The following is a 144,179-nucleotide window of genomic DNA, read 5'->3' as shown; positions in this document are numbered from 1 at the left end:
AGAGACAATGGGGAAGTGGGTTTGGGTTGGGGTGTCGGAGAAGGCAGTGGCACCCCACTCCAGTACTCTTGCCTGGAAAATCCCATGGACAGAGGAGCCTGGTAGGCTGCAGTCCATGGGGTCGCTGAGAGTCGGACACAACTGAACGACTTCACTTTCACTTTTCACTTTCATGCGTTGGAGGAGGAAATGGCAACCCACTCCAGTGTTCTTGCCTGGAGAATCCCAGGGACGGCGGAGCCTGGTAGGCTGCCGTCTATGGGGTCGCACAGAGTCGGACACGACTGAAGCGACTTAGCAGCAGCAGCAGCAGCAGTGGGGGTACAAGATGTCCAGGCAGAGAGCAGGGTCAAAGCCCAGGCTCCCGAGGAGGGGGCCCTTGTGTGGCTGGAAGGATGACGCTGGCTCCAGAGATCTGGATCCCGTTGACATGCCTGCAGCGCCAGCCTGGGCTTTGTCATCTGGGAAGCAGAGCTAATGACATAGGACTTTATGATGTAATGCCTGTAAAGCGTTCAACACGGGGCTTGCTCCCAAATCCTCAACTGGCAAAATGTTGCCATTATTATGACATGGTTGGTGGTTGGTGCGAGAGGCAGGGGGCATTGATGAGCAGAGGGCCCAAGGCCTGCTCTATACCGGGTCCTGAGACATCTGTTTAGCCAGCACCCACCATGGATCCCCCACCAGGATCCGGCTGTGAACTGTGCCCATAGAGGAATTAAAGACACCAAGAGAAACTAAGAGTCAGTCAGAAAGACAGAAAGAGGGGAAGCGGGAAACGGAAAAAACAAAAAGGTATCATTTGAATACCTTAATTCATTTAAAAACAAGAAAACAGAAAGAGGAAAAGCTAAGCAGTGCTTCCGCTATCAGCCAGCAGAGGGATCCAAGAGCCCGGAGTTTTAAGTTCGGTACAGCCTCGCCTCCAGCTGACCTCTGTGGCAGTTGGTGACTGAGCACAGCAGGGGAGGTGGGGCATGGGTGGGGTGCACTGGCCCTGGGATCGATGGATCCACTGCAGGGCTCGGCCTGGAACGGGACGGCACCGAAGCTAAGATCTGCGTTGGCTGAGAAGCTCTAATGGGAAAGCAACGCTCGCGGGGGCCTTGGGGAGCTAAAGGGCTCTATTCTTTACACACAGGTTTCTACCATGTCTGGTGAAGCACAGAGGGAGATGAAATGAAAGTTATCAGTTTGGTTTTACTGTTGAAAAAAAAAAAGAGGTGAGTCACTGGGGGTATGAGCTGTGGGAGAAGGAATCCCGGAAGAAGCTGCTTGCTATGCTCCACCCGCATTGCCCACTAAGTGCTGTGTGCTTAGTCGCCCAGTCGTGTCTGACTCTTTGCAACCCCATGGACTGTAGCCCGCCAGGCTCCTCTGTCCGTGGACATTCTCCAGGCAAGAATACTGGAGTGGGTTGCCATTTTCTCCTCCGGGGTATCTTCCCGACCCAGGAATCGAACCCACATCTGCTGCATCTCCTGTATTGCAGGTAGATTCTTTACCTGCTGAGCCATCAGGAAAGCACCCTACTACCCCCTTAGACAGGCTTAACTTCACCAAGACAGAGTGGGCACTGCTTCCAGAAATAGGCATCCAAGGGCCAGCTGTAGGGACTTCCCTGGTTGGTCTAGTGGCTTGGGCTCTGCGCTCCCAGGGCAGGGGGCCTGGATTCAATCCCTGGTTGGGGAACGAAATCTCACATGCCGCAACTAAGACTCAGTGCAGCCAAATAAATACAAATATTTTAAAAGGGGTGCCAGCTGTAAAGCCTGAGAGCACTCTTTGGAAGAAACCGCATCTTGACGCCGTGGCGCTGGTGCAGGCACACACACACCCAGCTTTCCCTAAGGCCCCTCCTGACTCCCCACCTCCACCCCCAAGGTGCCCTAGCTCCCACCTACCCTGGCCTTGCCTCCCCATCACACTTCTCTCCCAGCCCCTGACCCCTGGTGATGCATTCACTTCCCCACCAACAGCCAGTCCCTTTAAGGGCAGGGACTTTGTGGTGTGCAAGTTCTCAGGCTAAAACGGTTTGCAGCATATAAAATAATCATACCCTTGATCATGATTTACCGAACAAACAGTTCTTTAGGCCCAGACATACAGCACCAATTTCATTCTGGTCTGCCAGGTTGAAGGGGGAAAAAAAAAATCATGGTTTGTAAGTTGGGAAGTCTGGCTGTTAATATTTGCTCTACACAATGAGCTATGTGGCCATGCCCAAGACATTTAACTACTCAAGGTCATTCTCCTCATAAATAAGAGTGGGTGGGAGATGTTTTCCTGTCTCTCTATGTCTTAGACAAAAGAGTCAATAATGAAAAATGAGCAGTAGCTGAACGGTACTTTGAAAAGACAAACCCTGCACATTAAAATATCAGCAAGATTTGAGCTAAAGAACACACAGACGGGTTACAATTAGTAACTTACATATTTTGTACCTTATGATTGATTTTAATGCAATCTTTGAAAACGGAAATGGAATTTAATAATTTTGGATACATTTATAGATTCTTCATAATACCTCCCCCAACTGCTTTATATAGAGTTTAATTAGATTTAGATTGTAATAGGATTGGAATCAAAAGTTCTGTTTCTTGAGTATAATATCTGTACCATGAAAGTACTATAAAATATTACATCATACTTTGGACTACTTAGGAGTCCAATCTTAAAGTTTATCTCGGGTTCTCCTTTAAAACTATTAATAAAGCTAATAGTTTTACACATAGAGTATGCCATCTAAAAAAAAAATTAAAAGCTGCGCATTTGGGAAATGGACATATTTGGCATTGATGATATTTTATCTGGAGGCCAAATAGAGGACTCTAAGGCAGTGATGTTCCCTAATTACGAGGGCCCTAGGGGAACTGACTACAGACTTGGAGTAGCCAATTCCCTGGAGAAGCCTGGATGAGGAATTAGCAATTCCAGCCCAACCATTCATATAGGATTTTAGGCACATGGTTCAAATTCTCTATACTTGTGTCTTTGTCCATAAAAATGAAGGAACAGTCTCTACACGTTCGAATGCTATGAAATTCTGTCATCCATCTGGGCTATGTTTTGCTATGTGCTGAAGGTCCAGCCGTGAGCTGAAGTCACCAACCAACAGACCCAGTGACATCACCTCGTGTCACTGTCGTGGGGGGAGGAGGCTCACACAGATGGCAGGAAGGTGGCCTGCTGGTTGTTGGACAGAGAACAAAAGAGCAGCAATTTCCATCAAAGAGGGAAGAAGAAATGCTTCCAGAATCCATAGATACCCAGCCTCACACAATGCTACAAAACCATAAATGACTGAGGAGGAACAGTGGCCAAAATGCCAGCTTGGTGTCTGTTTATAAGGCAGGGAACCCTGCTGTGAGCAGCCTTTGGTCTGACCAGAGACTTAAGTGGACTTGCAACAGCCTCAGAAAACCCCAGGACCTCCACAGTCATCCATCAAGTAAGAGGCCTCTGGGCGCACACTGAACTTGGCAGCCGCATCTGCCAAGGATCAGACCACTGTTTATAAAGTCATATTTTAAAAGGCGGCAGTACCAGCAGAATTCTATTATTAGCAGAGACAATTTTAACATGGGTTCAGACTGACCAGCTGTTAACGCATATCCACTCCATATTTAAGAAAACCTAAAAAAACAAATAGGGGCTTCCCTGGTAGCTCCTTGGTAAAGAATCTGCCTGCCAAGCAGGAGATGCGGGTTGGATCCCTGGCTTAGGATGATCCCCTGGAGGAGGGAATGGCAACCCACTCCAGTATTCTTGCCTGGGAAATCCCATGAACTGAGGAGCCTGGCAGGCTATATAGTCCACGGGGTCGCAGAGTAAGACACGACTTAATAACTGAACCACCACCACCACCAACAACAACAAACAAATAGCATTTCAGCATCCAAAACTGGGAGCTCTGATTTAATGCTGATAAATCTATACAATGGAATACTACACACCCTTTAAGATAATTATGTAGATATATTGCACTTGTTGCTATAGAGAGATGCATGTGACAGAAATGTGTGCTCCATTGTTTCTCACTGTTCTGGCACTTAGAACAGCACACAGTAGATGCTCAACAAAGACTTGAATAAATACATGAATGAAAGACATTATTACAAAGGAGCAAATTAGAAGTATGCATCACATTTTTGTAAAGATATACCTATGGCACAGAGAAAGAATGAAATATAATCAGAACCTCAATACAGATATTTCAAAGTGATGGATGAGTCAATACTATTGTATTTTTGACAATGGGTATTTACTACTTTTATAACCGGAAAAATGAACTTATTGCTGTTTTACAAATAGGAATATTTGACACAAATCTACAAAAACTGGTAAAACGATTAATCAATATATTTAATTAGTACATCCTTCTCCCCACCTGCCAAAACATTCCAGCAATATAAAGGAATATATACTTACTTGTGTTATCCTGTGGATTTCAAGCTCAACTAGTTAGTATATCATGCTAATGACCTTCTTGTCAGAAGCGTCGACTGGAGAAAAAATACACAACTTAAAAGTTGCGAATTATGTTTTATTAGCAGAACTTTCCCTAGCCCAACCTGTGTATGTCTTCTGGGTAATCGGTGGCCAAAGTTATTAAGATAAACCACTTGGAAAGTCAGAGAAAGACAATACCAGGGGAAATGTTTCTTTTTAAATCACTAAATCAGTCTTTTTAAATCATTGAGAAGAACTAAAATATGTTTTGGAAAAAGACCACATTTCCTAACTTGAAATATATGTCATTGCTAAGAACTTGATACTTCCCCAACTGAGATGATGGTGCTCTTCTGCTAACAGATGTCCTCTATTAAACAAAGCAAGTGTGTCCCTCAGGGCTAAATAAGCAAACTAGACTCCAGTCAGCAATATTTGACCGGGTAGCTTTAAACTTACAATAGATTCATGGATTTTCTTGGCAACCTTGGCTTTCTCAAGAGCACAAAGTCAGAATGTCTTTGTAAAATATTTAATTCATTATCATAAATGTACAGCTATCAATAGAAGCAGCTTTTATGTTCAGATTTTTAAAAACTTGTCTAGGAATAATTTTAGATTTACCAAAAAGTTGCAAAGATAGTATAGAGGCTTCTTATATACACTTTATCCCTAATGTTAACTAAGGTGCCAACATTGGTTGGTTCTATTAATGCAACTCTAGACTTTGTTTGGAGAAGGCAATGTCACCCCACTCCAGTACTCTTGCCTGGAAAATCCCGTGGACGGAGGAGCCTGTAAGGCTGCAGTCCATGGGGTCACTGAGGGTTGGACACAACTGAGCGACTTCACTTTCACTTTTCACTTGCATGCATTGGAGAAGGAAATGGCAACCCACTCCATTGCTCTTGCCTGGAGAATCTCAGGGATGGGGAGCCTGGTGGGCTGCAGTCTATGGGGTCACACAGAGTCGAACACGACTGAAGTGACTTAGCAGTAGCAGTAGCAGCAGAACTTACTGAGGAGTCAGCCTCTCAGACTCTCTGAGGAGCCGCTCCAAAGATATAAGAAAGAGGCCTGGATATATTAGGAAATTTCTTCGGGAAAAAAAAAAATGTAGTGGAACATTAAAAGATCAACTGCTTATTTAAAAAACCAGATATCTCAAGTTAATGATGTTAATGCTTTGCGTATGGGAAATTGTAAGAGTCTGGGTTTATTGAAATTATTCCTTAGATATATATCTTAAACTTTCTAGGATCAGTATTCAGTTTTTCTCCACCCTGAATCCCCCCCAGGACTCACCTGAGGGGTAGCTGCAATGGATGAGGGCTTGATGGTGGAAAGCATTCTCTGTTAATGGAATGACAGGCAACATTTTTGCCGCAGGAGTAACATAGCTATACTTGCCACAGTGTAAGCTAAGGGTCATGGGGGTGGGGATGAGGGGGTTGGTTAAAAGAGAAAAATTGTGTAATATCTGCTGGTAAGGCTGCAATCATGTTCTCTGAGCTTCGGAAAGCCAGTACAGTATATATAATATTGTGTATACAATATTGTCAAAAGACTTTTCTTGCAGCACACAAACCCAAAGCGCCTTAATAAGCGAGTCCATCTCTGACTTTGTAGGCCCTGGCACGGCTGAATCCTGCCTATAAAAAAGGTGAGGTACACCTGTTTGCCAGGAACACATGTCACCTGGGCTCAGGGATCCCCGCCTCTGAATCTCTTCCTCTGTGGCTCTCCCTAATATGGATAGGAGAAAGAAAGTGTTAGTCACTCAATTGTGTTTGACTCTCTGCGACCCTATGAACTGGAGTCTGCCAGGCTCTTCTGACCTTGGGATTTCCCAGGCAACAACACTGGAGTGGGTTGCCACTCCCTTCTCCAGGGGATCTTCCCGACCCAGGGATCAAACCTGCATCTCCTGCATTGGCAGGCGGATTCTTTACTGCTGAGCCACCAGAGAGCCCTCTCCTCACTTGAGCAGGTACTATTTTCAAAACGCCTCATTACAGACCCAGAATGTACCTTCCACATGTAATAAGTAGCATCTGTGTTTCATGCTAGTGGTAGAATGCGGAGGAGCTGGGAACAGTTTAGAATGCATTGGGCAGTCTAAGGTCAATGGCCAGCTTGGCTGGGTGTGACGATCCTTTTCCTTCAGAGACTGCTTGTTCGGGTAAAGGTGAGCTCTACAGTCTGAACCACCTGTAATTAAAGCCTAGGGACAGGGAGCCTCTTAGGACTTTCCACAAGAGTGGAACCACTGGCTTCATTCGGCACAGTCTGGCTTCAGCTACGCAATCTCTCGCCTGCAGGAAGCTTTATTACCCAGGTTCCGCAAACCTGCTGGGACGTGGGCCAGCCCAGGTAAACCCCAAAGAGAACCACAGATTGCCACTGGCAGGAAATCAATCCTGGAAACGTACTTTCCACAGAAGAATCTGATAACAAAGGAAGGCTGGGTTGGCGCAAGGAGTTAGGTGTTTCCTAGCAATTCAGTTAACCCTTTTGCAACAAATGCCATACACTCTATCAGCGGTTCCAAGACTGGGGTTTTTCAATTTTCTAGCACGTCATTTCATTCACAGTTTTCTCTATAGACATCCTCAAGCATGCATTCCTGATCAGTTGCTCAGTCATGTGCGACTCTTTGTGACCCCATGGACTATGGCCTGCCAGGCTCCATTGTCCATGGGATTATCCCAGCAAGAATACTGGAGTGGGTTGCCATTTCCTCCTCCAAGGGATCTTCCCAACCCAGGGATCAAACTCCTGTCTCCTGTATCTCCTGTATTGGCAGGCGGATTCTTTACCACTGAGCCCCACCTGGGAAGCCCAGACATCCTCAAGGGCTTAGTAAAATTCTATACTAGCCATGGAGTTTTCTCCAGGCCATCTTGATTTCTTTCCTCCCAGAACACTTGCCTACTCATCTGTCCTACATGGTTTGATTAGCAGGATGTCTGGACTTGCATGCTACTTGCCTGCTGTGCGTGCAGACAGCCAATTACTGGGTCGCAAGTTCCTTGAGACAGAAACATAAACTTCAGTTTAGTTTAGTTCAGTTCAGTTCAGTCGCTCAGTCGTGTCTGACTCTTTGCGACCCCATGAATTGCAGGACACCAGGCCTCCCTGTCCATCACCAACTCCCAGAGTTCACTCAGACTCACGTCCATCGAGTCAGTGATGCCATCCAGCCATCTTATCCTCTGTCATCCCCTTCTCCTCCTGCCCCCAATCCCTCCCAGCATCAGAGTCTTTTCCAGTGAATCAACTCTTCTCATGCGGTGGCCAAAGTACTGGAGTTTCAGCTTCAGCATCATTCCTTCCAAAGAAATCCCAGGGCTGATCTCCTTCAGAATGGACTGGTTGGATCTCCTTGCAGTCCAAGGGACTCTTAAGAGTCTTCTCCAACACCACAGTTCAAAAGCATCAATTCTTTGGCGCTCAGCTTTCTTCACAGTCCAACTCTCACATCCATACATGACCACTGGAAAAACCATAGCCTTGACTAGACGGACCTTTGTTGGCAAAGTAATGTCTTTGCTTTTGAATATGCTATCTAGGTTGGTCATAACTTTTCTTCCAAGGAGTAAGCATCTTTTAATTTCATGGCTGCAGTCACCATCTGCAGTTTTGGAGCCCCAAAAAATAAAGTCTGACACTGTTTCCACTGTTTCCCCATCTATTTTCCATGAAGTGATGGGACCAGATGCCATGATCTTCGTTTTCTAAATGTTGAGTTATAAGCCAACTTTTTCACTGTCCTCACTTTCTGCCATAAGGGTGGTGTCATCTGCATATCTGAGGTTATTGATATTTCTCCCGGCAATCTTGATTCCAGCTTGTGCTTCTTCCGGCCCAGCGTTTCTCATGATGTACTCTGCATATAAGTTAAATAAGCAGGGTGACAGTATACAGCCTTGACATACTCCTTTTCCTATTTGGAACCAGTCTGTTGTTCCATGTCCAATTCTAACTGTTGCTTCCTGACCTGCATACAAATTACTCAAGAGGCAGGTCAGGTGGTCTGGTATTCCCATCTCTTTCAGAATTGTCCACAGTTTATTGTGATACACACAGTCAAAGGCTTTGGCATAATAAAGCAGAAATAGATGTTTTTCTGGAACTCTCTTGCTTTTATGATGATCCAGTGGATGTTGGCAGTTTGGTCTCTGGTTCCTCTGCCTTTTCTAAAACCAGCTTGAACATCTGGAAGTTTACGGTTCACGTATTGCTGAAGCCTGGCTTGGAGAATTTTGAGCATTACTTTACTAGCGTGTGAGATGAGTGCAATTGTGCGGTAGTTTGAGCATTCTTTGGCATTGCCTGTCTTTGGGATTGGAATGAAAACTGACCTTTTCCAGTCCTGTGGCCACTGCTGAGTTTTCCAAATTTGCTGGCATATTGAGTGCAGCACTTTCACAGCATCATCTTTCAGGATTTGGAATAGCTCAACTGGAATTCCATCACCTCCACTAACTTTGTTCATAGTGATGCTTTCTAAGGCCCACTTGACTTCACATTCCAGGATGTCTGGCTCTAGGTGAGTGATCACACTATCGTGATTATCTGGGTCATGAAGATCTTTTTGTACAGTTCTTCTGTGTATTCTTGCCACCTCTTCTTAATATCTTCTGCTTCTGTTAGGTCCATACCATTTCTGTCCTTTATTGAGCCCATCTTTGCATGAAATGTTCCCTTGGTATCTCTAATTTTCTTGAAGAGATCTCTAGTCTTTCCCATTCTGCTGTTTTCCTCTATTTCTTTGCATTGATCACTGAGGAAGGCTTTCTTATCTCTTCTTGCTATTCTTTGGAACTCTGCATTCAGATGTTTATATCTTTCCTTTTCTCCTTTGCTTCTCGCTTCTCTTCTTTTCTCAGCTATTTGTAAGGCCTCCCCAGACAGCCATTTTGCTTTTTTGCATTTCTTTTCCATGGGGATGCTCTTGATCCCTGTCTCCTTACAATGTCACGAACCTCAGTCCATAGTTCATCAGGCATTCTGATGGACTTACCCATCCTTTATTCCTCTTCTCAGCAATTATCAGACGAAAGGAGGCCCAGAATGCGTCAATGGATGTTTGTTCAAAAACAAAGTGAAAGAAGACTCTCCTTTGGCCCTCTTTGCTTCTAAAGGTAAAACCGGTGAGATTTTGGATAAGGAACACATAAGGGATTTTTTTCAACAGGAACATTTGACTTAGATGTTGTTTATCTGGGTGTAGTTCATCCACTTGGGAGGTATCCGTAACAATATTTAAATTGTTCACCGGGTTTCCAATCACCAGATGACTTTTGGTCCATTTCCTCCTATCATTGGTACTTTTGTGCCCAAGAATGCCTAAGCAAAGATCAGGGAAGAGAGGCCAGGCAGAAGAAAAATAAAGTCAAAGAACACTGGAGCAGGAGTTAGGAGACCTAGTTTTTTATTCTCATTGCATAGAAAAGCAGAACAGACTGTCCTGGTTCCCTGAACAAGCCACACACTTCACAGTGCCAAGCCTCTATCTATGCCTGGCAAACCCTGCTTCTCTCTCAAGTCCAGGCTCAGATAGAACGTTCTCTGGGAAGTTCAGCAACAGCCTCAAGCAGAATTAATTGCACCCTGTTATATCCCCTTAGCCTTATGTTGTAACTGGTTGTACTTGTGTCTTCTTTACATTAAACTGTGAAATTCAATGAGTTGCACAAGGGAGTCACTCACAACATTTAAAACATGTTTTTAGTTTGTATTACTTCATCATGAGAATAACTGAGGTATAGAGAATTGAAGTGACTTATTCAAAGCTCTGAACTGAATCTGCCCTAAGGTATGGGCACTGCTTTCTGTGTTCCACCCATCAAACACAAGTGGAATAGGAAGAGCTGGATAAGTCGTGGGAGCCTGCCTGCCTGTGAGCTGATGGCAGCCTCGGAAAAAATCCTGCGTCTGGCTGGGACATTTGCCTGTGTGGTCCAGAGTCCCCTCCCAGGCATCCCAGGAGGCTCTCCTAAGGGAACCCCTCTCCTCTATGGGCTTTTCCACAGTTGAAGTAGAAACTCATGATGAGTAGCTGATCTGGTTAAAAACTCTTAGTCATTCCGCAGACGAGTTTCATTGGAAAAGGTCATTGGTTCAGATCAGCAGCTGTGAACAGGGCCCCACCCTGGTCTTCATCGCCATCATTTTACAACCACCTGCCCGCCTTGCTGGCAGTTTCTACAAGGTGGTGGCGGTTTCTCACTCAGGGTTATTGAACTCCAGGGTCTCAGATGTGATGCCCGTCCCCCCTGATCACAACCCACCTCATTTCCAGCTAGACTACTTCCTCCCACCAGCTCACAGGCTCTGGGCTCCTGGGGACCTCCAACCCTTCTTCTCTTGGTTCCCCCACCTCACTTGGCCCCACTGCCATCCCAACATCCCATTTTTAACTGAAAAACTCTCAGTAAGAGGAAGACTATTCTATCCTTTTAGTGAGATTCTGAAGTTGAGCATACTATCGGTCTTCTTCCTTTTCTTCTTTGTCAAGGTCAGCAGGAAGCAATGATCTCTCTTTTTCACGTTCTTCTAATTAACCAGGACTTTCTCTGCTTCCATTTACAAATCCTCTTCTTGGAAGTGTACTCGTAGGCACAGGACTGCACTCTCCTGGACAACTAGACACAAACTGTTCTTGGCTCCCGTAAGACAAGAACGACATTTTTTTGATCTTAGTTTTGCTCCAGGGAAATTAATGGCTAATTTAAGTTCTTTGAGACACTCTAATCAATCAGTCTGTCCAGAAGACGCCATAGCTTCATCTTCAGTACTTCGTTATAGTTGTTTAAATGCTTTCTTCGTATTAGCCACTTGGCTTCCCCTCTGGAGCATTCCATGCCCTCCATCCAGCCGCACCCTGCTGATTTCTAGTTTCTCTTTTTCCCTCAGCAGGTTCTGGGTACTGCTAGAGAAGGTCATCAAACATTACAAGACCATGTTGAATTTGTGCCTTTTCACTCCACAAGACATCACTGTATCCATCTTGAGGTCCCATCAGCACCTTAAACTTCGTGTGTTTAAAACCAGACCTCTGCTGTGTCTAGTTCTGTGACTGGTGTGACCAATCTCCTGGTCACCAAGCCTTGAAATCAAAGAGAAATTTCTTCTTTTCCTCCTCTGCTAACATTCCAGTCATCAAATTCTCTCTCTTTTTTTTTTTTAACTGCAGTATATTCCTTCTCTCACTCCCCTGCAGGCTGGTACACTGTCCCAGTTAGATTCCTATGATAACCTCTTAACTGATCTTCTTATGTCCTCCAACCTCTGGCCACAGTTTCATCTTATTTGATTTGGCTAAAGTTCTATGCTCACAAAGCCACTAGCTTTATTCTCTGCCAAATAAAGCTCACACCCATAATGCAGCCAGTCAAAATCTTCCCTGCCTTGATCCTCACCCTCAACATTATCCACTGCTGATTTCATGCAGAATGAAACAGATCAGAGTGAAGAGAACAGAACCTGTCAGAGTGCACCCCACACATTAAGGATAAATACTGCCATGAAACTCCTGGTTCCTAATATAATCTCTTACGACTGCTACTGCTGCTAAGTCGCTTCAGTCGTGTCCGACTCTGTGAGACCCCAGAGACGGCAGCCCACCAGGCTCCCCCGTCCCTGGGATTCTCCAGGCAAGAACACTGGAGTGGGTTGCCATTTCCTTCTCTAATGCATGAAAGTGAAAAGTGAAAGGGAAGTCACTCAGCCGTGTCCGACTCTAGCGACCCCATGGACTGCAGCCTACCAGGCTCCTCCGTCCATGGGATTTTCCAGGCAAAAGTACTGGAGTGGGGTGCTATTGCCTTCTCCGAATCTCTTATGAAGGGTCAGGCTATACGAAGGGTCAGGCTAATGTTTGAAAACCACTGATCTCTGTACCATTAGCTATTCCCAAACGTGCCCTGTGATTTTCTCTTTCATTTTGAAATTACAAAATGCTTGGCGTACAAGAGAAAAGTATAGAGGATGATACGACAAACAACTGCTTGTCAAATCTTGTGTCATATTAAGATTCAAAAATATATATACACGATCCAGAGAAAACTCTAATTTGAAAGGACACTTTCATCCCAATGTTCATAGCAGCAAAACCTATTTATAATAGCTGGGACGTGGAAGTAACCTAAGTGTCCATCAACAGGCAAATGGATAAAGAAGATGTGGTACACATATATAACGGAATACTACTCAGCCATAAAAAGAATGAAATAATGCCATTTGCATCAACAGGGGGTAGACCTAGAGAGATGACACTAAGTAAGTCAGAAAGAGAAAGACAAATACCCTACAATATTACTTATAGGTGGAATCTAAAATGAGCTTATTTATGAAACAGACGCCCAGACATAGAAACAAATTTACGGTTACCAAAGGGGAAAAGGGGTAGGTGAAGGATAAATTAGGAGTTTTGGATCAGCAGATACAAACCAGTATATATGAAATAAAAACAAAGTCTTACTGTATAGCATGGGGAACTACATTCAATATCCTGTAATAAACCATAATGGAAAAAAATATTAAAAAGAATATGAGTGTGTATATATATATATGTATCTAAATTACTTTGCTGTACAGAAGAAACTAACACAACACTGTACGTCAATTATACTTCAATTAAATGTATAAATGCATGTATATAAATATGTCACTACGTATGTGTTTTTTGTGTGTGCATATATACATATATATAGATGACTGTGTATACACATATGACAGGGAAGCCTGGTGTGCTGCAGTCCATGGGGTCGCAAAGAGTTGGATACAACTGAGTGACTGAACAACAACAAATAGATCATCTATGTCTACCAAACAGGTAACTGAGATCTAGCGTCCTGTAATCACTCATTCCTTTCCTCCTTTCCTCCCTCCCCAGCAGCAGGCACTACACACTAAATTTGGTGTTTTTCATTCCCACTAATGTTTTCATATGAAAATATTGAGATTATAAAAGTATATAACTACCTGTAATGATTAATTTTAAAAACACAAAATTAAAAATCCATAAATGATATATATATAGGGGTTTTTTAATCTTTATATAAACTTTGCACCTAATGTTCTGCAGCCTTCTTTCTTAATTTAATGTTTTGTGTTTTTCCCATGTTAATTGCTATGTGATTCTCTGATTCATTTTCTCTGCTGAATATTTTCCAATGTATTTGTCCCTCCTCCTATGGACAGACAGACAGGTTATTTCCTTTATTTGCTGTGACAAACAAGGCTGCAGTGTGGTCTTCTTGACAAGGCTGCAGTGTGTGCCTGGAAGGGGATTTCTTTTCAGTCAATCCTAAAGGTAATCAACCCTGCATATTTACTGGAAGGACTGATGCTGAAGCTCCAATACTCTGGCCACCTGATGCAAGGAACTGACTCATTGGAAAAGACCCTGATGCTGGGAGAGATAGAAGGCAGGAAGAGAAGGGGGTGACAGAGGATGACATGGTTGGATGGCATCACTGACTCAATGGACATGAGTTTGAACAAACTGTGGGAGATAGTGAAGGACAGGGAAGTTTGGCATGCTGCAGTCCATGGGGTCGCAAAGCGTTGGACATGACTGAGCAACCGAACAACTTCAGGTCTTGGGCCAAACTGTTCCCTTTACCTGGAAGGGCCTCCTCCCTATCTCTACCTCTGAAAACCTCACTCATCCCTAAAGTCACTTCTCAGAGGCTGATTCCTTCCGTGCCCTTCCAATCCACTGGGTCAAAGCAAAACCCCTTCCGCCACCTGCAGTTTGTGTCACAAAGTGATGCCATCACATACTTGTCCTGGGGTGGTTTGGGTACTTCTCCTATATCCCTAGCAGGCCTTATGAACAAGCACTGTCTCACATGACCTTAAGTCCATTTCCTTCACTTAGAGCCTGGCACATATATCTGTCTGGAGTGAACCCTCAGTGAATGAACACGGAGTCCACCGAGCTTGTTTTCCTTCTTTTGGTACTAAGTACTGCTCTCAGCGCTTCCCAGGTGGCTAAGTGGTAAAGAATCCACCAGCCGATACAGGATATGCAGGTTCAATCTGGGTCAGGAGGATCCCCTAGAGAAGGAAATGGCAACTCACTCCAGTATTCTTGCCTGGGAAATCCAAAGGACAGAGGAGCCTGGCGGGTCATAGTCCATGGGGTAGCAAAAGAGTTGGACATGACTTAGTGGCTAAACAACAACAACTGCTCTCAGCGTGGGATGACACATATCTAATGACAACAGTCTGCTGTATTCCTGTGCCTTTCCCCACAAGGGCAAAGAGAAGCCTGTCTCTACCATCTACATGCTGCGTTGGGAGAAGCCGGGCACTCTCAGCTTGATAACCACCTGGGGGCAGATGCCTGTAGGCAGCTGTGCGTGCGCACTCGAGTGCACTCAGTCATTCAGTCAGGTCTGACTCTTTGTGACCCCATGGAATGTAGCCCACCAGGCTCCTCCATCTATGGAATTCTCCAGGCAAGAATACTGGAGTGGGTTGCCATTCCTTCTCCAGGGGATCTTCCTGACCCAAGGATCAAACCTGCACTGCAGGCAGATTCTTTACCACTGAACCATCAGGGAAGCCCTCTGTAGACAGCTGCTTCTGCATAAAGATCAAGGGGAGAAATCTTCCTCCTCTTCAAAGCACCCAAGATATTACATTTATGCCAAAAATTTTGTAAGAATTTTGTTCAGGGAGTTCCCTGGTGGCAGTAGTTAGGATTCCAGGCTTTCATTGCCATGGCCCAAGTTCAATACCTGGTTGGAGAACTGAGATCCTGTAAGCCACATAGGGTGGCAAAAAAAAAAAAAGTATTTTGTTCAGAACTTAAAGCAAACTGAAGGCAGATAAGATTGTTACCAAAATACAGGGTGGGGTTTAGCAGGGGTCAGTTTCTGAGCTCGGTGCTGTGCCTTTTCAGCCAACAGATGCTCATTGCCATCGTGTAGGCAGCAGGTCATACAAGATGTCTGCTCCTCTTTCCTTTACCAGGCCCCTGTGACCTTAGCAATGATCCTGCAACTTTAGGCTGGGGAGAGAGTCACAAACAGCAAGTGTGTTTTCAATGGCTGCTGGCGTGGCTTCAGAATCCTCAGCCAGGGCCAGGATTGTGGGGGTGAAGGTGCCGGTCCACCTGCAGACGTTCATCATCCCCTCATCCCTCCAAGTTCAGTGCAATGGAGATGAGGGCATGGTAACAGACTTCTTCCTGATTCCAAAGTAGAGATTCGTGCTCATTGTACTTCTCAGTTAGGCATGGGAAAGGTTAAAACAGGAGATGTGAAAAAATCAGTTCAAGAATCCAATGCTGCAAGCCTCTTTCCATTTTTTCAGAAGTTCAAAGTAGTGACTTACATGATGGCAAGTTGATACCTGTGTATACCAGCCTCATAAATTAGTAATATAACATGTCCAGCTCACAGGACTTTTAGAAACAGCTCACTATTCCATGCCATATGACCTACCAAACAGAGAAAAACAGAACAAGTACTCTCAAGCTGGCCTGCTTCTATTTGGATTGACAGAAATGTCAGCTGAAGCTCTGAAAATCCAAGTCTTATGGAGTTTAAAGCTCAGAAACAGGCTAAACAACAACATGCAAACTTAGGTGTAACTATAAAAAATCAAACTCCTGACTGTTGTTTGGAGGTTATGGGGTTTGTAGAAAGGGCCAAGAACAACCAATTCTCTTTACTGTAATATAACCTCAAGTCTCAGATGACATCTGATTATAATCTGTGCAAACTGCTACCTGAGTGCCTGTTTTTCCAATTGAGTTGAAATGCGCATGTCCACAGTTTCTGCGTCAGCTGCCCACCGTCCCCGCCCCCCCCCCCTCCCCCCGGCGCTGTGAATTTTACAGACACACACCAGGTGATCATCGCCTGGGTCTTGCCACACACCACCTGTGGGCCCTGGATGATTTAAACATCCATTGTATCACAGCTGAGAGACAGACAATGCCTTCCAGGCCTCGCTCAAATCTCATCTTCTTATGGAGGTGCAAATGAAAAAATGTTGCCTGCCATTCCAGTAAACAATGAATGCTGCCCACCATCAAGCCAACAGCCACTGCAGCTGCCCCCAACGGTGCATCCTGAGGGCAATTCAGGGTGGAGAGAACAGGTTTCTGGCCCTACAAAGTTTAAGATGCACATCTAAGGAATAATTTCAGTGAGTGCAAAGGGTCTTGTCTCTTCCCAAAGATAGAAAAGCACTAAAATCATTAACTCGAGATATCTATTTTCTGTGACTAACAGTAACCTTTGATGTTCAATCACATGTTATGTTTTCAGCAAGAACTCCTATATAGCCTGGCTCCAGGGAATCCCCCTTAGGGTCTTTCAAAAGCATTTGCTGAGTGCTGTGCTTTTTAAAAATTTTTTTTAATTTAAAATTTTTATGTGCTGTTATTTTTTTTAATTTATTTTTAATTAGAGGATAATTGCTCTACAGTGTTGTTGGTTTCTGCTGTACAACAATGTGAATGAACCATCAGTATACATAGGTCCCCTCCCTCCTACCCACCCCCATCCCATCCCTCTAGGTTGTCACAGAGCACCAGGTCGAGCTCCCTGTGTCACACAGCAACCTCCCACTCACTAGCTAGCTATTTTATACATGGTAATGTATGTTTCAGCGCTGCTCTCTCAATTCGTCCCGCCATCTCCTTCTTCCCCTGCTATGCCCACAAGTCTGTTGTCCGTGTCTGCTATTTCTGAAGCACCTGGAATTTATTTTGTTTTTGACAGCTCACAAGAAATCCGTAAGAAATAAGGAGGGAACCCTAGTACACAGAAAACTTAGTCATTAACTGGAATGAGGCATATTCAATGTCCATATGGTATCTCTGCTCAGCTATAACAAATATACCTCAAAATGAACACAACCAACCAAATGAACACAACCAACAACAGGTTTGGTCTCTTCCCTAAACCTATTTCTGTCCCATGTTCCTTGTTCCTGTTCAGTAAATAGCTTCACCAGGTGCTCAAGTCAGAAACCAGAGATATATTTTTTTCCTCATCTCACTCCTCTTTATCTAGTTGCCAATAATTATTATTGAGGGTAGGAGGAGAATGGGGTGACAGAGGATGAGATGGTTGGATAGCATCACTGATTCAATGGATATAAGTGTGAGCAAACTCTGCGAGATAGTGAAGGACAGGGAAGTCCGGTGTGCTGCAGTCCATAAAGTCTCAACGAGTTGGACAAGACTTCGTGACTGAACAACAATGACTCATATACGGAGCATTTATTCTATGCTGGGCACCATTCTAAGTTCTTTGCATATTATTAACTCACAATCACTACTTACCACTCTATGGAATGGGATCTGTTCTTTCTACCTGTTGTACAGATGACAAAAGAGGTTAAGAGTCCACCCAGTCAGGAAGTAGTGGAGCCAGAACCCAGAACCACGTAGGCTCACTTGAGAGGCCATGTCCGGAATGTCTGCACTATTCAGGAAATGATTTCTGTCTCAACTTCATTTATTCAAAGTGAAAAAGTGAAGTCGTGTCCGACTCTTTGCGACCCATGGACCACAGCCTACCAGGATCCTCCGTCCATGGGATTTTCTTTCTTTTTTTTTTTTTTCTTACAAAAGTTTATTCTTAAATGTACAATAGGTTCCAAGACAACACTTCATTCTAGCTATAGGTGGCAACAGATATTACAGCAGGGAATCCAGGTGTTTAATCAGGAATGGAACTAAGGGTCATCATTGCCTCAGGCACAAGGAACAGCTTACTTTTTGCCAGATTTCTTAATTCCACCGGTGGCCAGGGGGCCTTTCCCCGCGGCCTTTGCTTTTAGCTCCTCAAGTTTCTTCTGCTCCTCCTTCTGCTTCTGCTTGAATGCCTTATCTTCCTCGTCCATCTCCTTGGCTTGCTTCTTGGGCTGCTTCAGGGGCTTCTTCTTGCCACCTTCCAGGCCCGACATGGCGCCTGCCGCCCCTTCCCCAGACCCTGCCACCGGACTGTCCATGGGATTTTCCAGGCAAGAGTACTGGAGTGGATTGCCATTTCCTTCTCCAGGGGATCTTCCTGACCTAGGGTTCGAACCCGGGTCTCCCGCATCGTAGGCAGACGCTTTACCATCTGAGCCTTCTAAAATGCTGCCGCTGCTGCTGCTAAGTCGCTTTAGTAGTGTCCGACTCTGTGCGACCCCATAGACGGCAACCTACCAGGCTCCCCCGTTCTCCAGGCAAGAACACTGGAGTGGGTTGCCATTGCCTTCTCCTTCTAAAATGCATTAGTCCCTAAATGTGGAAGCAATAATTTTGATAATCAGAACTGTCCAGGTCCTTCATCTTCTGGATGCCAGTGGTCCTGATGCGGCTTGGGTAACGGAAGTACCGATGCTCAAGAAGATTGGACCATGTCTGCAGTGAACCTAGGGCTTTACTGGGAGGTTGTTCTTAAATAAAAGTTCTAACAGGACCTAATTTACTTGTGTTTTGATGTTTTTCCTTCAAAGTGGAATATGTCAGTAAGTATTAGTTTAACTGAAGACTTGATTAATCAAAGCTACATGGAAGCAGGTACACTGTCATTAATACCAACAAGGCACTTCCACTCTAAACACCATTAAGAAACAGACAACTCTTCCCTCTTGGAGGCTGTATTGATCTCGGAGGCAAAGTAAGCTGGAAAGCAGAAGGCCCAAATCCTCTCCTCAAATTAAATGAATCACATACTTAAAAATAAACCACAATCCTTCTGGCACTAGTAGCGCCATCTGTAAACTGAGAATGCTAAAGGCCAATGACTTGATATTTCTGAATTAAAGTTGAAAAAAAAAAAAAGAATGTCATTACAAGCTTAAGACAAGATAAATATGGGTCTAGAAAGTGTCACTTTCAAGTTTTAAGTTTACCCAGTATCTAATAACCAATTATATAAGCCCACCATCCGGTCAGCATTCAAATGAGATGATTTTAAACTCCAAGGAGTGCGTTCTCAAGTCCCAGGGTGCCAATAGAAAACAAAAGCCACAATACCAGCCAGAAGCTATTCGAGCAAGTTCCACAGATCATATGGTCTTGGCCAGAGACAAGCACTTATTGTTGTGAGAAAAGTCAAGGTCAGCACAGTACTTGCAGTTCCACTGCCCCATGCTCCCTTACACAAAGGATCCTAGTTATCTACTGAGAAGTTGCAATTATTCCCCAGCTTGCCATTTCAGCCTTACAGGCCACTTCTCCCACTCCAGAGAATTCAGCTAGTTTGGACATTCCTGAATAACAACCCCAAATAATGTTTGTTTTCTGGCTTACTTTTATATGACATCCTAAAAGATGGAAAAGGCTTCCCTGGTGACTAGTAAAGAATCCACTTGTAATGCAGGAGAACACCCGCAATGCAGAAGACACATGGGTTTGATTCCTGGGTTGGGAAGATCTTCTGGAGAAGGAGCTGGCAACCCACTCCAGTATTCTTGCCTGAGAAATCCCCAGGACAGAGGAGACTGGTGGGCTACAGTTCATGGTATCTCAAAGAGTCGGACACAACTTAGTGACTAAACCACCAACCAACAAAAGATGGAGAAAGCAAAAAATAATAGTGTGTGTGTGCTCACTTGTGTCCGACTCTTTGTGACCCCATGGGCTATAGCATGCCAGGCTCCTCTGTTTGTGGAATTTTCCAGGCAAGAATACTGTAGTGGGTTGCCATTTCCTTCTCCAGTGGATCTTCCTAACCCAGAGACTGAACCTGTGTCTCTTGTGCCTCCTGCATTGGCAGGCAGGTTCTTTACCACTGCGCCACCTAGGAAGCCCAAAATAGTAAGCTAGAAGAGATTTCAGCTTAAGTGTGATTTTTAGATAAGCATTGCCAGATAAAAGTACACAGTTAAGAGGAGAAGGATTCTAAATCCAGCCTGATTTTTTTAAAGAATACCTTTAAAATACTCGGCCAGTGTAGTGCTTTCTTTGCTCTATAAGTTTCACCCCTTTCCCTTCTTTTGCTCTCAGTAGCCAGCCGAGACTTCTGAAAAGGAGAAGTACCTCTGCTGGTCCTTGCTGGTCCTTCAGAATGAGCTCTTTCTTGCAAAAAAAGACTTTTCTTGACTTTTTCTTGTAAAAGAATGTGCTGTGGATTAAAACAAGAGAAAATCACACTTGTGCACACCAGCCTGATCCTAACCACCGAGAGAGCAGCTTGGCCTCTTCTGTTAATCTTCCTGGAGGTAGCCAGGTCTGCAGCGGTAGGCCAGTCCATTATCTATAATATGATCATAAATACTTATCACCTCTTCTGTCAAAGAAGTCCCATTGCTTCATAGGCATTATCTTAACACTCTCCAAATGTCTTCAAAAGGATGTTAGTCAGCTGAGAGTGAGTTAATTATAAATAGGCACTAAGTTTCTCCTTCTTGCATCTCATTAAACTACAAGAAATCTCAATTCAGCTTAATATTAATACAACTGCTCTATTGGATTAGCGACTCCTAAATGACAGGCTGTGGGCTCCCATTTCCTTTGTATTCCCCGGTGGGCATTAAACATTCTGGTTCTCCATAAAAAGGATGACTTTAATTAGTCTCACTGACTCACCAACCAAACTACAAACCCGATGCACAAGCCCACTACGGGTCGGAAAGGGAGAGTCAGCACCTCCAATTCCTCTGTGAACCATCAGGGTTAAAACATTTCCCTGTCATCTGCTTTCCAGAAAGGGTTTAGTGTTCTTGAGTGGTAACACATTCCCTCCCTTTGATCTGATTTTTGGGGAAAGAGGAGAGCTGGTCCTATCTGTTAAAGACCTAATGTGACCCATTTTAGTCTGGGAAGGGCTTTAAAGATCACTTACTTAGGAAAGGGCAAATAGGTGTCAACCCTTGGTAACTGGCTTCCTGGGGTCCTGCACTGAGAGGCACCCCTCCCCCCGACCTCACCAGTGAGCTCCAGGGAAGCTGCTGTGATCCATGTACAAGTCTGCCACCAACCCCAGGCTCAGGAGGGGGCCAGGGCACAAAGCCATGTATTTGCCATCCCTGAGCTGATTGTATGACAAAGAGCTAGCAATTCCTAGTCTACTGTTTTCCTTAATTTAGTTTTTCAAAAAGTAGAAGTCACAGCAGTCATAAAAAAAAAAAAGGAAAAAAAAACAATATTTATGTTTTTGCAACAACAGTTTTAAGGAAAATAGATGTTCCCTGAAAAAGACACTGGCAGAGGTCCTCACTGGTGTTCCTAGAGACAGTCAAAGGCAGAATTTCTAGACACATCTTCACCTACACCCTGACAAGGACCACCACCGAGAGCCTCATGGGTGAGAGGACTGAGAAGGACTGGGTGGTTCTTCTGTGGTTCCTGGCTTCTGCTATTAGACTTCACAGGGATCAGGGAAAGAAAAGAAACAGATTTGAGAATCACTTAAAAGGGAGCGATTCCTGGACTTCCCTGGTGGTACAGTGGATAAGAATCCGCCTGTCAATGTAGGGACACGGGTTCGATCCCTGGTCTGGGAAGATTCCACATGCCGTGGAGCAACTAAGGCCTGCTCATATCACGACTGCTGAGCCCGTGTGGTGCAACTGCTGAGGCCAGTGTGCCTAGAGCCTGTGCTCTGCAACAAGAGAAGCCACCACGATGAGAAGCCCGCGCACTGCAATGAGTAGCCCCTGCTCGCCACAGCTAGAGAAAAGCCTGCAAAGCAATGAAGACCCAGTGCAACCAAAAATTAATAAAAATTTTTAAAAAGATGTAAAAAAAAAAAAGTGATTCCCAAAGCCAAAGAAAAGTATTAAACAGAAAAATCAATGTGATGCTCATTTTGATAGGGGGAATAATGGAGAATCAGTTTCTTGAACTTGAGCTAGCAAAGCTCTTAGATCAGTCAGTCAATAGTATTCACATTGTTTTCTGCTCTGTTCTTAACACTGATGGACCAAATGGGCACACACAAGGCAAATGACATGGTTCCTTTCCCCGCAAGCTTATATAATCTCTCTGCCTCTCCCCTGCGGTGGGTTTGGGCGCCAGAGGCCAGGTCAGGCCTCTGGAGAGCAGCTGGCCTCCCAACATCTACTCTGTGTTGTCAGCCAACTGCTCCCAGGTGAGAGGAACGTTTTTGGCAGCAGCCGTAGTACACAGCAGGCAAGAGACCTTAAGAAAAGGCAAGGGAGAGGAGGCAGGCATGTGATTCTGGAGACAAATAAACACAATTAGCTATGCTAGAAACAAACTGAAAAGACTCAGTGGGAAGGCTGATTCCTTCTGCCAAGAGAGAAAAACCAAAGGAAAATTCATTTTAAAAGAAACCTTTTACTTCCCCTTGGCAGCCAGAGCACCATGACAATCATATTTTCTGTGAAGTCCTTTTCATTATGGGCTTTTCCACCCTTTCAAACACTAGCACAATCAAGGTTTTTGACTGCTTTATCAGTCTTGCTGCCCAAAGAGAATCCATGAATATTTCAGGTCGATCCTTTCATACCTGGAGATGACAATTATAAGACTTTCACAGCCGTTCTGTCCCTGTGTACCTAAATAGACCCTACCTGTAACAATGACTGGGTGATTGAATTCATAGAAATCAATAGTGTTGTCCCTAGGGGTCTATTTTTCCACTTCCAGAATCCAATCCTGTAGTGGAGGATTAGCTACAGCAGAGGGGTCTAATGGCTACCCTAACAGGATATGGTGTTTAATAGGACAGGCCCTGGAGTTAGGCAACTTGGATTTGAATCCTGACTCTGCCTTGGATGACCTTGCTGCTAAGTCACTTCAGTCATGTCCGACCCTTAGCGACCCCATGGACTATAGCCCACCAGGCTGCTCCATCCATGGGATTCCCCAGGCAAGAGTACTGGAGTGGGGTGCCATTGCCTTCTGCTGTGTTCACCTGCTGCTGCTGCTGCTAAGTCGATTCAGTCGTGTTCGACTCTGTGCGACCCCATAGACTGCAGCCCACCAGGCTCCCCCATCCCTGGGATTCTCCAGGCAAGAACACTGGAGTGGGTTGCCATTTCCTTCTCCAATGCATGAAAGTGAAAAGTGAAAGTGAAGTCGCTCAGTCGTGTCCTACTCTTAGCGACCCCATGGACTGCAGCCTGCCAGGCTCCTCCGTCCATGGGATTTTCCAGGCAAGAGTACTGGAGTGGGGTGCCATTGCCTTCTCCATGCATGACCTTGGGAATATAATTTAACCTCCTTGTGCCTCACTGTCTTCACCTATAAAATAAGGATATGGAGGTACCTGACTAACAGGGTTGTTGACATTTAAAGAATTACGATAAAAGAGCCCTCATCTTTTAGAAATCCATTCTGAAATGCTCACAGATCATGATATGATGGCTGGGGTTTGCTTCAAAATTGTCTGGAGGTAAGGTGTATGCAGAGAAGTTGGCCATGAGTTGGTAACTGTTGAAGCTGCGGGATGGTTGCACATGGAGGTATATTCTACCATTCTATCTGCCTCTGCCGGAAATGTTCCATAATAGTAACTTTAAGAGAGAGAGATGATAGTACAGATAAAAACTGCTAGCACACATGTGCTCAACTAATGCGATCTGCCCTAGATCAGAGGAAGCCTCGAGGCTGTCGTTCCCAGGTCCAAAAGACAGGGATGCCTGCCTCGCTAGAGACATGGGTGGGCTCTGGGACAAGCAAGGTGGCGGGTCAGGGGGTTGCAGCTGAGATCTTCACTGTCACTCTAGGCTACCCATTATTGCCCAGCATTTTCATTATCAAACCTGTTTGTGTTTTTTTTTTGGCTGCACTGTGAAGCATGTGGGATCTTAGTTCCGTACCGCCTGCAGTAGCAGTGCCAAGTCTTAACCACTGAGGATGTGTTGTGTGTGTTTTAGTCATTAAGTCGTGTCCGACTCTTGTGATCCCATGGACTGTGCCTGCCAGGCTCCTCTGTCCATGGGATTCTCCAGGCAAGAATACTAAAGTCGGTTGCTATTTCCTTCTCCGGGGGATCTTCCCGACCCAGGAATTGAACCCGGGTCTAGTCAAGGCTATGGTTTTTCCCGTGGTCATGTATGGATGTGAGAGTTGGACTGTGAAGAAAGCTGAGCACTGAAGAATTGATGCTTTTCAACTGTGGTGTTGGAGAAGACTCTTGAGAGTCCCTTGGACTGCAAGGAGATCCAACCAGTCCATCCTAAAGGAGATCAGTCCTGGGTGTTCATTGGAAGGACTGATGCTGAAGCTGAAACTCCAATACTTTGGCCACCTCATGCAAAGAGTTGACTCATTGGAAAAGACCCTGATGCTGGGAGGGATTGGGGGCAGGAGGAGAAGGGGACGACAGAGGATGAGATGGTTGGATGGCATCACCGACTCGATGGACATGAGTTTGCGTGAACTCTGGGGGTTGGTGATGAACAGGGAGGCCTGGCATGCTGTGATTCATGGGGTTGCAAAGAGTTGGACACAACTGAGTGACTGAAATGAACTGAACTGAACTCCTGCATTGCAGGCAGATGATTTACCAACTGAGCTATGAGGGAAGCCCAACCACCAGGGAAGTCCCATCATACTTGTGTCAAAGTGATCATTATTAGTCTTCCATGCTTTGAAAGTAAGTCAACCACATCCATTCAATGATTCATGACCCTGTATCATTTAGTCAGTTACACCTAATCTCAGGTTAGAGTTTAGAAGAGCTGGCAGGTGGCTCCAAATGAAGCTACTATCACCTGAGCTAAAAGCAAAGGATTGCCAAGTTTTGATGGTCTGTGCAGCTATTTGACACACACATATGTGGCTTTGTAGGCATAGGAAATCATGAAAAAAAGCTGGATGCACCACCCCGAGACCCTGCCCCCTGCCCCCAGAGCCAATGCTTCCAGTAGGTTCAAGGAACCACATATATAAATTTAGCAACTCCCACCTTCTGGAATCTGTTATATAGGGTGATGAACTGAGCAGACAGGAAATCCCACCCTGGACCCATTCCAGGCTATAGAAGCTTTGTAAAGGAGCCCTAAATTAAACACAAACTCATCTGCCACAGGCCCTTTCACAAATAACGAATCTATAACCAGCTCTGACACTTTCTAACTATAGTGACCTTGGGCGAGCCACTTCCTTTCTTTTTCTCATTGGTAAACTGGGATCTCTCTCTCCTAAATTTGTTTCAAGCAGTAGAGACAACGTAAAGAAACACTGCACTGCACAATGCCTGGCACATAGGAATCTTCAATAGAGTAGGTATTCATCAAAATAGTAGGTATTTTGTGTTTCAGTATGCCTTCACACACATGAGCGTATTATTATTATTACATCCTGTGGAATTAGGTTAATGTATCTAGACACAATGGTCCTCCAAGCCATGAGACACATCACAGTCACATAACTGTAAACAGTCTAATATTTTCTTTTTCTTTCATGGGACAAAATTGTGCATGCACTTCATGAATTAATCGGAACCTCTTCAGCACAATGAGATCTGACGAATCCGTTTCTACCTGCTGAAATGCTGCCCAGTTTCAATGAAATTCTTGGCACTTTATACCTGAACCTGTCTGTCTGGGTGACATTCTACAACTGCAGCCAATTCCAATCTCAGCATGAGTCCATGCGTGAAACTAACTAATGCCACTTTATAAAGTGCTCAGGGTTCCTGGCAACTCAAGAGAACAATATTGATGCCCTCATCTTGCTTAAGTGCAGGAACAGCAAGCTAAGATTGAACTCCTGGAATGAATCCTTTGGACAGGGTGAAATACACCATGGAGAATTTAAATTTTCTAATTCAAGAGCCATTACTCTCAACATTGATTTTTACATCCTCCTCTTTTTTTCTTCCATAATTTATACAAGCAGTTTGAGTCTAAAAGGAAAATGAGATTTTACCAACAAAGTTTTATTTCTCACAAAAAGTATGACCTACAGGCAACATTTAGCAGAGTATTTCTATTCCATCTTCAAGTGGTTTGGGGAACAGTAGCCCTCTCCCAGTTTCTGTGCTACGGATTGATCTTGAACCTCTTGGGAAATTCTCTTAGCCTCCAGAGAGCAGGTGCTAAGAATAGGGCAAATACATAGCTTCAGGTTACTGGTGAAAAGCAACAAATTATCTGTTCCTTAAAAATTAGGATGGGGGGTGGGTCAGGAGCCTTCCTTGGTGGTCCAGTGGCTAAGACTCTGTACTCCTGATCCAGGGGGCCTGGGTTGAATCCCTGGTCAGGGAAGTAGATCCCACATGCTGATTAAAGACCCTGCATGCCGAAACTAAGACCCACAAATGCCAAATAAATAAAAATACTTTTAAAAAAGAATTGAGTTTTTTCTTGCTTGCTTTTCTTAATTCTGGACTACATCACCATAAGTGGAAATAAATGTCACTGCCCTTAATGCTAATATCTCAAGACCAACCCTTAAACTCTGAAATCAATAACCCTAGCTCTGATTGCCTTTAGGTTCTTACAGTCCCAGGAACCAGCTCAGCCTGGAAAGTGGGGAGAACTTGACTCTTCTCTGGGTGTGCTTGTCTTGAAACCTTGACATCTTCCATTACCTTTATTATAGATGACCATTCTTCATAATCATCATTAATTCACTCATTCAACAAACACTGGTCTGCTGAGGTATGGAGTCCTTCTCACATAAGAGAAAAGGGACAGTTTATTAGTTATCTAGATGGCTTGGAGCTTGTACCCTCCCAGACACTCCGAGGACACACCCTGAGCCCCAGGCTTAACTCAACCTGATCATCCAACCCAGGTGACTTCCAGCAGAATGTGGTTCCCCACCTTTGGGGAATTGGGGTTCTGAATGTCATGTGGGCTAACGTGAGGTCTTGTTCTTCCATGCTAAGCTCCTGAGTACAACCAACTGTCTGTACTTCTGTTTACACATGGCCTGAGCTTTGTTTCAGCTCTGTGCTCAGGTATGAGAAAGCCTTGAGGAATCCTTTCCCCACCTGCTTCTGAAGCACAGCATCCTCCCTTAAGTACTCACCTCCAAACTGTAACCTCCACAAGGGCGGGGACTGCATCTGAGTTCAGCATTCCATCTTTACCCGTGTTCAGCATGGACCCCAGCCCTGGTAAGGCTTTAATACTGATAAATGAGTGAGTGGATAAATAAACAAATGAACAAAATAGCCTTTGCTTCCCAGACTACTGGGAAGTCTATCCAATCTCACTCCACAGGGTCAGTCTTCAGGTTCCTTCTCAGCCAGAACTACCAGGCCAGACCCAAGGATGGCCTAACCCACAGGTTGCTCAAGGGTCAACTCTATGTTTCCTGGTATCAGTAGGTGTTCAGTCAATAGTTATTTTGATGCATTATTTGAAGTTGCATCAAGGCCATGCTCCAACTACATCAGAAGAGACAGAAAGATGTGGTGGACAGAGCCCTGTAGCAGTAATCAGAAGTCCTGGGTTTGAGTCCATGTTGCCCCTTTTCTCACTGTGACTTTGACAAATTTCTCTTCTCTCCAGCCCCAGGTTTCCTTCATCTGTATGAAAGAATCAATATAATGATATCTGCGTTCCATGGCTCACAGAGTGACTGCAGAAGTTGTATTTGACAAGGTATATAAAAGCAGTTAGAAAACTGTCTAGCAGAAACACATACAGAAATATTTCAAGAGGCAATTTGCCAACATTAATTAAATACCTCTAAGGCTCTAAAATAAAGTTTTCAAACTTTTTTGACTACAGCCCTTTGGAAAGAACATATTTTACATCACAAGCAAGTGATACATTCATCATAAAATAAACATTTAACAAAACACTACTTGTGTTACTCTCATTTTTAGTTTGGCTCTCTTTTCTTTCGTTTTCCTCTCTCTTTCTTCCTTTTTCTTAAATGCAGGTCATTAATTTCACAAGGCATGGTTCTGAATCTCAGGAGCATCTTAAAAAATGTGATGCCCTAGCCCTCCCCACTGAGAGTCTGAATCAACTGTCTTGGGTGGGGCCTGGGCATCTGAATTCTTAGAAAGCCCCAGGTACTTCTATTGTACAGCCAGGACTGAGAACCACAGAACTGATGGTTTCTAGCTCACAGCTGAAAAACCACTCCATTTGTTTACTTCTGGGTCTGCTAAACACTCTCGGAATGTCATCCCACCCCCATCCCGCTGAGGCGCCTCTGGTTGCTTGAATGGACCACTCACTCCTCTGGCTCAAAGTGCAAAGGAAAAACAGCAAAGCAGGAAGGTCAAAGTGGGGCCTGAGCTTCATGGGCGGCCTCCTCTGTCCTCCCCAGATGGCCAAGAAGGCCCACGAAGAGCAAAACCGGCAGCGGACTTGGAGTATTTCATTAAAAGTGAAGGGACCCGCCAAGAACTTTTGCTTGAGTAGAAGAGGCTAAGAAAAAGTAAAGAGAAACTGCCAGACACCAGGGCTGCTCACAGTAGAGGAAGTTGTGCCTGTGCAGAGATAGGGGTCCCAGTAGAGCCCAGAAGACAAGGTGGGAGGTGTGGGGTGGGGGGAGGACTTCACCACCTAGCCTTCTCCTCCTTCCACGTGTGGAGGAGGAAACAGAGCTCCTCCAGCCTCAGCTCATCTCTGCCCCCAGAAAACAGGTCCAAAGCACTGCCCTGCTCACCTGGTTGGAGGCAACTGCAGCCCACTGCCAGCAGAACCAGAATGCAGAAGGAACCACAGACACAGGTAGTTCTGTGTCCCTGCCCTACCTACTCTAGGACACATGGATGGGATCAGGAAACCTGACCTGGATCTGTGCACCATGGGTGCAAAGCCAAAGCTATGTCTTTGATGCATAGTCCCTGGACTGACTAACCAGACATTATACTAAGAGTTACCATTTACTGGGCAACTCTGTGGGCTAAGTATTTTATATACACTATCCCATCTAATTGCACAACAGCATTTCAGACCTGCATTTTTAAGGAGCTCAGCCAGGGTCATTCTAGGATGCTAACACCGGTTGGTCCCCACTCCAGATCCCTTAATCTAGTTCAGGATCTCTCAGCCCTACTGCCATTTGAAATGAAAATGAAAGTTGCTCAGTCATGTCCAACTCTTTGTGAACCCGTGAACTATATAGCCCATGGAACTGTCCACACCAGAATGCTGGAGTGGGTTCCCTTCTCCAGGGGATCTTCCCAACCCAGGGATCCAATCCAGGTCTCCCACATTGCAGGCGGATTCTTTACCAGTTAAGCCACCAGGGAAGCCCAAGAATACTGGAGGGAGTAGCCTATTCCTTCTCCAGTGGATCTTCCCAACCCCAGGAATTGAACTGGGGTCTCCTGCATTGCAGGGGGATTCTTTACAAGCTGAGCTACCTGGAAAATTCTTTGCTGTGAAGGGCTATTGCATGCATTATACAACATCTAGCAGCATTTCTGGCCTCTACCCATTAGATGCCAGTAACATCTCTCTCCTTTCCAGCTATGAAAATCAAAAATATCTCTGCTGCTGCTGCTGCTGCTGCTGCGTCGCTTCAGTCGTGTCCAACTCTGTGCCACCCCACAGACAGCAGCCCACCAGGCTCCCCCGTCCCTGGGATTCTCCAGGCAAGAATACTGGAGTGGGTTGCCATTTCCTTCTCCAGTGCATGAAAGTGAAAAGTGAAAGGAAGTCGCTCAGTCGTGTCCGACTCTTCACGACCCCATGGACTGCAGCCTACCAGGCTCCTCTGCCCATGGGATTTTCCAGGCAAGAGTACTGGAGTGGGTTGCCATTGCCTTCTCTGAAAAATATGGCTAGACATTGTCAAATATCCTGGCAGCCTGGGGGTGAAAGGGATGTAAAATCGTTGCCCCTGCTCCTTATTAAGAACACCTGCTCTAATCTCAACCACCCTGCGGTATTGTTTCCTGGGTGTGAACTACCATTCAGAACACAGACAGAGCAAAGGCCAAATGCCATTATAGAAGGGATAAACAACAAAAATAGCCCCATCCTACAGTTATACAGTGGCCCCTCAGTGTCTATGGGGATTGCTTCCAGGATCCTCCTGGCATACCAAAATCTGTGCATGCTCAAGTCCTTTATATACAATGGCACAGTATTTGCATGTAACCTACCCACATCCACCCACATACTTTAAAACATCTCTAGATTACTTATATTACCTAATACAATGTAAATGTTATGTGAATAGCTGTAAATACAATGTAACTGTTTTGTGTAAAATAAATGCTGTGTAAGCAGTTGCCTGGGCATGACAAGTTCAAGTTTTGTTTTCTGGAACTTTCTGGAATTTTTCTTTTAACTTTTTGTTTTGTATTGGGATATAGCCTATTAACAATGCTGTGATAGTTTTAGGTGAACTGAGAAGGGATTTAGCCATACATTGGAAAAGACTACGACACTGGGAGGGATTGGGGGCAGGAGGAAAAGGGGACGACAGAGGATGAGATGGCTGGATGGCATCACCGACTCAATGGACATGAGTTTGAGTGAACTCCGGGAGATGGTGATGGACAGGGAGGCCTGGAATGCTGCGATTCATGGGGTCACAAAGAGTCGGACACGACTGAGTGACTGAACTGAACTGATACATGCATTCATGCTCCCCCCAAATTCCCCTGGGATTTTTTTCCCCCTGACTATTTTCTGACATTTATTTCAACTGACATTTTAAGGCTAGACAAGAAAAATTTAAACAAAAAAATTTTCTCTGACCTTTGGCCTCCTCCCTGCCATCCACTGGTCACTGTATATCTGCATTATGCATTAACCAGATTCCCCAATGGCAGAAATCCCTGCTCAATCAGAAAGATCACTTGTGCTTCTTCTGGCAGTCACACAACTCTTTAGAAAACATTCCTTTGTCAATCTTTAAGAAGTCATGATAACCCACCTTCATCTTCTACCTGTAGACATCTTTGGTGAGCTTTATGTACAATACCAATATATCATTTGCCTTAAATATAGCAACTGGTATAGAATAGACTGGTCAGAGAACCTGGGGAGATATTGGGTCACACCTAATGGAAGCTCTTCACTTAGATACTTACTTATGACCTTATTAATGCCATTAGCTGCATTACTTGTATTCTTCCTATTGAATAAGATGGTTGTTTCTTGCATGACCAAATATGTGGCCAAAGGTCTGGTAAAATTAATGATGATTCAGTTCAGTTCAGTCGCTCAGTCGTGTCTGACTCTTTGTGACCCCATGAACCACAGCACGCCAGGCCTCCCTATCCATCACCAACTCCCGGAGTCCACCCAAACCCATGTCCATTGACTCGGTGATGCCATCCAACCATCTCATCCTCTGTCGTCCCTTCTCCTCCTGCCCTCAGTCTTTCCCAGCATCAGGGTCTTTTCAAATGAGTCAGCTTTTTGCATAAGGTGGCCAAAGTATTGAAGTTTCAGCTTCAACATCAGTCCTTCCAATGAACATCCAGGACTGATCTCCTTTAGGATGGACTGGTTGGATCTCCTTGCAGTCCAAGGAACCCTCAAGCATCTTCTCCAACACCACAGTTCAAAAGCATCAATTCTGCGCTCAGCTTTCTTTACAGTCCAACTCTTACATCCATACATGACCACTGGAAAAACCATAGTCTTGACTTGACGGACCTTTGTTGACTAGGTGACTTGAAATGATTGACGAAATATACAGTTCTATAAGATCGATGATTATAATAGTGTAACTGTAGATGTGGGAAGAAGCAACAAGAGGAAACCATTTCCCGGACAATATTACAGGCTGGCCAGAGGCTCTGGCTACTGTTAACAGAGTCTTGTCCACCAAGAGCACATTGAGAAGCCTATCAAAGAAATCCTTGCCCAACCTGGGAAGGAGCGTTCCTGGCATCATGAGACAAAGTGGTCACAAAATGCCTCCCAAATCATGGTCGAAACTAAGACTGAAAAGGAGGGGATTGTAAAAATAATGTTGTCCACCATCAATTCTACAAGGATTAAGTCATCAGCCACTTTGGTCACTGATCTATGCAGTACACCTCAAAAGGAATTCAGGGCAAAGATCAGGATTAGGCATTTTGTGCTACAGAACAACAGAAATTGACCCTCAGGTGGTTAAGATATTTTCAGGAGAAAATTTTATGAATCCAGCTTCTAGAATCTTCCCATACTTACAGGGCACTAAAACCATCAACTAAGACACCTATTTCTTGCAGATAGCAATAACTCTACCAAGATGTGTGCTTTGATTGGATGTACCCCCTTCTCCAAAGTCACATCTAGACTGGCCACAACCTTCACCTCTTTGGAACAGTTCTCAGACCTCTCTGAGAGACTGTCTCCCAGGTTATAATCCTCAGGTTGGTTTGAATAAAATGTTCCATTTCTTTCTTAGCTTGACTATGGATTAATTTTTTCATTGACATTTCCATCCTCGGTTGGTTGAACCTGATGATGCAGACTCCATCCCCCACACCAGCCCCCATAGAGAAGGCAGACTGTCTATCACTTTACAATTCACTAAGTAATTTTAGAGCCCTTATTTCCTTTTATGGCATCTGAGTACATAGTAGGATCTAATCCTGAAAGAATCTATCCATAACAAAAAATATAAACACTATTGAGAGATCCATATATTTAGCCTTCTCCAAGAAATTGAGGGAAAGGAACATATAGTGAAATTCATATTAACCCTTAGCCTTGTAAGCCATTAGGAGAAAAAAAAACCCCAACAATTCTCGCTAATGTATTGTCCTAAGTAAGAGGGCACATTATGTGAACTTCTGGGGGAGAAAATCTGTTCCTTATACCTCGTCTCCTGCACATACTTCACTGAAACACAGAGAATTCTCACTAAATGTTGAACATTTCATGAAACAGCTATTTCATAGTAACCATAAATTATTTCATTAAAATTAAGGTAAAATTAACTGAATATAATAAAATTCATAAATTTGCAAAAACTGACTGTTGGTATTTATGAAAGAACTGAGAATGCAGTGCCAGGTTCTTCCTCTCTACCACTTAAAAAAAAAAAAAACAGAACAGAACAAAACTCCAATTTAACTGAAACAAACGTTCTCCAGAATCATCCGTTTCAATATATGCCAAGAGAACTAGAGCTATGTTGTTAGAATAATATTTCATTGGATCAGGAAGAAAATTATAGGAGAAGCTTTTAAACAATTTTCCTTCAGCTTTTTACCAAACTGCTACACCTAAAACACACTCAAAACTGGACTTTTCATATTTTAAAATACGTGTATGCTCGGTTGCTAATTCGCGTCAGACTCTTTGCAACCCCATGGACTATAGCCCACCAGGTTCCTCTGACCAAGGGATTTTCCAGGCAAGAATACTGGAGTGGGTTGCCATTTCCTTCTCCAGGGGATCTTTCCGACCCAGGGATTAAACTGGAGTCTCCTGCTTGGCAGGTGGATCCTTTACCTCTGGGAAGCCCAATAGGAATTCAAAATAAAGTAGCTAGCTATGGTTGCTGTTAAGGTCACTCTTAAAACACTCCTGAGAGGACAGGTTCATTTGCAAAGCCCAGCCAAAGGGACTATCATTACTTGGACATTATAAATTTTTACATGGCTTAAAAGGAATTATAATACAAAACGATCAATAAGCACTCTTAATAACGCAAAGAGCTAGACTCTATGGAGCACTGATTATGTAGGGACACTGATCTCAGGGTTATACACACACAAATCGTACTTCATCTTCATCACAGCCCCATGAGGTACCTGCTCATCACATCTTCATGTTAGGGTAAGAAAATGGAGGCCAAAAGAGATGAGTAATTTGTCCAAGATCACAGTTAAATCAAGATTCAAGCTATGGCTGTATTGAAACTTCAGGTTATACAACCTGAGGGGGGAAAATAGAATTTAGGGAAACAAAGGCAGAAATGGGATATGTTGATTTTTCATGCTATGTGCTATGGAATCCCAAAACTAAAATGGATTTTCAGATATCATTCTCTTCCCCTTGACTCTATATAGATCTTTTCACATAAAAACTTAGGTATCAGGCAATGATACCTAATTACCAATATTACCTATTGGTAATGCCCAATAGGGTAAGTGACTTTCTGACTACCTTTTTTGCTGGAAAAAACAAGTCTTTTGTTCATTTTGCTTTCGGTAAAAAATACAAGGGGATGGAAACTGCCTGGTACAGAGGACATGGAAGGGGAAAAGAAAGGCTGATTTTCTCCAGCCCTATAAGCTATGAGGTGTTGGTGCATGTTAAGTCACCTCAGTCGTGTCTGACTCTTTGCAACCCTATGGATTGTAGCCCGCATGCTCCTCTGTTCATGGGATTCTCCAAGCAAGAATACTGGAGTGGGTTGCTGTGCCCTCCTCCAGGGGCTCTTTCTGACCCAGGGATGGAACCTGAGTCTCTTTTATCTCCGGCATTGGCAGGCAGGTTCTTTACCACTAGCACCACCTGGGAAGCCCCCAAACCATAAGGTACGACAGAGTATAACACTCTGTGCTCAGTTGCTGCTGTGTCCGACTCTTTGCGACCCCATGGACTGTAGCTCAGCAGGTTCCTCTGTCCATGGGATCTCCCAGGCAAGAATACTGGAGTGGGTTGCCATTTCCTCCTCTAGCACCAGTTCTGCTTTTTTTTTTACACATGCACCAGAGCGCAAACAATCAAATGAAGGCTGTATTTCAAAGCAACTACTTTACAATCCTAAACACATACTCTTTACTGGATGACCCCTGTAGAACTGCTAGCCCTTCAAGAGGACTTTCATTACTTTAATGGACACACTTCCTATAACAACCCCAATTCTCCACCAAAGTTGGCTCCACACAAGCGTTTGGCTGTTTCCCAACTGCGGAAGGTTTGCCATCACAGAGGCAATTCAGTCAACGTGTTGCCAACTCTGAAGGCAACTCCAAAGCAGGGCTCCAAAATTATTCTCAGCAATGACAGCATCACTAGAATTAGTACACAGCTTGCCACGATGAGGGGTGAGAAAGAAAGGGTGAAACACGAATTTATTTGAATGTATAAATACTTAGGTACTTATTCTAACATTTGGATAAAGAATTGGAAGAATCAGCTAGCTATATGTCCAAGTGGATAAATATGCTACCGCAATAATGATAATGCAGATTTTGGTGCAAGGTTCTGACCACCCTCTGATGGAAAAAAAACTTGTCCTGAAATGACACCTGTGAAATTGAATAGATCACTTTACCATTAACTTGCATACTTATTGATGAGCTTTCCTCTGCATGAAGAAAAAAAAAATGGGCCCAACATATTAAAAAGTGAAAAGTGAAAATGTTATTCGCTAAGTTGTGTATAGTGTACAACTCTTTGTGAACTCATGGACTGTAGCCTGTCAGGCTCCTCTGTCCATGGGATTTCCCAGGCAAGAATAATGGAGTGGGTAGCTATCCCTTTCTCTAGGGAATCTTCCTCACCCAGGGATCAAACCCAGATCTCCTGCATTGCAGGCAGATTCTTTACCATCTGAGCCAAATACTAGATGCCAAAAGTCTTTGGTCCTCCCAGGAAGCTTGAATCTCAGTGTATACTAGAGGATGGACCTATATCTACAGCAGAAAAGAAAAGGAGTAGAGCCCATTCCCTCCCCCTCCCACTGCCCCTTAAAGCCCAGGACCTCAGGGAGAAATCTACTTAACAGGATTCCCAAGGCCCTAGGTCTTCCTGAATTAGTTGTTATATCAAATAATTAAGGTAATTACCACCCATAATTAACCATATAGAATACATTAATATAAGATGTCAATATTATTTAACTAGTAAAAGAGAGCCAGACACCTAAGACAAACAACAGGGGGGAAAAAACAAGAAGATAAACCAGACAGTGCGCTGGTCATTTGTTTATATTCAGACAGACTCTAGAATGCCATTCCCTGAGGTCCTGAGCAGGCTAGCGCCCCACCAGGTGACCTGGTCAAGGGTGCAGCAACTCAGGGGTGGGTCCAGGCTGTGGACATCCTAAGAGGGCAGTCAAGGGCAGTCCACCTTCCATGCAGGTAACTCCTTTTCACTCCACTAAAGGGAGCCCTCGCCAACAGAAGCAATCCAAAAGTATAATACTCATGTTTACTAGACCGTGGAATGCAATGCATTTGTGGGCGGTTAGTTTGTATGTGTGTACGCTGAAACCTTCCTGATTTTCCTCCAGTTTTTACTCAGAAACAACCTCTCACAAAGTACAAAAGAGGAGGAAGCAAGCAGCACATGTGGATCTAAAAATTACACACACTTTTATTATGAGTTACACACACACACAGGTAGAGCTTACCTATACAATTTGAAAACTCACTCCAGAGCTATTCTGAGCTATAAGCCCAGACTCTTTTCATCGGATCCCTGGGCAAAATCACTTCTAACCCAGCTCAGAAATATGAGATGCAACCCTAAGCCTGTCCAGTCCACAGGTCTCCCTTTTGTGAGTCTGTGCCTGAGGGCCACAGATGCTTAGGGCACTGCGGTGCCCACGCAGGTCTGCCAGGTGCGCCCCTCTCCGGTCCCCCTGCCTAATTTGCCAACACTGCTCGCTAGGTGGAGGGTCCCTACCCAACCTCGTCCAGGGTGGCCCTTCCTGCTCCCTTGAGAGGATGTCCTCTTGAGATGGCCATGACCCCACCGAGTGGGCTGCGTTCCCTAGGCCGAGATGTTCCCTGAGTGCCCGCCCTACAGCTCCGCGGGCCACCTCGGACCCCCGCCGCGGCGTTCTAGCTCTCCAATCCCGCATCCTCCAGAACAGAACCCCGGATTCTCCGCACAGCTCCGCTCCCTGCACCCGCCCTCTCGGCGAAACCCCCTCCATCCTTCCCCGGAGAAGTCACTCGCGTCGCCCCACCCTCCCCTGTCCGGGGCTCCCCTCCCTGGGGCTTCTCTCCTGCCCCGCCCGCCTCGGGCTTCCTCTCTCCGCACTCCCTTCCCGGGTTCTGCTCCCCTCCGCCCTACGGAGGGCGCCCCGAGAAGGCCGACTGGGCAGCCCTCATTCCGCACCCCTGGGGACCTCTCCAATCTCAGGATCCTAACCCCGTAGTCCTCCAGGATCGGGTTTCGGGACGCCCCAACTTCGAGTTCCTGACCCTCTGCCTCGCCTTCAGGGCTCCTGGACGCCCCAGCACCGGGGGCATGTTGACTTCCCACCCCCGGGCTCCTCTACCTCGCGATGCTCCTCCGGGGGCCCCCACAGTCGCTATCTTGGCATCTCGGTGCTTGCGCCCTGGGGCTCCCCAACAGCCGGGTCCTGACCCGCCTCCCTCCGCGCACCGCGCCGCCAGCCCAGGGACTCACCGGCAGCGGCGGCCGAGCCCGTGCACGCAGCCCAGCCCGCACTCCCGGCCCAAGATCCCGCTCCCAGCTTCCTGCAGGCGGCGGTGACTGCGGCCAGCGCGGGTCGGAGGAGCGGCGAGGAAGAGGGGCCAGCCGGGGGCGGGCTCCGCCCGGCTCCGCCCCTTCCCGGCCCGGGGGCGGGATGCGCAGACCCGCGCACCCACCGCCGCCGCGGGTGTTGCCGGCGAGGAAGTTGACTAACGCCTCTTCCTTCCAGCCGGGGGTCAGGCCCGCAAGGACCCCTTTCGGCGGCTGAAGGCCCGAGGGGACAGGAGAAAAAGAGACTAGTCAGCCGCTGTCCTGGTCTTTCCGGGGGTGGGGGTTGGGGGGGCACTGCAGAAGTCTTTCCGGAGGGGGAAAAGCAACACAACCTTCTCCTTTTAAGACAGAATCCAATCTACTCTTAAGCACTCAAATCTGCACATTCAGGGTCACTCTGCCCATGAAATCATGTTATGACTTGCCGAGGAGGGAGACTGTCGACACACACTTTCACACCCCTGAGACCCATCCTCGAAGGACTCCCCTATGACACGCTCCATACAAATACACCTCTTACACTGACAGGCCGTCACCCACTTCTATACCCCCATCTCCTCTAGCAGGTTCCGATAAGCATGACCTACGTCCACAAGGGACGGAGTGGAGGTGGTCAGAAGAGGAATTTCCACGTTTGGTCCTCCCCAGACTTGTCCCCTTCCTGCATTGCTGTCCATGTTTTACCATAAGGAAAATACACCTAAGATATTGGAGCACAGGGGAGCATGGTGGTCCGGTGGTTAAGACTCCTTGCTCCTAATGCAGGGGGGGCGGGATACATCCTTGGTCAGGAAACTAGATCCCACATGCCACAACTAAGACCTGGTGCAGTCAAAAAAAAAAAAAGAAGAAGAAAGAAAGAAAATAGGAGCAATTAACAAATCAAACTGGCTTTGCTGTTAAAAACTCAGTCATTATCATTATCTGGACAAAAAAAATAGAGACTCATCAGATCCTGGGAAGATGACCTGCACTAGTGTTACTTTAAGAGATTCCTTTAATTCACTTCATGACTCTGTTGAGACAGGCAGGTCCGACTCCTGTCTGTTGAAACCTGGCACTTTTCCATTATATACCCTATGAAACCACCTAGACGTGGAATCTAAAAAAAATACAAAGTATTTGCAAAACAGAAACAGACTCACAGGCATAGAAAACAGACTTGTTCTGGATAGGTGTATGGGATTAAGGGATTCAAACTACTATGTGTAAAAATAGATAAGTAATAAAGATATGCTGTATAGCACAGGAAATTATAGCCATTATCTTATAATAACTTATAATGGAATAAATTCTGCAAAGATACTTAATCACTATGCTGTATGCCTGAAACAAATGTAATATTGTAAATCAACTGTACTTCAATTTAAAGAATTGAGATCAAACTAAAAAGAAATAATAAAACTTGCTTTCCTAAATATACATAACATTAAATTTAAAACATTTTAATTGTGGTAAAATATGCATAATATCCCTGGAGGAGGGACTGGCAACCCACTCCAGTATTCTTGCCTGGAGAATTCCAAAGGCAGAGGAACCTAGAGGGCTACAGTCCATAGGGTTGCAGAGTCAGGACTGAATCAGCGTAACACCTCATGCATAATATAAAATTGACCACCTTAATCATTTTCTAAAATGTACAGTTCATTACTGTTAAATACTTTCATATCTTTCATGCTTTTTAAAACTACTTGGGGGACTTCTCTGGTGGTCCAGTGGTTAAGAATCCACCTTGCAATGCGGGGGCCATGGGTTCAATACTTGGTTGGGGAAATAAGAATCCGTATGCCATGGAGCAGCTAAGCCCACCAGCCACAGCTACTGAAGGCCCTGTACTCTGGAGTCTGCATACTCTGGAGGCCGAGCACCACAACTGGAGTCCATGCAATACAAGGAAAATCCCACACAGCCAGATAAATAAAATACATAAATACTAAAAAGCTACTTGTATCTCATACTGGCTCCTTTCATTTCCTACTCTGAAATGCTGTCTCACTTCGGTTTGGGCAGTACAAGTGACACTTTTGTAACTCTGGAAAAAAGAATGACCTTCTTATTTTTGAATCATTGTAAGAGGCTCTTGGATCTTTCATAAAAGGGTTGACATAAAATTCATATTTTAAGCCAAGAAAAACTTTAAGCATAAAACTTTTTCTCTGCCCTTTGGCCTCCTCCCTCCCCTCTACCATTCTTTGTGCAATGGCATTCTGCATTAGCCAGACTGCCCAGTGGAAGAAATACCTGCTCAAACATAAACATCAATTGTTCTTTGGATGCCAACCACATAAGTCCTCAGAAGATAACATTCCTTTATCCGTCCTTCAGGGGTCACCATGATCTACCACTCATCTCGTACCTGCAGACATCTTTGGTGAACTTTGAGTATGATAACAACATATCATTTCCCTTAAAGATAGTGATGGATGCAAAACAGACTGGTTAGCGATCTGGGGAGATACCGGGCCACGCCTACTGGAAGCTCTTCACTTAAATACTTATCTATGACCTTATCAATACTACTAACTATATTACTTGTATTCTGCCTATTGGGGAGCCTGGCAGGCTACAGTCCATGTGGTCACAAAAAGTTGGACACGACTGAGCGACTTAGCACAGCACACTGTACAAGATGATTGTTTCTTGCATTACTAGATGTGTAATGATGATTAGCTGACGTGAAACAACTGATCACAGATACAGTTTTATAAGATCAATGATTATAATAATGTAACTCTAGATGTAGGGAGGGGCTTCCCATGGGGCACTTATTGTAAAGAACAGGAGACATAAGAGATGTGTGTTCCATCCCTGGGTTAGGAGGATCCCCTGAAGAAGGGCATGGCAACCCACTCCAGTATTCTTGCCTAGAGAATCCCATGGAGAGAGGAGCCTAGTGGGTTATAGTCCATAAGGTCAAACAGAGTTGGACACGAGTGAAGTGACTTCACTCTTTGTGACCCCGTAGACTCTGTAGCCCACCAGGCTCCTCTGTCCATGAGATTCTCCAGGCAAGAATACTGGAGTGAGTTGCCATTCCCTTCTCCAGGGGATCTTTTTGACCTAGGGATTGAACTCATGTTTCTTATGTCTGTTGCATTGTTAGATGGGTTCTTTACCACTAGTGCCACCCAGCAAGGCCCAATCTCTCTTCTAGATAAATATTAATAGTTCCTGACTGAAGAGTTACCAATGGCAAACTGAAAAAAGTGATAAAGTGACCACGCCAGAAAACGTCATATTATTAATAAAATGATATGAATTGCTAAATCCCAGCAATATTTGATGTGTACACATGTTTATTTTAACATTTGTTCTGAAGTGAGACTTGAATGTATGTAATTGGATAGTATATAATTGGATCATGATAACTGAATGGCAAATTAACCTGTGGATATTAAAATATGAAGACTTTTCTCACTCTTCAGCAGAAATTTGTAACTAAGCGGACTTCCCTGGTGGTCCAGTTGCTAAGACTCTGTGCTTCCAATGCAGGGGGCTCAGGTTTGATCCCTGGTCAGGGAACTAGGTCCCACATGCCTCAACTAAAGATTCCTGCATGCCACAACTAAGACCCGGTGCAGCCAAATAAATAAATATTTAAAAAAGAAAGAAAGAAAGTTGTATCTAAGAAGGCTCAGAGTAAATGGCCCAGATGGTTCTCCTCTTCAAAGGTCCTGAAAATTGTGTTTCTTCCATTCACTTTGCTCCTAATTCTTAATCATTTTATCCTGGGATGGGAGGCGGGGAGTGGGATGGGAAAGTCAGAACAATTGAACTTCAAAGACTGATGTCAGAAATTTTGAAAAGTAAATGTTTTCCAGTCTATCCAACTCTGATTCAATCCAGACTGGGTCTTAAAGGAAGATTTTGGAGGGAAATTTCTCAGAATTTATGGCTAGAAAAGGAAAGTCATGTGAACTTACCCAGGATGGAAAACTGATGTTGAACCTTTGGACTTTGCCACTCCCTCGTTGGTGTGTTGCTAGGGAAGGTATTAATACACACCCTCTCATAGCTCATTTCAGTCAATCATCTATCATCTAAATTAGGCTGATGAGCAAAGCCATGCAGTATCCTCTGTTGAACAGCTGAGACTCAGAGTCCCGTGCCATGGCAGAGTGTTCAGTCCATAACATTTTAGCCGATTTCTGTCTAGAGGACTTATCCTGGCTCTCAGTTCCTTCAAATAGGATGAAAGGTGAAAAGGGCAATCTTGGACAAGCAGGATAACAATTGCATTATTCATACTTGATTCTGGCTTGGTTTCAGAGTTTTAATGATTTAATAGAGAAAAAAAAAGTCAATACATCAATTGACCAGTTTAATTCAGCTGGTGTTTACTGAATCTCTTTTTACAGCTTAGCCGGAAGCTAGAGGGAAGAAGGGGCCTGTCCAGATGAGACTGGTATGGGGCAGATAATTTGGAATCTTCTCCATATTTATGCCTCTTTGAAAGAGCTCAGGGACCTGGGTGTTGGGCCAGGTTTAAAGCTTTCAGTTCGGTTGAGGGTGACTTTTGGTCTAATGAGACATAGCATCTTTTTATTTTTTTGAGACATAGCATCTTGAGCTGACTTCTTATTTTGTTACCTCATTTTGTAATTCCCTATCTACTTCCTTAGCACCTCCACTGGACTGTAAGTTTCTAGAGAACAAGGTTTATGGACATGCTGCTGCTGCTGCTGCTGCTAAGTTGCTTCAGTCGTGTCTGACTCTGTGCGACCCTAGAGACGGCAGCCCACCAGGCTCCCCCATCCCTGGGATTCTCCAGGCAAGAACACTGGAGTGGGTTGCCATTTCCTTCTCCAATTATGGACATGCTATTAATTGCCAAACTCATGTTACCTAACAAATAGTACAGGCTCAAAAAATACTGCTGAATAAATGAGCTAACATGCATGCTATGTCGCTTCAGTCATGTCTGACTCTGGACTCCATGAACTGTAACCCACCAGACTTCTCTGTCCATGGGATTCTCCAGGCAAGAATACTGGAATGGGTTGCATTTCCCGACCCAGGAATGGAATCCATGTCTCTTATGTCTCCTGCAGTGGCAGGTGGGTTCTTTACCACTAGAGTCACCTGGGAAGCCATATAACATGGAAGGAAGGAAGTAAAGTCGCTCAGCTGTGTCCGACTCTTTGTGACCCCATGGACTGTAGCCTACCAGGCTCCTCCCATGGGATTTTCCAGGCAAGAGTACTGGAGTGGGTTTCCATTTCCTTCTCCAGAGGATCTTCCCCAACCAGGGATCAAACCCGGGTCTCCCACATTGTAGGCAGATGCTTTACCATCTGAGCATATCTGGAATTCAGTCCATGATCATTTACTCCAGAACCCTTAGAGGATGCTAAATGTAGAAATGAACTAGAAGGGCAAGCACCCCAGGCCTGAAAAAAATGTTCCTATCTAGGAGAGAGGAAGAAAGAAGGACAAAGGATGAACGGAGTTAATTCTGAATCCTTGGTAGGATGTGCTACAGAAAAGAGAGCTCTTTTTTTTAAGTGTTGAATGGAACTGAAGTAAAGTGAGATGTAGGCATGTAGCCTTTGGAAGGAACATCCAGAAGAATTCCAATTAAAGCAAAAATCTCCTCCTTCATCGGCCTCCCGACTAAGTTGAATTTCTCTCATTACCCTTCCCACCAGCCTGGAATCCTTCAGCTCTGAGGACAACAGGGAGGAACCCGAAAGCCACTCAGGTGCAGGACCCAACTTCATCAGGCCTGTCTCTCCTGACAGTGTTTACTCCTGAGAGACTACAAGAATTATGGAGTCTTGCTAATGCCAACCAAAATTTCTAGCAGGAAGTTTACAAGGCAAGTAGTCCATGGGTAAGATATAATGATTGAGGGAGGCCTGACCAAATTAACTAGGGTCCATGCATGAGACAGGAGACCCAGGTTCGACTCCTGGGTCCGGAAGATCCCATGGAGAAGGAACTGGTAACCCAGTATTCTCTCCTGGAAAATCCCTTGGACAGAGGAGCCTGGCGGGCTACACATCATGGGGTCACAGACAGTTGGACACAACTGAGCGACTAAACAGCAACAAAAACCCTCATAATGATTTTTCTGAATGGTGATTTTGCCAGAAAACTTAATTTTCCTTTTCACAGTTCTCAATATTTTTCAAAAATAGCCTTAATAAAATAAATACACAAATGAATGGCTGTTGCCCATTGTTCTGGACCTAAGTATAATTCTCATGGGCTATAATTTATAGTAGATTATTACAGGGTGGAAATATAATAAAGTTAATTATAGCAATTGTAGGGTGCTTTGTGGGCACTGTGCTTCTGAACAACAAACAAGAATCCTTATTCTCTTTTTAAAATAGACGTTACAAGAGGTAACCTGCTCAAGGCAGTCATAAACCGTGTTAGCATCACTCCCTCATCAGTGGAACCACAGGAACAGGCAGCAGGGAGGTCAGTCTCTTCGAGCTCAGATTCCAGGAACCTGAGGTTCTTGCGGGGAACACGAGTGCAATGGGCAATGTGTCCCTTCTCTTCACAGCCACTAACGGGCAGGACTGTCTCTCCTGACTAGCTCCTTTGGATCCCTTCCTCCTGCACTCCCGTTTAATAGTGCATTCAACAGCTCTTGTCCCACCATTAAATCAGGGCTGGAGGACAATGGTGCCAACTGATTCAGTTTTACTGAGATGGAATCCAGTAAACTTTGCAGCGAGATGAGGCTTGGCTGTTTTAAGTCTTTCTCTCCCACCATTCTCCTTCTCTTCTCTTTAGACAAATCCAATTAGCCCAACCCTTCTACATTTCCGAGGAGGGGCCAGCAAATTGTTTAGGTGAGAAGGGAAGCACCTTATCAGGATGCCCTAAGGATACTGAATAAGATTTAGTCTGGGTCAAAGGGGTGCATGGCAATTTTTCAATATGCAGCATTCTATTCTTAATTCCTTCAGCTATTCAGAAATGATTTATTGAAAATGACCTGGGCGCTAAGCACTTTGGTAAGACCTGAAGATAAAGAGATGAGCATGACACAGCCGTCACCTCCATCTATCGGTGAGGACACGCTTAAACCACTAATTGCCCTCCAGCATTACAAAGGCTGTAGGAGAGGCGCCCTGAATATTATAGAAAAAGCAGAAGACAGACACCTAGCCCCCAGTCACCTAATTTTTTGTGTTAAGAGGGTCAGTAAAAGCTCCAAGGTGAGCCATGAAGTATGAGGTTGAATAAACTGATAAGACGGGAGAGAAGCATTCCAGCCTTAGGGTACAGCAGGTGGGAGAGCACAGAGGCTCAACAGCCCGACTGTGGAGGGAATGGCAATGGCTAGTGTGCAGGCACACATGGGTGCAACCCCTGCTCACACTCCTCAATGGAAGGATTCGATGGTACCGTGATCATTCGTGTGCTGGTACCAAAACACCCAAGTAGTTTTTTATTGTTTGTAGCTATCAGCAAGGGGTTCCAAGTGACGCTAGTGGTAAAGAACCCACTTGCCAATAAGAGACATGGCTTTGATCCCTGGGTTGGGAAGACCTCCTGGAGAACATGGCAACCCACTCCAGTATTCTTGCCTGGAGGATCCCATGGACAGAGAAGCTTGGTGGGTTATCGTCCGTAGGGTCGCAAAGGGTTGGACATGACTGAACTGACTTAGCATGCACGCACAGCTATCAGCACATATGGGATATAAAAGAAAGTAAAAGCAGTTCTTTGTTTTGGGCATGTTCCAACTTGTATAAAACCCTCACAGGAAGAGATGTTGGGGGGCAGCTCTTCTTACCCAACCAGTTCCTCTAACTCACATCACAAGACTCCATGTCAGCATGCCCAGAGGCAACATGGTCCACACCCAGAGGAAGCAGGGGCGGGGAGCCATCTCTCCTCTCTGGTACTTTCTGTCTCTTTTCTGCCTCATTTCTTTGGTCCATTTAAGCTCTTTTGTTCCCTCCTCTCTCTGCTTTGCCCAGGGTCCCTCTTCTTCTTGCACAGAAGCTTAGGGAGGCTGTCAGTCCCTCAGTTCCATCCGCTTCTGCTGCTGGACTGAATGAGGGCTTCAGTCAAGTGGGTGGCAGACAGAGGCCATGAATGGGTCAAATTCTGAAAGATCTTCAGAACTTTAATGTGGCCTTAGTTCAGCTACCTGGCAACAAAGCACTGGTGAATTTTTAAATGAAGTCTGTCAATGAGTCTGCCTTGGGAAGCATGCTCAACTTGGTGTTGAGTAGACTATGGAGATGGGGAGAAACTGGAGAAAGAAAACCCATCCTCTGAGCACATGGGAGAAGCCATGGTGGTGAGATTGAAGAGGTAAGCAGGGGTCACTTTATGAAGGACATGTTATGTCCTGGCAAGGAATTTGAACTACACAATGATTCTCCATCCGAGTTAGGAAGAGGACCAACTCCCATCATCAGTCACTGCAGCCCTTCTTCTGGTGGGAGCATATTATAGCCTTCAGGTTTGTTGAACACTATAGGAGACAAAATAGTATAAACAAGGAAATTGCACGAGGAGGTGTTTTGTTTTTGAATGGTCTTTCTAGCAGCAGGGTGGGAGAAGGATTTGAGACTAGCAAGGCTGGTGGCATGAGAAATTGGGACAAGGAGACCAGTTAGGAAGCAACCGAGGTCATGTAGACAGGCTTGAAGGAAGACAAGAGTACTTTGAATGAGGAGCAAACACTGGCTTTGAGAGGTATTTAGGAGGCAAAATCAATAGCATTTGGTGCATAATAACAGGTGGGAGTTGGCTCCCTCTATCCCCCAGGCCACTGTTCTCATCTCACTGTGTCTGAATGATTGATCTATCTTCCATGGTCCTCCACAAGGGCTGGAACCATATGTGTCTCGTTCCCAGCAGCATGTCCAGCACAAGCCTGTGCCTGATATGTGACAGGTCCTTAAAGATGATTTGCTGAATGGATGAACAAATGATTGAATGATATAAAGAATGACTCACACATGGATGCCTTACATGACTGAATGGTCAGTGAACCCATCACCTGAAGGAGGAAATACAAGAAGGAGAAAGTTAGGGTCCAACATTGCAATTTTATTTTCATTACGTTGGGTTTGAGGTACCTATGGGGAATCTCCAGGAAGGTTTCAGCTGCAGGGGAGTCCTAGGCTGGTGTAACAGATTAGGGAACTGTCAGTGAATAAACGAAATATTCACACCGAAGTATAGAAGGAAAGAAGAGAAAGATACTTTTTCTAAACAGAAGGCTGATTTTTTTTTTAATGTGTTTTTGCTATAGTTTTTGTTTTGTTGAGATATAATTCACCCATTTGAAGTGAATTTGAAGTATAGTTATGCTTTTTTGTATACTCACAAGGTTGTGCAATAGTCACAACTAACTCCAGAACATTTTTCTCATCCTCAAAAGAAATCCTGTACGTTTTAGGAGTTCCTCCCCATTCCCTCTTCCCTCTAGCCCCAGGCAACCACCAATTCTCTTTCGGTTTCTATGGGTTTTCCTACTGTGGTTATTTCATATAAGTGGAATCATACAATATGTGACTTTGTGTCTGGCTTTTTTCACTCAGCATAATGTTTTCAAGGTTCATCCAACATATTGTGGCGTGTGTCAGTACCTCATTCCAGAGGCTGGTGTTTAAGCTTGAGCAAAGTTTCTTGCAGTCCCATCCTTGACTTAGAAAAAGCTCTTGGACCTTTTGAATACATCCTTCAACGTCCACTGATTGGTCCCTTCATTAATCCACAGAATTTAGAAATTCTTTACATTGAGAGGAGATATAGAAAGTATTCTCAGCCACACCCTGTCAGTGTCCCTGACTCTCCCGTCCACAGGGAGCTCTTCTACCCCTGACTCACAGCACACGCTATAATCAGTGCCTGGTTCTGTAAATTCTTCCTGTCTCACTCAAATCAGAGTGAAAGCTCCTGGAGGCAGAGGGCAGGGAGTGTTCTGTGCTGTATTTTCCTTTTATTGGTTGCAGCATTTAGCACACAGTTGTGCTGATAAAAAGCAAAATGGCACTTAACTAATCCCTCTAATTGCTAAAAAAAAAAAGTTTCCAGGAACACTCTGCTTTTAACATGGGCTTTGGCTATTTTTTCATAGACTCTGGACAGACCACTCTTAGATTAAAAGCCCAATTCATGGTTATTTTCCATCTGCTGGGAACTGGTCCTCTTCTTTCCCCATTCCAGACTAGACTGGTCCAGCTGCACTGGTTGTTTAGGGCTGGTGTCCATTCTCAGTGACTGAAGCCCATCTCACACCAGTTGTTAAGTATTCTCAACACCGTTCCTGCACTACCACCCGCATTGACAGTAAGAGGCCCCCAGCAGCTACTTTTTTTTTTTTTCCAATATGACAAAACCATCCCGGTCACAGGTAGATGGTCAGGAAAAGGAATCTGACCCAAGCTTTGCCAGTTAGACTCCTTTCAAGAGGAATTTGGATCTGGTTCCTCTTGAGTCTGTGTGATATTTAGAACAACAACAAAAGGTAAATTTAGGAGCATATAGACTGGAAAACCAGAAAAAGACAGTCTGAACAGATGAAAGATAAAACAAACCAGTGAGGGAGTCCTGCAGAGAAGAGCCCACAAGAGAAGGATCTAGAGTCTTGTGGCCATACAAGCCCCTGGTTCTAATTCATTCTTGCAGGCTGTTTGCATCTTTGCCCTTGGGTTCCCTTAAATGCCTGTGTATCTTTATGTGTTGATTTAATTTACTGAGGTACTATTATTCTTGTTTGAGGGTGGGGAAACCAGAAAGGAGAAGCACTTGTGTTTTATTATTTATTCTCTCCCCCCACCCCCTCTATCCCACCAACTCCCACCCTTTCAGGCAGGCCTGTGATCAGCTGGCGTGTACCTTTGCGCCTCTAGCAGCTGTTAGATATTTTTAATATCATCTTTGCTTTTCAAACCCACATTCCTGCACCTACACACACCCTATCCTTCAGTTCCTGCAAGCACAATGGGATGGAGGATTCGAACCAGGTTTCTGTTTGAATCAAAGAAAATTTACTAAGGTTCCCTCTGTTACACACTGGTATTTTGATAACTCTCTCTCTTTAGCTTTTGCTAGCTCATGCGAATTTCTGTTCAGTTCGGTTCAGTCGCTCAGTTGGGTCCGACTCTTCGTGACCCCGTGGACAGCAGCACGCCAGGCTTCCCTGTCCATCACCAACTCCCGGAACTTACTCAAACTCATGTCCATGGAGTCGGTGATGCCATCCAGCCATCTCATCCTCTGTCGTCCCCTTCTCTTGTCTTCACTTTTGTAAGATCTCCGAGAAATAACAGTCATGAATTTCTGTTATTGGTCACAAAAAGACTTCTAAATTGAAAATGATTTTAATACAGACATCAGGAATAAAATTGGAAGAGACTAGGAATCACTCCATGATTTGACGGTTAAGAATACTCAGGTCCAGAAAGCTAAAGAAACGTGAGTGATATCACACAAGTGTGTCTGAGTAGAGGCGGTGGCCTCATTTTCCCTTCAGTTGTCTTTTGTTTTAGCATTCTCTCTCCTTCTCGATCTCACACCTGTGGTTTCAGGCAAATATGAAAGACACATTATTTAATGATGAAAGAAATATTAATTAATGCTTATACTACTTACCCTAATAAATATCACTCATAGAGAGATATAACTGCATTTTAGGGGGTGCACAGCCACTTTGAATCTACCTGTCGAATTGCTAGGAAATTTGACATTCCTGGTGGCTCAGACGGTAAAGCGTCTGTCTACAATGTGGGAGACCCGGTTCAATCCCTGGGTTGGGACGATCGCCTGGAGAAGGAAATGGTAATCCACTCCAGGACTATTGCCTGGAAAATCCCATGGACAGAGGAGCCTGGTAGGCTACACCCCATGGGGTCGCAAAGAGTTGGACATGACTGAGCGACTTTTCTTCTCTCTTGAGTCTTGCTGACAAGCAAGAATTGACGCACACTGTGGAAAGGTGGTTTAATACTATAACGATCAAATCAAGGCAACATTGAACTGGTTCTAAGAGGTTTTCCTTGCCGACTGCCAAGCCCTCTCAGCCTCCGTGCCTGGTAACTCCACGCCCAGCAACTGTCTTTTCATATGATTTCCACTTCCACATTCTGCAGCCTCTGTCTTAGTCTAAGCTCATCAGAGGAAAGTGAGGAAACCTAGAATATCTCGCGTCATCTATCACTGGCTGTGACACAGTTCTTTGATTGGTTAAGACCCAGCCAGGCTGCAGACAGCATATGAAATACCAGACACAGTATAATGTTTGAGATCTAGCCAGGTGCTCCGAGCATGCCAAGGTGAAACACAATTACAGCCTGTAGACACTTCCCACGTTTGCCAGGAGTACCTCTCACCTAAGGGCATATCTAAAATAGCAAGCTGGATGGACTCAGGAGGTTTAGTTGACCCCCTCAAGGTAAAGATCCTGTATTTTGACCGCACTTGGGTTACAACATTTAGTGCAACTGTAAGTACATCATTTACATCTTCGGTTTCAGTTTGTTTATTCAAATGACACCATTAACTTGCTTCTGAGTCCCTGTTCTTCAGAATCTCATAGCCTTGTCTACACTATGTATTTTGTTAAATACTTTTTCATTTGTCACCAAAAGAATTCTATTTAGCTTAGGCTATAAATTGTCCACCCTAGGCTATAAATTTCTTAAAAGCAAATACTATCAAATTTTTGTACACTGTCAAAAAATAAAAGCATTTAAAAGTCAAGTATCTTGAGTAGACTATTTCCTGCTATTTTTTTTTTTTTTGCCATGTGGCACAGCTTATAGGATCTTAGTTCCCCAATCAGGGATCAAACCCTGGCCCTAGGCAATGAAAATGCTGAGTCCCAATTACTGAACCACCAGGGAATTCCCTAGCACTACTTCTTAATGATACCTCAATTCAATTTAGCAACAATATATCAACTCCCTTCTGTATTGGTGATGATTTCTACTACCATCTTTTCCTTCAGAAGCTCAGCCTCCCTCAAATGGCAGTGCTGACCATCACATTCCTTCCCTTTTCCTGGCCTGTGGGTCAGGAATGGATCCAGACTGGCCAATCAGAGTTTCCTAACCCCTTGGCAGCAGGGATGAATCTATAATCCAAAATGGACCAATGGGTGTTGTCTCTGGGACTAGCAAGAATCACTAATAAAGAGACACACTTTTTTTCTGCATCATCTGCTTATCAAGGACCATGTAAACCGAATGCTGTCATTGGGATAATCACCACCATTTTGAAAGACTTTGCCTGAGAGTGATGCAACTTAAAGAAAATCTGCTGGACTTAGCTCTGGAAAAACTTCTATTAGTACAGGACAAAGTCAGGATCCCTTTTATTTTCCTCTCTTCTGACCTGAATGCATGTGTTATGGTTGGAGCTGAAGCAGCCACCTTGAGGGAAAGACAGAGAGCATCATAACGACATCAGTCTTCTCATCTTCAAGCCACCCAAACAGTATCTAGCAACTACCTTACTGTAATCAGGGGTTGGAAAACTACAGCTCTCATGCCAACTTTGTGTTCCTATGCCTTCGAGGCACCAAGAACTGTGTGAAGACCAAGCCAGGGCATCCTTCTAGGCCCTTGCTCCCCCATCTGCCCTCCTCATGACATGGAACATCTCGAATCCCCTATACCTACAAAGACTGTAGCTCAAGGCGGTGAAGCAATCTCATTTCTCACTTTTGTGACAAAAGGAACATTTTTACTACAACCAGCACTTTTCAAAAGAATGAATGGAATATAAAAGAAAAGATAATGTATTATACACAGTAATGGTAAGTATTATTTTGTAAAACTTATCTTTAGTTATATGCATGTATATACATATATTATATATAGCATTAGAATGTAATAAATACACATATATATTGACTTAGATTATATATACTATATAATTATAAATTATATTATACATATAATGCATATTTTATAATATATAATGAATATACTATATATCAGTGTATATATACAAACATATTAGTATATATAATATAACACATGGTTATACATTATATATCTTTATATATCATATAATGTATAACCATGTGTTATGTATAATATGTGCATTTTAAACATTTTGAGTGTATATATAAACATACATATAACTAAAACAAATGTTTTACAAAACAGTTTTTACCCTTACTATGTGTAATACACTATATTCTCTTCTTTTTATATATTCTACACTTTATGTAGAGCTGGTAGTATTATATATTATAATATTTCTTACTATGGGTGATGATAAAAAGTGAAGGGTTTAAGAAACTGTAATGGTGAAAAGCTGGCTGGGGGCTAGACTGTGCATGTCAGTCTGAGGAATCCTGGCTTAAAGCTGCCTTCTATGTGGCACCCTGGGGACTTTTCAGGAAGGAGATGGTGTAACCAGATACATGGAAACAAGAGTTTGAGGGGGAGACAGACCCCTTGGTGGGCAGTGAATTCCGAAGGTACCAGAAGGCAGAAAAGAGAGTGTAGAAGTTGAGGTTCTTTCTGTGAAGGTGACAGAAATTCAACTCAGAGAAGCTGAGTCTGTTTATTGCTGGCACAGCTAAGAAGAACATGAGGGCATCTCAGAGAATTAAATGTTATAAGCTGCAGGAAAGCGGAGCTTTGGTGACTCTTTGTGTGGGGACTCCTTGCTGTTAAGCCTCTCCTTCTCTCTCTGAGCTTGACCTCGTTCTTCCCTGCACAGAGGCCCTCGGAATGTGGTGGTGAAGACAGCTCCCAAGCAGGCTGGATTCATTTCCCTCTCCAGCTTAGCAAGCCTACAGGACTTTGTCCAGAATCAGGTCATCAATCCGAGTAAATGACTCTGAGATGCTCTGCTTTGGTTGCCTGCCCATTCCTTGTACTGAACCTATTACATGATTTTAGTTAGAAAGCTTTGGGCTGGGAGCTGTAGAATATCCATTTTTAGGTGGCTTAACTATTGAGGATAATATAATATTTTACTTACATGAAATTCTGAGGTAGGTTACCTTTGATTAAGTGATTATGATTAGTGAGTCTATGATGTCAGGGTCCCAGGTGAGCTTCTCTGCTGTTCTTTGAGTTTCTAAGAATCATCTCCTCGTATAACAAGCTCCAGGGCAGGAAGAAGCAAGTCCTTGACTTGAATCTATATTTAGGATGAAGAGAGCTTCCAGAAGTGCCCTCTTCAGTTTCATCAGTTAGGATTGTGTCATTGATGCACGTTCAGTTAATCATTGCTGAGGCAAATGGAATAAACAAGACCGGCTTAGACCAATCGACCCTCAAAGGGTTGGAGAGGGACCTCAAAACCTAAAACACAGTCAGTGTTCTGACAGAAAGAATATAGGGGGAAATGGCTGATAAGCAACCAATGTATCTGCCATACTACAGAGAATGGGATACTGTATTAGTTTTCTAGGGCTGCACAAAAATTTACCTCCAGGACTTTCATGGTGGTCCAGTGGTTAAGACTCCACCTGCCAGGGCAGGGGACGTGGGTTCAGTCTCTGGTCTGGGAGGATTCCACATGCCTAGGGGCAACCAAGCCCAGGCACTGCAACTGCCTAGAGCCTGTCCTCTACAACAGTAGAAGTCACCTCAACGAGAAGCCTGCGTACCGCAACTAAAGAGTAGCCCCTGCTTGCTGCACTAGAGAAAGCCTAAGTGCAGCAATGAAGACTCATTGCAGCCCTAAATAAATAAATAAGATAAAAAATTTACCACCAACGTAGTGGCTTAAAATAAGACACATGTCTTACCTTGCAGTTTCTATAGGTCAAGAGTTTGGGCAAAACATCATCACTGGGTTCTTTGGAAATGTTTAGTCGAGGGGTCAGACAGCACTAGGTTCTCATCTACAGGTTAAACTTGTGCAAGGTCTGCTTTTAAGCTCACTTAGGGTGAATGAGTGGCAAAATTTACTTCTTGCTATTGTGGGACTAAGGTCCCTGCTTTCTAGCTGGCCACTGGCTGGAGGCTGCCCTCAGCTCCTAAAGGCCACCCACAGTTCCCTGTGAAGTGGGCTTCCCCAAGATGCCACTTAGTCATCAAGCCAGCCACAAGAATCTCTAGAGCAAGTCTTACAGCAAGGCAAGTCTTACATAACATAATGAATACACAGGAGTGACAGCCCATAAATTTTGTCATAGTCTATTGGCTAGAAACAAGTCACAGGTTCCACCCACACTCAAAGAGAGGGGGCCACCCAGGGGCATGAGCACAAAGAAGTGGGGACCATGAGAGGTTACCTTAGCATCTGTTTACCATAGACATGATGAGTAGCCAGACCTGGGTCATATGCCCACTCAGTTACCAGAAGAAGGGGGATGGGAAAGCTTTCTGGGCTCTTTCAGTTCACATGAATATGAAAGAGATTCTGAAAATGGAATTGCTGAGATTTGGCAACCATTGAGTATGGCACAATGTTGCAGGAAATGGAAGAGAGACAAGTGACTCAGGACTTGAGAGCCAGTGACTGGAAAGAGGATGGTGCTATGACTGAATCTGGGGACTCAGAACAAGAGAGAAGGAAGATAAAGAGATTCACCTGGAGTTCCCATAGGATGTCCACATGGAATTGTGTATCTGAAGCTCAGGACAGATGTCTGAGACTCAGATTTCGATATCATATACCTAGAAGACAAGGACATGTACATATATGGGAATGGATGGGTCACAAACCAGGTTGGTGACAAGGTTCACACACTTCTGTGCTAAAAGCCTTTCATATTTCCATTCACACTCCTTATGCTTGCAAAGTCTTTTGTGGTTTAGTTTGTTTCTCTCTCTACACTTTTGATAGACCCTCTCCTTAGAACTCGACTGTACTCACTGCTGCTGCTGCTGCTAAGTCACTCAGTTGTGTCTGACTCTTCGCGACCCCGTGGACTGCAGCCTACCAGGCTCCTCTGCCCATGGGATTTTCCAGGCAAGGGTACTGGAGTGGGTTGCCATTGCCTTCTCCAACTGTACTCTCTACAAGTCTCCAAAATACTCGGTGCTATTTTCTTTGAGCCTTTGCTTACTATTTTCCATTACAAGAAACATTCTTCACCCCTCCCCACCATCACTGCCTGGCTATGTATCCTTTGAGTCTCCATGTAGATTATACCCCCCTGAAAAGCCTTCCACAATTCCCTGAGACAATTTACATGTTCCTTCTTTGTGCTTCCATAGCATGCTACACAACTCTGTTCTGGGGTACTAATGGCCTATTCTGTCATTTTCTATTTACTTGTCTCTTACTAGCTTACAGGCTTCTGGAAGGTAGAGATAGGTAGACAAGCTCACAATTGTCTCCAGTAATTAGCACGATCCTTAGCACAAAGAAAATGCTTGATTAAGTATTTGTGGAATGAATGGGGAATGAATGTTAACAGATTTCCTTCTCAGTTAAAATCCCTTTGCTTATATAAGTATCAGAAAACTCAGTACAAAAAGGGATTAATGTATAAGCAGAAGGGGACTTGATGACTCATGTAAGTGAGAAAGTCCAGAAGTTATGTTGCTTTGGGTGTGATTTGCTACAGAGGCCCAAATGATGCCACCAGGATACAGGTTTTCTTTCCCCATCCTTTGGCTCTGTTTCTCTGGCTATGGGGCTTCCCAGGTGGTGCTACTGGTAAAGAGGATCAGGCTGCCAATGCAGGAGATACAAGAGATGTGGGTTTGATACCTAGGTTGGGAAGATCCCCTGGAGGAGGAAATGGCAACCCACTCCAATATTCTTGCCTGGAGAATCCCTTGGACTGAGGAGCCTGGTGGGCTACAGTCCATAGGGTTGCAAAGAGTTGGATATGACTGAAGTGACTTAGTACATATGCTTCTGGTTTTAGCTCCATTGATTGGCTAGGTCTCCTGCTTGGAGCAGGATGACTGCATTTGCATCTGGTCTTAAATCTTCACACTTTCAAGCTCAGTGAGAAAAAAAGGCCCCACTCCCAGAAGCCACAGTTGATCTCATGCATCCTCAGTGATGCTGTGGAGTCTCTAGCCCATTCTTGAACCAATCACTGTTTGCCCAAGAAGATGCTAGACTCTGATTGACCAGGCTTGGGTCAATGACCATGCCTAGATCTGCTCCATTAAAACCACTCAGACAAGGGTGGGGGATATACGAGCTTGCAGAGGGAGGAGGTTGGGAAGGGAGAGTCTCTCTGATCTTGTCCTGGAGTTTTGGTGAGGGGACCCTCCCCCAAAACTAATTTCCATTAAGTAATGCCTGCAATTCAGGAGGAGAGGAAGGTTAAAGATCCTGCAAAGAAATTTTAAGTAAGAAAGATAGGAAGAAAACTAAAAAGATTGTATAGGGTCATCAAAGGAAAATAGTCTAATATTTGTTTAGCATCTACCATGTGACAGAAACCTTTCATACAATATCTCATTTAATCCTCACAATAACCCAGATACATAGACGTTTCAAATTCCCAGTCAACAGAGTCTCAGGATAAACTGATCCCACAAGAAGCTTAGGATAAGTGAATACTAAGGTGGGGATTGGACATTCGGAAATAGGAAGTCCCAGCTGATGTTTCTGATGGTTATTTCTAAAGAGCTGGAAAGACCACAGGGAATGAGTAATGAATAGGTGGCTTTTCCCCAAGGGAGTTTCATGGTGAAAAGAAGGATAAAGGTGGCACCCGTATATTCCTGTTTAAATGTGTCTCCCTGACCACAAAACGGGCTCCTTGAAAGGCAAGGACCTTATCTGTTTCCTTTGCCTCCAGCCTAGGAGAGGTCCTTGCCACAGTGTCCATCACCATGTATTGGTTAAGTTAATGAGTAAATGAATGATCAAAGGGAAAAAAACTGTATCCCAGGAGGAAAGGAAGACAGGGAAAGAAATATCGATGTAGGTTAGTTTGAAACATGTTTCTGTGGCAAGTATAATGAGGTTGAGAAGGAAAGAGAAAGTTGATGAATGACGTAAAGCTCCCTGTGAAGCTCAAACCCCAAGTAGAATAAGGCTCAGATAAAGATTTCCATTTTCTTCCCTCAAGGCAAGAAGGAGGGCTATGATTTTCAGAAAGTCTGGAGTTGGAGAAGAGGAAAACCAAATTCATTTGTATCTACTGCCCTCAGTGAAATAGTAAAGATGCCTACTTCTCTGGGCTTCCCAGGTGGCACCAGTGGTGAAGAACCCACCTGCCAATGCAGGAGATGTAAGAGATGGGAGTTCGATCCCTGAGTCGGGAAGATCCCCCGGAGGAGGAGTGGTAAAAGAATCTGCCTGCCAATGCCGGAGATGCAGCAGATGAGGGTTCGATCCCTGGGTCAGGAAGATTCCCCTAGAGTGAGATCTTGGAAATGGATCCAAGGATCCAAAGAAATGGCAACCCACTCCAGTATTCTTGCCTGGAGAATCCCATGGACAGAGGAGCCTGGAGTCCACCAGGCACCAGTCCATAGGGTCGCAAAGACTTGGACAGGACTGAAGTGACTTTGCACTCAAGCAGCTTACTTCTCTAACTCTGTTCAAGGTACTTTAAAGCATCCCTAATATGTTAATTCATGTCTCACCCCCACAGTGCCAGGCATAGACTAGATGCTAAAACAAATGTATCAGGACCCTGAGACTTCCCTGGTGGTCCAGTGGTTAAGAATCCACCTTGTAATGCAGGTGACACAGGTTGGATCCCTGGTCAGGGAACTAAGACTCCACATTCTGTGGAGTAACTAAGCCCCCATGCCACAACTAGAGAGTCTGTGCGCCACGACAAAAAGATTCCACGTGACGTGATGGAGATCCTGAGTGCTGCAACTAAGACCGGCGTGTGTGAGTGTATGTGTATATGTGTGTGCACGGGCATGCGTGTCCTCAGTTGTGTCTGACTCTTTGCAGCCCCGTGGACTGTAGCTCACCAGGCTCCTCTGTTCATGCAATTCTCCAGGCAAGAATCCTGGAGTGGGTTGCCATTTCCCTGGATCCCTGGATCCATTTCCAAGGTCTCACTCTAGGGGAATCTTCCTGACCCAGGGATCGAACCCTCATCTGCTGCATCTCCGGCATTGGCAGGCAGATTCTTTTACCACTACTGCCACCTGAGAAGCCCCAACTAAGATCTCATGCGGTCAAATAAATAAAATTATTTTTAAAACAATAAAACAAATGTATCAATTTAGTGAGTTGAGTAGAATAAAATCAAATTTTCTTTTACAAAAATTTGAGCAGAGCCTGCAGAAAGCACAGCCACAATACAATGCTGATTTGCTGGCTTGTAGGGACTTTGTAGATGGAAAAGAGGGAGGCAGGCAGTACAATGTGTACATGTTATCTGCTCTCCAGAATGTCTTTGCTGGGCAAATAGCTCCTTATCATTTTTTTTTAAATACAAGCTTACACTCCGTTTCTTCAGAACACCTGGGCTTTGGCCATGATTATGAGGTTTAGCACTTGTAATCACAGGTCTGTCTTGGGAAATTATAGGATGTGAAGTCTCAGAGGTTGGCACTCAGGAGGGATTTACTAAGCCTCTTCTGGAACAATCCCAGGACGGTCCCTCTTAACAGACCAACTCAGCCATCATTGTCACCTATTCAGCAGGTGGCAGAACTGGTCACGTTGCCTCTGCTCACATGGCCGTCCCCTAAAGACCCCCAACACCAGCCTAGTGAGTAAAGCCTAGGGCTGTCAGGTGCCTCCAGCTGCAGGGGGGCAGCTTCACCTTGAACTTTAAATGTTTAACACAGCTTTAAATGTTTTACTCCACAGAATGAGGTGACTGGGAAGATGGATGATTGCTGATTAGAGGAATGATGAATGAAGAAATAAAATAATCCACAGTGAAAAACTCACTCCCCTGGCTGTGGTTAGTCTCTAATAGGTACAAGGATAATGTAAATGGATGGAGTGGGGGTGGGATATGGGGTGGAGTCCCTTTGGCCATGTGTGGGCACCTTTGTGGATGTGTTCTCGGGAGGAGGAACAAGGAAAGGAGACTGGAGAAAGTGAAGTTTACCCTTTGTGGTGTACCAGGCTGGGCTGGGCAGGGAAGCAGGAAGGCTTTTGCCCATCTCCAGGGATTTCTGCTCTCCCTGCTTGTACAAGCAGGTGCTTTATTTCCACGTAAGCTATTTTGGATTCTTGCTTTGCAGAGTTGGTATGTCCCTTCTGCAGAGGCCAGAAAACAGCAGGGAAGGGAGGGAAGTCTGGCACTGAAACCAGTCAGAATGAAGTTCTTGATGAATGAATCTTTTACCTAATTTCAAGCAAATATATCTGCTCCCTTTACCTTTCCTTACCCAGCTCTACCAGGCAGGATTCCTATCTGTACTAACAGATATACGTTTATCAACTGCCCCATTATGGTGGAAGGTCTATTATCACAACAGGGGCCATTCCTCGGAAAAACTGTACAATGATTGAAGTCCATCTCAGCTCCTCCATCTCCCAGCCCTCCCCTCCCCACCGACTCCATAGCACAGTCTATAACAGTTGTCCAGGACCTCATCAATTTCTGTTTGAAGAGGTGACCTTTCTCATGGTCTAGGTTCATTCTAATAATAGACCTTATACTTCACCTTCCTGTACATTATCTCATTTGGCAGCAGCCCTGTGAGGAAGGCAGTCATGGTCATTATTTCCCAAAAGGTATTTCTGACAACTTATGAAATGAACTCTCATTTACTCTCTACTTCTTGCTTGCCTGACCCTGTGCCAAATGCCTTACATACTTTGATTAATCATCATGTCCACTCTCAGAGGTTGACAATATTATCCCTGTTTTACAGAGGAGAAAGCCAGGTGTAAGCAACTTGCCAAAGGCCATGGAGCCAACTACTGGCAAAACCAAGATTCAGGCCTGGGTCTGGTCAAGTCTGAGTACTGTGTTTTTATCTCCTATGCCTTTCTGCCTATGAAGCAGGCAGGCTAGATATTAGTACAGGGGCTTCCCTGGTAGCTCAGCTGGTAAAGAATCCACCTGCAATGTGGGAGACCTGGGTTCGATCCTTGGGTTGGAAAGATCCCCTGAAGAAGGGAACAGCTACCCACTCCAGTATTCTGTCTTGGAGCATTCCATGGACTGTATAGTCCATGGGGTCACAAAGAGTTGGACACAGCTGAGTGACTTTCACCTTTAAGGCATATTTACCTCTTTCAAAAATGGAACTTCTGAGACCTGTTTTACAGAACCCAGTAGAGCTGGAGCTAGAACCCTTTCAAATAAGTGACACCAGAAGACCTATCAGATTGTGCACAAGAAAGACCCCCACCTACGGACAAGTTCCCTTCCAAGAGCGCTTTCCTAAGTCCGATTCGTTCACAAGTCCACCAGTTAGTCTAGGTAACCAACTAAGACAATCAGCCACAGTACTGTACTGTAATAGGTTTAACTACTTTTCACACAATACATAAAAAAATAACAAAAAAAAATAAAGAAAACACTTCAAATCTTACAGTACCTTGAAAAGTACAGTAGTCCAGTACAACAGCTGGCACACACGGGTTGGCATTGAGTGAGCGGGAAAGAAGAGTTACTGATTGGAGGAGGGAGAGGAGGTGGGAGATGGTAGAGCTGAAGGATGATCAGCAATAGGAGAGGGAGGGCAAGTGGCAATTTCATTCACACATGACCTCGAAGAAAAGCACCTTCACATCTTTGAAAGTTCACAGTTTGAAGGTTCATACGTAGGGGACTCACTGTAGTAATACTTGACTATAACACCTCCCTCTTACTTCATAAGTTGAGTCCAAATAAAATGGAAGAATTTCCAAAATCTCGGAAGCTGGCTGCCTCCCCTGCTATGTTCCACAGAAACTGCTCCTCTCAAGATCACCTGTGACCACCTGGCTGTGTTATTTCTACTTTACATTTGTAGCTGTCTTGACCTCTGTGCAGCATCTAACTGCTGACCACTTATCAAAACTCCCCCCTCCCTTGATTCGGGGGCAGCAGTCTATCCTGGTTTTAGTGCTCTCTCTCTGGACTTTTGTTCTAAGTCTCTTTCAAAGGCTCAGGTTTCTGTGACCATCTCTGTGACGGTTTGTTAATAGTTGCAAAGGGCAGAACCCACCCTGGCTAGTTTAAGTGGAAAGGGATCATTACAAGGTATTCATCAGCTTATAGAATCCATGCGTGACTAAAGACCCGAAGCTGAATTACCTGGAACATAGATGCCCTTAGGCATCTATGCCGAGTTGCCACAGGAACCGCTGCTCCCACCGCCATAAGGAAGTGCCTGCGGAACCAGGAGACTGCTCGGACGGCCGCCCACCTGAGACCTAGGGCTGTACCCTCAGCACCAGCCAAAGGGATGCCTCCACCCTGCCTGCGCCCCTCTCATTCCGCTCAGAAGCTGGCGTCTCATGTGAGGGTGTCTAATTGGCAGAAACCTAAATCACATCCTTGGAAACCCTAGCTGCCAGGAGTCTGGGGAATGACGTCTTTATCTTTCCAACTTTGCTGTACAGGAAGGCACGCTAAAAGGAGATCCAAATAGACATTGAGTCACATAGTCCCTTACATTTCGGGGTTCTTCAGACTTCTGTTCTCATCCTTTTCTTTTCTGGTGCTGAGACTTGTCAGCTCATGGCGTCAACCACCATCTGGGTTATCTTTAACCCTGAACTCCAGGCCTGAATGTCTAGCTGGCTACCAGACAGCTCTGCTTCCTCTGAAGTCAGCAGCCTCCTTCTGTGTTTTTCACATCAACAAGTGGCACCACCACCTATCCAGTAATCCAAGCCAGAAACTGGGGCCTTCCCTCTGTCTCTCATCTGCCTTGAGCAAACAGTTTTGGGGGGTAGGTAGTTGGTCTGTGAAATGGTTCTTGGGGGTAGGCAGTTGGTCTGTGTTTTCTAGTCTTTCTTCAGTTAGGTGGGGCCATGTGACTGCATCCTGGTCAATGTGGTCTGAACACAGGTGGTGTGAACAAAGTCCAGGTGAAACCCATGGACACCTTTCACACCATATCTGCCAACTGAATGGAGAGACCTTTAGAAACCTGGAGGAGGGCAGAGTCATACATTTAAGCAGACTGGGTCCCTGAATGACTTGGTGGAACTCTGCAACTCCCAGAATTGATCTGTGTAGGGGGATCAATTGAACTGATGAGGGGGACATGGAGTCATGAAAGCATGCAGTTCAGATCTCTTGCTGTGGGGAACAAGATGTACTACAGCCCAGCCCTGCCCCACTGGATCTAGCACACTGTTTGAGCCAAGGCTGTGCTTCCCACGGGCTCCTCTCTGCCAAAGGCTGAGGCTGGGGGGTACAAACTCAGACCCACTCCTGCATGACCTGGGATTCCTCCAGCAGGTGACTTTGACTCATGGATCCTCCACCGGCCTGGCTGAACCTTTCTTGGGACTGCACTGAAGTTCAGAATGCTTCCTACCCATCCTCCTTCCCTCTCCTTTGTGGGTGTCAGAGCTGTGCTGCAGTCTGAAAGCTCTCCTTGCCTCCTCTATTGTTGTTTTTCAGTTACTCAGTCGTATCCAACTCTTTGTGGCCCCATGGACTATAGCACACCAGGCTTCCCTGTCCTTCACTATCTCCCAGAATTTCAATCTCATGCCCACTGAGTTGGTGATGCCATCCAACCATCTCATCCTCTGTCTTCCCCTTCTCTTCCTGCTCTCCATCTTTCCCAGCATCAGGGTCTTTTCCAATGAATTGGCTCTTTATAACAGGTGGCCAAAGGATTGGAGCTTCAGCTTCAGCATCAGCCTTTCCAATGAATATTCAGGGTTGATTTCCTTTAGGATTGACTAGTTTGATCATTTATCCTTCACAGGAATTCTCCCCAATAAATCTTCTGCATGTCTAATTTTATCCTGGCATCTGTTCTCAGAAGATCCAACCTAACACAGGTGAGAAATAAAAACTTTATTATATGATAGGGACTGGGAGGGCAGGTTATGTGACGGTAAGTTAGCTTACTCTAATGTAATCATCGAGGTTTGAATATTTTTAAAAGGTATTCGCTTTCCTCTTTGCAACTGCCTTAGTTTAGGCCTCCTGAGCCAACTGTTCCTATTAGTGAGTAAGTCTTCTCTACCTAGTCTTGGTAACCAACCCGGAGTCCACATTCAAATCACCTTCACAGTGATCTTTTTACTATTAACCACCACTTTCTTGTTTGTTCGCTTATTTGTTTTCTCTTTTTTGCTCTGCTTTGTTTGTTGTTTTATAATTAATTTATTGTTTACCTTATATTTTTACTTACATCTTTTTAGTTTTTTGTTTGTGTTTTTGTTTAACCACTGCTTTTAAAACACCTATACAATGCTCTGATACATGTTCTTCCAATTATCACAACAATCTTGCAAGGAAATTATTATTAGTTCTAATTTATATAAAGGGAACAAAGATTTAGAGAGGTTAAGTGTCTTGTCTGATAGTATATCTCTGGTAACTAACAGAACTGGGACTTGAACCCAAATCTATCTGTTACCAAAATTTGTCTTTTTCTTACCACCCAAGCAGGGCTTGGATTTAAATTTTTTTTTCCTGTTGTAATATACATTCACAGGCATTACCTATTTCCTTGAGTTAACCTCAATTCTGATGCAAATTTGCTGGAAAGTAAAAGCAAATAAGAAGTGAAGTGAAGTGAAGTAGCTCAATCCTGTCTGACTCTTTGTGACCCCATGGAGTGTAGCCTACTACGCTCCTCCATCCATGGGATTTTCCAGGCAAGAGTACTGGCATGGGTTACCATTTCCTTGGCTAATCTGGGAAGGGGCATTATATTCATTAAAGCATATTATAAATTATGTAAGTAAATAAAATATCCATTTAAGGATATTGATGCTCTAGGCATGTTTTCTTCATTAACGTTTTCTCTCCATTTTAAACACATAATCACTGAAAAAACTAAAAAGTGGGAAAACTATAAAATGATAAACAATCACAATTTTGAATCTTAATTGGTATTAGAGGTTACATTGGGTGCTAAACTGAAACACTGATAAGCTGGGGTGTGAGAAGTGCATGCTATGCCCAAGGCTCTGATGATAACTCCATTCAAAAGAACATTTAAAAGCAAGCAGCTCAGAATGCTAAGTGTAAAGGTACAATCAAGTATCTATTTTAATGTATTAAAAGCAAGACATTTATGATTTCAACTCATCATCACTATTTTCAGGGTTTAAAAGCATTTGATAGAGAAGTGATCTCCATGCACGGACACGAGTACCGCCAAGACTCCGCTAAGCCACATGCAAAGCTGATGACATCATGCCCTGGTAAATAGCTTTCAGAGGTGCCACATCTCACTGGGCTTAAGGAGTAAATTCCTGAGACCAGCACTGCAGGCCCTCTGTGAACCTCGCTTCACTTCTTGAGACAGTCTCTGTAGCCACGCTCCACTCGGACTCAAACAAGCTCTCCGGAGCACAGTGCTTCCTCCTGCCTCTGGGTTTTGCAAATGCTGTCCCTCCTGGAAGAAATAAATGTCTTAACTCTAAGAAATTCCCAAGATACAGTTCATGTGCCTCCTTGTCCAAAAAGCTCTTTTGGAAACCACTCTCAGATCAGATCAGATCAGATCAGTCGGTCAGTCGTGTCTGACTCTTTGCGACCCCATGAATTGCAGCACGCCAGGCCTCCCTGTCCATCACCAACTCCCGGAGTTCACTCAGACTCACGTCCATTGAGTCAGTGATGCCATCCAGCCATCTCATCCTCTGTCGTCCCCTTCTCCTCCTGCCCCCAATCCCTCCCAGCATCAGAGTCTTTTTCAATGAGTCAACTCTTCGCATGAGGTGGCCAAAGTACTGGAGTTTCAGCTTTAGCATCAGTCCTTCCAAAGAAATCCCAGGGCTGATCTCCTTCAGAATGGACTTGTTGGATCTCCTTGCAGTCCAAGGGACTCTCAAGAGTCTTCTCCAACACCACAGTTCAAAAGCATCAATTCTTTGGCGCTCAGCCTTCTTCACTCTCAGCCGTACCCAATTCCCAGACTGTATTTGGTGCCCTCCCCACTGACCCCTCCCCACACCCCTTCCTCTCCTGCTCCTCCATGATCCTTGTCACAGCACCCAGTTGTAATTGTCTCTTTTAAATATTGATTCTATCCATTAACTGCTTTGATTCTTGAAACTGGATGTTGATTTTACGTAAAGGTATTATTCCAAAATAGAAAGTGCTTAGCAAACAAATGTTTGTTAAACGAATGAGTGACTAACAGAGGAAGGAAGAAAGGAATAAAAAAGTTGATTTCTCTGGTGCACAGTTCATATATGCTTTAGGTAACTTGTAAGGACTTCATTTGAAATATCCAAAAACAACAGATCTTGTATCTTGTGGTAGGCATCTAAGGTATTTTAGTTTAGTTATAATTTGCGGACTTCAGAATTTTAGGAACGGAGAGTTCGGCTAAGAAGTAATTAAGAGGTTATTAACTGGGTTTATTCGGCAGTCCTGAACTCACCGAAATGTGAAAAACGGTGTTTGTATGTATATACATGAGGCAATAATTCACATTTTCAGGCAAGACAAGAAAAACTTTAAACATAAAATTTTCTCTGTTCTTTAGTCTCTTCCCTCCCCTCTCCTATACATCATGCATCTACATTTTGCATTAATCAGAGTTCCCAATGACAGAAATACCTCTTCAGACATAAACATCAGTTGCTCTTCTTTGAACACCAGCCCACATAATTCCTCAGAAGATAACATTCCTTTGTTCATTCTTAAGGGGTCACCATGATCCATCACTCAGCGTGTATCTGCTCCGACATCTTTAGTAAAGTTTACTTATGACAACAACATATCATTTCTGTTAAAGATAACGACAGAGATAAAACAGACTGGTCAGCAACCTGGGGAGAATCTGGCCCACAGTTAATGGAAGCTCTTCACTTTAAATACTTTGTTAAATACTTGTTTATAACCTTGTTAATGGTACCAGCTATCTTACTTGTATTCTGCCTATTGTACAAAATTGTTTCTTGCATGACCAAATGTGTGACTGAGCCCCCAGTAAAATGAATGATGATTAGGTGACTTGACATGATTGGCCAAATATACAGTCTATAAGATCAATGACTATAATAGTGTAACTAACTCTAGATTTGGGAAGAAACAACAAGAGGGAACCATTTCCTGGACCATAACAGAATGTAAGGCAGGGCATCTAGAGACTTCTGGCTACTGTTCACAGGTCCCAGTCCAGTAAATGCCACATTAAGTGGCCTATCAAAGGAGTCCTTGCCTGACCTGGCAGTGAGCACCCCTAGTGCCATGGGACAAAATGGTCACAAAATGCCTCCCAAACATTGGTTGAAATTAAGGCCAAAAGGGAAGGGACTGTAAAAACAAAATATGTTGCCCACTATCATTTCTACAAGGATCAAGTCATTAGCCACTGCAGTCACTGACCTATATAATACACCCCAAAAGGAATTCATTCAAAGGGTAAAGATCAAGAAGAGGCATTTTGTGCTGCAGGAAAACAGACAGAACCAACCCTCAGGTTGTTAGATATTTTCACGAAAAAATTTTGTGAATCCAGTTTCTTGCATCTTCCCAGACTTAGAGGAGCACTAAAACCATTAAGATACCTATTCCTCAAAAATAGCAGTAACTCTACCAAGGTGTATGCCTGATTGCACGTACTCTCTTTTCCAAAATTATGTAACTGGCCTCCACCTTTACCTCTTTGGATCCATTCTCAGAGCTAAGAGACTTGTCTCCTGGTTGTAATCCTCAAATTGGCTCTAATAAAAATTTTCATTTCTTTTTTAGGTTGACTATTGATGAGTTTTTTCATCAACATTATCTGTTTATATATCACTTTTCCCATTATCTGCTTTGATTCTTGAAGTTGGAGATTAATTTTATATAAATGTTTTACTCCAAAATAGTAAGTACTCAGCAAACAAATGTTTGTTAAATGAATGAATAAGAAACAGAGGAAGGAAGGAATGAATTAAAATGTTGGCTTCTCTGGTACATAATTTATATATACTTTATGAAATTTACAAAGATGTTTCATTTGCCAATCCACAAAAGAAAATAGAGTTTGTACCTTGTCGAGGGCATCTAGGTGTAGTTAGCTAAAATTTGGCAGTTGCAATTTTATGAATTGAGAACTTGACAAAGAAAGTAATTAAGTGGTTATTAATTGGGACTTAGGCTTCCCTGGTAGCTCAGTTGCTGAAGAATCCACCTGTAATGCAGAGGACCCAGGTTCGATCCCTGGGTTGGGAAGATCCCTTGGAGAAGGGAATGGCAACCCACTCCAGTATTCTCGCCTGGGAAATCCCATGGACAGAGGAGTCTGCCAGGCTACAGTCCATGGGATCGCAAGAGTTGGACACCACTGAAGTGACTGAGCACTAGCACAATTTGGGCTTATTCAGGTGTCCATGAACTCAGTGAAATTATATGAAAAACTGTGTTTGTGTGTATATGCACAGTATGCACTTCATATTCGTGTGTTCTAATCAGGCAGGTTGACAAGCATTCTTTGAAAGGACGAGTGGAACAGCCAAGTCTATACCAGACAAAACATGGTGGAAACACTTTGATGGACAGTGAAACTAAGAAAGGGATAGGAAGTCCTAAGAATAATGAAACGACTGCTCTAAAGAAGTTGTCGATTCATATATTTTAATTATTTTTGGGTTATTCTCTTATGGTGAAGTGTGTCATGTCAAATACAGAGTTAAAAAACACAACACATTTGCTGATTCAAGGGTTACAGGGTCTCAATTTACAGCTCCCCTCCCTGGTTAATGAGTTTGCTTGCCTTTTGCATGCTGTTGAGAGTAATGAGGACGGGAGAAGGGAAAAGTACAGAGAAAGGCTTAATTGATTTGCATACATAGAACTGATTTGCATATATACTTGTGAAAGAAAGCACTAAGTCCACAGGTAGAGGAAAGGTCTCTGGAGTTTGCCTGCAGTAGAAAAGAGAGATCTGTTAACAATGCCTTGGATGAACGAAACCTAGGATGAGCTGATGAAATAAAAACTCACATTTTAAGGCAAGACAAGAAAATTTTGAACAGAAACTTTTTCTCTGCCCTTTGGCCTCCTCCCTCCTGCCTACTGTCCATTGTGCATCTGCATTAGCCAGACTACCCAGTGGCAGTAATACCAGCTCAAACATAAATATCAATTGTTCTTCTAACACCAGCCATAACTCCTCACAAGATAACATTCTTTTGTCTGTCCTTAAGGGATCACCATGATTCACTGCTCGCCTCATACCTGCAGAGATCTTTAGTGAACTTATAACAACATACCATTTCCCTTAAAGATGGTGATGGATGCAAAACAGACTGGTTAGACAACCCTGGGAGATACTGGGCCACACCTACTGGAAGCTCGTCACTTAAATATTTACTTATGACTTTATTAATAACATAGCTACTAGTTATATTACTATTATTCTGCCTATTGTACAAGATTATTGTTTCCTGCATTAACAGATGTGTGACTGAGCCTCCAATAAAATTAATGATGATTGGTGTGGTGTTAGTCACTCAGTCATGTCCAACTCTTTGCAATTCCACGGACTGTAGCCTGCCACGCTCCTCTGTCCATGAGATTCTTCAGGCAAGAATACTGGAATGGACTGCCATTCCCTTCTCCAGAGGATCCTTCTGACCCAGGAATCGAACCCGGATCTCTTGCGTTGCAGGTAGATTCTTTACCATTTGAGCTACAGGGAAGACCCAATGATTCAGATCAGATCAGATCAGATCAGTCGCTCAGTCATGTCCGACTCTTTGTGACCCCATGAATCGCAGCACGCCAGGCCTCCCTGTCCATCACCAACTCCCAGAGTTCACTCAGACTCACGTGCATCGAGTCAGTGATGCCATCCAGCCATCTCATCCTCTGTCGTCCCCTTCTCCTCCTGCCCCCAATCCCTCCCAGCATCAGAGTCTTTTCCAATGAGTCAACTCTTCGCGTGAGGTGCCCTAAGTACTGGAGTTTCAGCTTTAGCATCATTTCTTCCAAAGAAATCCCAGGGCTGATCTCCTTCAGAATGGACTGGTTGGATCTCCTTGCAGTCCAAGGGACTCTCAAGAGTCTTCTCCAACACCACACTTCAAAAGCATCAATTGAAAGACTGACCAAATATATAGTTCTATGAGATCAATGATTGTCATAGTGTAATTCTAGGAATGGGAAGAGATGACATGAGGGAACCACTTCCTAGAACCATAATGGAATGTAAGGCAGGTGATCCAGAGGTTTTGGCTACTGTTAGCAGGGCCTAGTCAGTAATAGCACATTGAGTGGTCCATCAACCAAATCCTCACCTGACCACCTGGAAGTGAGCATCCCTAATGAGTAGACAAAATGGTCATGAAATGCCTCCCAAACACTGAAATTAAGAGGTACACCCCAAAAGGGATTCAAGATGAGGTATTTTGTGCTACAGGAAAACTGAGAACCGGCTCTCAGGTTGTTAGGTATTTTCAGGGAAAAAATTTTATGAATCCAGTTTCCTGCTCTTCCCTGACTTAGAGAAGCACTAAAACCATTAACTAAGATACTTATTCCTCAAATGGGCTTCCCTGTTGGCTCAGACAGAAAAGAATATGCCTGCGATGCAGGAGACCCAGGTTTGATCTCTGGGTGAGGAAGATCCCCTGGAGAAGGGAATGGCAACCCACGCCAGTTGCCTGGGAAATCCCATGGACAGAGGATCCTGTCGGGCTACAGTCCATGCGGTCGCAAAAAGTCAGACGTGACTGAGCGACTGTCACTATCATTCCTTGAAAACGGCAGTAACTCTACCAAGGTATATGCTTGATTGCACACACCCCCTTCTCCAAAATCACACCTAGACTGGCCTCCCCTTACCTCTTTGGAATGGTTCTCAGAATTCTCTGACAGACTGTCTCCTAGTTGTAATCCTCAAATTGGCTCAAATAAATGTTTCCCTTTCTTAGGTTGATTACGAATTAATTTTTTTTTTTTGGTGGAGAGAGCTGTTGAAATAGGACTTTTAGGAACTATAATTTTTTAAGGAAGTGTGGTAACACGTCCTTGCATGTTTTCACCAGACTTCAGGAAAGACATAAATCAGTTTTCAAAGTCTAGGGCATCAGATTTGTGTTTCTTTTTTAGTGTGGGTGCCACTTCTGCTTCTGCAAGCAGAACTTCTCAGGCCTCCATGTTTTTGTTCGGGTCACACGGGTTTGCCTGCTTGTCTGGCTATGGAGCAGACTGGCATCCACACCCAACACACCCGTTTTGGGTCTGGGTTGGGTAGGTTGGGGACAGGTGAGTCATGCCAGGCTAACTAACCCCCTATCGAAGTTTCACTGACCAAGCCACTCCTGAGTTTCTATTTATTTTGTGGGAGGTCTGGACCATTCTTCAGGTGGGGGAAACTTCCTCAGGACAAACCATGGAGTCTCTGGACAAAAGGATGTCATCATTTTTCTCTTGAGTATTTTTTTTTAATGACTTGATTTTTTCTTTAAAAACTAAAAGACAATTATAGCAACTTCAAAAATGTGGCGGTGGACATTGTGGTGTTATGCCTCCTCCTCCAGCTGCTTGGAGAGGGAGGGTGGGTGACTGGCAGATCCCACTGAAGTCCCCCTCCCTCTGATCACCCTCTGCTGAAGTAAGCAGCTTCATCCAAATAGATGTCGTCTTCCGAGGGACAGCCCATATCCAAAGCTGGGCCAATGTCTTGGATTTGAGGACAGCTCTGTCAGGACCCTCACGGAATCTGCAGAGGCCTCTACAGTGACAGCCTCACAGTCAGACTTTCTTCTCTGTTCAATCCTGCCTCTTCACACCCCTACAGATGTTGCTCCAAGGGCATCCTCCAATAAGCCTCCAGCATGCTGATCTCCACTGCAGAGTCTGCCTCCCAGGGAAACTTGGCTTGTGGTGATAAGAGTGGGTGCAAGAAAGCAGATGCTAAAGCTGGGTCACCCACCAGCTGGCTAGAAATAAGGAGCCCATGGTGGGTGGCTGGCGGAGCGTGGATAAAGCCAGGCATGCAGCAGTATTGGGAGTGGTGATGTTTTCTGGGAGGGCATGCCTTTGGAAGGGCATGCTTTGGCTGAGGTGATGGAACCAGTATTTGAGAAGCAGGAGCAAGTTAATAATTATAAGGGTAATGGTATCAAACGGCTGTTCCTGGGGGCAATGGAAGTTCAGGAGAAAGACAAGCAAAGGCTGAGGGTAATGAATGAGTAATTAAAGGCTAAACAGAAAAGTCAGAGGGCCTCCTTGGCAGAGTACAGTGGAACGGGTGCATATCCCATAGCTGGAGGGTAGATGAAGCTGAAACTCAGGTTCAAGATTTAAGCATAAAAGTAATAGGCTCCAGAAAAAGTTGAATTCCCCTTGGCAAGTCTGCTACACCTAAATTCAAGCTACAACTGGGACAGCCTGAGGCCTGGAAACAAGGGATGTGGATCTTTGCAGTGCAATGAAAGTCCTCATTCTGGAGGTCTCTGCCTTGCAGGACAACATGTGTCCCCAACAGGTTCGGCCACTTTTGCCTTACTGACACTAGACCCATCATAACCCATTATAGCCAATAACATAACCCAGTAAGTCAAAACAAGAACCATCAGGGATACAGTTGGGTCTGCTAAGGAGAAAAGAGTCTGTTCCTTGAAGGAGCTGTGGATCCTGGCTGATTTGTACCAGCAGATCAACGGGAGGTCAATGGGAAGCAGAATATAAAGTTGTTATTTAATATGGGAACATTCTTTCTTTCTTTTTTACCCTTGGATGCCCTGCACAGTCGGTGGGAACTTAGTTCCCCAACTAGGGATTGAACCTGGCCCTCGGCAGTGAAAGTACAGAGTCCTAACCACTGGGCCATCAGGGAACTCCCCAGCCGATAGGACTGTTAGAACCCCCCAGAACATACCACTCAGATGTTTCCTTGGCACTTAGAAAAGTGATGCCCACAATCAATGAGCAATAAATGCTGGACTTCTTTTTTAGGCAGTGGAAAAAGGAACCAAATGTCTCATAGAAGGGGGTATGCTGCTTCTAAGTCGCTTCAGTCGTGTTCGACTCTGTGCGACCCCATAGATGGTGGCCCACCAGGCTCCCCCATCCCTGGGATTCTCCAGGCAAGAACACTGGAGTGGGTTGCCTTTTCCTTCTCCAATGCATGAAAGTGAAAAGTGAAAGTGAAGTCGCTCAGTCGTCTCCGACTCTTAGTGACCCCATGGACTGCAGCCTACCAGGCTCCTCCATCCATGGGATTTTCCAGGCAAGAGTACTGGAGTGCCATTTCCTTCTCCAGAAGTGGGTATACTTGAGTGGATTTATTAGATGAGGCGGGAAATTGAACCAGGTTTACCATGTGAGGGCCAAGAGGACATTTACCAAAGTAGCAAGGCAGGATATGGTAAGAAGGATATAAAATTCACTGAGAAACGCACTGGGGACTCTCCTTTATGGTCCAAAGCTCATGGTGAGAGATGTCATTATAGAACTGAGCTCCTTGATGGGAATGATAATAGCCTGAAATATAAGAGGTCATGAGAGTGCCTTAACCATGAGAAATAAAGTACATTCAGCTGTTGCAGTGAGGCAAAGCTGGAGAGGCAGCAAGAAGGGCCTGACCTACAGAAAGCTGTTGTTGTTCAGGCCCTCAGTCACGTCTGACTCTTGGCTACCTCCATGGACTGCAGCACACCAGGCTTCTTGGTCTTTCACCTTCTCCCAGAGTTTGCCCAAACTCATGTCCATTGAGTCAGTGATGTTATCCAACCATCTCATCCTCTGTTATCCCCTTCTCCTCCTGCCTTCAGACTTTCCAGCATCAGGGTCTTTTCCAGTGAGGCCATCAGGTGGCCAAAGTATGGAGCTTCAGCTTCAGCATCAGTCCTTCCAATGGATACTCAGGGTTGATTTCCTTTAGGATTGACTTGTTTGATCTTCTTGCTGTCCAACGAACTCTCAAGAGTCTTCTCCATCATCACAGTTCAGAAGCATCAATTCTTCGGCATTCAGCCTTCTTTATGGTCCAACTCTCATATCCACACATGGCTACTGGAAAAACCATAGCTTTGACTATATGGACCTTTGCCCACACAGAAAGCTGTGGAGACAGTTAATAGAACAGATCATTCTTATGGGCACGATAAATGGGTAACAACAAAAGTATTCTGTTCAATCTATCCAACCAAAATAATCAAGGATGAATGATCAAGAGGCTAAGGGCAGCTTCCCCAGTACAAACTCATGATCCCTCCCTCATGCAGTTTCTGCATCTGAGTCAGTTTTCACTCCCAGAACTCTTAACTAAACCACAGAAGATATCTCACATTAAGGAGACAAAATGACTCAGTCAGTTGATATCAGCCAGCCTCTTTGTTGTGCCTCAGCTGTTGGCACAACAAAGAAGCCACAGTTGGAGGGATGGAAGGCAGGTATGGGCTCAACAAGCCCAGCTCCCACTCAGCAAGCCTGCTCTAGCTGCAGCTGCTACCAAAGACCAGCACTATGTCCCTGGTACAGCACCACCTCTTGAAGAAGACCCAGATTAGCTTCACTAAACTCCTACTCTGGAAGGGGCAACAATTCATCTTGGTTGGAATCAATAAATAGTCCATGGGGTGGATTTGGAGGTTGGGGTTAGCAGGTATAAGCTATTATATATAGAATGGATAAACAACAACATCCTACTGTGTAGCACAGGGAACTGTATTCAATATCCTGTGATAAACCATAATTGAAAATAATATAAAAAAGAATATATATATATATATATGTATAACTGAATCACTTTGCTGTACAGTAGAAATTAATACATTATAAATCAACTATACTTCAGTGTAAATAGAAAAAAAATTTTTAATGCATACATTCCAGCTCTGAGTTTGTCTTTCCTATTTATAGGATCTGCTGCCCTGAAACAAATAGACTGCTAGGTATTTCTCTAGCAAAGATGTGTTGATTCAGATCAGCAGAGAATTGTAGTTTGGGGTCTGTTTGGCAAGCCACATGCAAGTCCCAAAACAGCAAGGGAAGTAGACCCCTTCTATAGAGGGGGAAAGGAAGTCAGGAGGACTGTAATTTTTTTTCTTTAAAGAAGAGTCTGAGGCTTTTCATTGGCTGAGTCCTTACTGGGGAAAAGGCCTCTGTGTTCTTCCTGTTGCTGCTACTGCTAAGTCACTTCAGTCGTGTCCGACTCTGTGCGACCCCATAGACGGCAGCCCACCAGGCTCCCCCGTCCCTGGGATTCTCCAGGCAAGAACACTGGAGTGGGTTGCCATTTCCTTCTCCAATGCATGAAAGTGAAAAGTGAAAGTGAAGTCGCTCAGTTGTGTCTGACTCTTAGCAACTCCATGGAATGCAGCCTACTGGGCTCCTCCATCCATGGGATTTTCCAGGCAAGAGTACTGGAGTGGGATGCCATTGCCTTCTCCCTTCTTCCTGTTGGGCTCTGCTATTGTAGCAGGGCATGAGAGCTCCCCCTTCTGGTCTCCCAACTCCACTGAGGTTCTTTAATAATTTGGGGGGCTTCCCTGGTGGCTCAGTTGGTAAAGAATCTGCCTGCAATGCAGGAGATCTGGGTTCGATCTCTGGGTTAGGAAGATCCCCTGGAGAAGTCATGGCAACCCACTCCAGTATTCTTGCTTGGAGAATCCCCATGGACAGAGGAGCCTGGTGTGCTGCAGTACATGGGGTCGCAAAGAGTCGGACATGACTGAGTGACTAAGCATACACACAATAATTTTTTACAGGCCTCAGCACCATTTTTCAAGGGCTTACAAAGTGTTTGATCTACTAAAAGGAGATCCTGCAAAAGATCACATTTGAGTAAGGGACATACTTTGTAGCAAACAAAGTGTGGTAGTGGGTACCTGACCCTGGGGTCATAGCCCTATTCTGAACTGCACCACACAGAACAATGTAATAGTTGTCATAGAACTGAGAGGCTGGCTGGGAGGCGTAGGTACCTTGGAGTATATTCCCTAAATCCACCATCATTCTATGATGTGGTGTCCCTGACAGAATACATGTGTCTAAGAACCAAGGCCCTGCCTTCCCACACACCCAGAGTCACTGGGAGAATTCTTTTCTCCTGTTCCTGAAACTCTGGGCTCTGAGGGCTTACAGATCTTGGCTCCCAGGAAGAGGATGTTCCACCAGGGTGCACAGCAGGAATCCTATTCAAGTTTTGTCGAATGCCCAGTCCCTTCAGCTTCCTCATACCAAGAAATGAGCAAACTTGGAAAGAAGTCACCTGCTCAAACAGGTAAAGAATCATCCTGAGGTAGGCCTGTTTTCCGTAACTGCGGAAAAACCCAAATGAACTTTTTGGCCAACCCAATACATTGGCGGGGGCGGGGATGGGAGATTGTATTTGACCGCAGATAATCTACTTGGTACTCCCTTGCAGCAGCCTTAGCCTGAGAAGGGCAAAGTGACCAGGAGCTCAAACTCCTAAGGCCTAAGAGTCCTGGTCATCCTGCTTAGGAAAGCCACCTAGACCAGCAAAAGTGCTCGCTAAGGGGGCGGGGACACCAACGTGGACAGTATTGATAGAAGATGGAGACAAATGACTTCTGAGTGGGTCTCAAGACCAGCTGCAGCAGTGGAGACTCTAGTTTTTCCCATTAACCTTTCTCTTAGACGTTTCCCTTGAGGAAAGATGCCCACCAACTTGAAAAGAGCTGCCTCCCCCAAAGCCACTGCAACTTCCAGGAAAGTTCCTCCTGGAATTCCACTCCGCCTCAGTCCAACTCCCCCTCAGGTGCTGATCCCAAGAGATCAAGAGGTAAAAAAACCTCTTACATTCAAATTTCCCTCTCTCTCTCTTTCATATATATATATATATATATATATATATATATATATATATATATTTGTTATTGTTTGTTATCTTTGAGTATATGTACTTTTGTGTTTCTTATTTTTTAACTAAACATTATGTCATAAAGCACTCTTTTCACATACTATTACAGATTATTCCTAATTACAATTTTAATGTCAGTATAACATTCCCTTCATTTGCTGTAGCATAATTTTTTTTTTTTTGGCCACGTCACAGGGCCTGTGGGATCTTACTGCCCTGTCCAGGGATCAAACTTGTACCCTCTGCAGGGGAAGTGCAGAATTTTTTTTTTTTTGCTATTAAAAGCTTTATTGTTTCCATTTGGTCCAAGGCTTGGGAGAAGGCTCCAGGGTGTTAAAAATTTGCCTAGTGGCTGCAGAGAGGGGCTTCAGGCAGAAGCCCTGACATTAGTGGGGCTCCTCAAAGCCCACTGGGCTCCAGAGGCTCCGAGTTGTGCTTGAGGGTGAGCCTTTTGAAGAGATATTCACCCAGCCCAGCCTGGGGACTAGCCAGCTTTCAAGGTTGATCAGGTGGTCCCCCATCTTCTTGATGAATTTTACCTCCTCATCTAGGAAGTGCTTCTCCAGGAAGTCACAGAAGTGGGGGGTCTCCTCAGGCAGAACCCAGGCCGTGTAGATCCAAAAGGGCCTGGTACAGGTTTCTCTCCAGGAGAAGGGCGGCTTCCATAGCATCCTGGGTTTTACTCCACTCATCTTGAGATGGTTTCTGCATGTTCAGGAAGAGGGCCCTGCTGCCATGCTGGTTTTGCATTTTCAAGAGGCGATCATGCTCCCCCTTGGCCAATTCGAGGAAAAAGTGGCCCCTACCCTCCAGAGCCACATCGTTGAGGTTGAAAGAGAAGCCCAGAGATGGGTAGGTGTAGGAGGCCAGCAGATGCATAGAGATGGTGGCCTGCATCTCAGTGAAATAATTCTGACAAATCTGGGAGCCCATGGTTGATTGGTAATAAGAAGTTTAGCTTAAAAAAAATGGTGTCGGCTGGACCCGGTGATCACAGACAGCTGAGTGGCTGATTCTGAAAGTTGCTACCGGGAAAAAGGTTGGAGGGTGGTTGGAAGCTGGAGCAAGGGGTGACCCTGGATCTGTTTGCTGGGACCTTGGACTGAATGCACTGTTGAAAGTGTGGAGTCTTAACCACTGGACTTCCAGGGAAGTCTCTGTAGCATAATTTTTTAAAGCCATCTTGTATTGCTAGGCACTTAGATTTATTTATATTATATAGTACATCTTCCATAAAATCAGTATCTTCCTTCAGATGGTTATCTTCTTCAATTGATTTAAATCCTATGTACTCAAGTGATCCAGTGGGAGGGTGTGAACCATATCTTGGGGGCCTGTGGTATCTGTTAGCAAACTGCTTTCTCCAAAATGATAGCAATCTAGCTTGCTGCATCAAGGAGGATTTCAGCATAATCCTCCCATCATTCAAACTGATCAGTATAGACTTTGTTGGTAGTATCATAAATGTAAAACAGTGCCTCATTATCATATTACTTTGTTCTTGGTATCTTTTTGGAAAATCATAACTGAGGTTAAATTTATGGTTATTTGAATTTCCTCTTGTGTATTAATGTTCCTGGGATTATTGACATTTTTCTAAATTGGAAGGCACACTCTCACCTCTGTCACCAAATTAGTGAATGGGTTTCTGATGAGTAAAATTCAAGTAGAAGCAAAGTCCTAATCTATTGCAAAGTGCACTGGACTTGGAGTCAGTGGATGCTGCTTTGAGTTCTGAGTCAGTTACGACTTGTGTTATGTTGAGAATGTTTTAGACCACCAATAAAATGGAGAGACCCCAAAGTAGGCCAGGCCCTATTTTGATTCTCCCCCACCCCCAGCTTTTTTTGCAAAGAAGGTTGGAAATGACAGAAAACAAAAATAGGAAATATTCAGAAGTATTTCAGTTCCTTGTTTTGCTCTACAAAATGCTATATCATGCAATATTCAGGGGACTTGCCTGGTGGTTCAGTGGTTAAGATTCCATGCTCCCAATGCAGGGGGCATGGGTTCAGTGCTTGGTCAGGGAACTAAGATCCTACATGCCCCACAGGGCAGGCAAAAAAAAAAAAAAAGTAACACCCAGAAGTATCCACCTTATTCTGCCCTCCACCTGAAGGTAGAATCCTCCATTGTCTACATTGTTCAGGGCACTGGGACTGGCCAACACAGTAATATCAATTTAAGCAGATGGTGTTTGGTGATAGAGGGGTTGGTGGGCATCTGAAGTGGAAATTTTGTTGGCAAAACAGAGAACCAGGCCAAGATGAGAAGGAGCTGTCACCTAAAAACGTTATTTTATGTTTCATGGTCTCAAAAATTTAAGACAAATAGGGCTGTTTGACAAATTGACATTAATGCCAGTTGACATTAACAGACATTTTGCAAATGATAGTTATTTTAGTCTATTTAGGATTAAATTATTAATTTTTCTTTAATTTTTCAACAAACATTATTGAAGCACTAAGCTAAGTGCTAGAAATATAAAAAGGAATAAAACAGTTCCAGCCCTCAAGGAAGATCATAACTTAACAATGGAGACCACCACTTAAAAGATTATAACTACAGGTAATTCCCTGGCAGTCCAGTGGTTAGGACTCAGCACTTTCACTGCAGCAGTCCTGGGTCCAATCCCTGGTCAGGGAACTAAGATCCCACAAGCTGAGCAATGTGGCCAAAAAGAGTAACTACTACAATAGGGCTTCCCACGTGACACAGTGGTAAAGAATCCACCTGCCAAGAGACACAGGTTCGATTTCTGGGTGGGAAAGATCCCCTGGAGTAGGAAATGGCAATCCACTCCAGTACTCTTGCTGAAAAATTCCACAGATAGAGGAGCCTGGCAGTCTACAGTCCATGGGTTGCAAAGAGCTGGACATGACTGAGTGACTGAGCACACACACACTACAAGACAGTGTAATAACCACAGCCATCAAAATATACTTGATGACTTTCTTCTCTTGTTTTGAGTTATATATTTTAGAGTTCTAGTGTTCTAAAATATCTTGTACTTTTAAATATTAATCAAAGAAATTTGAGGCTGAAAACTCAGAAAAGAGGCCAAGATACCATGATCTGAAAGGGTGGGAGATAAATAGAGGCCCCTAAGATAGTGGTCATTTGGTTTTAATAATTTCATTCCAGTTGATCCTTGAACAGTGTGGGTACCTTACTCTCCTGCAGTCAAAAATCTGCATGTAATTTATAGCTGATTCTCTACATTCATGGATTCAATCAACGTCGGATTGTGTAGGCCTGTAGCATTTACTAATGAGAAAAAAAATCCATGTATATATGGATGCACACATGGGTTCAAACTCATGTTGTTCAAAGGCCAACTGTGTTCTGTGATGTTCCAGTAAGAACACAGAGACTTCCCAGCGAGCAATGCTAATAGTTACACTCCAAGGGCATTGCCATGGGACTAACAGGTAAGAGAGAGAGGTGTGAAAAGAATTGGAGGGCATTGAGAGACTGCAGTCCTTGTTAGTAAAAATGCTAAGAAGGAAAGAAAAGCCGGGGTCCCACAAGAAAGGAGCAAAGCAAGGCATGGTGGCTCCATCACAGACTGGATTCTAATTCCAGGCTCTCTCTTTCTCTATTTATGTGTTTGTCCTTGAAGAAGTTGCACAGCCTTTCAGATCTTCAGGTTCCTCATTTGTAAAACAGAGATGTAGCAGAGCCCTCTGCACAGAATTCTCATGAGGATAAAAGGATAGAAAGCATCTAAGTGCTTGGCCCAATCCCAGGCACATAGTGTCTGCTCAATAAGAGCTGGGAGTTTGTGTTACCATTGTTTTTCTCTCTTATCTTACAAGTAGCAAGATGGTGCAACAGGGAACGTTGGTGGGGCGTTTCCTCTTTCACTGCAGCAAATAACAGTGAAACCACACTTTCAGGTTGTATTGATAGTCCTCGAAGATGGCCTGAGAAAATGTCAAGTTAGACCCCAAGGGTGTCCCAGACAAAGGTGTCCAAAGACCATCTATTATTATTTCTCACCCTATCTCTCTAACCTGCAGCCAGCAGAAGTGAAGGCATCTTGGTGACTTACAGCAACCATCTGTAGAGCGGACAAAGGTGCTTTCTGTTCTGGTGGGAGGAAGAAATAATGAGCTGTTTTGTATTGCAACCCTCACAGTCAGAATGTCAGGACTGGCTGCTTGCCCTGAGTCTGAATGACCGCCAATAACCCATTTTAATGGATTTAATCCATTAAATTTAACCCCTCTCAAATTTTTAAAAGTGGCTTCAAAATGATTGTGAGAGTTTGGGGGGCAACTTTGAGCCTTAAATATGCACAAATAAATTAGGTGGCTATTTAACATTGGGCTTGTTAGTCTGTATTTGCAATACAACTGATAGGATATATGCATTATTTACAGTGCCCTGTAGATTCAATTTTGTAAGATTTATGAGATGGTACATGTGTTTGTACTTGAGTTAAATTAGAAATAGTGGTTGTCATCTATCATGTAAACTTAATTTAAACCTCAAGGCCATGCTTTCCCATTTTTATAGCCAAGGGTGTCTTTATTCTTCAAGATCATGCTTGGGTCACCAAATTGCATCCTGGCTTAACCAGTACATTTTCACTAGGTATCCACATGAATCTAAACATCATCATGGATGTCTGTTCCACAATGTGGTTTTTATACTCCGGAAAATTCTATGACCTTCCCAATATTAAAAAGAAAAAAAAAATCCTGTTTGTGCTTAACTTAGTCAGAATTGACTTCTGTTGCTTACTGCAGAGAATCCTGACTGGTACATACTTTTCATTGATCATTTTTCATGTAAAATGTGAGGAGTGTTAATTAAACATTACTAACCCTAAATAGAGTATTAAAGTGTTAAGTAGTGAAAGTGTTAGTAGTCGCTCAGTCATGTGTGACTTTTTGGGACCCCCATGGATTGTAGCCCACCAGGCTCTTCTTCTGTCCATGAAATTCTCCAGGCAAGAATACTAGAGTGGATTGCCATTTCCTTCTCCACGGGGTCTTCCCAACCCAGAGATCGAACCCGGGTCTCCCGCATTGCAGGCAGATTCTTTACCATCTGAACCATGAGGGAGGCCCCAAAATATTAAGTAGGTAGTCCAATTATCTTTCTTGCAAATAATTACCACAAAAATTACTGCACATTTAAAAATGAAATTAGGCCACTTTTCATCGTTCTTCTATTTTCTTTCAAAGAAATCTATTGTCATAACCCAACTTCAGTGGACAATGGGAAGGGCAGGAGGCTGGGAGCTGAGAGATGGACAGGCTGAAATGCAAGCCCTTGAATGAGGTCAGGTTTGGAAAAGGAAGGTAAGAATGCAGCAAGTGTCTGAGTTTGTTTGGACAGTGTCAGAACAAAATACACAGACTGAGACTTAACAGACTGAGACTTAATCAACAGACATTTATTTCTCACATTCTAAAGACGAGGAACTCCAAGATCAAGGTGTTAGCAAAGGTAGGCTTCATTCTGAGGCAGGCCTCCTTTCTTGACTTTTGACTTGTAGGTGACCACCATCTTGCTGAGTGCTCACAGAACCTTGTGTGCATGGGATGGGGGCAAGGATGAGGGAGGTGGGGAGGGCTCTTTTGTGTCTTTCCTTTTTCTTTTCCTTATAATGATTTTTAAAAAATATTTATTTTATTTATTTGGCTGAATTGAGTCTTGGTTGTGGCATTTCTGATCTTTTTTGTGGCATCCAGAATCTTTAGTTGCAGTATGCGGGATCTAATTCCCTGACCCAGGCTCCCTGCATTGGGAGTTTGGAATCTTAGCCGCTGGACCACCAGGGAAGTCTTCTTATAAGGGCACTAATCCTACTGTGAGGGCCCCACTCTCATGACTTCATCTAATCCTAAATACTTCCTGAAGGCCCATCCTCAAATACTATCATATTGGAGGTTAAAGCTTCAACATACAAATTTTGGGACGGCATCATTCAGTCCATAGCAAAAGTTATACAGAAAAGGGGGACGAGACTTGAAAAAAATAAACACATTTTTTAAAGTAGTGAAATAGTGTAGAAAAGAGCAAGGACTTCAGATTCAGACAGAATTGGGCTGAATCCCATTTACTAACTGTGTGACCTTGGACAAGTTACTTAACATCTCTAAGCCTCATTTTTCACAGCTGTAAAATGAAGATAAGTGGGCATTCATTACAGAATTGTAGTAAGAATTAATGAGATAGAGGTTTAAAGTACCTGGACCAAAGAAGAGGGCTTTTCCAAGTTTTGACAGAGCATAGCAGGTACAGGTATGTTGCTCAGGTACAGAAGTTGTGATGGTAATGGGTGATGGAGTTTAATGCTGAAATCTGCTGTTTCATGAACACTGGTCTCATTAAGTGGGAGGGAGGACTGGACAACTTCTCCAGGACCTTCCAGTTCTGAAGTCCCATGCATTCACATGTATTCACACATTGATGAGGAAGCAGATATATTCATCTCATCTGTTTTGCTGTTACTATCGATTTGTGCTCAGCACTCTTACAAATACCATCTCATTTATTTTTCACTATTATCTTACCACCTAACAATAATGGTAGCTACTACTGGTCCTATTGGTTCTATTTTGCAGATGGGCAAACTGAAGCTCAGAGAATTGGATCAATTAGCCCAAGATCATATTTCTAGAAAATCATGGGATGTGGATTTGCATTCAGGACCTCCTGGCTTCCACCTCAGAACACCTTACCTGCTCTAACTTTCATGATGTTGGATACACATCATACAAATACCAGTAGGAAGATACCAAAGCACAAACTGTGTGTGATACTATTAGAGAAGGCATACTTGCCTTTAAATGAGCTATGTCTCCAAGCCTGGACCTACTCCAGCTGGGATACCAATAGAATTTGTATATGAGAAGGTCATTGGCAGGCTTCCAGGGACTATGGAGCCAGGGATGGGTGCCAGAGGACTGTCGATGGGCACACACTGTTCCAATTTGGGAAAGGGGGAAGAAAGTTGATTCTTCCAATGGTAGGAGCCAGTCCTGGGCAAAGTTCTTGAAGGTCATTTCGTGAACATCAAAAAGGGGAAGGAAATCATTAGTAGGTGCTAGCATGTTTTCCCTGAGAAGACATTATTCCAGATGACTCTCAGTGAGGTTTTTTTTTTAATAGGGTAAAAGACTTGTATGTTTTTTATTTAGACAATGTCTTTTGCTTATTATAATGAGCATTTATGGATTCAAAGCAAGTTGGAATTTTTTTCAAATTAATAAAGAATTTAAAATTTCCTTGTTTTCAGGAGAAAATATAATTTTTTGGTTGTTTACTTAAAATAATTGAGATAATTATAGATTTACATGCCATTGTAAGAAATAAAACAGAGAGCTCTTCTGTACACTATCCAGTTTATCCCAGTGGTTATAGTTTACAAAACTACAGTACTATTTTACAATCAAATGATACAACCTGCTGATCTTATTCTGATTTCCCCAGTTTTACTTGTACTCATCTGTATGTGTGTATTAAATTCTATACAATTTCATCACCTTATGCAATATTGCTCATCTACCATCGCAGTCTACCAGACCATTACCTGCCTCCCGAGAAATCTGTATGCAGGTCAAGAAGCAATAGTCAGAACTGGACAGGGAACAACAGACTAGTTTCAAATCAGGAAAGGAGTATGTCAAGGCTGTATATTGTCACCCTGCTGTTTTAACTTATATACCAAGGACATCATGCGAAATGTGAGGCTGGATGAAGCACAAGCTGCAATCAAGATTGCCGGGAGAAATATCAATAATATGCAGATGACACCACCCTTATGGTGGTGTCAAAGAGGAACTAAAGAAAGCAAAGAAGAACTAAAGAGCCTCTTGATGAAAATGAAAGAGGAGAGGGAAAGAGTTGGCTTAAAACTCAACATTAAGAAAACTAAGGTCATGGCATCCGGTCCCATCAATTCATGGCAAATAGATAGGGAAACAATGGAAACAGTGAGAGACTTTATTTTCCTGGGCTCCAAAATCACTGCAGATGGTGACTGCGGCCATGAAATTAAAAGACTCTTGCTCCTTGGAAGAAAAGCTATGCCCAACCTAGAAAGCATATTAAAAAGCAGAGACATTACTTTGCAAACAAAGGTCTGTCTAGTCAAAGCTATGGTTTTTCCAGTAGTCATGTATGGATGTGAGAGTTGGACCATAAAGCAAGCTGAGCACTGAATAATTGATGCTTTTGAACTATGGTGTTGGAGAAGACTCTTGAGAGTCCCCTGGACTGCAAGGAGATCAAACCAGTCAATCCTAAAGGAAATCAGTCCTGAATAGTCATTGGAAGGACTGATGCTGAAGTTGAAGCTCCAATACTTTGGCCACCTGATGCAAAGAACTGACTCATTGGAAAAGACCCTGATGCTAGGAAAGATTGAAGGCAGGAGGAAAAGGGGACGATAGAGGATGAGATGGCTTGATGGCATCACTGACTGGATGGACACAAGTTTGAGCAAGTTCTGGGAGTTGGTGATGGATAGGGAAGCCTGGTGTGCTGTAGTATATGGGGTCACAAAGAGCTGGACACGACTGAGTGACTGAACTGAACTGAACCATACACAAGGAGCAGTGAGGTTAGGTTCCTGATTTGGAACCAGTCTGTTGTTACATGTCCAGTTCTGACTGCTTCTTGACCTGCATACAGATTTCTCCGGAGGCAGGTAAAATGGTCTGGTATTCCCATCTCTTGAAGAATTTTCCACAGTTCGTTGTGATCCACACAGTCAAAGGCTTTAGCATAGTCAATGAAGCAGATGTTTTCCTGGAATTCTCTTGCTTTTTCTATGATCCAATGGATCTTGGCAATTTGATATCTGCTTCCTCTGCCTTTTCTAAATCTAGCTTGAACATCTGGAAGTTCTCAGTTCACATACTGAGAAGCCTAGCTTGGACAGTTTTGAGCATGAGCATTACTTTGCTAGCATGTGAGATGAGTAAAATTGTGCAGTAGTTTGAACATTCTTTGGCATTGCCTTTCTTTGGGATTAGAATAAAAACTGACCTTTTCCAGTCTTGTGGCCACTGCAAAGTTTTCCAAATTTGCTGGCATATTGAGTGCAGCACTTTCACAGCATTGTCTTTTAGGATTTGAAATAGCTCAGCTGGAATTCTATCACTTCCACTAGCTTGGTTCGTAGTGATGCTTCCTAAAGTCCATTTGACTTTGTCTGGCTCTAGGTGAGTGATCACACCATCATGGTTATCTGGGTCATGAAGATCTTTTTTGCATAGTTCTTCTGTATATTCTTGCCACCTCTTCTTAGTATCTTTTACTTCTGTTAGGTCCATACCGTCCCTGTCCTTTATTGTGCCCATTTTTGCATGAAATGTTACCTTGGCATCTCTAATTTTCTTGAAGAAATCTCTAGTCTTTTCCATTCTACTCTCTTCCTCTATTTCTTTGCATTGATCACTTAGGAACACTTTCTTATCCTTGCTATTCTTTGGAACTCTGAATTTACCTGGGTATATCTTTCCTTTTCTCCTTTGCTTTTCACCTCTCTTCTTTTCATAGCTATTTGTAAGGCTCCTCAGACAACCATTTTGCCCTTTTGCATTGCTTTTTCTTGGGGATGGTTTTGATCATGGCCTTCTGTACAATGTTACAGACTTCCATCCACAGTTCTTCAGGCACTCTGTCTATCAGATCTAATCCCTTAAAACTATTTGTCACTTCCACTGTATCATCATAAGGGATTTGATTTAGGTCATACCTGAATGGTCTAGTGGTTTTTCCCACTTTCTTCAATTTAAGTCTGAATTTTGTAATAAAGAGATCATGATCTGAGCCACAGTCAGCTCTCAGTGTAGTTTTTGCTGACTGTAGAGAGCTTCTCCGTCTTTGGCTGTAAAGAATATAATCAATCTGATTTGGGTATTGACCATCTATGATGTCTATGCGTAGCGTAGTCATCTCTCACATTGTTGGAAGAGGGTGTTTGCTATGACCAGTGCATTCTCTTGGGCACCTACCGACCTAGGGAGTTCATCTTTTGTGTATGGTAAATATTCAATAAAGAGAACTGTTATTATTTTCAACAAACAATTAAGTCATGGGACTAGAAGAGGGAAAGAATGAAGCACAGGATACCAATGTTAATAATAACCATATCCTATCATAGGTCTTCTAATAGTCTTTCATCAACTCCTTTTTATTTATGTTGATGAAGTAAAATTTGTTTGTCATCTATGACCATATTCATTTCCTTTTCTCTTCAGTTTCCGTTGGTTTTATATCAATTGATGGCTTCAACTTGACTTCCTAAAATATTTTCTCAAGACTTGGGAGAGGCAGGGCAAGGCTCCAAAGAGTCCCTGGGAGGTATGAGAGTAGGCTAAGTACAGAAGATGAGGGTCAGCCTTCTAGGGAGGAGTGCTCCCAGGGGGCAGAGAGCTAGGGCAGGGGCCCACACTCAAATTCCCACAGGGACTGGACAGGAAGCAACATGTGCATCTGGCGTGGTAAAGACAGCAATGTAATGTATCTAATAACTGTCTTCTGCTAAAATGTGAGGAAATAAAGGTCCAGGGTTGATGGAAAGAATGAATCTTTTTCCCCCCAAAACTGGAAATCCAGATTTTATAACAAGTCTCCTGATATTTTAGTATTAGCAATTAACTTTTTAAAATTAAAAGAACCTAAGACCACAGACAGGTCTGACACAGGAGGGAAGGGGGCAGGGCACAACACAGCCATTGAGGATATGACATAAACTGGTTAGAACCAAATAGACTGTTTAGGCCCAAGATGGCAGCAAGATTTGACTTTTAGTAGACTTTGAGCTTCAGTATACACTCATTGTAATTATCAGCATATGCTAACTGACACGCCCACAGGTGCCACGACAGTTCTGAGGCTGACCATAAAAGGTCCCAACTGGGTGGTGGCTCAATTTCTAGAAACCTCCACCTCTTTACCCCAAGATAGTTGGAATAATCCTCCCACTCTTTAGCCTGTGAAATTATCCAGCTCATAGAAACTAACTACCTCATATTTTGGGGACCATTCTCACTTTCTGAGACAGACCTCATTCTGCCTATGGACTGTGTATCTATGCTTTCACTTTTCTATGGCTCCGCTCTTGAATTCCTTCCTACCCAAAGCTAAAGACCCTCACTTGCTAGCCTATTCCATAACTCTCCTGAGACTTGGGACATGACCATCCTCTAGAGCCCCATTTTCCTGCAACCTCTTTACAAAGGCTATTAAAAATCTACTTCTTACCTATCACTTTGCTGAATTGCTTCTGGCCCAGACAAAAAGAACCTGAGCTTCACTAAGTCCTAAGACAGACTGTGTGGTTTCAGTTAGAAGACTGTGGGTTTGAGTTCCATCTGAAGTGTGCAGTTTCAGGTTGAGCCCACTAGACCAAGAGCCTGGCCTCAGAATGCTCAGTGTTTCAGATGCAAACAGCCCCCCAGTCGCCTACACTGTACTCTGGAAGCTACACATCTGGTTGTAGCTGCAACAGAACTAGAAGCACGCTGACAAAGCCTGAGCAATTTCACTGTCAAGGGTGGAACTTAAGTGTAAATTTCTCTAGGTTCCTTAGCAGCCAACGTCTTGCACCAAGAATTATCACTTCTGTATTTTGTTTTGTAGTTGCTCAGGAAAACCTTTACTGCAAACAGAGGAAGTGGGAAGCCAGAACATGTAGGTTTTGTTTTGTTTGGGGCTCTGTTTGTTCTTTCACTGGAGTACTTTTTTCTTTCTTCTTTCCCTTTTCTCTTTTTCATTCTAGCTTTCCCTTGGTGAGCGCCAAGTTCCCAAACTGCAGAATCCAACTCAGACGGCCCTGGACGGGGACACCCTCGCCCTGGGTCTGTCTCTGAGGACCTACTTTCCTTTGCTTTCAGCCAAGAATCTGACTGGAATAAGCCCAATAAACTCCCTCACTTCAAGAGTGAATAGCAGCCAGATCAGCGGCCCAGGGATTCCTTCTCCCCACTCCGCCCCGAGGTCTGAGAAGGTACTCAAGGTCACCCGTTCCTTCATGAGGAAGGTTTTGCAGTTCTTTAACTCTTTAACATCACAGTCGGCTTCCCGTCCCTGGAACTGCAGGCCCTCAGTGGGTGGCAGAGAGACCCCCGGGTGGCTGGGGAGGGAGAGAGGACCCCTCCTACTGACGCAGGGTAAATGCGGCAAAAGAAGACGACGGGCGACTTCAGATAAATGGCGGAAGGGGATTCCTCTGACCCTTTTTGAAACTTTCCCATAAACTGGATTTTTTTTTTAAAAAGGTACTTTAAAAAAGTGACTAAGTTCTGTCTGGAGGAAGCTAGGAGGAGGAAAGGAAGAACGTAAAGAGGGAGAGCAGCGAGTCTAAGAGGAGGTAGGAGACAACGTTGGGGGCAGGAGAAGCGAGGGGCGGGGCGGAGACGAGGGCGGGGCGAGAGAGGGGGCGAGGCGGTGGGCGGTCGGGACTGCAAGGTGGGTGCGGGCTGCGAGTGCACAGTTCGTGGAGCACGGGCTTCCAATGCTCTGGGGAAGAGGGGGCTATGGGCGGGGCGGGGACGGCGGTTCTCACCTGCCTCTGCTTGGAGCCTGAAGTTCAAGTTCGGGGAACAGAAGCCCCTCTCGACGTGAACCAGGAAGGCGGGAAAGCGAGGCTTTCGGTCTTCGTCGGTGGCTTCTGCACTTCAAAGACCTAGCGCAGGTTTTCATGTTTAACAGAACACCTTTTCCTTCAGAGACTGCGGGTGGCGCGGGTTGGGGGGCAGCTTGGAGGGAGAGAAACTTGTAAGAACGGAGCGATTTGAGCAATTAGTAAAGGGGACCTGGGGGCCAGCTTCTGTGAGAGAAGCTTTGAACCTGAATGGGAACATAAAGTTCTTAAACCTTCCTCATGCATTTTTTTTTCCCCAGCTGTGGGGCGGGGCCAGGTAGAAACCTTAATTTTCTTCCCTTTTCACCAACGAATTAATAGAAAGCGGCTTATTAGCAGCAGAAGCAGTTGTTTCTTATGTAGCGATGGGATGGGAGAAAAATCAGCAGGAAACTCCTCTTCATCTCCGTCCATCTCTCTGCATTCGGCCCAGTGAGATCAGTTTAGGACTGCTCGGAGGAACTTTAAATGATTTGTGAGAAGCCCTAAGATGGTAATGAGTTAGTAGTAACTAAGGAGGAAGCCCAGACTTGTGAAGATCTTAGGAGGAGTTATTGCTGAAGACAGGTCACGAATAGGTCTTACATCAAAGGAAATCATAAGGTCAAGAAAGCAGAAGAGAAACTTACATTTCCTCTAGTTCAGTGGGGGTTGGCTACATTGCTATTTCCAAGTGAAAGATGATAAAAGTTTAGTGAGATAATTTCCCAGACAGGTGGGCGGGGAATATGCTATTGCAATGAAACTGCAGTCAGCCCCAAGATTGTGACAGTGACTAATAAACTCTACCCCAGATAGGGTTTTAGGAAATACGTTTAATTACTTCATAAAAGGAATAAGCTTAATCTTTAAAGGCTTAAGTGTCAGAATATTCAGTCCTGTCCAAGTCAAAAATCAGCCATCAATAACAAGCAGACCTTCCAGTTATAAACAACTTTAGAAGAGGATGACCACTGTATATTCCTACTCCAAGATGCTGGTCCAATAACCAACATGAAATTTGGTTGGTTTCTGTATCTATGGTGGTTATTTCACTTTATGCTCTGTGCCTATTACAATCCCTAGAACATAGTAAGGCTCAATAAGTATTTGTGGAATGAACTGTTGACTTCATGTTTACCCCATTATATTTATTAAACTACCTTGGAGACAAACCCTGAGATAGAGCGTTTCAGCCATCTTCTCAGCTGACATTCTGTGGGATCTGGTCTTTTAAAATAACCTGAGGATGTTAGTGGGCTTCCCAGGTGGCTCAGTGGGTAAAGAATCCCCCTGCAATGCAGAAGATGCCATTTCTATCCCTGGGTCTAGAAGATTCCCTGGAGTAGGAAATGGCAACCCACTCCAGTATTTTTACCTGGAGAATTCCATGGACAGAGGAGCCTGATGGGCTATAGTCCATAGGGTTGCAAAAAGTTGGACACAACTGAAGTGACTGAGCACACACGCATAAGGATGTTAGTGCATCAAGGGACTTTAGGGTTAGGTGAGTTAACCTATTTGTTCTACAAGAAACACTTGAAAAACAGAGGGGTGGTAACTTTTCTAAGGTCACACAGCCAATAGAGCTAGGATACAAATGCATTATCTCTGACTTCTAATTCTGTCTAGGATGAACGCTAGCTCTTAGAGGAGGAGTAACCTAAAGGACACATAATATTATTGAAGTGGATTTTCATTAGGAGGAAAAGCATCAGGAAAGGCACTGCAGTGGCATGAGCAGAAGTCCTCTGCAGCTTCTTAGTTCAAGCTCTAGGCAGTTCATAGGGTTTTCCACATGAGTTGGCAATGCCAGAACTCTCATGTTAAAGTATATTCTTCCTTGTGGTTTTCATCCTGAAAATGTTAAGGAATAACTTAACTTAATAACTTCACAGGATCTCCTGTGAAGCAGATCCTCCTTCATAATAATAAAGTCAAAATCCAGAGTTAAGATTTTAACTAAAAGCCAGAAATCTGAGATTGAAAATGATCTTGTCTTTTTTGTCCCCCCAAAATACTATCTCTTCATGTGTTTCTTTGTGGGGGAACTGCATGATCAGGACAAGTAAAATCTGTGAAGTAGTTTGGTTTTTCAAGGCACTCTTTGATTTTAGCGCATGGGAGGGGACTTTCCACTGAATTTCACTAATATGTTAGCTTGGAGAAGAGAGTCAGAAGGCCTGGAGAAATTAAAAGTCCTTTAGCAGAAGTCATCTGTGAAGAAAAGAAGACAATCTCAAATCTCCACTAAGAACCTAGTCTTATTTGTGCTGGGCCATTCTATCGCAAGAGTCAGACAGGACTTCGTGACTAAATCACCACCATTTTGTCCTGGCTACTGTACTGCTGAGTCTGTAAGAAAATGGGCAGAGGATGCCGATGTGTGGTTTACACAGATATAATGACATTCACACCCTTAACTGGTTCATAATGGCAGGGCTGATATTCATCAGCTAACTCAACCTTGAGCTTCCTGGTGGGTGCCCACACCTACCTGGGGGAGAAACATTTCACTGACCATCATGAGGAAAAGCATACACACCCACACATCACTCTGGCCAGCTCAGCTCAGTGGTGCCCACAAGCCGCCAGGCATGCTCTGTGGATCCAGCTGGGGAAGCGCTGCATGGCTGCTATGCTGTGGCTGGGAGTGGGGAGGCTGAGCAGTGGCTGCCCTGGCCCAGGCCATGCAGGTCCAATTGAACCAAGCCATCCTCCATCTGTGGTCATTCACACTATGCTTATAGAGACACTTTGTCCCCCCGACCTTGGAAGACGAGCCCCCAGGACCAGGGTGCTCCCCACGCTGCTTCGTATTTGGCAGATCCTCTGAGTGTGTAGACTAAGCCCCCACAGATGGAGGCAAGCCTTCCGGATGTCTCAGGAGACATTTTATTATATCTGCAAAAAGCTGGTCTGCATCTTCAAAGGGAGGCCACCCACTTGAAACTGCTTCTCTCTGTGCCTCAGAAAGCAGCTGTTAGACCATATTGGCTGGCCTCCCTGGTGCCTCTGACCTTGAGTGTTGATCTAGAGCTGGGCATGCCTTTCGAGACATTGGAGATGCCATCTGTGCTATCTTTCAGGACCTCCAGAAAAGGCAGCCTGACCTACAGGAGGTCGTGGAAAGATCCCAGTGTGAGTTAGGACTACTGGAGGCATACGTAGAAAACTATCTTAACAGCTGTCAGTGCCTTTCATGTCCTGCTGGTCTCGACCTTTATTTCAGCCAAGTGTTTGTCAGTTGCCCTGGATCCAGCCATAATTCACATGTGTTGGAAGCAAGTCAGCTTTGCCATAGGGGAGATGCAGGCACTCTCTTACCCGCTGTCCAGAAAGAAATAGAGGAGTGTCACAGGGCTTGTCCCAGTGGGTGATGGAATATACCCTCTGTTTCAGTGGTGTACAGCTCAGTACCACCAACCTGTCACCCCTGAGGAGCTGCGTTTCAACAGGTGATCTGGGCTGTCTGGGGCACTGTGGAGCAGGCCTTCAGGCAGCTAACAGGCTAGCAGCAGCGTAGCCACTGGGAAGCGGAGTGTATCGGTGAGGTGGTCACTGGCTGTTGCTGGCTCCATAATCTGCATTGTTGTTGTTCAGTCGCTCAGCTGTGTTCAACTCTTTGTGACCCCATGGACTGCAGCATACCAGGCTTTCCTGTCCTTCACCATCTTCCAGAGCTTGCTCAAAGTCATGTCCATTGAACTGGTGATGCCATCCAACCATCTCATCCTCTGTTGTCCTCTTCTCATCCTGCCTTCTCTTTTCCAGCATCAGGGTCTTTTCCAAAGGTGGCCAAAGTATTGGAGCTTCAGCATCAGTCCTTCCAATGAATATTCAGGGTTGTTTGAGGAGAGGTCTAATGCCCAGAGTTGGACCACAGCCTCCACCCTCACTATGGCACACAGCAGAATCGCAAAGGATGAGGCACAAAAGCTGCTGAGGTTCCAAGTGCATCAAGCCAACAGCCGGTACCTGGCATTTCAGGCCGGGCCAACCCGAGGTGATACCTATCCATCCTGCTTTTTCATTTGACTTTCCCCTTCAGGTCCTTTTCCTTCTTTCCACATTAACCCTCCTTTTTTCCATTCCTGAGAATAAAGTACTGTTGCTGATGTTTGTATTAATAAGGCTCCAAGGTGTTGTATCTTCTTATAAAGTGCCAAGAGAGGGCATGCACGCAGGTCATCCCCAGCCGTAGGGGAACAAATTGTCTTCATTGTCAGAGGAGCCTATAAACAATTGGTTATAGGTGCGTGGCTGCTTTATAGCCCAAGCAGTTGATAGTGGCTGACATACACATCTGTTGGTTCTACTTTAAATTTCTTGAGTCTCACTTTGACCACTCATAAAGGCATGAACATTTATCTACCTCCCTTTACACCAGCACACACACAAATGTGCCCTTCTCTTCACCAACTCTGTTCAAATAATACTCTCTATTAGTTTCCTACTGTCTCTGTATCAGTGCCAGGTGGCACTATTGGTAAAGAACACATCTGCCAATGCAGAAGACATGAGACATGGGTTTGATCCCTGGGTCAGGAAGATCCCCTAGAGGGCATGGCAACCCATTCCAGTGTCCTTGCGTGGAGAAACCTATGGACAGAGGAGCTTAGCAGGCTACGGTCCACAGGGTTGAAAAAAGGCAAACACGACTGAAGTGACTTAGCATGCAAACATGCAAAGCACATATATTGTAACAAATTGCCACAACTTAGCAACGTAACATAAGTGGGACTTGCAGAAGGCACAGGGGTGACACAGTGTGGTCCTTTGGGAGAACTGCAGTTAGTTCTGCAGGGTGGGGTGAGAGGGGGAAATGTGGGGCTGCAGAGGATCCAAGGAGCTTGAACATTTTCCTAAGAGCCAAAGAGAAGCACTGATGGAAATTACCCAGAGAGGTGACATGATCACTTTGGCCTTTAAAAAAAGATAACCCTTTGGGAGTAAAGAGGGATGAACTGGATTGGGGAGGAGAGGGAACTGGGGACAGGAGGACCAGCTAGGAGGTGAGCAGGAGTTATACGGGAAGGGTGGAGAGTGAACTGTACAGTTGTGTGTGTGTGGTAGTTAATTAGAATATGCTAATCAATTGGACTACACAAGAACTTCTTCCTTGTTAAGCACCCGCCTTTTTCCAGTTGTGACTGGCCATTGTAGGACTGCAGCCCAGTAGCTCATTGGATGATGGGACTGTTCGTTCTCCAGGTTGAGTTAACCAGAGGGATTCCTGAAAGAGGTAGTTTCTGCCTTGACCCTTACAGTTTTCAGAAGGCGAGAACATTTCCTTGGTCTCTCTCAGTCCTCCTTCCAGCCTACCCTCACCCACCTAACTGAGGCTACAACTGTCAGAGGCAAACGGTGGGCTGGAGTCATGCAGAGCTGGACAGGAGCCTTGGTTTCCCCATCTTTCGAAGCGGAGCCAGATAACCCCTAGACCTAGCTGCAATCTGATTTAGCTGTGTTTACCTTGTGTCCTGCCCCTTTTTCAGTTTTCTCTCCTTCCCTCAGTGTCCTAGACGTGAAAAAACTCACTGGTGAACGTGTTGTATGTGGAGGCGGGTGGGGGCTGTGCGGACAACTTCAGGGTGAAAACTACACCACAATGAGAAAGCTCTACTAGTTTAAAAAGTGTAATTTAATAAAAGTTTCTGTTACTCTTTTTCCCTCCTTTAAGGTTTATGGGTGGGGGGGGGGGTGGTGGTGGGGTAATAGGTGGTTTTTAATGTTAATGATGAAAACAAAGCACAGGAGGAAGACTTTATTTTGCTCAGGGGACACAGTTGCAATGGGACAGGAGTTTATTTGCTAATTTGGAGGTGAGACTGAGAAGGCAATGGCAACCCACTCCAGTACTCTTGCCTGGAAAATCCCATGGACGGAGGAGCCTGGTAGGCCGCAGTCCACGGGGTCACTAAGAGTCGGACACAACTGAGCGTCTTCATTTTGGAGGTGAGAAAGAAGAACGAGCCTTGTCCTGAGCTGTTTCAGCCTTGAGGCAGGAGGAAGGCTGGTCCTGGGGCCCCAAGGACCCTAAGCAGCTGGAATCAGTGACTATGGAGGAGTGGCACTCAGTCCTTGGATCAGGAGGGTTAAAGCATAGTCCAGGCTCATGTTTCACTTGCGCCTGCACTCTGCCAAGAGAAAACTTCTGGGGAGAGAGCTGAGGGGGTATGTTAAGGTAAGCTTTGGGTGGATCCTAAACTTGGACAAGTTCTGAACTGGGGAAGCCCATCTCCTAGGACCCCAAGGTCCTGGAATTTCTTCAGGTCTCAACTTGTCTCTCTGTAACATGAGCAAGCCTGACTGAGACCAGGGTGTTTTAGGATCACTCAGCTTCTCGTGTGAAAATGTCACTGTGCTCACGCACTGTAGACCCAGCAGCATTCTCTGGGGTATCGGTCAAGTTTGGCTGCTGATCAGAGTCAGTCCTAATTCCTGGGTGGAGCTGGGTGGCAGTGGAAGGGGAGAGGAAGGGGCCCTGCTTCTCCTGTTCCTGCCATTCTCAACCTTCTGGAACCACAGAAGGAGGTCTGATCATGGCCTCAGTGAGGCCGGGCTAAGGGGGGGAAGTTGAACAATAGAACAGAGGTTGAGAAAGTCAAATGCACAGAGAGAGAGAAGTCTTTCCCACAGATTCAGCATCATTTGGTGAAAGCATCACAGGTAACCGTCTTCCCTTCAGAGAGTTTGAAAATATCTATTAACACACCTCCCCCTGAGGATGAGAGTTGGAGGTGATCATTATGAGTTATCTGTGTATTTTCTCCCTACTGTATGAGTGCGTGCTCAGTCGTGTCTGATTCTTTGAGACCCATGGACTGTAGTCCACCAGGTTCCTCTATTCATGGGATTTCGCAGGCAAGAATACTGGAGTGGGTTTCCATTTCCTTCTCCAGGGGATATTCCCAATATAGGGATTGAACCCATGTCTCCTGCATTGGAAGGTGGATTATTTTTTTTACCACTGTACCACCTGGGAAGCCCCCTACTCTCTACTGCTGCTAAGTCACTTCAGTCGTGTCCGACTCGGTGCGACCCCATAGACGGCAGCCCACCAGGCTCCCCTGTCCCTGGGATTCTCCAGGCGAGAACACTGGAGTGGGTCTACTCTCTACTATATGACCCTAAATAAGACACCAAGGATGCTTTGAGACCCTAAGGCCCAAAATGGGCAGTATGTATGCTTACAAAGACTAAAACCATTTGTACACATAACACCTAGCATAATACCACACAAGAATGTTCCAATGTCAGGTCAGGCAGTTAGTTCTCACCCTCAGCCCATACTGTCCTAGAGAATGGCTCTGCCTCCTAGAGACTGGTATAGGTGTCTTGGACCAGGACTGCCATGTGGGAACTGTACTGGTCTCGGTGGCCCAGCAGCTGATTCCCAGGCCACTCTGCTGACCAGGCGCCTGTTCTCTACTGTATCAGAGGCAATCATGGCAGCAACAGTCAGGTGGCACCTGACACTGTGGCTCTGGGCTGGAGCTGGTGCACTTGCTCACTTGTGCTGTAGGGGGCACTGTAGACACCTTGGAAGGCGCTGGGGCTTATGGGAGGGTCAGGGTGGAGCTAAATCTAGCTTAACCTAGGCCAGCTTAACACAAAAGGCCCTGCACTCTGTTACTACCTGTATTTCAGAGAGAGGCTGGAATGGCAGTAGGTGAAGGACGATGTTATTGAGAAAAGGACTCCCAAAGCCCCACTGCTGCAGAATTTTTGTGGCTGCTGCCTTTGGGGTTCCTTTAGCAGCTGAAGATAATTAGGGATGTGCCTGGTACAACAGATGACGCTGTGGAGGGTCCAAGATAGTAGAGCTTCCTAATGTCTGAGGCCCTTAGGCTGGACCCCTGCTTCATTCCAGCTGGAGCCTGTGCAGGGAGGGACAGAAACAGAGAGCTGGTCTCCCGGCTTTCATCCATCCAGGCTGACCTAGACCTGCCCAGGACCCAACAAGGAGTTCCCTGACCACCACAGCCACCCCAATCTGTCAACAGGGAGAGGTAAATATGGACCTATTGTCTTGTCCCCTCTTGAAGCAAACAGCAGGCTTCCTCCAAATGAGCCACTGCTCTGCCCTTGTGTGTCTGCTTCACTGTTTTGTGCAGGGGGCTTCACTCGGCCCCCTGCTTACTTGCCTCCACTTCAACAGGGCCCCTGCACTGCTTATTGCTAAAGGCCAGCAGATCTTTCAGGCTGGCTGGCCAGTGAGGAAGCCAGCTCAAGGCAGGGCCAGTCACCCTCCATCATACCATGTACCAAACATCTTTGTTGGAAAATCCCTGCAATGGAAACCAAACAGAACGGATCGGTTCACACAGCACGGCTGACAGAAATATCTTGCTGGGCCAGACTGCTGTCTCTGTTAAGATACCACCCACAGCTGTAAGCACCAGCTGACTCCTCTTGAAAAGAGAAGACTGTTAACAAAGACCAGGGCTGGCTTTGGAAGGCCAAGGCTGGGTGTGAGAAGGCTGATGGGGGCTCCACACTTCGGCTGGGGACACAGGGTAGGAAGGGCATGAACACTAGGTGTCAGTAACTGTCATGTCCCTCTCCACTACCCTCCTGACCATGGCTCCCTGCTGCAGCTCCCACAAGGTAAGACAAGGCAGATTAAGATTCTGTGCTGCTTCTGGGGCCCCCCAGAAACTTCAAATTTCCAGACACTGCCTCCAGTCTGTCTCCCTTGTCTTCCTGACAAAGCACCCTGAGGGACCTCCGCAAGCTGGTTTGAGTGTCCTAGCTTAGAGTTGGACAGAGAAAAGACTTCAAGGTTTAAAATTCTAAATGTCTCAAAGAGGACCCATGAAGGTAGTGAAGCAAGTGAGAAAGGCTTGGAGGGCTTCAATGAGAGGCCAGGAGAGCATTCATATAAAAGGGACTGTACATATCTTTGGCTACCTGATTTTTTCACGTGGCAGTCTCCTGATTAAACTTCTACATTCCAGTATAATAACCAATTCACTCCTTATTTATTTTATAATAGTTTTTATGCTATTTACTCAGCTTTTCTTTGATTTTTCCCCCACCTCTTTTACTGTCTTCTATGCATCAAGAGTGTTTTGTTTCTCTTTTCCCTTTATTGCTTTGGCAGTGATAAATTTTTTTTAGTCTTTATCCTTAAATTAAAAAAAGATGTATTTATTTATACAGCTGCACTGGGTCTTAGCTGCAGCACATGAACTTCTTAGTCACAGCATGTGGGATCTAGTTTCCCCATCAGGTACCGAACCTGGAAGCATGGAGTCCTAGCCACTGGACTACCAGGGACGCCCCTGTCCTTAAATTTTTAACATGTGTGTATGTGCAAGTTGTTCAGTCATGGCCAATTCTTTGTGACCCCAGGGACTATACAGTCCATGGAATTCTCCAGGCCAGAACACTGGAAAGGGTAGCCGTTCCCTTCTCCAGGGGATCTTCCAAACCCAGGGATTGATCCCAGGTCTCCCACAATGCAGGCAGATTCTTTACCAGCTCAGCCACCAGGGAAGCCCTAAAAAGTTTTAACATAAACTTTTAACGTAACTGCCTTCAAAACGTCATTCTCCTTCCAAATGAATAAAGACTTTAAAACATTTATTTTGCCATGTTACTATTACTTGAAGTTGTGCTATTTAAGACAGTAACCACAAGTCACATGTGGCTACTCAGGTTTACACTAATTAATGTTAAATAAATTCATTTCCTTGGTTGCACAGCCACATTTTAAGCACTCAGTAGCCACAAGTGGCTAACAGCTACTATACTGAACTGAGGAGATACAGAATACTATCATTGTGGAAGGTACTATTGGACAACGCTAGTTATTTCCATCTAGTTTTTACCTTCCTCCAAATTAGTCGTTATTATCAGTATTGCTTTTTAGAGTCAATACTTCTTTAGATTTACTTTTATGTTTACCAGTTTATTTGCTCACCAATGTTTTTGCACTCCATTCCTTACTTTCATAATCGATTTCTTTCTTTCTGAAATGTATCCTTTGGGAGCTGGCTGTGGGCAGAACTGTGTCCTTCCAAAATTCATAAATTGTCCAAGCCAGGCTTCATCAATACATGAACTGTGAACTTCCAGATGTTCAAGCTGGTTTTAGAAAAGGCAGAGGAACCAGAGAACAAATTGCCAACATCCGCTGGATCAACGAAAAAACAAGAGTTCCAGAAAAACATCTATTTGCTTTATTGACTATGCCAAAGCCTTTGACTGTGTGGATCACAATAAACTGTGAAAAATTCTGAAAGAGATGGGAATACCAGACCACCTGACCTACCTCTTGAGAAACCTGTATGCAGGTCAGGAAGCAACAGTTAGAACTGGACATGGAACAACAGACTGGTTGTCCGTTGTCACCCTGCGTATTTAACTTATATGCAGAGTACATCATGAGAAACGCTGGGCTAGAAGAAGCGCAAGCTGGAATCAAGGTTGCAGGGACAAAAATCAATAACCTCAGATATGCAGATGACACCACCCTTATGGCAGAAAGTGAAGAAGAACTAAAGAGCCTCTTAATGAAAGTGAAAAAGGAGAGTGAAAAAGTTGGCTTAAGCTCAACATTCTAAGATCATGGCATCTGGTCCCATCACTTCATGGCAAACAGATGGGGAAGTAGTGGCTGACTTTACTTTTCTGGGCTCCAAAATCACTGCAGATGGTGATTGCAGCCATGAAATTAAAAGATGCTTGCTCCTTGGAAGGAAAGTTATGACCAACCTAGACAGCATATTAAAAAGCAGAGACATTACTTTGTCAACAAAGGTCCGTCTAGTCAAGGCTATGGTTTTTCCAGTGGTCATGTATGGATTGAGAGTTGGACTTAAAGAAAGCTGAGCGCTGAAGAATTGATGCTTTTGAACTGTGGTGTTGGAGAAGACTCATGAGAGTCCCTTGGACTGCAAGGAGTCCATCCTAAAGGAGATCAGTCCTGGGTGTTCATCGGAAGGACTGATGCTGAAGCTGAAACTCCAATACTTTGGCCACCTGATGTGAAGAGCTGACTCATTTGAAAAGACCTTGATGCTGGGAAAGATTGAGGGCAGGAGGAGAAGGGGACAATGGCATCACCGACTCAATGGACATGGGTTTGGGTGTACTCCGGGAGTTGATGATGGACAGGGATGCCTGGCGTGCTGCGGTTCATGGGGTTGCAAACAGTTGGACACGACTCAGTGACTGAATTGAACTGAACTGAGGCCCTAACCCACAACTGGACTGTATTTGGAGAAGTGTCCTTAGGAGATAATTATGGTTAGATGAGATCATAAGGGTGAGGCCCTAATCCACTAGGACTGGTTACCTTACTACAAGTGTAAGAGAGCTTTTTCGTTCTCTGCACATGCTCAAAGGAAGGGCTATGTGAGGACTCCATAGGAAGGTGGACATGTGCAAGCCAGGAAAAGAGCTCTCATCAGAAACCAAACCCTTCCAGATCTTGATCTGGGACTTCCAGACTCCAGACCTGTTGTTTAAGTCATCCAGCCTATGGTATTTTGTTATGGCAGAAGGCAATGGCACCCCACTCCAGTACTCTTGCCTGGAAAATCCCATGGACAGAGGAGCCTGGTAGGCTGCAGTCCATGGGGTCGCTAAGAGTCGGACACGACTGAGTGACTTCACTTTCACTTTTCTCTTTTCATGCACTGGAGAGGGAAATGGCAACCCACACCAGTATTCTTGCCTGGAGAATCCCAGGGACGACGGAGCCTGGTGGGCTGCCGTCTATGGGGTCGCACAGAGTCGGACACGACTGAAGCGACTTAGCATAGCATAGCATAGCATAGAGACAAATACAGAGTCCATTCAACAAAGGTCCAGAGTGTTACTCTGAAAATATTTTACATCTTTAACAATAGTTTAACGAGGTATAGAATTATAGGTTGTTAGGTTTTTTGTGGGTTTTTTTGACCTTTAAACTATTATTCCATCGCTTCTGGCCTTTGATATTACATTGAGAAATCTGTTACCATTCAGGATGTTCCTCTTTTTTTGGGGATTGCTTTTAATAGTTTCCCCATATTTCTGGGCTTCATTACAGTGGGTCTAAGTGAAGGTTTAATATTCCTTGCCTAGGAGTCATTGTGATTCTTTAGTCTGAGGATTCTAGGATACTTGTCTTTGATCAATGTTGGAAAATTTTCAGCTATTATTTCCTTTGTTTTTCTCCATCTAAAATTCCCGCTGGATATATTTTGAACCTTTTCATTCTATCATTTAATTCTTTTAATTTCTCTTTAGTTTTCATTTTCCCCACTCTGCTGCATTATGGCAATTTTCTCAGCTCCATCTTCTAGTTTACAAATGGTTCTATTCTGCTTTTGACTAGTCTTAATTTATTCTTTCAATAACTATTTTTCAACTGTAAAAGTTTGATTTGCTCAAACCTACCCTTCCTTCAGGGTCTTGTTGTCTCCTGAATATTTCTTTACCTTAAAAAAAATCTGGTTTAAATATATTGATTTCAGAATCAAATTGGACTTCAGTTGTCTAGATTATAAAATGAGGCTTTAGACTAAATGGCTTCTAAGGTGACTTCCAGTTCTGCAATTCTGATATTCATTTATTTTTAAAAAACATTGTTGGCACACTTTGCATTTACATTAATGAAGGCGGCACTGGAACATGGCCGTGAATAAAGGATAATTATTTTAAAAGCCACCTTCCCCAGACCTCTAGGGCTCTGAGCCAACACCTTCCATTTTCTCATATCCCCTTCCTGTATTAGCACAGAGAGAAACAGGTGGTTAACCAGATGAACGCAGGCCAGGAAAAATATCCATCTGGGTTTGGTTTCAGATCTGAGATATTTCTGGAGGCTCATCAAAGAATCCAGTGAAAGGCTGGGGAAAGAGGTGAACACTAAACTTCTCTGCTTCTCAGAGATTTTTGTTTTGAACGTTGTAGCACTTAACATATAAAATTAAAGAGTTAAAGGTTTTTCTACACTCTTAAAAAAAAAAAAAAAAAGAATAGCGCAGGGCTGGAAGAACAATAACAGAGGCTTATATTAATTTTTATCTAAAGATTCCTACAATTGAGCTAGAAGAATGTAGTAAGGTCCTAGAAGTGAACTGTGGGTATGAGCTGGAGGGTGGGGCATAGAGGAGGTGATCTAAGTATATCTCTGTAAAGGACAGATGAGTGATCAGTACAACCATTTTTAAAGCTTGTATACCAAGGTGCTTCACAAATATATCTTTCAAAATCTGCTCCTATGTTGTCAAATGTTTAGTGAATAGAGGATAGGAAGAGATTCAATCTTTCTAAACCCTGGCCTCTGATCTATCAAACTGTAAATGCTATGGACTAGAACTGTAGGTTTTTAGACAAATGGCATGGTACCAACTAAAATAAATATTCAGCTTACTTCAAAGACCACTGGCTCTTCCTCCCCATCATGGACGAGCTGACCACGGAGTCCCCACTATGTGGACAAGCTGACCACACACATAGTGCTTCTTTGATTTATTTTCTTTGCTTACATTTTTAGAATAAACTTGTCTGAGGCATAATTTATACATACTTCACTTTATGGAAGTATAGTTTACATATACCTTGTTTTAAAATTCAACAAAATATAAATTTCCTTCCTTTTCCATACTGTCTGAGATAAAGTTGTGAAACTAATGCTAGAGTTGTATTCCTCTCCCAACTATTGGTGTTTTAAGAGACTTGCTTGTCTCTTAAGTTTCTTTTTCTGTGTCTTAGCTGCAAAATAACTATTGATTCTAACTAAAGATCATTTACCAACTACATGCTTTTTGTAAGTCCCTGAGGCACTGTGTGTGAGAATGTATTTATTCTACATATAGGTAATTTTTATCTCCCTCTCCCCCTCATTCTCACTTCATCCAAACAGCTTTTAGATCTGTCCATTTTTTACTCTGGAATATCTCACTCTCATCCTCTTCTTTCTGTCCCTTCTTTGAATACCTTTTCCAGGTCTCCTTTCTTTTTATCTGATTAAAATAATCCATTTCGCACATGATCTGTCTACATTAGTCTTCCTGATGCACAAATTTAATACTGTCTCTCTTCTGCTCGAAAGCTATCTATGGCTCCCTCTTGCCTACTAACTGAAGCAGTCTCCTTTCCCTGCTGGTCAGTGTCCTCTACAGCCAGGCTGGATGCACCTGATTGCTTCCAGTTCTAACCTGCCCCCACCTGTCCCACTGACCCTTCATTCCATGCACCTCAGCCTCTCCCAGTCAACGCTGCCTTTACATTTTGCTTAGAATGTCACTGCTGTCACACCTCCCTAGAGGAACTACTGCCCACCTTTTGATCCTCAAATCAAATACTACCCTCTTTCTTTTGCTTCCCCTCATCATACCTGTGCAAATTTGGATCTGCAGCTTGTACTGTTAGGTGCCTCAAAAACATATGCATAAAAATCTGCCTCTTTTAATGCATATGGCACCCCACACCATGCTAGAACACATGTGCCTTTTCTCACGGTTATTTATGTTGTGCCTTATTTTAGATACTGGATAGTACACGTTTCATCTCACCTTTGTATCCCCCTAAATATCTTGCATATAATAAAATACCAGTAGTATTATTTACAGTATGAATAAATACCAGCATCTCAAAGCTGAATTCATCTCAAAGCTGAATAAAGACAGGTATTTTAAATATTTTGCAACTTCAAAATAATGATGTATGGTTTACTTGAAAGATAGAATAAAAACTGATTATAAATTATATATAATTTACTGTCTCATACATAGCTTACATGCAATTGATTAAATGAATGAATAAGCAAATGTTACAAGACACATACAGATGCTACTCCAACTTTTTTTAAATTGAAGTATAATTGACCTATAAGGTTGTATGATGCTACTCCATATTAAACTATCCATCATGTCCAGAGAAAGGTCCCTCTATACCTTTGACAGTAAAATGGATAAGCAAAACTATAATATACTAATGTAAAAATACAATATACTGTGTTTTTAATGCAAGTATTTTAAAATATAAAATACCTGTTTGCTTAATATTTAAGTAAATTCTATTGAATTTTATGAGTTAGATTTTGTATTTGGATCTTAACATACTCATTTGTTCTTAAATGCTATTTGATAAAGTCATATAGACTGGGGCCAAATCCTACCTCTGTTCTTTACTGGTTTGGGATTCTGGGATCTTTTATGCTGTAGTCTTCTCACCTGTAAAATGAGGATTAAAAATAACCATATCACAGGACTTCTCTGGTGGTCTCGTGGCTAAGACTTCTCACTCCCAATGCAGGGGGCCTGGGTTCCACCCCTGATCAGGGAGCTAGACCCCACATGCAGTAAACTAAGAGTTCCTATGCTGCACCTAAAGATTCTGCATGCTGCAACTAAGTTTTGCAACTAAGACCCAATGCAGACAAATAAATAAGTATTTTTTAAAAACCGTGTAACAAGGCATTGAAAAGATTAAATGAGATTACACAATACTTAGCAGAGTGTCTGGCTTAAAGTACATGTTCAGTGAATGGTTGCTTTTATTTCAAGCTAAGTCTTGGTTGCAGAGTCATGTACAACTCTTTGCAACCCCATGGACTATACAGACTGTCAGGCTCCTTTGTCCATGGGATTTCCCAGGCAAGAATATTGGAGTAGGTTACCATTTCCTTCTCCAAGGGATTGTCCTGACCCAGGGATTGAACCTACATCTCCTGTGCCTCCCACACTGCACAGCAAATAGGCCTATAGGCTATTTCAGGAGATCATTAGACAGCACAGGCTAAGGCTTAGCCTGTACTGTCTAATATGGTAGCCACTAGCTACATGGGGTGATTGAGCACTTGAGATGTAGTTAGTCTGAACTGGGTTGTGGGGAAGTATAAAAATTACAGCAGATTTTAAAAACTTATTATAAATAAAATGCAAAATACCTCATTAATATTTTTTAAACATTGATTACATGTTCCCTGGTGTCTCAGCGGTAAAGAATCCACCTGCAGTGCAGGAGCTGCAGTAGACATGGGTTCAATCCCTGGGGTGGGAAGATCCCCTGGAAAAGGGAATGGCAACCTACTCCAGTATTCTTGCCTGAGAATCCCATGGACAGAGGAGCCTGGTGGGCTACAGTCCATGGTCACAAAGAACTGGATATGACTGAAGCAACTGAGCACACATATAGGTTAAAATGCTATTTTAGATATATTGTGTTAAATAACATATTGTCAAATTAACCTCACTTGTTTCTTTTTTCTGTTAGTATTCAAAATTTTTTTTCCTTTTTAAAAAGCTTTTATGTTGGAGTACAGCTGATTAACAATGTTGTGTTAGTTTCAAGTGTACAGCAAAGTGATTCAGTTATACACGTACATGTTTCTTTTTACTTTTTAAAATGTAGGTACTAGAATATTTTTATATATGTGTGTTCCATTCTATTTCTGTTGGGCAGTGCTGACCTAAAGTCTCTGGTCAAGAACAAAAATATATAGATGCTAAACTAATATTTGATTGGTTGATTGATACAGCTAAATCTCTTCATCATGTCATTGCATTGGCAGTTAAAAGCATAAAGGACTATTTTTTTAATGCACATAAATCTAGATACAATTTACAGAGTAGGGTTATTAATAGCAAATTTCATAGATTAGGGTTATTAATAGCAAATTTCATATACTATATTCACTCAAGTTTTTTGTAATTTGTCTCTGGAAGTCTTTAAGGAACGAAGTAAAATTCTTCAAACACGGCTTCTGTGAAATCTGTGCAATTAAGAATGGGGATGACCCTTTATTTGTCACTTTTACCTCAATAAAGCTGAAAAAAAAACCCAAAGCTGAAAAAAAACCCCAAAAGAATGATTACTTTTCGGGGACTAAGAAACCTGGCTACTGAAATTAACCTTGGCAAATGACAATGAACCACAAATGTTGGCAGGTCAACTACGCTGTCAAATCTAATGGGCAAATTAGCATCACTGAAGCTCTCTGGCTCCTGGATTTTTCTGCTCTTTGTAGCGCATCTAATTTGAAGGACTGCAGGAAGCAAAAGATGGAGCAGAGGCTGTGCAGCCCTCCTGTCTTTATAAGACACTCTGGCTAACTCCAAGGACCTTGTGATCTTCTTCCATAATGTTCTTTAAGCATGCAGTAAATGCCTCTGATGCTTTCAACACTGGCAGAGCCTGAGCCAAACAATACCTCCTTTAGCCAATTTGCAGCAAAGAAGGTCTCACTCAAAGAAGTGTCTGGACGGGTTCCAGACAATATTCAGACCATTCTTTGAACTAGATACTACTTCTAATTTTGAAGGAAAGAAAACCGAGGTACAGAGTGGTTAAGTTGGCTACCACAGTCACATAGTAGAGCAGCCCAAAAGATAAATGAGTCTGCTTGTCTTGGTGCTCTTGTTGTTGCTTAGTGACTAAGTCATGTCTGACTCTTTGGCAACCCCCACTCTATAGCCTGCCAGGCTCCTCTGTCCATGGATTTCCCAGGCAAGAATATTGAAGTGGGTTGCCATTTCTGTCTCCAAGGAATCTTTCTGACCCAGGGATTGAACCTGCGTCTCCTTCTTGGTAGGCAGATTCTTTACCACTTTAGCCCAGGGAAGCCCCCTCTTGACCCTAGACTCCAGCATTGGGAGAAGGTTCTGATTCAGAAGAGAACAGATCTGCTTCATCAGGGAAAGTCTGGACTCCTAGATTTTTCTTTAAGCTGCTCTACACCTAGAGGTATAGAGTTTTTGACCTCCAAAATTTTGTGGTCTTTGAGGTAATGCCAAAAAACTGTAATGGATTCTAGCACTTTTCCTGAGTGACTAAAGCTAGGGTTTTGTGTGTTCCAAATATTTCTTTTATTTTTACTTATTTTAAAAATTGAAGTATAATTGACTTACAATATTAAGTTCAAGGGTACAACACAGTGATCTATTTTATAAATTACAAAATGATCCCCAGGATAAGTCTAGTTACCATTTGTCACCATACGAAGTTATTACAGTATTATTGACTATATTCCCTGTGCTGTTAAAACTAGTTATTAATCATGAGTGTTGTTTAAAAAGTTCTACAACTTATAATATTGTTCATTAGTTTGAACAAAGATATATATCATTTAGTATATTTATTATGGGTTTGTTTTGTGCCTACGGGTACCTTTCGTTCCTAGAGGACAAGGGAAAATTTAAGTATTACCTATACTTTGCAATCTGTTTTTACTGGCTTCCTGCATACTTTTGCTCTACAAGGAGCCCCCTAGTGTTTCTTCAGCTTAGGAGACTGGTTTAGGTCTACTAAGGGCTAGGGTGGAGAGAAAAAAGATGCAGAGAGAAAGCAAGAATCTGAGCAAAAATGGAAACCACAGATGCCGGGCTTCATCAGGTGACACCTGTTTTCTCATTACTGGTAAGTAGAGGAGGGCCACTGGCTCTGCTGGACTCTATATGACATCATACAAATGCCCCTAACGTTTTTTTTTTTTAAGCAACAACGTGATTGACTATCTCTTCTGAACAGTTTGGAGAAGCAGAGCATGACGAAGGAAATACACTTTCTCAGCTCAAAGATCTCACTCCTTAATGAAAGGAAGATAATACAGACTAAATATCTGAATGTCACCGACAAGGACTTACTGTAGAGCACAGGGAACTCTGCACAGTATTCTGTAATAACCTAAATGGGAAAGCAACAGAAACACATATATGTATAACTGAACCATTTTGTAGTACATCTAAAACTAACATAACATTGTTAATCAACTATACTCCAATATAAAATGAAAACTTAAAAAACATCTGAATGTCTTTCACAGCTGACAATGACATTAAAGTAAATCCAGGCTTTATCCAAAACCATGGCAGGACGGTTCTATGTACAGAATTCCACAACTCTGAATGAAATTGTTGGGAATTCCCTCGTGGTTCAGTGCTTAGGACTGCACGATTTCACTGCTGGGGGCCTGGGTTCAATCTCTGGTCAAGGGACTAAGATCCCACAAGTCCCACAGTAAGGCCAAAAAAAAAAAAAAAAAAAAGGAAAGGTAAGATTTGGTTTACATATTTCTACTCTTTTGAGTAGAACATTGCAAATAATTTTTTTAACTTATTTGAACTAAGCTTTCTGGTTCTTTTAGTGTTAATTTCAAGTTGATTTCAGAGCAGAGGCCATTGTCAGCATCACCTTCAATATAGTCATAAACTGATAGTTAAGATCAAGTGATAAAGGCATTCTCAAGTTAATAATAATTAGCTCTTACTACATACTTGCAAACAGAATCCTCAGCTAGAATTCCTTCCTTTTTTTTTTTCCCTTTATAAACAAAAGCAGGTAGCCAGATGACAGCCATTTTCCTTTGACTAAGGATCAACGTATCTGCCTGCTACTGCTACTGCTAAGTCACTTAAGTCGTGTCCGACTCTGTGTGACCCCATAGACGGCAGCCCACCAGGCTCTCCCGCTCCTGGGATCCTCCAGGCAAGAACATTGGAGTGGGTTGCCATTTCCTTCTCCAATGCATGAAAGTGAAAAGTGAAAGTGAAGTCGTTCAGTCGCGTCGACTCTTTGCGACCCCATGGACTGCAGCCCACCAGGCTCCTCCATCCATGAGATTTTCCAGGCAAGAGTACTGGAGTGGGGTGCCATTGCCTTCTCCGATCTGCCCGCTGCTGCTGCTGCTGCTGCTAAGTCGCTTCAGTCGTGTCCGACTCTTCGCGACCCCATAGACGGCAGCCCACCAGGCTCCCCCTTCCCTGGGATTCTCCAGGCAAGAACACTGGAGTGGGTTGCCTTAATACACACATACAACTAGATGGCATATACATTTTGCTTGGGCAGATTATATTTAAGTGTACAGTGAGTCCTGGAGACTTTCAAACATAATTTAATAATTATTGGTCGAAATTTCAGATATAGTTACCAAATGTCTAGTCCTGTTCATTAAATTAAAAACACATGCAGGGGGGCTGCTCCTTACTGTGCACTGAGTGGTTACAGGGGTGTATACATAATAAAAATTCATTGAGCTGTACATGTAAGATTTGTGCATTTTATTGTAATTTACAAATTACACCTCAAAAATGGAACTAAATATATAAACAAATATGCAATTGGTCTTTTAATTATTTATAATTTCAAATTTGCTGTATTTTAACTACGAGTAGATACTTAAGAGGCTTGAAACACCTTTTTTGTTCTCCTAATTATCTTGCAATAAACTAAGCTTTTTAAAAAGAACTTGTGACCTTCTAATAAGGGGAGAAAGCCTTTAACTTACCCGCTTGCAAGTAGGATGGTGTAGTAATTACGTCCACAATTTCGTGTAACATATATAAGATCATCTCGGAGGGCAGCGGGAAGTGGGGGTGAGACTGGGTAACATCCCGACAATTTTTCTCTCATTTCTCCCTCCTCTGCGGCTTGATATTTTTATGAGGTACTTCAGGCCCCGGTATTCAGTTAGCAAACGAGTCACTGAACTACAAGAACCTCTCCAAAGATGTTATAATTCTATTTTCCCCTCAGATTCTCGAAATTCACTTCTCCCCGTGGATACCACTAGAGACTGGTTGACTGAAAAACATATCCATGCACAACTGATTTGAATATATTTTTTAAACGACTTGCCTTTATGTTTTTATCGCCCTGCGTTCTAAACCTCTGTTCTCTGACGTCTAAGCTACTTTCAGTCCAACAACGGGGCTGAGTTTCTTCACTCTTCAGCAGGGCAGGTAACCACAACTTGAGAAAAAAACCACGAACGTTTGTAAGATTACAGGGGAAAGGGCGACGACTACAACTCCCAGAATGCAGCTCCTGGGTCTCGCGGGCTCTACAATGACCGGGTTTCGCGAGCATCCTCTCGTCCAATTGGTCCGCTTTTCCGTCAGTAAGGGCAGAGAGGGGAGGGCGCCGGATGGAACATTTCCCGCCACCGCGAGACGCCGCGCGGAAAACCCGGAAAAGAAGCAGCTCTCGATTGGATGCTCGCTGTTGTAGCGTAAGAAAATCAGCCAATCGGAATGTACATACGCTCCACGATACCCCGCCCCCTCCTTGAGGTTACTTTTCTTGGCGGGAAAAGTTGGGAAGTTTTCGCGCCGGGGATTATCAGCCAAAGGCCCTCCGCGCAGAGATTCCCAGGCGGCGAGCATGGCGGGGACCGTGGTCCTGGACGATGTGGAGCTGCGAGAGGCGCAGAGAGACTACCTGGACTTCCTGGACGACGAGGTGAGAGAGGCGCCGAGTCACGAAATTAGGGCTCTCGGAGACTTAGGGGCCGCGCAGGAGCCGAGGAAGGCCGCGGAGACACTAGGGGCTAAGGGAGACCGCGGGGCTCCAGGCTGCGGCGGAGGGGCGGCTGCTCGGGACCTTCCGCCTCGATCTGGTAGCTTTCTTGGCGGCAGAGTCAGTGGTTAAGAGCAATTCTGTAATTTTTCTCTCGAGTGCAAATGGTGGCTAGGTCTCGCGAAAGTCAACAGGTTTTCTCCAAGTGCAAACCAAGTGTAAAGCCCACGTTGACCTTTTAGAGATAGTTCCCTACTCTATTAATTTGGGGGAAGAGTGGGGAAAGGACCGCGGGAAAACGGTAGTGACCCGCCGCGTTATAGGCCCCCAGGCTGGAGAAAAGGACTTTCTAATTTGGCCGCATTCTTTTTCCATACCTGATGGGAAGCGGAGAAAGAGGGTTGGTACGCAAATAAAGGGGATTTTATAGGCAATTTAGGATTGACAGCCATGGAATATTGCTAAAGCATCTTGGATTGATAGTGCTGTGTTTGTAAATATAACTAAGGCTCGTAAGTTCCTTATATGAGAACTCCTTTTCTGTTATACAGATGATAGGGAAATAAAATATTTTAATTAAATACAAGATTCTGCAAACGGAAAGATACTTTGATATATTAAAAGTACCTTTAATTTACATTTTGACAAGGTTTTTACTTGTCTTTTTAGACTTCTTATGAGCTCGTTTTAATTCCCCATTAAAAGTTCAGAAGTGATGCACACAGAAGAGCTGTTGGTGATAATAGGAATAATAACCGTGAGGAAGTCGTTATAATTTATACACTGGCAGTTTAGGGTGTATTTGGAATCCGAAGCTAATGAGTGAAAATGTGGGTGAAATGGGGGCCCAGGTCTGCCACAGAGATTGATATATTTATCTTGCTGTGAGAGCTGCCTCTGTTTAAAAACATCCAGTTTTTTAATTTGTGAGCTGCTGTAGCATGTGGTGGTTATTTTGCAGGAAGACCAGGGAATTTATCAGAGCAAAGTTCGGGAGCTGATTAGTGACAACCAGTACCGGTTGATCGTCAACGTGAATGACCTTCGTAGGAAGAACGAGAAGAGGGCCAACCGGTGAGTTTCCAAGAGCGCATCCCTAGTTCTGAGTGAGAATGGCTCCTCTCTCTTCCCAGGTTGGAGCAAGCTTCCCAGGGGAGGACATGGATGAAATATTTTGACCAGGAAGCCCTTAGTACATCACCCTCACCTGCCTCTATGTTTTTTACTTCTTCTCAAAGTAGATGGTGGGCATTTTCCTCTCTTTCTATGTTCACTGAGTATCATTTCCCCATCACTGAGTTAAAACTGGCCTGCAGCTCTGATGTGTTTTACTGGGGCTTGTAGAATGGCAGGAGAAAGCAGAATCTAGATTTTCACTCCTAAGCTTTGATCAAATAAGAATGTCCACTTCTGTTTTGTGGGTCAAGTTTTTTGAATTCTGTGATCTCTGCCTGATGATTCTCTGCAGCCTCCTGAGCAATGCCTTTGAGGAGCTGGTTGCCTTCCAGCGGGCCTTGAAGGATTTCGTGGCCTCCATTGATGCTACATATGCCAAGCAGTACGAGGAGTTCTACATAGGCTTGGAGGGCAGCTTCGGCTCCAAACACGTCTCTCCTCGGACCCTTACCTCCTGCTTCCTGAGCTGTGTCGTCTGTGTGGAGGGCATTGTTACTAAATGTAAGTGGGCTACAGTTGGAGCCCCACGGAATGGAGGTGGGGTGGGCTTGGGGGTATGGAAGGCAGGAGAGGTGGAATAGAATTGGGGAACTTGCTGCTGCTGCTGCTACTGCTGCTAAGTCGATTCAGTCGTGTCCGACTCTGTGCGACCCCATAGACAGCCTCCCAAAAGGCTCCGTCGTCCCTGGGATTCTCCAGGCAAGAACACTGGAGTGGTTTGCCATTTCCTTCTCCAATGTGTGAAAGTGAAGTCGCTCAGTCGTGTCCAACTCTTAGCGACCTCATGGACTACAGCCCACCAGGCTCCTCCATCTGTGGGATTTTCTGGGCAAGAGTACTGGAGTGGGGTGTCATTGCTTTCTCCGAGCTTTGGGAGCTTATGGCTTCAAAAAGGTGGAGCACTGAAATTACCAGGTGAAACTTGAAGGAACTCAAGTGTTGCACAATTACTGGGGGAGCTTTGAGTGACCACTTGTGCCAGCGGAATGGTGAATCTGCTGAGAATGGAGGAGTCTTGGCTCCTGGCAGTCTCCTCATTCTGACGCTGCATTTCTCCTGCTGCTTGGTCGGGATCAGCGGTACTTTAAGGTTTTACATGGATATGGTATTATTCTATGTGTAAATATAAAAATGAATTGACGACAGTTAGTATTGGGAGAGCCTGACTAGTTGGAAGAACATAATTTGGAGTCCTCGTGGACTTGCCTGGGTCAGGTCCCCTTCTCGCTGCTCAGTCGGGTGACTTTCTATTCCTAGGCTCTCTAGTTCGTCCCAAAGTCGTCCGCAGTGTCCACTATTGTCCTGCTACCAAGAAGACCATAGAGCGACGTTATTCTGATCTCACCAGCCTGGTGGCCTTTCCTTCCAGCTCTGTCTATCCCACCAAGGTGAGGGGAATGAATTAGTCGGACCTCTTCAGAGGTGGGGTTCAAAGTTGTTTTTTAATGTAAGTAATTAGGTAATATCTAAAGTCTTCCTCTAGATGTAAATAGGGTGAAAAGTAAGGATTAATTTGAAGGAAGATTGCTAGCCATAGTTTAATATGAAAAGTCCACCATTTTTCTTTTAAGGAAAATATTCTCTTAGGAAATTTGGGAAATTAGGGAAGAGTTGAAGGAAGGAAAAAGGTCACCTAATGTACATTTATCTTTTAGCAAAGTTAAAGTATCATGATTTCATAATCTACATAGAGTAATATGGAAAAATACTTAATGCAGTCATGTTACTCTGAAATCTTTGCAAATATTTAACTCTGGGTTTGAGAGAAGGTTGGCGTAGAGCATGATTTTAGTCTTGGTGTTCAGATTGATTTGACGAGAATGGTGTAAGGCCTTCTTACTTAATGAGACAAAAGAAGATGATTAATACTGATGTCTTTATTGCCAGTATATGCACAACAGTAAGCAAAGAACTATAAATATACAATGTAATTAACAGTAGAAAACAAAATTGATGCACGTGAGGGAGGGGGATATAAAGAAATTATTTTCCTGCTGTTAGAACAAAAAGGTAAAAGCCAATGCTAATCATCCAATCAGTACTCTTGTCTTAAATTCTTTACCTCCATTTCTAGCTTTTCAGTTAAACAAAGAATGTACAGATAACTGTAACAGTAGCAAATTGCTTCCCAGTAGCTGTTTCCCTTTCTAGTCAAATTCATTTTATGTTAGAATTGGGAAAAAAAAAAGTCAAGATGAGAAATCATTAATATCCCAGTTCCAAATTATCTTGCATCTCACTAAAATGGGTAATTTTGAAAAGTTCCCGCCATCCAGTGTTAATTTAGAACGACAGTATCCAGAGGATTGTCACGCACTGAGGAGAACACAGATATAAAGAAGACTCGGTCCTTGTCTTCAGTTTTATCACCTGCTGAGGGAATCAACATATAAGCAAGGTTTTCAGTTCAGTTCAGTTCAGTCGCTCAGTCGTGGCCGACTCTTTGCGACCCCATGAATCACAGCACGCCAGGCCTCCCTGTCCATCACCAACTCCCGGAATTCACTCAGACTCACGTCCATCGAGTTGGTGATGCCATCCAGCCATCTCATCCTCTGTCGTCCCCTTCTCCTCCTACCCCCAATCCCTCCCAGCATCAGAGTCTTTTCCAATGAGTCACTTCTTCGTGTGAGGTGGCCAAAGTACTGGAGTTTCCAGCTTTAGCATCATTCCTTCCAAAGAAATGCCAGGGCTGATCTCCTTCAGAATGGACTGATTGGATTTCCTTGCAGTCCAAGGGACTCTCAAGAGTCTTCTCCAACACCACAGTTCAAAAGCATCAATTCTTCAGCGCTCAGCTTTCTTCACAGTCCAACTCTCACATCCATACATGACCACAGGAAAAACCATAGCCTTGACTAGACAGACCTTTGTTGGCAAAGTAATGTCTCTGCTTTTGAATATGCTATCTAGGTTGGTCACAACTTTGCTTCCAAGGAGTAAGTGTCGTTTAATTTCATGGCTGCAGTCACTATCTGTGGTGATTTTGGAGCCTCCAAAAATAAAGTCTGACACTGTTTCCACTGTTTCCCCATTAGTTTCTTAGAATTGTAACTGAGTTGTACTTGAGAGCTGTTCAGCCTGTTTCCAGGTGAAATGTGAAGGTCAGAGAGGTGGAATGACTTGCTTATATTCCAGTAACTGATGGCCCCAAGGACTAGGACCCTGTCTTTTTACTCTCAGGCCACTTGGATTTTCTGAGGCACCCAGCTTTCTTTTTCATTAGGATCCCTACTTTCTATAATTTATTCTCCTGGAATTAATTGGGGGGGGGGGTACTCTCCTGATTGCTGTGGCCAAACTTCTTAGCCCAGGACCTGAAATACACCAGACGAGGTGTTCTGGAGACCGTCTAGCATGGTTCTTAAGAGCATGGTCTTTGGTGATCACCGTGGGGGAACTCTAACCTCTCCCAGCTTCAGTTTCCTTACTTGTAAAATGTGAAAAAGGCCTGCTTTGGGAACTTGAGTTGTGGTGATGATCCCACGAGATAATTTTGTGAAGTTACACCACAGTGCCTTGCACATAGTAGGCAGTCTGTTAAACGATAGCTGTTGTGTTTTTAGAAAATTTAAATGGCAAGGAAGTAAAACTTTAAAATGTTTTTTATTCAAGTTTAATATACAGAACCCTGGAGAAGGTAATGGCAGCCTACTCCAGTATCCGTGCCTGGAAAATCCCGTGGACAGAGGAGTCTCGTGGTCTACAGTCCAGGGGGTCACAAAGGGTCGGGCATGACTGAGCATAGCACGCACCACACACAATGAACAGAAAAGCTTACATTGAGTGTACAGCTCAGGGAAATTTCACAAGATGAATATACCATAAAATCAACCATCCAAATCAGGAAGCAGCACCTTACTAGCATTCAGAAGTCCCTCTTGAGGCCACTCTGCCCTCGAGATCCTGACATCTACAGCAGTTACGAGTAGTTTTCTGATTTTATATTTAAAACGCTTGTCTGTGTCGGGCTTCTTTTGTTCAGTGTATGTTTTTGAGATTCACCCATGTGTATAGGTGCACTCCATACATTCATTGCTGCGTCGTGTTCACTTGTATGGATGTGACACACTTATTTAACCATCCTGCTGATGGCATTTGGATTTTTCCTAGTTTGGGGTATTATGAGTAGTGCTGCTATGAACATTGTAATATGTGGCTTTGGGTGAACATTTGTGTTGGGTATTAACCTAGGAGTGGAAATACCAAGTCCTAGCACAGAGGAAGTGACAATCTTATACGTACGTGTTAATATAACCACGGTCCCTTCTGGCTGTATGTAGATCATCCCTTCCATTTGATGGTTTGTTACTAGGACAGGATTGTGAAGAACTGGAGAAGGTACTTGGGGCTTTATGTTCCTAGATGCTAGTCTTGTGAGGGTATCTCTGAATTATATTTGTTTCTTATAACAAAACGAGTGTGTGGCGTTTCTAAGATAGGGCTGAGGTGACCACTGCTCCATGTGCCTTTTCCAGGATGAGGAAAACAATCCCCTTGAGACAGAATACGGCCTTTCTGTCTACAAGGACCACCAGATCATCACCATCCAGGAAATGCCAGAGAAGGCCCCCGCCGGCCAGCTTCCCCGTTCCGTGGACGTCATCCTGGATGACGACTTGGTGGACAGAGTGAAGCCTGGTGACCGGGTGCAGGTGGTGGGGACCTACCGCTGCCTTCCTGGGAAGAAGGGAGGCTACACCTCAGGCACCTTCAGGTACATGGTCCGTCCTGAGGTGTCTGGAATGCCGCTGGCAGGGTGCATTCTGGTAGCAGTCTTTCCCGTTTGCCATCATCCTGAGAGTTACATTAGATGGACAGAACACTGCCTGCCTGCAAGATGAACTGTCTTTTGCTAATAGTTGAAATTACTGGTCTCGTGGTTACAGCCTCCTGGCTTGCCTGGGCGTTTCTCGCGTATTTCCACCTCCTTCCAGTACACTCACTTCTGTAGGTCAGCAGGGGCTAGATTCACAAGGTGAGGCGCCATGAGCACACTTGTGTCATGCGTGCCAAGTCGCTCCAGTCATGTCCAACTGTCTGCGACCCTTTGGACTGTAGCCCACCAGGCTCGTCTGTCCATGGGATTCTTCAGGCAAGAATACTGGAGTGGGTTGCCATTTCCTTCTCTGGGGGATCTTCCCAATGCAGGGATTGAACCCGTGTCTCTCATGTCTCCTGCATTAGCAGGCAGGTTTTTTACCACTAGTGTAGCTGAAGAGAATCAGTGATTGAATTCAGAACAGCTTTTCTTTTCTTTTTTTCTTCCTTACCCCTCTTTCCTCCCACCTCTCCCTCCCCTCTACTTCCTTTCTTTCCTGATTTGCCATTCTAGGTTAGGAGCCTAAGAAGGTCTTGGTATTAGCAACTGAAAACGGCCTCATGCTTTCCTCTCTGTCCCAGGACTGTCCTGATTGCCTGTAACGTGAAACAGATGAGCAAGGACGTTCAGCCTTCCTTCTCTGCTGAGGACATAGCCAAGATCAAGAAGTTCAGTAAAACCCGTTCCAAGGTCTGGACCAGTCCTCTGGGCATCTGAGGGTGGGGATAGATTTGTTAGGGTCTTTTTTGGGCATGGCCATCTTTGTCTGGGATCAGGAGGAAGGTCAAGGTTTTTTCTCTGAAGTATTTGGTGCCAGCTTCTAGTTTTGAGTTAGTAAGCAAAAGGGTGTTTTTCTTTAATATTTCTGTTGTGCTCCCTGTTAAGTGAACCTAATATAACTATTAGAATAGGAGTTACAGTATTAGTGTACAAAGCCTATATGGGATGTATCAGTGATACATTGATTGTTATTTAAATTTGAAATATGTTATTTTTGTTTTAGTTCTTATTTTTCTTTAAAAAATTTCTGTCTTTAAAGACAGAATGCCCATATTTAGAACTGAACAGAATATGTGCATGTGTGACAAAGGTTACTGCTAAAGCGCAGTATACATTAAACCCAAAATGTTTTGGGCCTGGAAAGACTTTTTTTTGTTTTCCTTAAAAATTAAAGCTCCAAGCAGGAGTTGGGATCCAGGCTTTCTCTGTGTCTGTCCTGATAATGTTGCGATCAGTGTGAAAGTCTTGGAGAAGAAGCTTTTACAATTAGAAACAAAATGTTTCTTCAAGCATCTTCTGTGGCCTGAAGTATGAAGCCAGCTCATCCAACCCCAGGGCGTTTCCTCAGGCTTTTCACTGCATGGTTGTCCCTCCTCTAGGATATCTTTGACCAGCTGGCCAGGTCGCTGGCGCCCAGCATCCATGGGCACGACTATGTCAAGAAGGCGATCCTCTGCTTGCTATTGGGCGGTGTGGAGCGAGACCTCGAGAACGGCAGCCACATCCGTGGGGACATCAATATCCTTCTCATAGGTACAGTGTGGGGACTTGTGTGGCTGCCTGGTCTTCCCCTGTGGGGTGTGGTTGTGGAAATCTGGCATCTGTTAATGTGTGTGTCTGTACCTAGCTGTGTTTCAATTCCTTTAAAGGGCAGAAGTCTCAAATGAATTTTTAAAGTTATGTCTTTATTATTTCTGGGTTCTCTGATTTTTTAATGTCTATTCTTCCAGGAATGGTAAAGGAAAAATTGAAAAAAATAACACAAACAACCCGTTACTATATATTTCTGTTGTGTCAAAGATCTGTGCTAGAAAAGCAGTACTGGCCGGGGGCAGGGGTGGGGGGTTCCTAGAGTCACCGCTGCCCCATCCCATTACAGGAGACCCATCGGTCGCCAAGTCCCAGCTGCTGCGGTATGTACTATGCACGGCACCACGGGCCATCCCCACCACCGGCCGGGGCTCCTCCGGTGTGGGTCTCACAGCCGCTGTCACCACAGACCAGGAGACAGGTAAGGGTGGAAGGGTCCTTGGCAGAGGTCCGGCGGTGAGATGAGCATAGATCCTTTGAGCTTGCTCTGGGCCCTGGCTGGTGTTGGGAAGATACAACTTAGAGGTTAGAGTAGGCCTGCCTGGAGGGGACTGAGTATCTGGCAACAGGGAGTGAATGATGTAAATGGTTTGGGTGGCCCTATAGTGACCAGAATGTCTCCTGGAAGGCTGTCAGAGAGAGTTCTGAAGGAGAAAGCTGACATTTGAAGAGAGAGAAAAATGAAGATTGTTACTACTTTATACATTAGAGGAAAAGTTTTGAAGGCCAGTGAAAAGAGAACAGAGATCTAGTTGGGAAATGGCTTGAAGAAGATGAGGCTCAAAGAGGAAATCTGTGAAGGAAGGCTGTTGGAGGCTGGCTGCTTAGGTATCAAAGTGGGACAAGTAATACTGTCCAGATCGGAGCTTAAACAGATGACCCCAGGGTCTGCTCCAAGTCTTAGAAGCTGACACCTCTTCACTGCATTCTCCCGCTTATGTGATGGCGCAAGATGCTTAGAAGTAGATTGACATCTCCCCCCTGTCCCCCACAACCTGGATGGTAGTGTGTGTTTTCCCTCCCTACCTCCCAGGTGAGCGCCGTCTGGAGGCGGGGGCCATGGTCCTGGCTGACCGAGGCGTGGTTTGCATTGATGAGTTTGACAAGATGTCTGACATGGACCGCACGGCCATTCACGAGGTGATGGAGCAGGGCCGAGTCACCATCGCCAAGGCCGGCATCCACGCCCGCCTCAACGCCCGCTGCAGTGTTTTGGCAGCTGCCAACCCCGTCTATGGCAGGGTGAGTGGAGTCGGGCACTCACCTGCTGTCCTCACCTTCATTTGGTTTTGCCTAGTAACTGGGCTGTGGAGTTTATTCCAGGTGACCCAGACCACAGACTACAGTAAATTCGTCATCTGGCTACTGCCCTTGGTTTAGGATAGTGGTTCCTCACCCATTCATCCACATCAGAATCCCCTGGAAAGTTATTTAAAACACATTTTTAAAAATACAAGGAGGAAAACCAAAGTGACCTGCAGCATCACAACGCAGGTAACTGATTGACATTGAAATGAGAGTACTGTGCGCAGGTGGTGGAAGGGTTTATGAACAGAGCAGAGAGAGATAAGGAGATTAATAGCCCGCCTTCTCTCTCCTGTTCGTTTCCCAAGAGAAAACCAGTGACAACTCTTGAGTGCTTCAGAAAACCAAAACTTTTTGAAGCCTGTGCCAGTAAATACATTATCTCCTTGTTAAGAATTAATCTATTTGTCTTTGTTTCTTGGTATGACTATGATGTGCTTAGGTGTAATCTTTTATATTTATGCAGCTTGGGGTTTGCTTAGTTTAGGGGGGGTTGATTTTTTTTTTTTTTTTTTTAAGCAGCTGTCTACTATTCCATTGTATGGACGTACGATAATTTGTTTAGCGAGTCTCCATATGCTAGACATTTGGTGTGTTCCCTTTTTCCTGCCTGCTGTTATGACTGAAACTGCAGTGAATACCCCTTAATGTTCATCGTGTTAAACATTTAGGGATGAATACTTGGCAATGGGATTACTGGATTAACAGGTACATGGCATTTTTATGGTAGAGATTGCCAACTTGCCCCCTTTAAAGACTGTATCATCGTTATACTGTTAACTAATATTTACAGATGCTTTACATTTACTATCTCCTTTCATTCACTAACTGTGTGAGGGAGGGAGATATTATCTTCATTTTACAGATGAGAAAATGAAAGCATAAAAGGTTAAGTAACTTGGTGGAGTCACAAACCAGAAAATGACAGGGAGGGTTTGAAGCCAGAGCCCGTGCTGTGCGCTGACAGTTTATGATGCCACAGTGCATGAAAACACCAGTTTTGGTAGCGTATTTAAACATACAGGTGCTCAGTCCCCAGCCCAGAGTCTCTGAATCCAAATCTCTGGAGGGGCTCCTGGGGGCTATGGTTTAGGAAGGTGCTATAGGTTGGTTCTAATGGATTAGTGTGGGTTGAAAAGCGTACGATTTTTAGATGAATGATAACATGTGATATGTCATTCTGAAGGATTTATTTGGCAAATGTAGGGAGAAAATGGAGAAGGCAATGGCACCCCACTCCAGTATTGCCTGGAAAATCCCATGGGCGGAGGAGCCTGGTAGGCTGCAGTCCATGGGGTCACGAAGAGTCGGATACGACTGAGCGACTTCACTTTCACTTTTCACTTTCATGCATTGGAGAAGGAAATGGCAGCCCACTCCAGTGTTCTTGCCTGGAGAATCCCAGGGACAGGGAGCCTGCTGGGTTGCCGTCTATGGAGTCGCACAGAGTTGGACACGACTGAAGTGACTTAGCAGCAGCAGGGAGAAAATGGCAGGTCCTGAAATGTGAACTCGATCAGAATTGTTAATGTTACCTGTGAGGTTGTCAGGCCTCTGATTGGGGAGCCATCGGCTGGTAGGCCTAGAGTTGAAGGATAAGAGTATGGGCGTTCTTGAATCCCAGGAAAACCTCCCTGGGTCCTTAAGATACTGTGGCTTATAGATTATCACCCATTTTTGTTGAGACTTTATCCAGTACCTTCTGAGTAAGGAGGCCCAAGGTTTCAGGTGTTTCTGGCTTAGCCAGCTCATCATGTCTTCATCACAGGTAGAAAGAGGGACTCATCTTCCAGAGCTGATCTACCTGGGAGTGAGAGCAGAGTGAAGCTTGAGAAGGAGGAGGCTGGCTCTGAGACCCACACTCGCCCTGTTAAGAGGCACTGGAGCTGGGAGGTTGGGGCTCTGGTCACAGAGCATAGATCAGGGAAGGGCTGCACGGAGGAGATGAATTCCGTTTTTTAGAAGCTTTGAAATGCTTTACTTCTTCACGGCTTGTTCGGTTTGTGTTCAAGGGTCTGGTCTTCTGTTCTCTCCCATGGCTGATCTGGCATTCTTGTTCTTTCTTGCGATTGATGTTGTCTCCCTGCTCCTTTCCTCCGGTGTTCCTCCTACAGTATGATCAGTACAAGACCCCCATGGAGAACATCGGGCTGCAGGACTCGCTGCTGTCCCGATTTGACCTTCTCTTCATCATGCTGGACCAGATGGATCCCGAGCAGGACCGGGAGATCTCGGACCATGTCCTCCGAATGCACCGCTACAGGGCACCTGGAGAGCAAGATGGTGACGGTGAGGCGGGGGGATGGACCAATGAGGGGGCGCCCAGAAACAAGCCGCGCCCAGGCCCAGCCTGGGGTGGCGGGCGTGGCAGCATCTGGGATATGGAAGGCACCCCCGCCTCCCTGGTTCCTACGGTGTGTCTCTTGTCCATTTCGGGGTCTGGGAGCACCTCTGAGCATCTCCTGTGGACCAAGTGGCCTCCTTGTTTGTGGGGCCCACGTGTCTGCTTCCTTCTGGGTCCATCCTTTGTGAGTCTTGCCTGTCTTCAGAAGAAGCGATTTTTCTCTGGATTCAGCTCTTTCTTACTCTCCCTTCTCCTGACTTGGGCTTCTCAGCTATGCCTCTTGGCAGTGCTGTGGATATCCTGGCCACGGATGATCCCAACTTCAGCCCTGATGACCAGCAGGACACCCAGATCTACGAGAAGCATGACAACCTTCTGCACGGGATCAAGAAGAAGAAGTAAGCATTCTCCACACCTCCTCCTGGAGGGAACCTGACATCTGTGTCACGTTAGAGCTGCCCGGCCAAGGTCATGCTTGGAGTCATCATCATGGGGATCTGTTTTCTTTTCTGGATTCACAGAATTTTACATGGTCACTTGCCTTCTGAATGTTTGTGGGTGATCAAGCTTAGGTTTTGGTCTTTTCCTAAAATAGAAGGCTTTGACGACCCGCCTGACCTGGGGTGGGTGTGTCTTGTTACCCATATATGTGAAGTGTTGCACAAATCTCATGGCCCTTTGAGTGCATGTTGAAGGGGTGGTAGATCACAAACACTGGAAAGTCTGCAGGTAGGTTTGGATAAAGGAGACTTGTGCTCAAGCGCTCAGAGCCTGACAGCTGTGCTGTGCTCAGTCGCTTCAGTTGTGTCCCACTCTTTGTGACCCTGTGGTCTATAGCCCACCAGGCTCCTCTGTCCATAAATTCTCCAGGCAAGAATACTGGCGTGGGTAGCCATGGCGTTCCTCTACATTTGGCTGTGGTGCAGTAGGAAACACTGTGTACTCTTGAAACATACTGGTTTAAGAATGTAGAATTTGGAGTCAGAAAATGAAATTTGAGTCCACTTAAAATTCTCTGAGCCATACTTCTCCCACTGATAAAGTAGGACAGATAACACCTAAACTACCTACGTCACAAGTAATTCCTAAGTAATACTATAGAATTAAATAAAAACCCGTGACAGAGTTTTGTACATGTCCTGTATAAAAGGGGTTTGTGACACTGGGTTCCGGGCCATGTCTGCCCTGTCACGTGGCCCTGGCTTCCCCGAGGAGGGGCAAGGCCACGACCCCAGGCAGGTGCCCAGGCTAGGGCAGGGGAGTGACATTCACCGTGTGTGTGTGTGGGTCCAGGGAGAAGATGGTGAGTGCGGCGTTCATGCGGAAGTACATCCACGTGGCCAAAATCATCAAGCCGGTGCTGACGCAGGAGTCGGCCGCCTACATCGCGGAGGAGTACTCACGCCTGCGCAGTCAGGACAGCATGAGCTCGGACACCGCCAGGGTGAGCCCGCCCGCGGGGACGGTGACCCAGAGAGTGGGGACCGGAGCCCCTCAGGTTGAGGCTGGGGAGGGAGTGCCCGCTCACCAGGAGCACTGGAGTCATTTTAGTGTCGTGATACCTTCCCTTTTCCTCTCTGGCCTGAAGGGCTTAGTATTACACCGTTGCTCGTCATCTGGGCCTCAGGGGGTTCACCCAGCTTTAGAAAGAGTGTCCTCAGATAACCCCTCTCATAAGTACCGCCCCCCGACTTGTGGGTGTGACTCTGGACAAAGTATGTGAAGCTCTTCGAGTCCCCTTTTCCTCATCTCTAAAGCTGCTCCAGGTTGTTAATGGCTGACACTGAACATAAAAGCGGGGTCCTGGTGTGTGACAGGCCCTGTGGAAAGGGTCTTCCCCACTGGCCTCCCTCCGGCCGGGAGACACCTGGTTGAATTCTTCCCTGGTCAACTCGTCTCCCCTCCCTCAACCCTCTGTCATGTTTCCCCGGTTACTTTTCTTTTGGAATTTTATGTGGTTTTTCTGGCTAGGTGGCTTGGACTGCCCTCCCTATGCAGGTGGGTTTGACGGGCACTCTGCGGGGTTTCTGGAGGATGGTTCCCCCTGTTCTCTCCCCGCAGACGTCTCCAGTGACAGCCCGGACCCTGGAAACCCTGATTCGCTTGGCCACAGCCCACGCCAAGGCCCGCATGAGTAAGACTGTGGACCTGCAGGACGCAGAGGAGGCTGTGGAGCTCGTCCAGTATGCTTACTTCAAGAAGGTGAGTGTCTAGGTGCTGTGCCCGCAGCTCCTCTGAGTGGGTCGTCTGTGCTCGGGCCTCCCAGCCATGCATGGCTGACCCTGGCATCTGGAACATTGGCAGAGAGCAGTGGCCTTTCCAGTGCCCTCCCTCTCCAGTGGTTCTCAGCCCTGGTGCGTGTGAGAACCAGCTGGAAGGCTTTAAAATACTGAAGTCAGAGCCCCTGTAGGCCTGGTTTCATTGATGAGCAGCACCTCAGCTGACGGCTCCTCTGTCTGCTCCTTCTTTTGCCCCTTGAAGAAGCAAGTGTTTCCAGAGTCTCAGCCGTCCTCTTGGCAGCTTCTTCAGGTGTCCTTCACACCTGCTACTCCTCCCGGAAGTTCCCGCATGTCTGCTGCTGTGACACAGTGTGTGTCTGTCTTGTTACACAGTGGGCCTGGAGGCCTCGACTCCCTTCTCCACCTTGTCCTCCCCACCCACCAGTCAGATGGATTGTAGCCCTTGAGGGTTCAACTGTGGGTCTGATGAGATTTTCTTGACAGTCTCTTTGCTCATGTGGGAGTTGTCTTAAACACCTAATCTGCAAAGAAATGGCTTGTTTTTCCACTTAAACATTATGGAATAGACTTGTTCTCATTCACTTCTGTATTCAATGGACACTCCTGGAGTGCATGCTCTGAGACGGGTGTGGCACACGGCTCCCAGCAGTTTTAAAGATGGGTCACAGCCGACCCCCTGACCCCAGTCCTAGGCTCAGGGATGAGCAAGGCCAGGGCATCAGACCCAGGGGGGGGGTCTCTGCTGCTGCTGGTGGTCGGGCAGGTGGAGCTGTTCAGTCCCCAGCATCCATGATCCTCCCGCCCACCCACACGTGGTTTGGTCCTAGGTTCTCGAGAAGGAGAAGAAACGTAAGAAGCGAAGTGAGGATGAATCGGATGCGGAAGATGAAGTGGAGAAGAGCCAGGAAGACCAGGAGCAGAAGACGAAGAGGTTGGATGGGACGCAGAGGAAGGAGATGAAAGGCTCTGGTGTTGGGGGGGGGGAGGGGCAAGGCTGCAGGAGGGGTTGCCCAGACCAACGCTGCAGAGGGTTGGAGGGTGGAGGTGACTTGGACAGAGAGCGTTACAGCCCCCTTTGTCCTCTTTGTGAGGATTTGGGCCTCTTTCCTGCTAGAGAAGCTCTGGGAGACTGCTGGGTTCACACTTCAGAAGTCTTTCCTCCGGATTCTCATTTGAGGCCTGAGACTGAATTTCTGAGGGTGGGCGACAGGGAGAGAGCCTTGGGAAGCAGGGCCTGCTTGTGCTGTAGTCCATGGACCTTTGGTCTCTTTGAGAAAAGGCAGCGGTTTGTACAGGCCTGGGCCCAGCATTCCATTTGGACTACTGGTGTTTTAGGAGGAGGATCTGTCCCTCGGACGCCAAGGAGGGGGACTCCTATGACCCCTATGACTTCACCAACACGGAGGAGGAAATGCCTCAGGGTGAGCAAGCAGCCTCCACTGGTAAAAAGGTCTGGGTTGCCCGGCTCTTTAATGCTCTGTGTTACGCATTTGCGTGTGGGTTCCCACCCGGCTCCCTGCTTGGAACCCTGTGTCCAAGAATCGAGGAAACTCAGAACTTTGGAAATAAGCTTTGCCCCCTCGTCTGCCTCCTCGGTGCACCATGCTCTTTGCCAAGCCTGGCGAGAGTGTCCCAGATAGCGTGGGCTCTGGAGCTCCTGCCTGACCGGAGCCTTTCTTGAAGCTGCTTTGGCTGGCCCCATGTGAGCCCCAGGGTTGCAGGCTCAGGGTGGAGAGGGGCCTCTGGGGTCGTGGACATGGCTTCACCTTGTCCTCTGCTCTCTGTAACCTTTTCCCCTCAAGTGCACACTCCAAAGGCAACAGACTCACAGGAGACCAAGGAGTCCCAGAAGGTGGAGTTGAGTGAATCCAGGTGAGTAGGGAAGGACCTCTTCCCTGGAGGTAGGAAACAAGCTGTTATCAGCAGAGCTCAAAACTAGAGGCCCAAGGGTTTCTAGAATGTTTTCTATTCTGATGACAATTTCAAGCTTGAAATAAGTTATGAAAATTGTGTAAAGAACTCATACATTTTTAGAATCCCCGGTTGTTTAGGTTTTACCATTTGCTTCATAAATAATTCTCTGTGAGAATTTAAAACCTGATCCCTTGTGCCATTAGGAAGAGGAGTCTTAGAGCAAGGATAGAATTTGTGTCTCACTGAAGCCTTGGAGTCTTCTCAGTAGGTTGTGTAGGTATACTTAAAAAATATGTATGTTTTTTCTTCTCACTGGATGGTTGTCATTTGTTTTGAGATAATCAGTTTTTACCAGTAGAGGTTCAGAAACAGTTTTATCTAAAAACTTTTTGTTTACTGGATACCAAAGGAGCTCCATGGCTAAGGTTTGCTTTTTTATTTTAATACCTTAACATACACAGTGTCTTCACTGAAAAAAGTTGAAACACATTATAAAGTATTTAGGTAGAAACATTAAGATCAAGCGTAAGTCCAGTCTCCAGGACAGCGAATGAACTGTATCTGAAAGCACTCTCTGAATCTTGGAGGTCTGTCTTCAGTGACTGCAGGATTCCCATAGTATGAACGTGTGTGTTCTTGTGTTTTCTGATGAGGGATGTCTGGCTTTCCTAAGACTGCTCTTCACAGTAAAACACAATCTTAACGTATGTCATTGCAGCGATGAGGATGGAGCTTTGGGGTTAGTTTCTAGGAATGGATTCCCAGAGTCAGAGGAGATGCACCTCAGAATTATAGCACATGTGGCTAACTTGGCTTGCAAAGATGTCATCCCACTTTGCGTTTCTGCCAACAGTGTACAGATGCCAGTTTTCCCTCATCCTCAGTGGCCTTTGGTTTTTAAAATGCTATTATTTCTCTACGGGCAGGAAGCTCTGTAACACAACCGCTTAGCTCTGAGGGAGAAGCTTGGGTGCGGAGTGGCCATCAGAGGCAGTCTGTAGGGGACACTGAGGCTCACGGGCTCTGACGTTGTTCTGGCGGCTTCCTCCTCCTTCACCCTCTCTCTCCCGTCCTGGGCAGGTTGAAGGCCTTCAAGGCGGCCCTCTTAGAGGTGTTCCGGGAAGCTCATGCACAATCGGTTGGCATGAATCGCCTCACGGAATCCGTCAACCGAGACAACGAAGAGCCCTTCTCCTCTGCGGAGATCCAGGCTGCGCTGAGCAGGATGCAGGACGACAACCAGGTCATGGTCTCCGAGGGCATCGTCTTCCTCATCTGAGGGCCCTCGTCTTTGGACTGTGGGATCCGGCCAAGAAAGTTCCTTCCGGTTTCCTCTTCGCCCTCCCCCCAGCCCAGCCTTTGCCTTCATTCCCTGAATGTCAGTGTTGAACTGAAGTGGAGGACAGATGACAAGCAGAGTCAAGACTTGGTGGAAGCCTGAGGACGGGTCAGGAAAACTGCCGTGGGGTCAAGAGAAGGTGGACGGGACCAAGGCGATGCGTCTTCACTGCACAAGACTAAACCACAAGGGTCCTTCCCCATCCCCACTGCCCGTCCCAAACAAGCCACACCATTCTTCACTGTAGACGGCACAACTTCTGAGTATGTTAGGGGGTCACAGCTGGTTTCTGTCCATGTGTTGGCTTCCACCCCCCAGCACTTTGGTCTAGAACAGACTCTGGTGGTTCTGTGCTGATGGAGAGAGAGACTGAGGCAAGTCCTCAGACCTAGAAAGCTTGCTTTGCGGTAGCACCAGTTAAGACTCATATGGAATTTTGACCCAAAAGACATTAAATAAACACTCATTTTTTGTACTCTCCACGTGGCCTTAATACTGTGTGATTTTTTTTGGACACATTTCATTGTATTTTCTGCCAGCGTTCCACCCGGTGCGATGGGCTGCCTGCGTTTGCACCGTGTCACCAATAGGTGGCAGCAGGCCGCCGTGCTCTCTGGGGATTAGGCCTTCGCGGGGCTGATTTCTTCCCCAAGGACATCAGCATTTATGTTAAAACTGCAAACCAAACCTTGCCAATTCAGAATAGCTTAGTGGCCACAGAAGGCCAGTGTGTGAACGTCCAGGAGAGTTGACCCTTTGCATGGCTTTGCTGAACAGGAATCAAAGCCCCTTCATGCAAAAATAATAACCCAGTATGTCAGACCCTCAAAATCGGTGAATTCTTGCCCATTAAGAGATCCCCTTACGTGTAGGATTTTTGTGAAGCCTCCTAACTCCTGATGTCCAGCCCTTGGTGTCTGTTTGCCAGAAGTCAGTGGAGGCTCCAGGGCAAGACTTCTATCCTCTGTATGGTTTTGGTAGCTTCTGAGGAACTTTTGAGGTTATTTAAAAAGAAAAAAAAAAATTGTGACGCGATGGGGGCCTGGGTTGCATGGATTGGAGGCTGCCCCCGAGAAGAGGTGGTGTGGGTTCCTAGCTGTGAGATCTGGGAGCTGCTTCCTTCTCCTTGTTGCTGAGGGGGCCTGTCACCCTGAGGCCATGAAGCAGTAGTGGGGAGTTCAGTTTTATCTTCATGTTTTTTTCACAGATGTGAAATATCAAATTCTGTTGGCAGAGCCCCAGGGAGTACAATCCAGGGAGTGAGCAGTGATACCAGAGGAGGACTTGGATGGAACTGCATACTGGCAGCAAGTCTCGTATTGTGCGGGTTGAAAATAGAGGACTTGATGCTCTGGAGGCCTCGAGGTTGGGGATACACATACATGTCTAATGTGTCAGTGAAGAGTTGAAAACTACAAAATATATGCAAATGAGAGCTGAAGGAACTGAGGGGCCAAGAGAGTCAGGACAGGGTGGGAGCTTTTGATGTGGTGTTATAGGAAGAAGAGCTAAGGTCTCCTCAGGGGAGCATTTATTAGAAGGCCGAATGCTATGTCAATGGGACTTTCGTCCTCTCTCCTTCACACCTGATGAAACAGGCACGCACGGGGTGGGAGAGTAATCAGGTGAATGAGGTGATTCGGCAACAGCTGTAATACCACATTTAGCCATAAGAACAGAAGGTAGAAGAGTATCAGCTGTCAAAATAGATGTTACCCGTATTAAAATAACCTGACTCTTAGGTACTCAGTGAATCTCCACGTTGAGTTTCTAAAAATGTGTGTGTGTTGTTTCCCAACTTGTAGCAACAGAAGAGCATTTAAAGGAAATAATTGCTGAGCATTTAAAGGAAATAATTCTTACTTCTTGCCCAGAGACCCCCTCTTCCTGCTACAAGGACCTGAACGAGGCTGCTGGGCAGAGGGGATCTGGTGTGTGAGTCAGCGTCGTCTGAGGGTGTTGCTGTGGCCACAGATGGCAGAGGTGGCCCAAATACCAGGGGAAAAAACACTTCTTTCCAAAAGAGAAGTTTGTTTCCATTTATGTGTGCCATGTAAAAGAGGTCAAATACTTTGGGGGTCTTTGAGAAATCAGTTACCTCTTGAAAGATTTTATGTTACCTTACTCCTGAACCCTCCTAGATAAACAACATGTCAGGGTGAGAGGAGAGCTGTCAAAACAGACAGTTGGTCAATGTGGATGGAATCCAGTCCTCTGCCACTTACCAAAGAACTTCAAGTGTTGAGCTGCTAATTCATCTGTAAAATGGGGCTAACTTCTGCCTTTGCGGGGTGCACCTCACCTTTGTGAGGTGACTGAGGGCAGCTGTTAGGTGCTAGCCAGCGGGGAAATACTCCATGGTTCTGCCCTTACCACTGTAGATTCCAAATTTCAGTAAAACAAAGTGAGTCATTTTGATGTGTGAAAAAGACTCACTATCCTTGGATTGAAATCATTGAAAACGATTTCCCCATGTGGAGTCCCAGAGCTCTGTCCTCTTTCCTGCCTTTCCAGGCCTTTCCTTTCTTTAAAAAAAATTTTTTTTTGTTTGTTTTGATGTGGACCATTTAAAAAATCTTTTTTGAATTTGTTATAGTATTGCTTCTATTTTTATGTTTTGGTTTTTTGGCCAGGAGGCATGTGAGATCCTAGCTCCCTGACCTGGTAGCAAACCCGCACCCCCTACCTTGGAAGATGATGTTTTAACCACTGGGCCCCCAGGGAGGTCCTTCCAAGCTTTCCTTGATGGTTCCTGACCTCCAGTCCAAATAGCTCTGACCCAGGTCCATCTCACAGGGAGGACCCCTGCCTTGGTGTATGACAATGGGCTCTTGGCTGTCTCCCAGGGACAAAGCCTGCTCAAGGTGGGCAGTGTCACCTCGGGCCTCACAAGAGCCCTGCAAGGTGGGATCATCAGGACAACATGGATGAGGAAGGAAAGGAGGGGAAACACTCCCTGAAACCAAGAATCCATAGGTTGTACCCTTCTCATTTTCCCTGAGTTTTCAACCCACCCATTGCCCTAATGACTCCAGACTTTTCCTGGGGTGAGGTTTCCCCAGAGGCTGTGGTTGGTGGAATCAGGCAGGTGCTGGGGGTGCCCTGTGGGTCAGCTCCCCGGCTGCTCCATCCTCATACCAACTAAGTCCTTCCCTCCCCGAGTGTCCCCCTTCCCTCCCCAGGAGCCAGGTGCCACCACTTCCACTCAACGGGAGGGGATTTGAAAGGTGGGGCATCGTGCCCTGGTTCTGGATGGGCAGGTAATCTCCCCCGAGAGCCTAAAGCTGGCAGAGGAAGTGAGACACACACCCCCCGCCCCCCACTGGGCAGCAGGGACCCTGAGCTTGAGTTCCTTTCCGGCAGTAAGTGGCTGAGTTCATGTGCCAGGCTGGCTGAGCCACTTCCTTACAGGGAAGTGCTTGGTTTCTTGATCTGGAAGAGGGGGTGGTTGAAGTAGGTGATGATCTCTGAGGTCCCTTCCAGTAATGCATGAGACACCGGGGTCACTTCTACCCAGAAAACACATTAGCCCTGGTACCACTTGGAGGCAGGTCAGAATGAGTCTACCATCCTGTTAAACACATTTTTTAAGGTTAGTGATATTTGTGCTTCTCAATTTTGTGACTGGAACTCCAGGATATTTCCCACTGTCTCAGGGAATTGTATTCAATTCCTAGAAAAAAAATTAGAATAAAATTAATTTTTATTTAACTTCACTTTAATTGGTTTTAATAAGTTCTTTTTCTTTTTTTTCCTGGTTTGCTGCCTCGGTGATGAATGCTGGTTTCTGCCTGGTTCTTTACTTACTAGAATGGACTCCTACCTCATTCTCTTCTGTTTTCCCTCAAGGGAGAGAATTAAGATTCTAAATTCTTTTCATATCATACCTTCAGTAACACTGGCAATTTAGAGTTATGTAATTGGTAAGTTCTTCCTATCATTACACATAACAAATGCAGAAAAGGCAACTGTCTACCACTCTACAATCTTTGAGAACCAGAGGTGATAAGTTGGTAGAGTGAGACATCTTAAGAGCTGTCATTGAAACCATCTGATTGCATGTTCATTTATCTTGGTATTCCAATAAATGTGTGTAAGATTATGTACAAAGGCTAAAAAGTATTTAGAATTAAAAAAAGATGAAAGACTGGCTTCATTTCCCATCTTCTTCAGAGAGCAGGCAGAATGTCTCAGATATGCTGACTTCAGGGCAGACATGGCTTAGAAGATTCTGCTCATCCTGCAAGTCTGATCCTCTGACAACCCCTCACTCTCCACCAGGCCCTGGGAGCCTGGGCTTCACATGTTCTCCAGCCTGCATCTGGAAGAAGTTATTTTTCCTTCTCTTGACTCAGAATCATGAGCCCTGGGTTTGAATTTCTGCTCTGCTATTTAATAGCTGTGTGACTTTTGACTGGAGAAGGGAATGGCTACCCACACCAGTATTCTTCCCTGGAGAATTCCATGGACAGAGGAGGCTAGTGGTTTACAATCCGTGGGGTTGCAAAGAGTCAGACATGACTGCTTCCATGCACTCCAGTTCCTTGCAGTCTTAACCTGTGAAGTGGAGAGATTTATGGGTTTGTTGTGAGCTTCAAATACAGTGGTATATATGAAAAAAACTTTGTGAGCTGTATGGCTTTATCTACAATGTAAGGCTATTAATATTATAATCATTTTCCTCCCCCTGTAGCATTCTGTTAAAGAGAAAAATAGCCCTGGAAGAGCTGGAGAGAGAGATCCCTTCATTTGTAGGTGGAGACTACCAGGAAGCCTGGATCCAGGCAAGGCTCACTTGCTGGGTCCATCTGTAGGAAAACCATCCAACACCCTCGTTAGTCAGAGGGTTGAGACAGATTACTCCTGAAAGTCACAATGGAGGCAGAAAGCCAAGGTATAGAGTTGTCTCCCCTATCTTAATGGCTAATCTAACCTGGGTGCTAGGTGAAGGGGTGCTCAGGACACCTGTGGGTGTGAGAGGATCACAGGATAGGAAATCTGGCAATGAGGTCCCCTCTGGCTTCTTGGTTGGCATAAAACCTGCGTAATGCACATAGTCATGTGCAATTTACAGGCAGCTTCCTCTCCAGTTTAGGTAAGTGCTCAGGTCTGTGTGCCCAAGAACCTTCTCAAGAGTCATCGTTTTCCCTCCATGTCCCCACCATCTTCCTCTGATCTCCTGCTGGACGAATACAATGGAGCAGATCTGGGAGGAGCTCTGCCCACCGGAAGCACTTCCTCTCTGTTTCACCCCTTCCACTGTCCTTCCTGCCTCCCTCCGCTCTTCTCTCTCGATTTCCTTCTCCTCCACCCCCTTCTTCAAGCATCCTTCATCCCCTCGCCTCAGCAAAGATGAAGAACTGTCTCTCACAGGAAACCCGTTTCATCCTGTGGTTCTATAGCATTTCTAGGAACCCTAGGAGAACCTGAGAGTCATATGTCATTCTGAGTCAGTCCACACAGGAGTGAAAGTGACACATTTCTCCAAAGTGTGCTGGTTTCAGTGCCTTTCTCTGTGGTCCTCCCCAACCTCCATTTTTTTCTCTTCTTAATCTGTATTTTCACGGAAAACATGAAGTGATGGCACTTAGAATGATTCAAATTGCTTTTCAGAAAAAGAGGAAAAAACTGAAGGTACATTACTCCTCACCCCCTACAGATATGCACACACTAAAACACTCACACATATGTGTGCACTCACACACACCTCTACTCCCAAGACTGAGACAGATCCCCAAATTGGAAGAGACCATGGAGATGGTCCAGTTCAAACAGAGCTCCCTGGTGCACCATTCCTCTCTGGAATGTCATTACAGATGTTTATCAAGCTTTAGTATGATCTTCTAGTGACTGATCCCTCTCCCTTCAAAAAATTTTCTAAATACTTGAAACCAATGTTGTGTGCCTGTAAGCTTTTTTTTTCCACCAAAATATCCCTCTCTAAGATTTTTTGAAATTTAATTATTTTTGGCTGCACTGAGTCTTCATTGCTTTGTGTGGGCTTTCTCTAGTTGTGGTGAGCAGGGTCTACTCTTCCTTGCCATGCGTGGGCTTCTCTTGTTGCAGAGCACAGACTCTAGGGCTCAGGCTTCAGTAGCTGCGGCGTGTGGGCTCACTAGTTGTGAAGCAGGGGCTTAGTTGCTCTGTAGCACCTGGAATCTTCCTGGACCAGGGATCGAACCTATGTTCCGTCCCCTGCGTTAGCAGGTGGATTCTTATCCACTGCACCACCAGGGAAGTCCTCATTAAGACTTTTCATAAGTTACTGGTCTACTAGAAATTGAAAATAATGAAGGAGAGGAAAAACTTTGTCCTTTACCCTCTGGGATTCAGTACCTGGGGTCCTGCAAATTAAACTGACAAAAACAGATTACCAGAGAAAGGATTTATTATGTGTGTATACAGAGACTTTTGCAGAAAAGACGTGAGGTCTCAAACATGCAGTTAGACTCAGTGGCTTAGATACCATTTTAACAAAGTCATAAATGTAGAGAGATAACTAGACAAAGGAAGGAGGGAGTGTCGAATTTTTAGGGGAAGTAGATAGTGGGAAGGTAAGTGTATGGGGAAAGCTGAAGAACTGTACAAAAAAGATCTTCATGACCAAGATGATCATGATGGTGTGATCACTCACTTAGAGCCAGACATCCTGGAATGTGAAGTCAAGTGGGCCTTAGAAAGCATCACTACAAACAAAGCTAGTGGAGATGATGGAATTCCAGTTGAGCTATTTCAAATCCTGAAAGATGATGCTGTGAAAGAGCTGCACTCAGTATGCCAGCAAATTTGGAAAACTCAGCAGTGGCCACAGGACTGGAAAAGGTCAGTTTTCATTCCAATCCCAAAGAAAGGCAATGCCAAAGAATACTCAAACTACCAGACAATTGCACTCATCTCACACGCTAGTAAACTAATGCTCAAAATTCTCCAAGCCAGGCTTCAGCAATACGTGAACTGTGAACTTCCAGATGTTCAAGCTGGTTTTAGAAAATGCAGAGGAACCAGAGATCAAATTGCCAACATTCGCTGGATCATGAAAAAAGCAAGAGAGTTCCAGAAAAATATCTATTTCTGCTTTATTGACTATGCCAAAGCCTTTGACTGTGTAGATCACAATAAACTGTGAAAAATTCTGAAAGAGATGAGAATATCAGACCACATGACCTGCCTCTTGAGAAACCTGTATGCAGGTCAGGAAGCAACAGTTAGAACTGGATATGGAACAACAGACTGGTTCCAAATAGGAAAAGGAGTATGTCAAGGCTGTATATTGTCACCCTGCTTATTTAACTTATATGCAGAGTACATCATGAGAAACGCTGGGCCGGAAGAAGCACAAGCTGGAATCAAGATTGCCGGGAGAAATATCAATAACCTCAGATATGCAGATGACACCACCCTTATGGCAGAAAGTGAAGAGGAACTAAAAAGCCTCTTGATGAAAGTGAAAGTGGACAGTGAAAAAGTTGGCTTAAAGCTCAACATTCAGAAAACGAAGATCATGGCCTCTGGTTCCATCACTTCATGGGAAATAGATGGGGAAACAGTGGAAACAGTGTCAGACTTTATTTTGGGGGGCTCCAAATCACTGCAGATGGTTATTGCAGCCATGAAATTAAAAGACACTTACTCCTTGGAAGGAAAGTTATGACCAACCTAGATAGCATATTGAAAATCAGAGACATTACTTTGCCAACAAGGGTCGGTCTAGTCAAGGCTATGGTTTTTCCAATGGTCATGTATGGATGTGAGAGTTGGACTGTGAAGAAAGCTGAGCACTGAAGAATTGATGCTTTTGATCTGTGGTGTTGGAGAAGACTCTTGAGAGTCCCTTGGACTGCAAGGAGATCCAACCAGTCCATTCTAAAGGAGATCGGTCCTGGGTGTTCTTTAGAAGGAATGACACTAAAGCTGAAACTCCAGTACTTTGGCCACCTCATGCGAAGAGTTGACTCATTGGAAAAGACTCTGATGCTGGGAGGGATTGGGGGCAGAAGGAGAAGGGGATGACAGAGGATGAGATGTCTGGATGGCATCACTGACTCAATGGACGTGAGTCTGAGTGAACTCCGGGAGTGTGTGATGGACAGGGAGGCCCGGCATGCTGCGATTCATGGGGTGCAAAGAGTAGGCCACGACTGAGCGACTGAACTGAACTGAAGTGAATTAAAGATAAGGATAATTTAGTAGAGTTTGTTATGCCAACTGAAGTTGGTGTCTTTTCCATCCATAAGAGTTGTCCCCCTCTTTGTAATATGTGAATTTCCTTTACAAATAGAGATCTATATTACCTTTACAAAGGGAAATTAATGCCTGGTTTTTAGACAGAAGGCTTCCCAGATGATGCAGTGGTAAAGAATACACCTGCCAATGCAGGAGATGCAAGAGACTCTGGTTTGATTTCTGGGTTGGGAAGATCCCCTGGAATAGGGAATGGCAATCCACTCCATATTCTTGTCTGGAAATTTTCCTGGGAAATTCCATGGACACAGGAGCCTGGTGGGCTACATACAGTCCATAGGGTCACACAGAGTCGAGCACGTTTAGACAGAAACGGGGAAAGGCAGAGAGTTTTTCCTGAGTCTGCTGTTTCTCAGTTTGCCTTCAGTTCAAATTAATCCTTATGCCAAAGTGGCATCTTTTGTGTGGCATATTCTAATCCTCCTCATTTAGTAAGAAACTGGGTGGAAGAAGTTCACTAGTATGGCCATCAAATTAAGTCAAGTGAGTAAGTATTCACTGAGCATCAGCCATGGCGAGTGTATTTGTTGGGATGTGGGTGTGCAGAAGTCATGGGTGTCTCTTCTAAAGAGTTTTAGATTCAGAGAGCAGATTAGGAACAAACACTTAAACTTTTCACTTTAAAAAGCCAAAGTACATAAAAATAGCCATTCAAGGGGACAGTAGAAAAGTTTTCTCCAGAACTTGCTGAATGAAATGCCATGAGAGCAAGCAGAGAGGCCAGAAGAAGGACAGATACAAGTGGGTTTTGCATCAGAGACGGATTTTGTGGAAGAGTTCAGGAGTTTGGGTGGAGCCTAAATCTTCTGGTGGCTCAGACAGTAGAGAATCTGCCTGCAGTGCGGGAGACTGGGGTTCCATCCCTGGGTTGGGAAGATCCCCTGACGAAGGCAGTACAGTATTCTTGCCTGGAGAATTCCATGGGCAGAGGAGCCTGACAGGCTACAGTCCATTATAGTCCATGGGGTGCAGAGAGTCAGACATGACTGAGCGATTAAATCAGCAGAACTGATATGATCTTCCCAGAAAAACAATCTGGTCTTCAGAGGAGAAGGGCTCAGAAATAGAAAACATTTTGTGGAGCAGAATCTGGAAAATGAGTTTCTTGCATGTGGATGGTTTGGGAAGGTGAGTTCCTTTAACAAACTAGGTTGGGACCATGCACCAGATTTAGGCCACTGTCTCAGGGGCTGGTCATCCCTACCTAGTGGCAAGAATGGGTGCAAGGGCATCTTTCTGGGGCAAGCTCCTCCATCCCCACTCACCACCCCAAAACTTTGTGGGTTGTCTGCATGGGACTGGGGGAAAGTCCAGGAGCATACGTTGCTGATCCCCGGTTCCTGAACGACCCTGGTAGAAACAGCTGGGGAGAAATTATGGTGGGAGGAAGCCAGGAACATTTGACAGACACTCACTTGGGCTTTCCCCGAGCATGGCACTCCGGTAGTCAGTTGACTAATACCATTCACCTCAATGCAGGAAATTAGCTTGTTTTGCTGAGTAAGTGAAAGCCTGCACGAAACCCTGAGTTGCCTGCAGCTTGCCTATGAGTGGCTTGGTCAGGTCAACCCAAAGCAGCGGCTGCTGAGTTTTGACCTGAAAAGACCTCACTTTCCTGGTCTCTCCATCCCTAGCCTTGCCAAGAGACCCTCCAGAGCAGGAGATGAGGTGCACAGTTCTTAGCTTCAAGGGAGTGCAGCTCTGAGATTTAAGGCTCTGACCTTCTTATCCCAATCACTTCTCAAGGGTACTTGACTGAATTTCTCAGCTTTAGAAAATGGAATGTGTCCAGTGAGCCCTGCTGTGATTTCATAAGAAATTTCTTATGTCCTACACTTTCTTTAATATTCCTTAAAGCAGGTACACCACAGAATTTCATGTGAGGAGAATCACTTGGAAATTTTATAAAAAGGAAGAATCTGATTCAGTAGATTTGCCGTGAGGGCCCAAGATTCTGCATTTATTTTTTGCATATATTTTCAGGCTTTTTTCCGAGTATACATTAATATATATATACACAAATATATACATGCATGTATATAGTATACATCTACATCAAAGGAACGTCCTGCTTTATATGAAGAACTGTACCTTAATATTTTCAAGATTTGTTATGAAAAAGATATTTTTAGTTATTAAATTTTCTTGGAAAATAATTTCTAGTGGCTACATAGGTTTTATCATAAATACTTGCTAACAGGTACTTAACTATTACTCTATTGTTAGAAATCCAGTATATTTTCAATTTTCCCACACTGAATATTCTTGTATGTGGATCTTTGAGTACTTCTCTATTTCTTTAGAATAATTCCCAGGGGTAGGACATTTTTTAAGGTTTTTGCTGTACATTATCAAATACCCTACAAAAGTTGTACCAATACACTCCTGGCTAAAATACCTGAAAATGCCCCTTTTTACTATTCTCCTGTTAATATTTCACATTTAAAAATCTATGCCAATTTCATAGCCTAAATATGGAATTCTGTTCTAATTTACATTACTTTGTTTTTGAGGCTAACCTGTTTCTTCATATATTCATTATCTATTTTCTTCTAATTTAAACATTTTTACTTTTTCTTTTTTATATATATAATTGAGATATAATTGACCTGGTATATTAATTTCAGGTATAAAACAACGATTCCATCTTTGCACATATAGCTAAATGATCACCATACTAAGTCTGATTAACATCCATCAACTGAGATTCTGCCTTTTTAACAAGCTCCCAGGTTCTAGTTTTCTAGATGGGGGTTGGGGGGATTGTGCTTACTTTCTCATTCCAAATTCTTCTTCTTTTTAAAAATTTATTTTTTGGCTGCGCTGGGTCTTTGCTGTTGCATGTGGGATCTTAGTTTCCCAACCAGGGATCGAACCTGGGCCCCCTGCCTTGGAAGCACAGGAATCTCAGCCCCTGGACCACCAGGAAAGTACTTTTCATTCCAAATTCTTGTTGACCCATTTCTGCTGGCTCCTTTCCTGAGGCTGCCTTGTCTTTCTTTCTACATCACTTGGCTGCTGTGTGGACCTCATAGGACTGTTTTGCACATAAAGAATTTTATTCCAGGCATGGAAATCATGGAAGAGAATTAAGGTACAATGTAGATGTGGAAACAATTTGAATACTAGACTCAGGACTCTGTAAAGTTCCCTTGTTATGTCAGCTTCTGAAGTTTCTAACTGGCATCTCTCTCCATTTCTCTTCTCTGGGGTGATAACTCAAGTTCCTGTTAATTGTATATGTAACAATTTCCTTCTCTGTTTCACCCTCAAAGAATAGAACTTCCATCTCTGTGTTTACCCTGGAGAGAGATGGCTTTTTCTTTGCTCTTCCAAAAAGGCCCAAGGTGAGTTCTCTCTAAAACAGAAGTGCCATCTGGTCTAACAGAAAGTTCACAGCACTCCTGGATGGAGGAAACTGTAATGTTGATTTTCTTCTTTTTTGGATAGTATTTTTATTTTTCTTCTTCTTATCCGTGTCAAGTACTCAGCACAGTGACTGACACAGAATGAGCATTTAATAAATGGTGTTTCTGTTAACAAGGAGATAAAATTCTGGTGCAAATAGCTCCATGGTTCATAGAATAGATTCAGAATTGAGTGGTCCTGCATGCAATCTGGAACTTCTCTCCACTGACCTCAACTCTATTCCATCCAGGGTTCCTAAGTCTCCCCGCACCATACGTTACTTTTCTTCTTTTTAGCCTTTGCTTCCAATCCTCTCCCTTCGTTTCTGTCCCCTTTGAATTCTATCCCCTGTAATTCTTTCATAGGTTCTTCACCTTTTCATCAGAAGATCAGGAATTGTACTGATTTTTTAGGCAATAGACAGACACACACATCCCCACACCCATGGAGGTAAAGACAGGAAGAAGAAGGGAGAGAGAGGGAGAAGGAGAGGGAAAGGAAGAGTGAGAGGGAAAAAGGCTTCTGTGTTTAAGCCCCAAGTAATTCCTATGCCCACAGACATCAGCATATGAAGACCCTGGCACAGTATTTTCACCCGACAAATAATCACTGTAATGAATTCTGATTTTTAAACTGAAAGTAAAGTCGTTTCGTTTTGTTCTTGAAAATCTTTTCACAGTGGAAATACATTGATCTTAAAAAAAAAAAAAAAAAGAATTTGTTGCTATGGAATGTCATTTTTCAGAGGTTCTATTAAATATTGGGTTGGCCAAAAGAATTCGAGTTTCTCTGTAACATCTTATATCTTTGGCTAAACCAACACATAATGGGTTTGAATATTTGACTCAAACAAATAGGTAAACATGAATTGGATACAAAGAATGCTAAAACTAGAAATAATCTTTTGCATTGAAAGGGAGAAAAAACGATCAGGTGGAGTTTGTAGGGTCTCTGACTTTACAGTTATAAGAGTGATCCATGTTTTTTGTCCAATAGGGGATTGAGAAGTTGGTTTATGAAAGGGAATGGGACATGAACTTTCAAAATGATCTCCAGACTGAAAAGGCAAATAAAACCTATACTTAATTCATTTGAATGGACCAAGAGGAGGAAGAATTGTTGTGCTTGAGGAGAAGAGCTGCAACAAAACTTGAAGGTTAGGAATAAAAGCCATAATGCTTTGAGGCCATTCTGACCTAATATTTTTTTTTTTTTGTATTTCAATGTCTTTATTTTTTTTTTAATTTTATTTTATTTTTAAACTTTACATAATTGTATTAGTTTTGCCAAATATCAAAATGAATCCACCACATGTATACATGTGTTCCCCATCCTGAACCCTAATATTTTAACCCATATTCAGGGAGTCTAACTCTAACATAAATCAGTGCTTCAGGGAAATTAGAGAGAGTGTTTTAATATCATTTGGAAAAAAAAGAGTGGAGTTAAAGTAAATTATATGCTAATAGTTTTTGTTTGGTGAATAAGATAGTGAATGATATGATAATAAGATAGTGATAATTTATTTTTTGCATTTAATTCTTTATAAATATTCTTTAAACCTGTTATATAACAACATTAAGGAGTCAGAGCTCTGATGAAAAAGTGAAAATAAGCAGAAAAGCCTATAAAATTATTTACTATCTCTCTCAGTCAGTTTAGATTAGGATAAACCCTTCCATTTAGAGAGAGAAAGAATGGGAAATGTATGCAGTAGTTTTGATCTGTTACAACCTTGAAATCCTGCTTGGCTGACACTGTGGGGATCCCATGGCCAGAGCATGTGGAATGTTCTTTGATCATACCCCAATTCTGCTTTTCCAGCGGGGCTTACCTCCTCAATACTTTTTGAGGTCATTGCCTCCACCTCCTGCCTGGGAGGTTTTTTTCCCCCAATGGTCTCTTTGGCCACATCTGAAATAGTCATGGCAAGTGTAGCTCCCTTGGTGCCCTGTTCCGTCTTCTAGATGGTTACAGGACTGAGGTTTGGTTCATGATTAATTTTGAGAACTCAAAAATTTGCTGAACTTACTTAAGTCAGTTCTCTTTGTGGCTTAATTCCTAGAACATCTCTACTTCTTTGCTTTTTCATTCCTATAACTCTCCCTCTCTTGATTTAATGGTAGATTACTAGAACTCTACCCTTAGATCATTTTTTTCTGAGTCCTTTTACCTATGTTAAGAAATTTCCAAATGCTTCATTTTGATTCATGCCTGTAGGAAACTTATTTGGATGAAAGGTTTTACCAGGGACTCCTGTCTCAAAAGCTTTTCCAATTGTATCTTTTGCTTTGGGGGAGGGATAGAAATAGTTGGGATTTTTTCAATCTTGCAAGGCTCTGAATTTCTAGACTCTCTTCATTTTCTTTTCTTTTTTTTCTCAGACCTGCCAAATCTTTCCTGAGCTGTCTTCCTTGTGTTACCTTGCCAAATACAGGTGATAGCTTCCAACACACATAGCTGATATTCTGTTTTCCAGGGCCCTCCAGGTGGCTCAGATGATAAAGTATCTGCCTCCAATGCAGGAGACCCCAGTTCAATCCCTGGGTCAGGAAGATCCCCTGGAGAAGGGAATGGCAACCCACTCTAGTATTCTTCCCTGGAGAATTGCAAGGACAGAGGAGCCTGGCAGGCCACAGTCCATGGAATCGCAGAGTCGAATACGACTGAGCGACTAACACTTTCACTTTCCTCTAGAGGTATTATTGGATATCTAAGTACAGTATCTGCCTCCAAAGTTGTTGCATAATGTTTTGCCATTCATAACATTGAAGTGAAGTCTCTCAGTAGTCTCCGACTCTTTGCGACCCCATGGATTGTAACCTTCCAGGCTCCTCCATCCATACGATTTTCCAGGCAAGAATACTGGAGTGGGTTGCCATTTCCTTCTCCAGGGGATCTTCCCAGCCCAGGGAACGAACCTGGTCTCCTGCATTGCAGGCAGTCTCTTTACTGTATGAGCCACCAACATTGGTCGTCATTTTTTAGCCTCCGATTTCATTGTCTTCATGGTCTACCACTTGACCACCATGGACAATGCCATAATTTCAGCCTTCTGCTATGGAAGCCCTTCACTTCTAGGCATCAATTTCTGTATCCATATGTATACTGCTCGCTTGTGCCAGTATTTCTGATTAGATTCCCCTTTCTTTTTTTAATTTTTTATGTTAAAAATATTTCTTAATTGAAGGATGATTGCTTTAAGTATTGCTTTGGTTTCTACCAAACATCAACATGAATCAGTTATAAGTTTGCCTATGTCCACTCCCACATGAACATCTCTCCCACCTCCCTCCCCACCCCATCCTTCTAGGATGTTACTGAGTCCTGGCTTGAGTTCCCTGAGTCATACAGCAAATTCCCATTGGCTATCTATTTTACATAAGGTAGTGTATGTTTCCATGCTACCCTCTCCATACCTCCCACCTTCTCCTTCCTCACCCCACTCCCTGTGCCATAGGTCTGTTCTCAATGTCCGTGTCTCCATTACTGCTCTGCAAATAGGTTCATCAGTACCGTATTTCTAGATTCTATATATATATGTTCAGTTCAGTTCAGTTCAATTCAGTCGCTCAGTCGTGTCTGACTCTTTGTGACCCCATGAATCGCAGCATGCCAGGCCTCCCTGTCCATCACCAACTGCCGGAGTTCACTCAGACTCATGTCCATTGAGTCAGTGATGCCATCCAGCCATCTCATCCTCTGTCATCCCCTTCTCCTCCTGCCAGAGTCTTTTCCAATGAGTCAACTCTTTGCATGAGGTGGCCAAAGTACTGGAGTTTCAGCTTTAGCATTATTCCTTCCAAAGAAATCCCAGGGCTGATCTCCTTCAGAATGGACTGGTTGGATCTCCTTGCAGTCCAAGGGACTCTCAAGAGTCTTCTCCAACACCACAGTTCAAAAGTATCGATTCTTATATGTTAGTATACGATAATTGTTTTTCTGTTTCTGACTCCCTTAACTCTGTATAATAAGCTCTAGGTTCATCCATTTCATTAGGACTTACTCAAATGGCTTACTGTTTATGGCTGAGTAATATCCCGTTGTATACATGTACCACAGCTTCCTTAACCATTGATCTATTGCTGGACGTCTAGATTGCTTCCACATCCTAGCTATTGTAAATAGAGCTGCAATGAACATTGGGTTACATGTGTCTTTTTCAATTTTGGTTTCCTCAGGATATATGTCTGGTAGTGGGATTGCTGTTTCATATGGTGGTTTTATTTCTAGTGTTTTAAAGAATCTCCATACTGTTCTCCATAGTGACTGTATCAATTTGTATTCCCACCAACAGTGTTAAAGTGTTCCCTTTTCTCCACACCCTCTCCAGCATTTATTGTTTGTATTTTTTTGATGATGGTCATTCTGACCAGTATGAGGTAATATCTCATTGCAGTTTTGACTTGCATTTCTCTAATAATGAGTGATGTTGAGTGTCTTTTCATATGTTTATTAGCCATCTGTATGTCTTCTTTGGAGAAATGTCTGTTTAAGTCTTTTGCTCATTTTTTGATTGGGTTGTTTGTTTTTCTGGTATTGATTTGTATGAGCTGCTTGTATATTTTTGAAATTAATCCTTTGTCAGTTGTTTCATTACCTATTATTTTTTCCCATTCCAAGGGTTATCTTTCCACCTTGTTTATAGTTTCCTTTGTTGTGCAAAAGTTTTAAGTTTAATTAGGTAACACTTGTGTATTTTTTCTTTATTTCCATTACTCTAGGAGGTTGGTCATAAGAGGATCTTGCTGTGGTTTATATCATAGAGTGTTCTGCTTATGTTTTTCTATAAGAGTTTTATAGTTTCTGGTCTTACATTTAGGTCTTTAATCCATTTTGAGTTTATCTTTGTGTATGGTGTTAAGAAGTAAACATTTCATTCTTTTACACACAATTTCATTCTTTTACACATAGCTGTCCAGTTTTCCCAGCAGCATTTTTTGAAGAGACTATCTTTGCCCCATTGTATATTCTTGCCTCTTTTGTCAAAAATAAGATATCCGTAGGTACGTGGGTTTATCTCTGGGCTTTCTATCTTGTTCCATTGATCTATATTTCTGTTTTGTATCAGTACCGTACTATCTTGATGACTGTATCTTTGTAATACAGTCTGAAGACAGGAAGGCTGATCCCTCCAACTCCATTCTTCTTTCTCCAGATTGCTTCAGCTATTCGAGGTCTTTTGTGTTTCCATATGAATTGCTAGATTTTTTGTTCTAATTCTGTGAAAAATGCCATTGGTAATTTGATAGGGATTGCATTGAATCTGCAGATTACATTTAATAGTATAGTAATTTTTACAATATTGATTCTTCCAACCCAGGAACATGGAATATCTCTCCATCTGTTTATGTTGTCTTTGATTTCTTTCATCAATGTCTTATAGTTTTCTGTATACTGTTCTTTTGTCTCCTTAGGTAGGTTTATTCCTAGGTATTTGATTCTTTTCATTGCAGTGCTAAATGGGATTGATTGCTTAGTTTCTCTTTCTGATATTTCATTGTTAGTGTATAGGAATGCTAGTGATTTCTGTGTACTGATTTTGTATCCTTCCACTTTGCTAAATTCACTGATTAGCTCTAGTAATTTTCTGATGGTATCTTTAGGGTTTCCTATGTATAGTATCATGTCATCTACAAATGACATTGAGAGTTTTACTTCTTTTTTCCAATCTGGATTCCTTTTATTTCTTTTTCTTCTCTGATTGCCATAGCTAGGACTTCCAAAACTATGCTGAATAATAGTGGTGAGAGTAGGCACCCTTGTATTGTTCCTGATCTTAGAGGGAGTACTTACAGTTTTCCACCTTTGAGAATAATGTTTGCTGTGGGTTTATCATATACGGCCTTTATTATGCTGAGGTAGGTTCCTTCTATACCCATTTTTTGAAGAGTTTTTTTTTTTTAATCGTAAATAGGTGTTGCATTTTGTTGAAAGCTTTTTCTGTATCTATTGAGATTATCATATGGTTTTTATATTTCAATTTGTTGATATGGTGTATCACACTAATGAATTTGTTTATATTGAAGAATCCTTGCATCCCTGGGATAAACCTGACTTGATCATGGTATATGATCTTTTTAAAGTGTTGTTGAATTCTGTTTGATAGAATTTTGTTGAGGATTTTTGCATCTATGTTCATCAGTGATATTGGCCTGTAATTTTCTTTTTCTGTGTTTTCTTTGTTTGGTTTAGCTATCAGGATGATGGTGGTTTTATAGAAAGAGTTTGGAAGTATTCCTTCCTCTGCAATTTTTTGGAAGAGTTTTAGAAGGATAGGGATAAGCTCTTCTCTAAATGTTTGATAGAATTCACCTGTGAAGCCATCTGACCCTGGGTTTTGTTTATTTGGGGCAGCAGAGCAGGGGTTGGGAGGAGGGGAGATTTTTTATCACAGTTTTGACTTCAGTGCTTATAATTGTCTTGTTCATAAGTTTTATTTCTTCCTGATTAAGTCTTGGAAGATGGACCTTTTCTAAGAATCTGTCCATTTCTTTCAGATTGCCCATTTTATTGACATATAATTGCTCATAGTAGCCTTTTATGATCCTTTGTATTTCTGCATTGTCTGTTGTAACCTCTCCTTTTTCATTTCTAATTTTGTTG

At 44.2% G+C, this 144,179-nt stretch overlaps 2 protein-coding genes and 2 long non-coding RNA genes across 8 annotated transcripts; 2 read left to right on the top strand and 2 right to left on the bottom strand.

Moving 5' to 3' along the window:
* Window positions 1–18,061: 18,061 nt before the first annotated feature.
* Window positions 18,062–18,433, bottom strand: LOC107131728 (translation machinery-associated protein 7). Its single transcript, XM_059880591.1, has one exon. It carries the CDS (start codon window positions 18,397–18,399, stop codon window positions 18,205–18,207), a length of 195 nt encoding a protein of 64 aa, XP_059736574.1. The 5' UTR covers window positions 18,400–18,433; the 3' UTR covers window positions 18,062–18,204.
* A 45,180-nt stretch (window positions 18,434–63,613) lies between these two features.
* Window positions 63,614–108,704, bottom strand: LOC132343630 (uncharacterized). 4 transcript variants are annotated; one of them, XR_009492554.1, is made up of 4 exons: window positions 108,185–108,704; window positions 106,545–106,584; window positions 103,079–103,133; window positions 63,614–65,327 (listed from the first exon to the last, which is right to left on the bottom strand). It is a non-coding gene; the product is annotated as an uncharacterized lncRNA (long non-coding RNA). The 4 variants fall into 4 exon arrangements; XR_009492555.1 differs by lacking the exon at window positions 103,079–103,133 and adding an exon at window positions 87,898–88,090; XR_009492556.1 differs by lacking the exon at window positions 103,079–103,133.
* LOC112443867 (uncharacterized) lies at window positions 86,764–92,135 on the top strand. Its single transcript, XR_003032283.2, has 3 exons — window positions 86,764–87,339; window positions 87,611–87,702; window positions 91,729–92,135. It is a non-coding gene; the product is annotated as an uncharacterized lncRNA (long non-coding RNA).
* Window positions 108,705–109,019: 315 nt separating the features above from the next.
* MCM3 (minichromosome maintenance complex component 3) lies at window positions 109,020–126,404 on the top strand. 2 transcript variants are annotated; one of them, NM_001013586.2, is given in 17 exon segments: window positions 109,020–109,137; window positions 110,156–110,268; window positions 110,663–110,871; window positions 111,628–111,758; window positions 114,849–115,087; window positions 115,774–115,882; window positions 116,572–116,725; window positions 117,072–117,203; window positions 117,816–118,024; window positions 120,202–120,376; window positions 120,703–120,829; window positions 121,725–121,875; window positions 122,493–122,633; window positions 123,499–123,602; window positions 124,007–124,092; window positions 124,474–124,543; window positions 125,666–126,404. In NM_001013586.2, coding segments are annotated over 17 exon segments (2,427 nt in total). In that variant the 5' UTR covers window positions 109,020–109,059; the 3' UTR covers window positions 125,865–126,404.
* The last annotated feature ends 17,775 nt before the right edge of the window (window positions 126,405–144,179 follow it).

The sequence above is a fragment of the Bos taurus genome, chromosome 23 (genome assembly GCF_002263795.3).
Source record: "Bos taurus isolate L1 Dominette 01449 registration number 42190680 breed Hereford chromosome 23, ARS-UCD2.0, whole genome shotgun sequence".
In the NCBI taxonomy this organism is placed as follows: Eukaryota; Metazoa; Chordata; class Mammalia; order Artiodactyla; family Bovidae; genus Bos; species Bos taurus.
Note: the sequence above shows the minus strand (reverse complement) of the source record. Positions and strands in the feature narration are given on the sequence as shown.

Bases quoted from the DNA above. Each gene is read 5' to 3' on its own strand.
- MCM3 (XM_059880205.1), top strand. From the start codon at position 109,085: ATGTGGAGCTGCGAGAGGCGCAGAGAGACTACCTGGACTTCCTGGACG. The intron at 121,876-122,492 runs GTGAGCCCGCCC...CTCTCCCCGCAG, and splicing joins TGAGCTCGGACACCGCCAGG to ACGTCTCCAGTGACAGCCCG. The intron at 123,603-124,006 runs GTTGGATGGGAC...CTGGTGTTTTAG, and splicing joins CAGGAGCAGAAGACGAAGAG to GAGGAGGATCTGTCCCTCGG.
- LOC107131728 (XM_059880591.1), bottom strand. From the start codon at position 18,399: ATGTCGGGCCTGGAAGGTGGCAAGAAGAAGCCCCTGAAGCAGCCCAAG.